The 144,179-nt window shown below is 34.7% G+C and overlaps 2 protein-coding genes and 2 long non-coding RNA genes across 7 annotated transcripts in view; 1 reads left to right on the top strand and 3 right to left on the bottom strand.

The window, feature by feature from the left end:
• The window catches only part of LOC106617322 (alpha-protein kinase 1), a 17,464-nt gene extending 15,919 nt beyond the window's left edge, over positions 1–1,545 (bottom strand). For both annotated transcript variants that reach the window (XM_014234432.3, XM_036368872.2), the window contains exon 1: positions 923–1,545. In XM_014234432.3, coding sequence (XP_014089907.3) covers positions 923–931 — 9 coding nt within the window. In that variant the 5' untranslated portion in view covers positions 932–1,545. The remainder of the gene's footprint in view (positions 1–922) is intronic.
• Positions 1,546–52,510: 50,965 nt separating this feature from the next.
• Positions 52,511–59,152, bottom strand: LOC138855720 (uncharacterized). The gene is made up of 3 exons (XR_011394793.1): positions 58,750–59,152; positions 53,784–53,973; positions 52,511–52,817 (listed from the first exon to the last, which is right to left on the bottom strand). It is a non-coding gene; the product is annotated as an uncharacterized lncRNA (long non-coding RNA).
• Positions 59,153–79,297: 20,145 nt separating this feature from the next.
• LOC118682059 (uncharacterized) lies at positions 79,298–101,368 on the top strand. Of its 3 annotated transcripts, none has more exons than XR_004977732.2 (3): positions 79,298–79,466; positions 100,800–100,920; positions 101,012–101,368. It is a non-coding gene; the product is annotated as an uncharacterized lncRNA (long non-coding RNA). The 3 variants fall into 3 exon arrangements; XR_004977735.2 differs by lacking the exon at positions 79,298–79,466 and adding an exon at positions 88,867–89,118; XR_004977734.2 differs by lacking the exon at positions 79,298–79,466 and adding an exon at positions 89,905–90,448.
• An 8,903-nt stretch (positions 101,369–110,271) lies between these two features.
• On the bottom strand, positions 110,272–141,104 carry LOC138856919 (uncharacterized). The gene is made up of 3 exons (XM_070107899.1): positions 140,989–141,104; positions 136,318–136,399; positions 110,272–110,985 (listed from the first exon to the last, which is right to left on the bottom strand). The coding sequence occupies exons 1-3, from the start codon at positions 141,102–141,104 to the stop codon at positions 110,272–110,274; spliced, it is 912 nt and encodes a 303-aa protein (XP_069964000.1).
• Positions 141,105–144,179: the final 3,075 nt, after the last annotated feature.

Raw genomic sequence — 144,179 nt, 5'->3', positions numbered from 1 at the left:
CAATATGCAGCCCTTTAAGATAGTTTTGTTAAATCAATAAAATCAATTACGCGATGCGAAGTCAGTTACCTCAATGGAATACCATAAAAATACTCTGAAAGTTATATATGGTTATAGTTATAGCTAGATATAAGCCCAATACACTAATCCGGTGAGATAGGTATATCGTCTAACAATCCTGATTCTATCATAAAAAATTCAGGATATTTCTAGCATATGGTATATAATATTATTACCTAACCTATTTTGTGGGGATAGCTGTTATATTTGGTATACAAAAGGTGAAGGACGCATTGTGTAAAAATAATTGCCACGATAACCTTAGGCAAATCCTTAAAGATTACCACATACCTGTGTAGTCAAGCTTAACCGAATTCTTAAATTAGATAATTGTTCCTTGAAGGAATTTGGTCTACTGCACTGGCTGAGTTCAAAAGAAAGTTTAATTCACTAGTCAAAGTCCCTTAGGAGCAAGAAGGACTTTCCGGTTTAACGTGATAACGAAATTTCACGAATCAAAAATATGTGGTTAAATTCAAATAGACATGTTTTGTTTATATCTTACTGCTTTCTATTATTACCTGCCTCTAGATAACTGATAATAGTCTGCTAGTCTGCTGATATATAAAAAGGATCAGGATCAAGGCTAACAAACAAAATATATTATTTTCACAATTTTTAATTAAGAAGACTCTTTGACAACTTTTCACTACTTTGACATATTTTATAAACACATTTTCTTCTATAAATATATCCTTTTTTATCAGTTAAAAGGAAAGGAATCCAATAATTCCGAATATTTTTTCGAAGTATGAAAACCCTTAAAAATAATTATACAACAGTTTTACATTATCTCAAAATAAAAGCAAACAAAATTAAAATTATTTTGAAGTAACGAACAGAAAAGTGTTGCCATACTTACCAAGCTCATGTTGTTATATTTCAATTGAAAAATTTAATTATCCTTAATTAAGGGTAAAAGGCAAATAGCGTCCTTTGAAAAGTTGTTTTTCTAAGTTTATGTAATGTTTTTTACAAGTTTCTAAATTTTAATTTTTCATAGCATAAATGCTTATTGGCATCCTTTTCATTCCTCTGATTATAATAAAACTACACTCGATTAAAATTTTCAACTCAATCTAAAAAATAATAGTTTCTTTTTACTGATTTATATTTTCTGCTTTGTAAATTGTTTTTATATATAACTAATACACTCATAACATTCCTTGAAAACAAACCAAAAAAAGATGCAATTCCAAAATTTATTTAAACACTATATGCAATTAACATTTCAACCACGATCATGGCAGTAGTGGTGCTAATACTTTTCCGCACATACAAGTATGTATGCTAGTATTTTTGTCTACTTGCTGTTTTAAATTAGATTTATTTTTTGAGAGAATATTTAGTTGTGAGCACTCAATGGCTAAAACTAAGAATAGATAAAGCACTTTAGTAACTCTTAAGCTTTTAGGTTACTAAGTAAATTTCAACAAAACACGCCGTAGAGTCATTATACCGAAAGAAACGTCTTGACCAAATGAATAACCGTTGCAAACTGACATGACGAGCGCATCCCTGAAAACGTCACGCGATAACCGCAAAGCAGCCGTAAGCATTTGGTAGAGGCTACGTTGCAGCAACGCAGTAATCCAAGATTTGCAAGCAACATGAATTAGTTGAGAAAACAATCAGCAACATTGAGCATAAAATGTTGCAAGAGCACGGCTTAAAGCAACAAATGTTGTAAAGATAGTGCGATAAAATGTTGCTGAGGCGAATGTTTCTGAAGCAAATGCCCCTGAAACAAATGTTAGTTAAATAAGTGTCTAGAAGTGACTGTATACAAAGAAAAAATAAATACCGAAACACATTTCAAACACAGTCACCTACAGCAAACGAAAAGTAAATTGCTTACTTAAAACCAAACCGTTTCTAACAGCAAGGGTTGCAAATAATTCATTAAAAAATAATTCAATTAACATTTTAATCCAAATTTTTTTTATTTTGTAATCCTGAATACAGGATTCAACAAAAAAAAAATTTTTAATCACACACTGAATTAAAAATTAAAAAAAAACCGGATCAAAAATTAATTTTTAATTATTAATCCCAACTACCGGTTTAAAAAATAAAAAAGAAAATTTTTAACCTCAAGCATATAATTAAGAATTAAAAAATATTATGCTTTTGAATTAACATTTTTTTCGCGTTTATTCAAATTGAAAAGTAATATTATCAATTTTCAAATTATAATCCCAAACATCTTGAGTTAAAAAAAGAAAATTTAATTTTTCATCCCAATTTGAAATTTACAATAATATTTAACGTAATTTAACTTCTACTGCCAACAGACTTGTTTTGTGAACAACTGGCAGCAAAGTCAGACCTAGACTGAGGGAATCCTCCCTACTAGTCACCAGTAATATATACTTAGTAAGTTTCCGTTTCTACCCAACACCACGGATTTTCGAAAACCTATAGAATTGAATTTGTAGGCATTGAATTGATACCTGACGCAAACGTGGTATGAATGAAAAATGGGCCGCACAAGCCGACTATTAAAATTTAAAAGGAATGACATAAGAACTCTAGTCGGAGTATTTAAATGTCACTGTCTAGTTGGCAGACATATCAGAAAAGAAGGAACGCCGTATAACGACCTTTGTAAAAGGCGTCGGGAGGAAGAAGAAGTGGATATTATAAAAGATCTTCTATGCGAATGCAACTCTTTGTATAGGAAAAGAATCGCAACTATCGGTCGAGGGTTTCTTGACGACTCGTAGATATAACTTTTCGTACTGATGAACTTCATCAGAAGCACTGGGTGGTTCAGAGAGGAGACAATAGTGTGAGGGGCTTTTAGTCCCCAGTGGGTCTCCTAAATGCATGGTACGTATTAAGGGATATATATTCTACCCATAATTAAATTTAATATATATATTATTTAAGTGTCAGTATAAACTTAGATAGTAACGAAATTAATTTAAGAAAATAAAAAAAAAGAATTAATTAAATAGATATGTGGACATAAATCGTTGGATCAAGATCACACCGTCATTGTGCTATTTATAACCTGGCGAAGTCTATTATTGAGTAATTAGAAACCCACGACTTTTTATACACATACATAAGTAGTTATAATTCATACCGAACGTTAAATATTTTAAGACCGTGGAAGTATTATATGGGCTTAAGACATTTAAGACATTTATTAAGTATGACTATGATCTTACATTTACCATAAATTATCATATAATATTTCAAATAGTAGTTTTAGGGTCTTGACTGCATTTATAATATTATTAATTGGCTAGTTCGAATGTTTTACTGTTTTTTAGAAAATACTTTCTGTTATCAGCTGCAAATACATTCACACATCCGTAAATAGGCTTTACTTAAATAAGTCCGCACACCAGAAACAATGTCGAGTAATTTAATCTTAACTATAATGAGTCACAAATATTTCTCATGCGACAAAAGTGCTTACATTTTTTCATATGCGACTGTAGATGTTTGAAAATTTGTTAGTGTCAATTAAGCATTACTGTTAAATTTCAAAAGTCACAAAAGTCACGAATTCATCCATATGTTAATAATATATATTGTAATATAAACCAAACACGACAACCGATTTTGAACATAAAAAAGCCAAGCCCAATTGGCGCGCAATTTCCTTTGGATTCAACCTGGCGAAAGCCAGCATCGAAATGGTAAGAAAGCAAAGCGTGTCGACAGCGTCGAAGATGATGCTGTCATTGTACCCGTTACAAAGCACAAGAAACAAAACGTACATGAAAATGTCAAAAAGGTCATCAACGGCAACAATACAACACTGAGCACAACCTGCACACATCCAAAAACGGAAATTACGCAAATCTTTACATTGGTAAATGTGTAATTACGTGCCTCGTCTAACTACATACTTAGGTTGTTGTTGTAGCTTTGTAGCATGTGGCACGTTGAGAGGTAATGAACCCGCTGAAGAAGCGTGCAAAAACAGTCCAATACCGGTGCGTCGGCTTTTGGAATTTTCGTATTGTTTTCTACACATTCGTGAGCAAGTGTATGTCCGGTATTTTTATGAATGGATGAAAGTGCAAACGCTGTCCGAAGACCATATAATAACTTTTTATGTAAAATTTATTATTCAGACAAATGTTGTCAATGAGAACAAATATTAGGAAATGTATATGCGTTGCGCCCAATACTGTATAGATTTGAATCATAAACGAAGTGCTTATAACCTTTACTCTTTAAAATCTAGTAAATACACCGTTTGATTTTTTAGGTTAAAATTTCTATTAGTCACAGTGAATCTGGTAACATAAAGTATCAATAATAAAACCATAATCTATTTGTTCCTTTATATGATTTATGTCTTCGGGACTCTTCTATTCAGTTGACAAGAACCCTGTTATACATTATATAACTGTATTTATTATATTAACTAAATAAAGTAAGAGAGTAGGTTAAAGTTTTATGACAACTATGCGTACACACCTATGCCTTACATTAGATGGCACGCTTATTATTCGAATAGATATCAAATGGTGTTTGATAAATCTTTGTAACAAATCTAAAAATAACCTTTCAAACATAAAAGCTTTGGAAAAGCTAATTGTAATTTGATTGACAGTAGAGGTTCCAAATTTTTAGATGACTATTTTTTTGTTACAGACATGTGTAAATAAATATCTATACGCCCATTTCAATCGCCTCTTCTGTTTTTGAACGGTGGAAGTTTTTGTATGGAAGTAATTTTTTCTCATTTCTTTTTTGTTTTAAAGAGAAAGTGCGTAATTTTATGAGCACACAAAGCATATTACACAATACGATGGTATTTTTCAGTAAACTTTAAAAGCTTGTGGTTACACTCCGCAGGTCTACTAGTATCACTTCGACTTACTAACAGTTAATTCAATCGAAATAGTTACGAATTAACGGAGAAGTATATAGATAAACGTAAGAATCTCCTCTAGCAATAAGTTCTCATTTGGCCAACCATGTTTTCATCATAAAATGTATAGTTCATTTGATACAATTTGAGATAAATATTGTACATTATATTTCTTTGAGTTACTGGAAACAATCTGAAGATGGTTTTGAATGTCATAATAATAATCGTGTAATATAATCAGTATTGGATTAATATGTTGCTATTTCCAGACAATAATTTTATCCTTTTATAAATACTCAAATATCAGGTTATCAAAAATTTGTTTTTAACATTCAATAAAATACCACATATATTGAACTTGAATAACAAAATTATTATTTGTAGTATATCGGAGCTGGGGTAATTCGTTTACCAATTTTGCACTTTTTCTGCACTAAACTATAATACTTGTATATCAAATATTATACGTTCACATAATCTGTGCCGAAAAAGTAAATGTTATGCATATTCGATGAGTATTTTGATTCTATTTATCGATCCAATATTGGTTCATATCATATTAAGATTGTGATTATTTTGTGTTTGACGTTTCCAAAATTGCGTTGTTGGTTTATGAACCACCCGTATTTCACGATAGAGTTGTATCAAAACTGTCAATTATCATTAGATACATTGAAACAAAGTGTTTTTTATGTAATTTTAATCTACAATATTTGTAATACATCCATGCCTATTTATTTTAATTATTGGCCATGTCAATCTTACAAACAACCTCCGCAACACCAAAAAAGACTGCCGATTCCAAAAAAAATGAAATTTAATGAATTTCTGGATGATATTAAAGACAATATGTTGAAGAAAAAGCTATACGAGCGGCTGCCCGTGGATATGGAGTCGATAGGATAACGCTGACCCGTCAATTGAAAAAAGTTTTCGACCATTTCCCAGATATTTCTACAGTGATGTTGATTTGTTTAAATTCATCCGTATTTCCATACGCACATTCCGTCGAACATGATATGTTACTTTTTTAAATGGTTTTTTAACGTAAATCTTCTTATATATGGGTATATTATCATGAAGGTGATGATGATGAATGAAATGTTGATAAAAAAATATCATTCATTCCGATTGTTAATCCAAAGTAGAGTCATTGCTTTATTACTTTCACAACTTGTACTTAACTTGTTTTGCCTCTTGAAGTGTTTTAAATAAATGCAATTTTCGTTTTCCCTCTCCTCTACTGTGAGAGTGAATTAAGAAAAATTGGTCTAGTATATGTGTATGTAAATATTTCGGTTTACTTTAACTAAGCTCTACTCTACCTATTACAACCTTTTTTGAAAATAAAAATTGCAATGCAATGGTACTTCAGGCACCTGTTGCATGCCTCATTCCCATAGTCACGCGAAACCGAGCAATACTGGTGAGCTGGTGGGCACACAGTCACGTTTTAGGCACTTTGAACTATACGTTGAAGTTCGCTTATTGCTCTCGGCTTCAATATTTTTCCCTAAAGTGCAGCAATTTCGAAATTATTTTATAAGAAATGAGTTTGTGGACGAATAATCGCCTCTTGTTGCTACTTCAGTACTCTAAATTTACTGTTGCACCGGTTAGCCCAGGTAATTATAATTTCAAATCACAGGCTCAAAATTGTGTTTTATTAATAAATAATCACGAATTTTCAAAAATACACAATCTAGGCAAATAAAGTGGTTATTGTCATTATTTTGTTTATCGGCAGCAATGTCTGCAGTGTGTGTTGTTTGCAAGCAGTTAATCGCAACATCTCAAAAAAGCATGAGGAAATATGCACATTAAAAATATTTAACAAATCGTCCTATAAATGGGAGTGGAAAATAGTTGCTTATAAACTCGCGATAAGCTAATACAATGCCATGTATTTTCTTGGTATCGGTTCCAGATGTCAAGGATCACTATTAGGAAATCTATTATAACATATTAAAATAATTTTAAAGCTCTAAAACAGTCACAATACAAATTCACTTATACTGGACATTTAATTGGAAAAAATTAAACTTTCCACAATCAAATTCGACTGATCCATTTAAACTGCTAACTGTAAGACTACAAATTTAAATTTAATTGAAGTTGATGACAATATTGATAATAATTCAGCTCCTTTGCGAAGTTCATTCAAATATGCATTGGTTAAAGTACCATATAATTTTGATCCCTTTCATATTGGCTCTATGAACTTGGTTTGTAGGCATTGTTTAGCTAAGCGTGGCCATATATGACGCCAAATTCAATTTGGCCAATTTGAATCGATTGTACATTAAAGGAATAATTAAGCCATAACCTGAAACAGAAAAATTGTTTATTTTATTCATGTAAATTTTTTTCTACATCTTTCTTTACATTTTGTTCAAATTCTTCAATAAAATTTAAATACTATTAACATTGTTAGTAAATTGTATTTTCTATTGGTCGAATTCCGACCACTGAAGACTCTACTATGTTATAGTTGTACCATGTTCTTTATTTTCACAGTAATTTTTAAGTTCTACAAAGTTACATGTTTTTTAATTAAAGGCAGGATACCGGAAAGTAAAATGTCTGAAAAATCGATTGTATGGGATATACATGATGTCAAAATGCATATATGTATTAAAAGCTTCAGATATCTTAAAAACTGAATATTACCACTATCACATGGCAAGTTGGAAATATGAGATATCATCGTCTAATCAAAAAAAAAAAAAAGAGAACAATGAATGAATACATTCCACCTTAGTTACTAATCTAATCATCAGTTCGCAAACATAAATTCCAAGGTGCTTGTTCCCATAGAAATTTATATCAGACACTTTTTTTGAAATTGTAAAGAAATTGTTTGAATTTGCCTATAATTAGGCATAAAAACACATTAATTTAACTCTTGTAGAACTATTTCATTTATTTATTCAATTCGCCTAGAAATATTTGACTCACTTCATTCATGTTTTTGTTATACAGTGCTGAAAGCACATTTCCCTAAACTCGAAACAGTATGCAAATTTCAACGCGATTGTTCAAAACATCCAATTAGCCCCGCGTCTTCTATTCATCAATTCACAGCAGATCCACAATTTAATGACTAACATTGGCATCGTATTTCATCAAACCATAGCATTGTTTCAGATGTTTTAAGAGCCATGAAAAAAAAGCATAAGGATATATGGTGAAGGCAACTCTAGGGTAAACCCTTACCCGTAAAATTTCTGAGTTTCGAACTAATTTAATGTGAATTGAAAATATTTTTCAAATATTGTTATGACATAGTGATCAGAAATAGGTCGATAAAAAATAGAAGCACGTACTCTGTACTAAGTTTGAGCCAAACTTCTTCCCAGTGCATATAAGAAAACGTTTTTTCATTAGCATCAGAATTTTGGACAATAAAACTTTTTTATTTTCGAAAAAAGAATATTTTCTGATTCTCGATTCAAGTTTGCTTTGCTGCCGCATATCTTGCTTTTAAAAGAGTGGTACTAAAATTTTCCATAAATTATATTATGATCACATTGGATAAAAATTTACTTCACTCTGGATCGATAGTTTACAAAAAAAAGTTTCTTAAGGCCTTAACAGGAACTCAAAAAAGGACAGTGCGTGAAAAATTCTAACAAATGTATAAGTTAATTTAATTTTAAAACCAAGAAAAAACGTTAACTTCGAATGCACCGAAGCCCTTAATACCCCTCACAGAAACAAAAGATTCTTTAGATGAACTTAATTTATATGTTATTGCTTTTAAAAATAGACCATGCCAAATTTCGAGAATATATCTCATTAAATGATAAGGTTTCAGTGTGCAAAATTTCAAACTAATTTCTCAAAAACTGAGAGACACGTTCGCGTATATACAGACAGACAGACAGACGGACTTGGCTAAATCGACTCAGCTCGTCATGCTGATCATTATGTATATATACTATAGTTTCTCCAATGTTTCATTCTGGGTGTTACAAGCTACATGGCGAACTTAAGATACCCTGTTCAGGGCATATTAGTAATTGGTTATTGGTGTGACGCTTCTTTTGTTTTTTATAACCTAAACAAGGTATATTACCCTTAATTTAAATTTACATATAATACACTTCCACATTTCCTTTGAAACTTGATAGCCCACCTTATATTTTATACGAACCTGTCATAAATATTTGTAACATATTTTAACTCCATTGAAGCTGTCATTTCACTTTGTATTTCAATATACTACTGTACTGTGAATGAAAATAATTTGACCGCATAAAATGTTGAACTAAAATGTCCATAACCGGTTATTGTCTATCTACTGTACCACGTAGGTACAATATAATTCATTGCTTAAATGTAATATTTATACCTCTTAATAACATCAACATTTCCAATATGTTTGCTTTCATTCGCAAATGTAGTATATATTTTTCATCAAAAAATAACAGGTTTAACATATCAAAGTCAAACTTTTCCAATATTATAAGACAGAGTATTGAAGGGTTAAATATCTCCAACATTATAAAAACTAGTTCCATATTGTTTCAATTGACTTTGTAACAGTACTCAGTAGAGTAAGCTCATGAAGTTCTTTGCAATAACAAAAGGGTGATTCAGACTCAGCGGTTCAGTCACTGAATGCATAAAGTAGTAAAGTTGTCATCTCATAAGCGATGGAACAAGAATAATGTGGTGTAAGCAATTATTATGTTTTACTGTTAAGTCTATATGTGAATAATTTGTAGTATTTTGATTATTAAGTGCAGTCATAATTCCAAATAAAGTATTTATGGTGGTATTGAAATCGCTATCAAAGATACTTCAGGTAGCATTTTATGTTAATGTACATCTAGTTAATGGCGAACTAAAGTGATGTCTTTTTATACTCTCGCAACCTGTTGCTACATAGTATAATAGTTTTGTTCACCTAACGGTTGTTTGTATCACCTAAAACTAATCGAGTTAGATATAGGGTTATGTATACATAAATGATCAGGATGAAGGGACGAGTTGAAATCCGGGTGACTGTCTGTCCGTCCGTCCGTCCGTACAAGCTCTAACTTGAGTAAAAATTGAGATATCTTTATGAAACTTGGTAGACATGTTTCTCGGTACCGTGAGACGGTTGGTATTACAGATGGGTGTAAACGGACCACTGCCACGCCCACAAAACGCCATTAATCAAAAACAAATAAATTGCCATAACTAAGCTCCGCAATAAGATACAAGACTGTCATTTGGTACACAGGATCACATTAGGGAGGGGCATCTGCAGTTAAATTTTTTTTTTTTAAAGTGGGCGTGGTCTCGCCTCTAATAGGTTTAATGTGCATATCTCCTAAGCCGTTAATGCTATAATAACAATATTCACTCCGCCCACTCCCCATATAAGGGTAGTGTTAAAAAATACTAAAAGCGCGATAAATCAAGCACTAAACACGCCAGAGACATTATACTTTATCTCTGGGATGGCACCAGAAGACTTTATAGAAAACGCGTTCAAAATTAGTCAGTGGGCGTGGCACCGCCCACTTTTAGGTGAAAACTCATATCTTAGGATCCGCTTAACCGATTTCAACCAAATTCGGTGCATAATGTTCTTCTCATTTTTCTATGTTATAGTGCAAAAATGGGCGAAATCGGACTACAACCACGCCAATTTCCCATATAACACCATTTTAAATTCCATCTGATTCTTTCACTTTCCACTATGCATATCAAGCAACAATGATTATATCGGGGTAAAACTTTGCGTGAATAACACGTTTAAAGTATGCCACCTTGTGACCAAAAATTGTCTAAATCGATCCAAAACTGTTCAAGTCCCTAAGTACTAAATATGTGGACCCCAGTGCCTATAGTTGACCTTCTACCGAAAATATCAGCCAATCCACAAAGAAATCTCAAACAAGTATACCATTTGACTTTGCGAGAGTATAAAATGTTCGGTTACATACGAACTTAGCCCTTCCTTACTTGTTATGACAACACTTCGTTTTGAAAGCATTTGGAGCCTCTTATAGGGAACTTGATGTTGGTTTTTTTTTGTAAGTCAACACTAACGATGTCAGCAGTCATCACAGAAAATAAGGAGTGTGAATATAAGTTTGTGTTTATGGGCATCTATGTAGTTGTATATTTCGCTGGAGTCTCGGTGCATCATTTCATTTTTTCTCTCCGTATTTTATTCTTTTTTTTGCGTGCATTAATGTTTATCGAAATATAATAGTCCGAAAGGTTAGTGAGTGGTATCGCGGGGCTTAAGCCAGCAGAAAAGTACTTCAAAATAGAGATATTGTGAAGGATTGAATAATTTTCAACCTGTTGCTTCGGGCTTACCGCTCTTAACGAAAATACTTGCCAGCCAGCGAGCCATGATGTTGCGAACTATTTAAGAAATGTACTAATGCTGTTAATATGTTCGCTGATATTGAGTTTTGTAAATACAGTACGCTCGCTGTACTGTTACTAATTACAAAGACACGACGCTGCACACACAGACACATACATACATGCTTTAGTTGCATTCACATATTTATTCGGTGCCTTGTATTTTCGAAACTTTTTAATTGTTTCACCAGGGTTCGCTGTAAAATTTGTTATTATTACGTGTGAGACTAAAAGCCTACCTACATACTAACTACATATATACCGGTTTGCATACCATAACTGATTTGTTTTAAAGAACAGTCGTATGTTTAAAAATTTTAGTTGATCATTTGCAGAATCTGTATACTAAATAATGTACAAAACGGTGTAGTGGTTAAAAAATTCACAGTTAGACAAATGTACACAACCGATAATTATTTGAGTATTATACATAGAAATATTCGAAATTTCTTGAGTTAAATAACGGGAAGTGCTATTAAGTTATGCCTCGTTGAGATGTAAACGAAAGTACTGCAACAACGAAAGTTGAATATTATTTTCAAGACTTTTCTCGATACATACTCAGTAGTAAGCAAATCGAATTAAGGGTGCTCAAAACTGTCTATTCAATTGATTCCATTAGCATAATATTGAGATATTTTATACCCTGAACAGGGTATATTAAGTTTGATATGAAGTTTGTAACGTCCAAAAGAAAACATCGGAGATCCTATTAAATTTTTGTATTCGTATATACTTGTAATATATAAATGCCTCGTATACGCGAACTAGTCCCTCAATTTAGGCATATCGATCTGAAATTTTGCACCTGTTTTTTCCTCACTAAGTAGCTGCTCATTTATCGGAACGACCGATATCGGACCGCTATAGCATATAGCTGAAAAATCTTCACGAAATTTGGCATAAGTTTCGTAAATGTTATTTTCAAAAAAACTATTTAGATCGGAACACTATAGCATATAGCTGCCATATTACCTTGTATCTTCACGAAATTAGACTGAAGTCATTGTTTATGGCAACAATGTATTCTGAATATTGATCAACCTGCTAAATTAAATACGCAGCAAGGCATGAAGTTACATCAGAGACCTGTTGAGCACTCGCCATCGTTTAAAAATATCAACGTATTTTAGAGGAAAAGTCCACATCAGTACGTAAAATTATTTTCGATTTTTAATAAGAGTTCTTTTTACAAATCTACGAATTTGACTTTTAACAAATTTAAATAAATAATTCCTGCGAAATGACGTGACGTTAGATGTATTTTGAATCTACGGGTAGTGTGGTGTATTTGAGGGGAAGGCTTGCTTAGGCTCATTTAGCTTTCTCCGAAATTGTTAGATCAGATTACACTTTAAACCTCGAAAATTCGAATAAATGCATGTTTGTTAATCGATTGAATTCACGATGAGGGCGATCTCGCTATATTAGCCAGCTTTTGGATAACCAACATACTGAAAACAAGGATCTACCGACTATATTATAGGTATATTGTTTTAAATCCGAGTAACAATGAACTATAGGGCTTGTAATTAGGCTAAATCATCATGGATTTAGGTCAATAGAGTTGACTTATGCCGTTGCGTCTATTCATGAACCGACACAGCTTCGAAAGCAATGACACTCTGACTCAAAGCAAAGATCTTGCGTTGGTTAATAACAAAAATAAGGTTAAATTCCAGTTTTCGGTATGAGTGCTTTCACTGACCATGAACACAAATAAAACAACCGGCTTCAAGTTGATTGTCTTACTTAAAAGTAATACAATAAAGTTATTGTTTTTTATTTGAAGATTTTGGTAAATATTTAGTATATGACAAAAAGTTAAGTACATTCAATAAATTAATTATTGACTTTCTTTTCAGCTTCTGTCTCACTTCCACTGCAACCTTCACGACTAGTCATTTGTAACTTGTAGACAATCGCGGCTTTATCTTGTATTATCGGTACTTCCAACCTCTTACTCAAATGATTGCGCTGGGCAGTTTAATCCAGAATTTTGGAAAATCAATGAATTCCTTTAGAATTTCTTCATAGACACTGACACTCAGTGATTTGCTGATCGATTACCTTGATAAAACACATTTGAAATTTCAAAGCAGTCAGTATATAAAAAGTTTTAGTTCAATATACTTGACAGCCGTGCATACTCACAACTCCTTTACCTTGATTGATCGTCAGGAAGGCTGAAGTGTAAGTTGATTTGTGAAAAGAACGAAAGCTTCAGTAAATAACGAAGAGCAGCATTCGTTAATAGTTTCTCCTGAGCATGTTTTTCAAATGTACATCTGGATGTACGTTGACTGGATTTGACTTCTATGCAAATGATTCATTCATAGAAAAATTTATACGATTTCCGGCTTGCTCAGCTGACGGAGAAACCTAACTTGTCGATGGTTTCTCAGAAAATTTCTTCCTTTCTATCAGAAGAAAATGCAGGCTTTTAAGGCAGTAAATAAGAAGACGGTATCGTACGTTACGATTTGCTTAAAAAAAAATGCATGTGAAAAAAAATATAAAAGAAATTATAAATAAATTAGAAAAGAAGAACATTTTTAACATAATTATTACACTCTGTTATTAATATTTAGTTTATTAACGAAAGTAAATGCAATCAGTCTAGACTTCGATATAGAGTTACATAAACATAAATTATCAGAAATGAAAATTTGAAAAAAGTCACCATAGTAACGTCTTTAATTAGTCTAATGTATGTTATGATGTAAACATTGAAATTTGACTCTTCGTAACATCTTTAAATCGATTGAAATTGTCATCCAAATGTTCCCATGGAACTATTGCCTCACTTCTGGTACTAATAGTACTCGTATACCTACGAAAAACCCAAAATTACCCTCGAGAATAAAAAGTTCAGATATTAACAAAACCTTTGGGACCAGCATGTCACATAAACATATCATTCAAAAGATATAGAAAATTATTAGCATTATTTCGCACTTAATTAAAAACTTTAAATACATACATATATATATACATATACCTTCTGCTCAAATATAAACAAGACTGGCTCAAACAACAAAAACGGTTAATTATTCTTCAATATTTATTTTAACCCCTTCAAAATAGTCACCATTAGAGGCGATACACATATGCCACCTTTTTTTCCAATCTTCCTAACACTTCTGGTAGGCCGCTTTAGGTATGGCTTTCAGTTCCTTCTTCGAATTCTCTTTTATGACTTCAATCGACTGAAAATGCTTTCCACGAAGCGGCAATTTGAGTTTAGGGAAAAGAAAAAAGTCACACGGTGCCATGTCGGGTGAATACGGTGCTTGCGGAACAATATTTACGTTGTTTTTGGTCAAATAATCGCGTACAAGACGAGACGTATGTGCTGGATTTTGGAACAAGTCGAGCAACATACGTCTCATGCCCAAACCATCGTGAATAATGCTATGAGCGGATCCATTTGATATGTTGAGCGCACTAGCTATCTCTCTCTCAGTCACACGACGATTTTCCAACACAATTTTCCTTACTTTTTTGACCTTTCTTCGTTTATTGACGTTGCTGGACGACGATCATGGGGCAAGTTCTCCAGCGATGTACGGCCGTCCTTGCAACATTTTCATTGCGTCCGTCGCACTTATTCCATTGGAATAACAAAATTTCAAACAAACACTTTTTGCTCAACGTTAATTTCCATAGTAAAATTCGAAAAACACACTCGAGGTTGACTTATTTATAGTGTCTTAAAAAAAAACTATGTGACAAATCGCGCTCAAATTTGACATGTAAACATATAACAGTCCTGCCAACCTAAGCAAAAAAAAGTATGGCCATATGTCATGTCGTTGTCGAGTTATGGATAAAGTCTCGTTTTGCGTTGAGTAGAAGGTATATGTATGTACAATTTTTTTTAAATGTTTGATCAAATAAAGTCTCTGAACAAAAAATTGTAAAAAAAAATCGAGCTGTGAAGCAAAAGTTTCATTTAGGAGTTTGCAGCTAGTTAACTTTTTTAGATTCTTGTTTGCTTAGTATAACATATAGTTTGATTATTGGCTATTACTCAAGTTCAATACTTATACATTTATATAATATTATTTGAAAAATTAAATTATGTAGTAATACATAATATATAGTATATAATTTTAACTCCTCTATTGAGCGATAGCAGTGCGATAGAATTAAGTCTAGAAGTGTGCACAAATGACACAAGAAAACTTTAGTATTAGCAATTATTATTTTTATGTAACTTTATTTCGAATTGCTAATTACTCAGCCTATATACCATAATGTATGTTATTCAAGTGTACTTATAAAGATATCCAAATGTATTTGTGGTTAAGTCAATGATCCGATTCCGCCTGATCTACAATACCAACCCCACTGGGGGGCCAGGAATATGTGTACCAAGTTTCATCAAGATATCTTATCGCTTGCACGAACGGACGGCAGACAGACAGTCATTCAGAAATTAACTCGTCTCGTCATTCTGATCATTAGATATACATATGTATATGTATATAACCCTACATCTAACTCGATTAGTTTTCCGTGATCGAACAACCGTTAGGTGAACAAAACTATAATTCTCTGCAGCAACGTGTTGCAACAGTATTAATATTTTAAATAGCCGTTATTCATTTCATTTTTGTGCGCAACGATCCTTAAAAGTGAAATACTCGTATATCAGTCAACATAGTGGGGTTGCCGACACAACAAACTAACAACACACCACTCACACATACATATATGGCAGTGTTTAGACGTTGCCGTGGTGGTATCGGCCTATTGGGGCGTCTTAATTGTCCATTGTTGATATATTTTTTAACGTCTCAGCTGTTGTGTTTTATTTGGTGTTATTATTATTAGTTTGTAAGTGATAAAAAAGCAACAAAGAAGGCAATACTGTTGCACAAACATACTTGCGCTCTTTTGTTAAAGACTTACTGTTTGTTTCATTGTAATTTGTGTCTATATTTTATGTATGTATTGTACATATATTTTAATTGTTTAGTAAATTTTTTTCTGCGAATTTTCTACCTTATCTTCATTGTGGTTTAGTGCTTGCAGTACATTGTTTTCCATCGTCAATCCGATGCCAAGTTTTATTACGCATACAACTCAACAACAATTACACCAGTGGACGCAAGATCACTAAATTTAGTAAGGCGGCATCTTTAGTGAAAATTTTAGTTAATTTCTGGTTTTGTTACCAAGCTTTTACCATATTTTATTGAGTTCGGTTTAGCATATTTGTCATCAAATGATTTCGATTAATTTGGTTTAATTTTTCTTACTTTTCAAGAAGTAGTTGGAATGTGTTTTGCTTGTTTCTTTAGCGGATGTAAGATTGTTAAGTATATGATATATTTTTATAAATATATGTTGATTGTAGTAGTCGTGGCACGCAATTTTGTTTATTATTTGCTTGCGCGTTGGCAGAATCACCGTTTTTCAGCGTGCGTAAGGCCCCTTGTTTTGCCGCATGCCGTTGACTGCCTGCATGTGAATTTATCTTTCATAATTAGTTGTGTATACATACACATATATTTATATGATATGGCTGCGTGCAGACGTTACTGTCTTTGCGACTTCTGCCGGATATGCATATTAGCGCTCAATCCTGTTTAATTACTCTTCTTATGCAATGTAGAACATCCTGCTGTATACATATGTTAGTATCATATGCCCGTTATAAATGATTATTGTACTAAAGCCTCTCTAAATTGAGATGTCTATCCACCTTCTACTCTCGAAATTTGTAGTCATACTTTTTGCTATAAGACTCGATCTGTACTCATCATTGTGGGCTTAGTCATCTTGAGCGGAGTTCAGATATCCGGCGCGAAACGAAATTAGAATGTATTAACAAAAATTATGTTGTTGCATATCTAAAGGTGCCACCAATTTTATTGTTTATTAACATTTCAAACACGCAACTTTTTTTTAAAATAGGGAAAAATAGTTTTGCTGATATTTACATATAATATTTTTTACAATATAAATATATATTTGATTTATCGTTATTTTCAGCCAATACAAAAGTGTAACTTGTAAACTCTTCGGCGAATATATTTCTCACAGTAATTCCTTAAAGTTCAAATATTTCTCCTTGGTTTTCATGAAAATTAGTTAGTGTGGTGTACTATCTACGCAAGGAAGATTAATTATATCTTCGATCACTAATTGATTTACATATTTATACATATATAATATATTAATATTGATATAGAGTGATTAAAATGCGTCTTCCTCAAACACGAAAGGTCACATCGCGATATAAATATAGATATACTTGTATTAAATATGACCTTTAACATATTTCTTTTACGTGTATATATATTTTGGACTTTATGTGTTTCAGCATAATATCATTTAAGGTTTACTCACGCATCACACCAGTTTTCTTGCAGTTTAGAAACTGAAAGCAAACCTAAAACGATTTAAGTCATCGCCAAGTAAAATATTTTCTGCCAAAAGGATTTAAAAGTGTCGTTTGTATACACTCGGCTATGACTTTCAATTACAAATACCACCAATATGCTTTTCCACTTCCTATTTTGCAAAACTTAGCAGAGACCGAAAAGGAAGCATGAATTTAATTATCGCTATTCAGACAACTAAGTGCTACTAAAACATTTTGTAAAACAAAAATGGAAAGGATAACACTCTTGGCACCAAATTCATGTGAGGTGGATCACATATTTCCAGGCAATTTTACTAAGTTTAATCATATATTCACCGATATATGCGGTACAAGGCGCATCGGAAGTTTTAGAAAACACATTTACATATATTAGGCATATGTGGTCAAGGCAAATAGTTAGCATGATTTTATCCATTTTCGGAACCAAAGCACATTATAAATCGGAAAAGATGATCAATTAAGATTTAATATGTTAAGGTTTATGCGTGCGTGAGACAATAAAGCTTAAAATTGTTACAGCATTCGCACGGAGATATTAAATTTATTGCACGATTGGTCAAATATGTCCACAAATATATAAAAAGAGCAATAGTAAATATAATAATATAAATTATATGAAAATGTAATGTATAAAAGTTCACAGACAAATTACGTTGCAAATGTCAGATAATTTCAATCCTTACGCTAAATTCCAACGCAATTGACAGACGCTCGTATTACTAGTTCGCTCAGTCGCACATATGTATTTATGAATGTAAGTACATACATATATACATTATAACATTCGCTTATGTATGAACAAACTACTTGTACGCAAATTAAAATATGAATGTGGCATAGATATATGTTACATGGTGTGGCAACAACAGCGGTAGTGAGGTGTCGGCAACTCTTGCATGCTCTACAAATTTTGATGAAAAATATCTGTATATTATATCATTTATTAGATGCTCTTGTTTGCACTGAACACTGAACTTTTCTTACTGGTTTATTCGTTTCCTCCTATAATCCAAGATATATTAGGCTCAATTCGAAGTGCTGTCAATTATTCCCCATGACATTTCATCAGTTTTTTATAACGTCTTTATTAGCTTTTACTGTATGTTTCTATATTTGTAACATTTTCCTATACAAGCGATAACTTGAGTATACATTGAGATATCCTGATGAAACTTGCCACTTGTGTTCCTTGGCACAAGAAAGGTCGGTATTGCCCATAGAACGATTATTCTGAAAACTACTAAAAGTACGATAACTCACTACCTTAAGCATTAATTTTCACAAACTAGATGGTAGCGAAAAGCTTTATATGAGGAAAATGGACCAACAACCTCTTAGTGAAATTCTATATCTCAGTAACTATCTAACTAATTTCAATCAAATTTAGTCTGTGCTGTTACCTCGCCATTCCTATCAGACACTGTGAAAATGGGAGATTTAAACAACGACTATAAAACTATAAAGCCAAAAACATGAACTATCCAAAAAGTAAGTGAAAAAATCACGTGTTGCTAAATAACAGGTAGGATGATTGATATAGAGTTATGTCTATATAAATGATCAGGATGAAGAGACGAGTTGAAATCCGGGTGACTGTCTGTCCGTCCGTCCGGCCGTGCAAGCTGTAACTTGAGTCAAAATTTACATATGTTACATATTTCTTGGTACGGTAAGACAGTTGGTATTGCAGATAGGCGTAATCGAACTACTGCCACGCCCACAAAACGCCATTAATCAAAAACAAATAAATTGCCATAACTAAGCTCCATAACAAGATACAAGACTGTTATTTGATATATAGCAAAACTACTAAAATACGATAACTAGGGAGGATTACATTAGGGAGTTTAATGTGCATATCTCCTATAACACTGAAGCTATAATAACAAAATTCACTGGTAACAAATAGTTTTAGAATCTCTATCGACGGTCTGAAAATGGGTGAAATCGGGTGACAACCCCTGCTCGCTCCCCATAGAACGGTACTGTTAAAAACTACTAAAAGCGCGATAAATCAAGCGCTATACCCGGCAGAAACATTAAATTTTATCTCTAGGATGGTATAGGATGACGTTATAGAGACCACATTCAAAATTATATAGTGGGGTTCGGTTACATCCGAACATAGCCCTACCTTACTTGTTTTGAACTATATTTATTTTATTATTATTAATGTGTGAAAATTACCAAAACAGGCCAGAAACAAAGTCCACTTTTTATATAACAGTGTTTTTTTCAAAACTGGATCTGTTTAAATGAGAACATCCAAAAGTAAAATTCAGCACTTTAGCAGTTAAATAAGTAATCTGCAAGCACCCATTAAACTTGAGTTTAGTAGTTTAAGAGCAAGTCTATTGGTTGATTTATAATTATTACTAATGTTATAAATAACCACCACGAGCACGAGTACTTTCTATACAAAATGGTATGTTAAGCCTGTTTAAATTAGAATAATTTAAAGCATGAAGAACACATATTACGTCAAAACAAATTGTATACTGAAAATGCTACAGCTTTAACCAATTAAATTTTCAAATCCGATCTTTTTCAAACTATGAAGCGATTTTACGGTTTAGTGTTTATAAAAATACTTCGCTTCACCCCAAATTAGAACTTGTGATTATACATAGTGCATACCTCATTCCTACAGTCACGATGTAGCGAGCAAAAGTGGCAAGCAATTTGGGCTCACAATCACGTTTTTGGCACTTTGCCCTGTTCGGCTGAGCAAATTAGATATATTTTTTTTTAATGTGTTTATGACATCTCTGTGCCATTTTTAATGCACTTCAGTTTGATTATTTTGTTCACCGATTAGCTAAGAATTAAATTAGTTGTTTAGAATTTTTTTTCTAAAATTTGTTTTGAATTTTCTTATTGCTTCACAGTACGAGTATATACCAATCCAACTAGGTAATAATCTATGTTTAGCGGAAGTAATAATTGCAGTGTATTTTGTAATTTAGAAGTTCGTGAAAATTGGTATATATACTTGTATAAATGGATTAAACAATTTCCAAAAATTTACCTAGTTAAATGTATGTAAGCTTGTTTGTAAACAGATCGAATTTATTGACAAAAATCACATAATCGGGATGGATGCATATCAAAATGATCAGGATGACGCTCCCCAAGAATATAAAATATAAAATGCTCTCCGTTGGTATCGGACAACTGTACCATATAGCTGCCAAACAAACTGAACGATCAGAATCAAATTATTATCTGACAACATATCTTCACGAAATTTCATATGAATTATGTAGCATAGAGCTGTCGTACAAACCGACCGATCACAGCCAAATTCTCGTATGGAAACCTTTTTTTTTTTTATGGTATTCTAGCTTCGTAGCAACAGAAATTAAAATTTTTTTTTTGTTGTTTGTTACATTTCACTTTATAACGAATGAGTGAAACCGAAAATTTTGTAAACTTGTATGCTTATGGTCTGTATATTATATTCATACATGACGAAGAAAAACCAAAACTTCATTGAGCTAAAATGCAAATGTATTTTAGACATGTTAATTGCTGTATTTTTTATTGGCATGTGCATTAAAGTATGAAACCAAGAGTATTTCGTGGCTAGTCTGTTTGCATTGGCTTGAACATCGCGCATCTTTTACCGCAAGCCGCCACGTCGTCTGTCCCGCACCTGGCGCTAACTTAACGGCCGAGTGCACGCGTAATGAGTTGTGCTTGCGCCTAAATCACGTTAAATGACCACACACTCATATTACGACAGGCGAACAAACAAGTGTGGGCATTATGGTGTTTACCACAATTCCACATACACTTTTTATTTCCGCAATAATTCTCACATTACTCCAAAGTTCAAAGCGAAAGTGAAAAAAAAAACTGCTGCACCGAAACTATAATACCCTTCACAGATGTATTCCTTATAGCATAAAAAGGTATGAAAAGTCTTTGTTTTGATTTTGATCGGTCAGTTTGAGTGGTGGCAATATGCTATAGTTAAACCATAAATGTTATTATTTTGATCTCGAACATGTTTTGGACGGACCTCTGAATCAGCTAAAACTCAAGAAGATTGATGAAGGTATATAAAAATACATATGTTATATATTAATGATTCGTTCTTCGTCGTCTTTGTGCTCGCAAAAAAACTGAAATATTTTGAGAGAACATGGCACTTGGTCTGTATAAATAAATATTACGCTCACAAAATGAGTTTGACCCAGTTTACTGAAACCAAACCTGGAACTTACTGGCAGGATAAGCATACGGTTTTAAACTTTGGGAAATTCGGTGTGGATTAATTTTCAAATATATTTCGGAATTTGATATGTTTAGTGTACTAGAGTATTCATGGTTCATATCAAATATCTTCAAAAGCTAAATATGATATACAATTTACACATATCAATTTCAAGGCGCAGATTTGTATAAAATTTAACACGCGTAAATAAAATTTTTTTAAAATGAAACATGTGATAATTTATTTGAAGGTACAAAGAAAATGCCCATAATCGAATAACAATACAGCCCATTAAATCAATGCATTAATTTTTTTATGAATCTCCCTCCAAACTTTGCGCTCCACTTCAACGACGTTTTTGCTGTTTTAATATGAATGCCCACAACCTTTAGTTTATCGCAACTCCGTTCTGGGGACCGTCTGCTAGTCATCAATTCGACTTTGATCAAAATATCAATGATCAGCTAAATTAACATAAACATTCACAAGTCATAGTATATTTTATGATGTCTAAAAAGCAACAAAAGGAAACACATTTGGATATAAGGTTAATGGTACTCCAGTGTTAGCTTTTATATTATATTATTCATATTTACGATTTTCGGAATAAGTTATTCGAGTCAAGAAAGAAGTCCATTAGATGGCAAACTATTTTTCAATGCACGAAAATGTCTTAAATTTAATGAGGAGAACAATACTAGGCCAAAGATCTTTTGAGAATCTCGAGCACTTTTTGAAGCTGGAAAGGGAGGATATGAAAAACTTGCATTTTTAACCCTTAGGTTGTTCTTGTAGAATATACAGGGTGTTTTATTGGTTGGTCTTTTGAGAAACTGAGTATATATTTTTACACAAATCCATATATTATTGAAATGTTATTAAAATTATTAGTAAACTGATAAAAAATACATTAGTTAGTATGCCATCTGAAAAATAATTTTACTGTGACGATAAACAAAGAGATATACCACATTTTATGCAATAAATTTGCGTACTTATATATTGATTCCTTAAGGGACCATTTAAGATTTATTTCATAAAAATTAAATTTAAAATTGTAAAATTTTTATTAATACTTTCGTCAAATTAAATTATAATAGCGATGAAGATTTCAAATTTTCAGCACTCATTATTTACTATTGCCTTCGCACTAGTCACTTGAATGTACAAAATTTTCCTTGAAATTATTTTTTTGATGCACTCTTATTCAAGTCAAAACGTAAATGATTACAAAGCTCACACACAAGTGGTGACTGAACTAAAAGTTAACGGATATATCACTCCTACTAGAGTTCTTATGTCATTCCTTTTGGGACGGAGGCATAAAAATTCGGGCTAGTTGATCTCCTTCGCAGTTACCAGGGATACAACAATGTTCTGAAACCCACTGCGAGAGTTTCGTGAAGTACGTAGTTGGTTGCTGTGATCTCCGCTTGGAAGGCGATTTTGGTATATAATTTTGCTGAAAAGACAGAACCTCCCACTCGACTATTTAGTTCTTACCCATCCGCTCTCTGCTCTTGTCCCCCTCGCCCCTTTCCCACTCTTCTCTGAAAGGGAAGGCAATATTGGGGACCGAATTTAGCTTAAATCCTATAGGATTTCGAAAATCCGTTGTATTGGATAGAAACAGGAACATTCTAAGTATCTTCGAATGTTCCTTATTGGTATTATCCTTTTGCTCAACTTCCAGAATAAATTTTCAAAGTTTGAAACAACTAAGGAAAGTATAAAGCTTATACTTGTATGTACGAAAAATACAATCGGTTACGATAAGAAATTTTTGACGCCGTTATATTTTGTCGAATAAATGTGTGCTATACACACACCCGGTTCAGGCAGGCGTTGCTAATATGTGAGCTATGACATAAACTATAGGTGAAGATGAAATGAATTATTAAACTTGAAAGAGATAATAACATGTACGAGCATGTCAGATACCAACAGCAACTAACAGCGTGACCATGCATTGCTTGCCTCGATCATTTATGAACGCACTGCTGCCAAGCCATTTTCCACTTTCCCTGCCTTTCGTTGAAATATTTAGATTTATTGCGCAATATGCAACTTGTCGTCTGCCGATTTATTGGTTCACTGCCAGTTCTGTGTATATTAAAATGAAGGAAAACGTAACACATATACAAGGAAATATTATTATTTACAATTTAGGGTTATATGAGTAAATTATTTATACAATCTCCGGAATTCATCACCTTAGATTAGCAAATAAAGATGATAAAACAAGATTAGTCCATAACTGAACAAAGTAAAGTAAAATTTTTAAGTACTTCTACATAAGATTTACCATCTATGATAATATTGAGAAAGTGAAATAAAGATGCAAACTTAAGCTGCATATAAATTTAACAATGACTAAGTTAATAAAGAAGCAATTAAAAACCTTATTATACGGTTGAACTGCACAATTAAGACCACAGTTATACATAAATGACAAGAACAGAACTACTTCTCTACTGTGTATGTGTTGTTGTTGCATTTAAATTGCGAAGTATAGCCATAATATAAAAAAACCAAGTTCGGTGGAAGTAAAGTCATATCTACAAATATTTTAGTGGCTTTGTACGTTTATGAGAGCATTTGAAGTTAGTTGAGGACGGTTCAAAGTGGTGTCTTTTATTTTAATGACACACTATATATACATATTTATAAATAGGATACAAGTGTTTGAGCAGGTCAGTTTGGAAACTTTTCGGTTCAGCATTCAATTTACACAGCTTTACAATTTTAGCAAAGGCCCCAGCCATCAAAAGGAAATATTAAAATAGCAGCAATTTCCATATGGGCTTCATGTGAGTTGCAAGAATCGTATACATAGAGACCATAATTATTTATGTGAGTATAGATACCGCTGCTGTTACTATGCAGCGCATTTAAAACACTTAACCATTTTATTTCCGCTTATTTTTTGGTGTTTGCTTTTGCGTGTCACCATTTTTTTTAATATATTATGTAGACCGAGGTGTCGGACTGGCGATGTGTCTCAAAAAAATAAGTGTGGGGCTTTTCAGATTCTTGTTTTGTGCTCAATGGCCATTGTCCAAAAGACAAAGCAAACTAGAAATATTTAGCCAACTGTGTTGCAACCAAGAGCGTAAAGTACCTTTTTTCACAACGGTGTACACACGGAAGTGTCTAAAGTGGGCAATTCAAAGAACGCTTACAACACTCTTACTAATTACAAAGTCACGACGTTGAACACACATGCATATATGGAAGCTTGTTTAGCATTCAGATTTTAATGGCGTGTAAGATTGAAATTTTTAAATTTTGCATTATAATATGTATTTGCTGCAAAGTTTTGTTGAATTTACTTGTTTGTCGACAATGATGTCCCCATACGCACCTTTCAAGAATCCGCGATGTAAAAAAATTATCTTAAACTGTTTAAAAGCAATTTTTTAAGAAAAATCCAATAAGAAACCATTTGCATAACCTTGGATTAAAAAAGAAGCTCGATGTTTGGTTGCCACACGAACTAACGCAAAAAAACATGATGGACCGAATTTCCATCTGCGAATCGCTACTGAATCGTAACAAAATCGACCCGTTTCTGAAGCGGATTGTGACTGACGATGACAAATGGGTCACTTACGACAACATCGAGCGCAAACGGTCGCGGAAAAAGCTCGGGGTAGGAGACCAGACGGTGGCCAAGACCGGATTGACGGCCAGGAAGGTTTTGCTGTGTGTTTTGTGGGATTGGCAAGGAATCATCTACTACGAGTTGCTCCTCTATGGCCAAACGCTCAATTCGGCCCTCCACTGCCAACAACTGGACCGCTTGAAGGCAGCACTCATCCAGAAGAGGCCATCTTTGATCAACAGAGGCCGAATTGTGTTCCATCAGATCAACGCCAGGCCACACACGTCTTTGGTGACTCGCCAGAAGCTCCTGGAGCTGGGATGGGAGGTTCTAATGCACCCACCTTATAGTCCGGACCTGGCACCAAGTGATTACCATCTTTTCCTGTCCATGGCGAACGCGCTTAATGGTGAGAAGTTGGCTTCTAGAGAGGCCTGTGAAAATTGGCTCTCCTTGGCAATAGGGACGCAGCCTTCTACGAGAGGGGTATAGTGAAGTTGGCATCTCGTTGACAACAAGTTTACGAACAAAACGGTGAATATTTTACGTAAATCGGACAAATGTACACAAAGTTATCTTCTGAAAAATCAATAAAAAACCGAACGAATTAAGCATATATGTATATATTGAAAAGAGCACATAACTTGATTATTATTCCATTCTTGCAATATTCCAAACAAGTTTCAGTATATGCCATTTATGTGAAGGGTAAATAACAATACTTTATTTTCACCCAAATATGTTGAGCCTTTTGCCTTCGTCTGTAAATAATTGTTTTTGCTGAGAGTTCTTCTTCACTATTTTAATATGAAGAAAACCTGAGAAAAAGCATAAAAGACTTCTTTCTCCAAATATTTGCGACCATGTTCTTTATTCTTTTTTTATTAAATTTAGATTATGTTTTTATCCTGCGAGCTTTTTTCTTTTAGCTTGACTATACCTCAGATAGCTGCAGTTCATTGTTTTGGTATTTTTCATCCGTGAGACAATATCTTCAATGGTAATTTTAGTTATTTTTGTTTTGATGCATTTTTCATTAACTTTTTATTTGCGCTAAATTTACTGCGTTTTTGTTTGTAGAGTTAAGTGGGGTTTTCACTGCATTTTATTTACTTTTTACAATTTTTTGCAAGTGTAGTTGGTACATATTCACGCTCCTCCACTGCTTTCGAGATTAGTTTATTATGCAATATGTGTACATATGTCTGTAAAGCATGAGCACGTAAGTACTCACATGCATGAAACTTCTTCATTGGCTGTTTGGCCACTTCACAGTCTCACAGTTTATCAGTTTATACAATAGTTGACTAATTGGTAGTCAGTGCCATTTCCAATTACTTTTATGTGTGTGTGCGAATGAGCATCTGTGTGTCCGCTTGTCAACAGTATTGTATTTTTGCCGTTTATGTCGGTTATAAGCATTGCAGATGTGTTTAATTTTTTCCTTATGCCAGTTATCCTTTCCAACATACACATATATATAGATATGTATTAAATAACTGGGTTTTAAACGGTTTAGGTGTTAAGTTTGTTCACATTGCTACATAAATGTAAAATGAAAGTTATGCATGAAAAATATTATTTATCCTTTTTTAAAATCATTATGAAAATAACAGTGAACCTAGAAGCAAATTTTTATATCGCAGTAATTTACATATATACGCCTATTACATCTATATTTGCTACATAGAAATAAGTTAGTGTGATGTAGCTTCAAGTAAACAAAACCATTTTCTGACTAGTTCAAGCTCAATTCGCATACATTTTCTTATTAATTTAAGTAGTGTGCATTTCCATTCAACACAAAAGGTTTAAGAAACGAACTTCTTGAAAGATGACTAATACCAATTGAGTGATGTGGAAGTAGTTTCTGGCAAAAAAAATATCTAAAATTTTAGATGTGGGCACTCTTCTCTGTCCTTTCAAGTCGATAGTAAAAACTATTTTTGTTTAATCTGATTTATAAAGATTTCTACTGTTTTCTGTTGGTTTTTACCTGAAATCTGGGGGATACATTTGTGTGAACTTTCTTAAAGAAAACAGCATTCACCAGTTGTACAATTGTAAGGAATTCAAATGTGCGCATATATTGTTGAACAATTTAGTTTATTATTCGAATTGTATTATTAAGTTTTGCACAATAAAATTTGATAATATATGAAGGACGACAAATATATTATATATGATCGGAAACGGATCGTTCGTTCATGTCGCAGTGTATAATCGAAACGAATGTGTTTAAGCGAATGATGCCGTGAGGGCGATGATCCCGTCTTTTTTATTAGTGAAGTGGTGTACAGGTGCTGTATTGCGGTGTGTTGTATTCTGCAAGTACTAGGGTGTGCCATTGAGTGTAACAGAACATTTACATTTTACTTAAATCATCCCGAAATGAGATATACATATGTGATATAAACTCAATCAAAGAGGAAAATTTTAATATGTTGATTTAGTCAGAAAGTCAGAAATAATTATATAGGGTATATTGCAGAGAAATGAAAATGCTAGTTGCATTCATTTTTGACATTTTTCCGGTATACTTGGGAACTTCTTACAAAATTTTACAAGTATACAAGTAAATGTAAACATACATATATATGGAGAAAATTTAGCCGGAAATTTAAAAATCCTGAATATCAGTTATATGTAGGTTAAGGCAAGTTTTCTTCTAACTTTATCCATTTTATTCACAGTGATACACTGTTGTAAGAAAAATATGCTCTCCTATTCATATTAAAATAAATCCCACATTGGCCGATGTATGTGGTATAAAGTTAACTAGAAGTTCGAAAATCTTTTTATTAGGTATATAGAGCCTAACCATTTATGACACAAGCGTATATAATTATCAAAGCAACAACTTCTTCAAATTTCAATAATATATCTCACAGACTGACCGATGATTTTGTTCAGTGTAGGGCTCGAACAGTTATGGTTCGATTTTGAGAACTTTTCGACTCGAGATGGCATACCTCAAAGGCACTAAGTAATTGTGCAAAGTTTTATCCGAATATATTTATATGTGCTTAATTTGTGTACTGGAAAGTGAATGAATCATGTGGAATTTAAAACAATTGTAACATGAATTCGTCAGAAAAATGGTTTGTACGTAATGTGGTTGAAATTAGTCGAGTAGATCCGGAGATATTTCACCTAAATGTTCGCGATGCCACGTACATCGTAAATTTTGTTTCTGGCTTCTAACTATAAAGCCCTCTTGTATCATCCCGAGTGTAATGTTCCAGGCATATTTAGTAGCTTTTAACTAAGCCGTAATATGGAAAAAGGGCGGGGTTATAATCCGATTTCATCAATTTTCGTACTGTCAGTAGGGCTTTTGAAGGGTCTGTCTTAAGCGAATTTAGTTATTCTAGCTTGAATTGTCCCTTGCTACTTCAATCCCCTGTACCAATTTACAGTTTTATATCTTAATTTAGTGCTTAGTTTTAACTTTTGATAAGTTTTCGTTTTATCGCGTTTAGTGGACGTGGCGGTGGTCTGATTACGCCCATCTACGTACTCGTGTAATAAATGTTACTACGATCTTTCAATTTTTACAGCTGGCACGGTTGTATGACCGGAAAGACAGACATCCGGATTTCAACTCATCTCGTCATCCTGATTATCTACAATATATATATATTACCTTATATCTAACTCGATTATTTTTAGGTGATACAAACAACCGTTAGGTAAACGAAACTGTTATAATGTGTATAGAAATTTAAAATTGTGGTGCATGTTTTTGCAATTGTCTTAAATCATTGAAATAATTATTTTAATCGTTACGGGAAGCTAGTGTTTGCATAATCTTTTCGCTTTTACTCTTTTGTTTACTAATTTAAGTGCACACAAATTTTGTCAGTTTTAAGTAATCGTTATTTTTAGTTTTATTCCACTTGAAGCAATTAATTTTGACGCCTTTTAGATATTTTTGGGCAGTTAATTAGATCAATTATGAAATGCGTAGTTAGATACATGAATGGAATAAAATTAAAGTTCTTGATGGATATAAGGATAGCTAAGTATAAACCCAATAGAATAAAATGCTGAAGTTAAATTGCCAATATATGTAAAGCGAAAACTATGGTGGAATATATTAGTATACACGGTAACTATCCCAAGATAGAAATATTCTCTGCTAGTCTAATTCTGAGTCTATTATAAAAAATTTAGAATATGTTTGGCATATGATTCCACCGACCCACAAACCAAACCACACCGTTGGTTTTTCTGGATGAAATTGCAGCTCTTAAATGTCTTCAGGTTGCTCTTCGTCGGCCATTTTGCTTGTTTACATAAACATTGAACCAGAAATCGGCCTCATCGCTGAACAAAATTTGGCTCGAAAACGTCGGATCTTCTTGGAGCTTTTCAAGAGTTCCTAGATCTGTTGATAAAAGTACCTCTACTGGGATCAACCTTTGTGAAAGGACGATTACTAATCAAATATATTTGATTTTTAAGCATTGATAGAGAATTGGCAATTTTGGATTTTCGCGCCCATATAATGTCGATCTTTGCGGGCTGTTACCGTCGAAAGAGAGAGAAGAGCACGAGAGATAGTGTTGCTTGCATCGCTCGTTATGTATGACAGTATGTGCTTACACATTGCAGAGGAACATCGTGTTTCATAGTTTTGTTTCCTGTGACAGCACCATATTTGTGGCGAACACCATGTATTAAAATGATGGAGAGAGAAGTATGTATTGAGTACAAAATTAAAATTTTTAGCAACATATCGTGTTTACTTCAATCAATCTGTTAAAAATCAAGGTAAAAAATGGGGTCCATACTTTTCATGTAACTCTTGCAGAAATATTCTGGATGGTCAGTTTACTTCGTCTTTTTTTATAATAATTATTTACTACTAGTTTGATAACATTAATTATGTTATAATATGTATGTTACATTTTATTTTAGGCTGATATCAAGATGGAAAAACAGCAATAAAGTGTTCATTGCCGAGAATTTGGAGGGAACTAGGTGATCCCCACTCAGACTGTTATATTTGCATTGTTCATCCACTCAAGAGTAAAAATTCAAAGAAAAAAATTTATCGATATCCGCTCCAATTTCACATACAGAAAAAAGTCTGTACCTGTGTTGGAAAATCAACTACTTTTTCAGAACAGCCATCCATCACAAAGTTCATCTGTATCCAAAGATTTCGAATTCGTTTTGGAATCTGAACTAAAAATACCACGTCTCATCAATTCTGAAGATTTCAATAATTTTATAATATATTTAGATCTATCAAAAAATTAATCAGAGCAATATTAAGTAATAATTAAAAAAAATTCTACGGAACATGACAGGAAACGTAAAACTGTTAATTTTTAAATATTTGGAGTCTATTGTCACTGTAAAAATGAATCTTAATTGGATGATCGGTATGTTTAATAAATTATTTATATTTAAAATTTGTGTGCGTTTTTATAAAATTGAATTTTTTCATTTTGTATACATAAAAGCAAACTCAAAACTTTGAGGTTTAAATTCAACAAAAATAAGGAATGTATAACACGTGTGCAAAAATTCTGTCGGCCAGTGTTATCTGACATTTACTGTGGGGTTACACAAGTCGTTGGTTGTTGACGGCTATTATATTTTGTGTGTCAATGATGGTGTGTGGAATAAAGGCAGCATTTATTTTGTAAGTATTTGCCACGACATTTTTAGACAAAACTTCAAAGATTTGCCTATACTTGTGAAGCCAAGCATAACTGTAGTCTTGAATTGATAATTATCTTATATTAGTATTAATTTTGAATAATTTTAAATGTAGTGGTTGGAGCTCTAAAGTCAATTTAGTCGACTAGTGCTGGACTACTTAGTAAAAAAATTATCGGGCGTATCATGATAAGGCAATTTATTTAAGTTTTCCAAATTCAAGATTTTTTAACGAGTTCTATAAGATATGTCATTTTTTACTTTTCAATTTTTTAAACTCATATTAATTTTTTTTCATAACGACTTCTAAATAATGATATTATATAATGTGAGCTAAATTACCCGGACTTTCGTACTTCTATATAAAGAGTTACAGAGTAAATCAGAATTTAGGTGAATGTTTTCAGAAATGAATTTAGAGAAGAAATTTTTAAGTAGAAATCGAATTAATGAAGAAGTACACGATTCAATGAAAGTAAAGTAAGTAAAGTTAAGTAAAATACGACACTTTTACCCCTTTTCACTGCCATAAAATATCATAGCAAAAGCATATTTTGCTTCCATAGGTATTTTATTTTGAGAAATGAAAGTAAAAGAAATTAAATAACTTTGATATTTTGTACGAAGAACGAAACACTCTAATTTATTTTCACTTTTTTATTAAAACAACAAAAGAAACAAATTCCTATTATTTTTCACCAAATATGCGAAGAAAGTAATCTTGCCATAGATACCAAGTTCATGTTGTTGTATTCCAATTGAAATTTGACTTATCCTTAGTAAAGATCAAAAGGAAAATAATGTCCTCTGTAGATCTGTTTTACGTCGTTTATTTAACCTCTTCGATTATTAGTTTTTAATTATTATTTTTCGTTGCATAAATAAAAAAATGCGAAATTTTATTGGCTTTCGTTTTGTTCCTCTAACTGAAAATAAACACGAAATTACACGAATTAAAAAAAAAATTTTTATTTTACTGATATATATTTTCTGCTTATTTAATTGTTTTAATATAATATATATCACCCTTTAAGTAATTATTTTCCTTTTAATCAAAAACTAAAAAAAAAACTCTATTTAAGCACTATGTGAGTTTAGCAGTCCAACTACGATCATGGTAGTAGCAATATTAACATTTTCGTATACACATACATATATGTAAGAGTATTTGGCACGCTTATATTAGTGTTTTTGTCTATTTGCTATTTGCTATTCCAGAAAATAGTTTTGAGTTAAGTGCACCCGAGGGTTAAAACTGAAAATAAATAGTACGTTAGTAGCTCTTCAGTAGGTGTTGACGAGCTCATCCCTGAAAACGTCACGCGTTAACCGCAAAACAACCGCAAGAGGATACGATCCAGCGACGCAACAATCCAAGGTTTGCAAGCAACACGAAATAGTTGAGCGACTGATCAGCTACATTACATAGCACAAAACGTTGCCAGAGCATGGATAAAAAACACAAATATTGAAAAAAAATACGGAAACAGATTTCAAATTCAGTCAGAAAAGTTAACCGCTAATTTAAATCATAACCGTGACGTCACTAAAACCGCCTTAATGGCTGTTTGCTTGTGCTATACTTGACTTGAACTAAACTATTATACTCTGTAGCAACTGGTTGCGATAGTATAAATATAATATATAAATGTAGTAAACAAATTTTTATTTTAAAACCAATTTTATTTTTTATTTTTTAAATTTAACACATTTTCATTTTTTATTTGGAATATCTACTTTTAGAATAAATAGTCTTAAATTGTTTATTTTAAATATTTTATTTAAACTTTGCAATTTTGAGATTTTTTTCCGTCTTCTTCTTTTTCTTCTGCTTCTCTACTCTCATCTGTGTTAGTGCCTGTTTCAGGCACTTCATCAAGCTCGATCAAACTGTAAGGGTTGTAATAGTAAGTATTATTTATTTATTATTTCTGTCCGCTCCTATGCTCCCTTCGTACAAAAATTCCTCAGAAAACTTATAATAAACATTAGTTGTTAAATAAATATTAATATAACTAGTTACGAACTGCGATTTCATTTTGCTGCAGCTGCTGATAACTTAAATTTTTGAATTCGTAGTCTCTTGTTTAACTACTTTTTGCTCAGCTAAATGCGAAATTTCTTAGTAAGGTGAAGGAGATGCGCAAAATGCGCTGAGTACCAATGATTACCAAATACAACTCTTTGTCTCCTAAATTAGTTTGCTTGTCATTAAATCTCGTCTGCTAAATTTAAAAACTGTTTTAAGTAACTGCTTTAAGTTTCTTTTTTCAATAGTGGAGGTTTTTAAAGTATTTATGACCACACTATTGGTACAATGTCCGAGAGGGTACGAATGAGTCAGAAATAATGGCGGTATTACTTTTGAAGGTGGGCTTTTTCGGCTACATAACCATCATAATGGTCCGGTGGAAAGTTATATATGATACCAACAGTAATAATTTCTGAAACCAAGTGAGATAATACTAAGTGAAATATTCTCAGTAAATGCATTTAATTTTAATAAAATACTCGACGTTTTGATCGATAAGCATGGTATAAAAACAACCTGCCGTTATAAAATTATTATATATGTATGGTATACATAGTAGTAGTAGTATATATTGTCTAGTCGAACCGATTATACCCTATTATTCAACAAGTAACTTTATAATTAGAAGAAACGAATAAGATTCAGCCATTGAGATATCTTCCAGGTTGACCGCTTTTTTCGGTATAAGTTTCTGAGCTGTCCGTGCAAGGTATTTGTAGTTTGAAAAGTTATAGCCCCAGGTTTTCATCCCCTATTACCCCTATATCTGTCTCGCTTAGTTTTGGGTTTTACAAATAACAGTTAGGGGATCAAAACTACTATACCCGTGCTACTTGCTTCGAAAGGATAAGAATATTCCGTCCCCTTTTCAAATGAGCTTTTGGATGCTTAAATTATGTGAGCCTCAATTATTTATTACAATTCCATAAGAAGTGTATTTTAGTCTTGAGTTATCATGGCGAATAATTGAGAATGTCAAAACGGTTCTCACCGCACAGCATCGTGCATAACTTGCCACACATCCAACAACGCAAAAAAAACCACAAGTCTTTAGTAAATGTGTATTCATTTGCCTCATCTAAATTCGTGGGTCGGAATTGCAGCTTTGCAGCATCTGGCAAGTTGAGAGGCAATGAACCCGCTGAAAAGTATGCAAAAACTGTGCATTACCGGTGCAGCGGAATTTACGTGTTGTTTTATAGACATTTCCATGAGCATATGCTTAAACCAGAGAACGTTAATGAATTTAAATGAATTTACGTTCTCTGGGTCAACAGTCAGCTAACGCGGCACCCCTTCTAAACAGAGCTTTCTCATGGACAAATGTTCATACAATAAAATGAGTTGCAAGAATAACAGAGCAGATTTTAGCTCATCGATTACTTCGCGTAAAATTATTTCATTTGTCTCTGAGGGAAATAGAAATAGAGTTGAAAGTGAAAGTGAGTGAAAATCATGGCAAATTACAATTTTCTAAAACGAAAAAGTTTGAAAGTTTTTATAAATAAAATAATACTAAGATGAATAACAAAAAATTCGAAATTTTCACAAGTAATTTAATACGATGGACAACTGTCATTAAGTTTAATTACGTTTTGACCTGATTACAGGCAAGTAGAATAGAATAAAAGTCTATCCGAAATTTTGACACAATTTTCTAACAACAAAAAAAAAAACCGGACAACTATTCTATGCACCACATTTGTTAAATTAATTACAGTTTTGTAGGGTTGAAGGTGAAGATTAACAATTTGTAATTTGAGTGTATTATTGCTATGGAACTCCAGACATTGATTTGATGATATTGGTTAGTTTTCATTAGAAAACTATATGGTAAAGGTCCAAATATTTGTTGTAACGTAATTTTTAACACCGCCCATTATCCTGTTATAGCGTCTTATCAGTTTTTTGCTATTTTTACAATAACTCAGTATATTTAATGGCTGCGTGTAAATATTTAGTAAGAGAGACGATAATGAACGCGAAAATAAACAAATGAGATTGCTTAAATATAATAATTTAAATTATAAAGATACATACACATAAATCTGTTTTTGCGAAACTTAGAGAGACGAGAGCAAATTGAAACACGTAAGTTAGAGCTAAGTTCGGGTGTAACCGAACATTTTAGGCCGGGAAAATACCTTTAGGTTTTGACAAAACTGTATATCAGGAACTAAGGGAAGTATCGCTGTTACTTCATTCATTTAAGGAATTAGGATACACTGTGTTTGCTGCCACGCCTCTTGTCCAAATTTTACACCAGATCTTATAAAACGCTTCTCTACCATCCTGGTTGTGAAATTTAGTGATTGTGGCTCATTTGTTCAGTGAGTTAGCACACTTTTAATGGTTTTCAACATAACCGTTATATGGTGAGTAGTCGTGGTTATTCTGAGACTTAACCAATTTTTACAGGGTTTTAATTGATAAGGTGATAAAATTACTTATTTTCAGTAAGTTTAGTTGATATATCTTAAGCGGTTTGGAAGATATGCACATAAAATCTATTAGAGGGCGAACCCATGCGCACCTTAAAAACCTTAGTTTTCAGCATAGTTATGGATCTTTTTTGTTTTCGTTTAATGGCGTTTTGGTCCGATTTCACCCATTTGCAATACCAAACTCCCTTGGGTACCAACAAATATGTGTACCAAGTTTCATCAAGATACTTCAGTTTTTACTCAAGTTATCGCTTGCACGGACAGACAGTCATCCAAATTTAAACTCGTTGTGTCATCCTGATCATTTAAACATATACTTGTATATATAACTCGATATGTATATCGATTAGTTTTAGGTGATATCAACAATGCTTAGGTGAACAAAACTTTTATACTCTGTAACAACATGTTGCAAGTGAATAAAATCGAATTTAACTACGCCCACTTTTACATTTACTTCTTTTTGAATTATGTCATAAGATTTGAATAGATGACTGGAATATTATATCACACCTCATATATCGATAATAAGAATATAATTGTTTCAGTTGACTTTATAATTAATGAACTGATCTTAATTCTTTAAGACCCCCATAAAATAATAAATGTACCTTTAAATCATACAAATTGTGAAAGTACAGGATGGCTCACGAATCGTGCTAGCAAAACAAACCATAATAACTTTTTTTTCTGTATGATTAATTGACTTACTGTTTTCTTGTTGTTTGGTAGTTTAATTTTTAGATCTGTTAAAACTGAATGCTTGGGATACCGAAAAAATAGCTTGGATAGTGCAGCGGTACCATGCTTTGCAGTCCGTCATTTCCGTCCAAAAGGAACTCAGACGGAATTTTTACGCCACTATCCCGAGTAGATGAACCATTATGTGACTGGTAAACATATTTGCCGAATCTGGAAGTATCGCATGAAAACCGTGCCATCGAGATCCGTATGTTCGTGCTCAAGAAACAATCGCGGCTGTGAATCGTCAATTCAGGCGGCGCAACTTGAAACTAGTAGACGCTCATTACAACTGATAATTTATGATGACTGAAATATGAAATTTACAAAGTTCAAATAACAAGCCGGTTAAACCCTCCAGCATTGCCAATTCGCCTGCAATTTTGCCATAAAATTATAGAAATGGCCGAAGAAGACAATAACTTCATTAATTGCATGTTTATGTCTGTCTAAACAAGCAAAGTTGGATCAAATCCAGAAATAATCCACGAGACGGAACCTCACACAGAACGTGTCACTGTGTGGTGCGCAGTTTCGTCAAGGTGTATTGTCGGGCCATACTTCTTTGAAGAAAACGGTGTAACAGTAACTGTCATTGGGCACCATTATTTAAAGATGTTGAATGCGACTTTTTACCCAGAACTGCACCGAAGACGTATCCCTTTCAATAGCGTTTGATTCCAGCAAGATGTAGCAACTGCACACATAGCCAGAGTATTCCGGAGCTCCACCGAAAATTTGGAAACATTTTAATATCAGAAACTTCCACTTTCCGCTGACTCTCAAGATCACCTGAACGGACGATACCACACTGTTTTTATGAGGTTATGTCAAGCACGAGGTATACAAAACAAAACCCAGAAATCTGACTCAATTGAAGAGGTCCATTAAATCGATAATTGAGGCAATCCAGGATTCAACCCTTCAGGCTGCAATGAATAATTTTCGAATTAGGTGTCTCGTATGCGTGGCTGGACATGGAGGTCATTTACTGTCCATAATATTAAAAAATTATTAATTATACAAAATAAAATAAAACGATTAAGTTCCATAAAATAAATAAATTAAACGAAGAAAATTTGGTGTTGTTTGTTAACGTAAATATTATTTTAGCTCCACCATATTTATTACCTTTACTTTTTTTAAATATAACAATTTCAATGAAGTGACATTTCAGTCACCTGTAGCATCTTCATTCAAATAGTCACGCGGAACCGCGCAAATCTGATTAGCTGGTGTTCACACAGTCACGTTTTTGGCACTTTGTTACAACAAATTTTTTTTTTTAAATGTCTTTGTAACAAATAATTGCCTTTGCTGCTACTTCAGTTCACTAGATCTACTGCTCCACCAATTAGACCAACTAATAATAATTACAAATTACAAATACTATTATCATTTTGTTTATCGGGAGCAATGACTGGAAGTTGCTAAACTTCGGAAAGCCAACTGTTTTCTAAAACAAAGCACGAGAAAATGCTAAATATTTAATTTATAATTTGTCTATAAGGTATATTTTTATGATAAAGAAAAGTTTGAGTTTGCCTTTAAACAAAACACTTCAAGTATTCGCTTTTGTTTCTCTTTTTTATCCTTTAGCCTAAAGTGCTTCTCATTGTTTCGGAAACTGGAAACTAAATAAGCTGTTAATATGTGTTTAAATTTATTACAACTTATCAGATAGACCGTATCCAATTCATCAAATTGGCGCTGATCATAACATTGATACTGGTTGAATAAGTCAATAAGTATCATACTTTAGTAAGCGATAGCAAAAATGATGGTTTTTGAGTAATAAATATTACGATGGTTTTCATACATCCAGCAAGCTATGTTCATGTCTTTATCACGCATTCATCCAGTTTTTAGAAAATAGAATATACAATATATATTTATTGGTATATCAAATTTCCACTGAATTTCACCATATTTATGATGCTAAAACTATCTTCGTAGTGTTTTTCTAAAACCTGTTGGGAAATGATGAAATTTATCAACTGTCTCAACTTAGAAACCCATCTACAGACTTACAAATCATCGACTATTTGAATTGAATAATTCATCAAAACTTAGAACTAAAACCAAAAACAAGTAAGGAAGGGCTAAGTTCGGGTGTAACCGAACATTTTTGACTCTTGCAACTTGCAAGGATCAAAGCAGGGAAAATACCTTCAGTTGTTAGGAAAACTTTATATTAAAAAATGTTGCAAAACATTCAACTTGCATTTTTCGACGAAATTGTTAATGTATTACGATTAAATTTGGTATTTATTAAGTTATATTATAGGTTATAGACTCACTTACTTTTATTACTATATTTTACTTCCCGTCAGATAATTTGTATTAAAATCATGTTCAAATGAGAAATATGGGATAAAAACTTAACTGAAGAAACTAAATTTAATATAATGGGTATCACAATACATTATTTTAGGAAAGTAAGGTTTAAACTGCTGTCTAGACCAACCTCATTCATACTCACGCAATTTTTGCGAAAACTTTTATTAAAGTATCACACAATTTGTCAGGTGAAGAGGCTATTGAGTTAATTGTGACATTGCTGAGGTATATTTGAGATTACATTTTCAAGCAATTTTATAACTACTTATATAACTCACACATTGAATGCCATATTCGGCATAAGGTTTGATAAAATAACGAAAATCAGTATATGTAGTATTTGGGAGATATTAATTCAACCGGATGTTTAAAAATTTTGCGATTAGTTATATGGGGGTTAGGGTACCCGATTTAACTTATTTTAGGCACAAAGACGCACTGTTAAAAAAAAAATACGATCTCTAATTTTTATTGAGATAACTCACATATTAGTTGATATATGCGGTATAAAGTCACCCGGAAGTTCGAAAACCCTTATATAAGGTATATGGGGGCTAAGAGAATTATTGACCCCATTCAAAGCATTCTCTCAAAATTTCTATTATAATAAATGCGTACACATGAAATTATGTCACCCGCAAAAGTTACAAACTTTGTTCTACAAAAACCACAATCGATTCAAGTAGCATAAGCAGGACACACATATGTCCAAATGGCAGCCAAATATCCGAAGTCCAAATTTATACTAAAACACACTCCTAAAACAGGTACATTCGTAAATGCAAGCGCACTTTCAACAAGCAAGTTGATTCATTCATAAAAGCAGTAGTTATGTATGCATGCTCATACATAAACCTAGATATTTACGATAGTTTGATATGATATTATATATTTCGATATGATATACGTTTTCTGCTATTATAATCTGCAGCAATATGTTACGAGAATGTTGCGAAAGAATTCAACATTCATTTTTCGACGAAACTGAATGGTTTAGAATAAATTTGTAACTTATTAACTCATATTATAGGTCTTAGATTCAATTGGTGTCATAACTAATGACGTTCTCGTCAGCAAAAACTAAATTATTATTTAAATAAGATAATTCTGACATAAACTCAACCGAAAAGACTAAATTTAATACATTGAGTTGACATGCAAAACGTCAGCAAGAGGAATTGATTATAATAAAAATATGACGTTTAGACCAAGGCGTAACGATCTGGGCTGTCACTAACTTTTGATGTTGCTCAAGTATATTAAAGTAAATATTTTATAAATATATTGTATCACCGACATATTCAGCAGAGGGTTTGTTAGAATAACGAAACTTTTGCCGTTACCACACATTATTACCAGAAAAATATGATCTCCTAGTTGTAGTAAGGTATTTCACTGCCATCACCAATGCGGATAAGCTCAACCGGATTTTTAAAAATCCTGATATAAGTTATACACGTATGGCGAATAGGGCAAGCTTTCGCCCCATTTTATCCATATTAGACACAGAGATGTACCGTTAGAAGAAAAATACGCTCACTCAATTTAATTAAGATAACTCATATATTGACCGATATTTGCGGTATAAAATCATCCGGAATTTTGAAATAATATAATTTATCTTAGTTTCAGGCCATTACATATATTTAAAAACTGTGTGTAGAACAATTTTCTCACAATCATTATTCACATTTGCTTATATCTTCTTTATTTACTGCATAGCAATGACAGCCTTGCGATGAACACTAGGTGCAATCATTATAAATATTGTGTTTGCTAGTTCAAGCTCAAGCTAAAGACACCAAAATTACAGTTGGTGTAGAGCTATTCAAGACCATCTCCATGGCATGAAAGACTTAAGAAACGAACTTGGTGGGGGTTGAGAACTACGCTGCCTTGGGAATAACAACAGAAAGTTTGAAATCGATTAATATATATCACATTTTTTAAATGAACACATGAGCCTTCACTACTAATTTTGTATATACAGGCAAACAAAATTTTATATAAGTATTAACATACTTCTATTATGAATACACAATTGGTGACATTTGCGAGTCTGAGTACAATTTCTTTTAAGTTTTATTCACGCCTCATACTGATTGAACCTCAACAAAAAACTAAAATCAATTGAGCATTGTGCAAGTACTTTAGTTCAAAAAAAGAAAGTATTACAATCTTTATTGAGGACACTCATATGTGGCATTCATGATGAGTGAGAAAAAATTATAAGGTTGACACAACTGAATCATTTAAATTCATTTAACCGATATGTGAAATCAATGTTTACATACGGTTTTTTCCGATTTTGTACATATTTGCAATAATCTTCACTTACTTTTGCTTACCCTGCCATTTCAAATAATTTTTGGTTGTTGTAGAAAATTTATTTCATATTGTAAAATGTTTAGTCGCCTTTTTATATTAGTAAAAATTGAAAAACTTAGATGGAATTAAATGCATATTACAAAAGAAAAATATAAAAATGTTTATAAATAATTGTCGTCTTCACATCTTTCTTTTGAAAACAGTATTTCAATGATTTACACACACGTATGTAAGAAGGTATTGTTATGTTTTGTAAATCTTTTACCAATTGACTTATTATTTGAATTTTAAAGGGACTTTTTAAATTAAATTTTTAGTACACCCTTAGACGTAAAGTATTTAATAAATTGTTTTTATTTACTTTATTACAATATGAAAACCCTTAAGATTTAACAAAGCTCTCTTAATATTCGTCAAGAAAGGCTTTTTCCAAGTGAATATCATTAGTAAACTGACTGGGTGTCGATGAGCACATCCTTGAGCCGGTAGCGGCAAAACAGCCAAAAGCGTTTGCAAACGATTAAGAAAATAATAAAAAGTTGCAAAGGTTTGGTAAAATACAATATTTAATGAGAACTATTTTAGCACATAGGAAGCATTATATGGTATGATCATAGTAGTATCACCCAGAGGTCTTATAAGATCATCTTATACCCACAAAGTAAACTTCTATATACTCGTATACTTAATGAATTTAAAGATCTTGAGATAACGCATCACTACATTAGCAAAACTAATGACTGCCTTAAAAATTTAAAAACTAGGACAATTAGTTGTGAGTAAAGCGAAACAAATCCACCGAAAAGTATTTATTATCGCTTTGAAAATGCGGCAGTGTATGATATATATAAAGATGACGACCGATTTCTCAACCAAGCCAAGTCCAATTGAACTGATCCACATACACATCCTCATGTACATGGATATACATTCACAGTCGTTTGTCACATCTTCATAGGTCAATGCTTTTGCTTTGTAGCATGTGAACTCGGTAGTGGACGCGATAAAGATATTTTCAAAACCGCCATATTGCCGTTGTACTAGCTGTTGGGATTTACGCGTGGTTTTATAAAAGGGGATAGTGTTGTTGCGATAGAAAATCGCGTTGTTTCCACTTTGGATCAATGATGATTTTTTGTTAGAAAATAATTTTTGTTACTTCTAGAACCTCAGAGACATTCTTGAAATCTTGTTTCCCTCTGCTTCAGCGTCAAAAGCCAATCTTGTCATGTTATATAGTTAATTATCAATTATGACGTCAACTATATTGGTGTTCCTTAAGTATATCATTCTTGGAGGTGGTGATAGAAATATTGCTGCTGCTCGCGGCTAGATTGGATGTATCTAGTGCCGTTCGCAGTCTTTCGTCTTTACGCCATTCAACTCAGTTCAATTTTCATCCTTTACTCACTCAGCAATGCGCAATGGAGTAGTGAATGAGAGTAATATTCGACCTCTTTTCATAAAACGAAATAAAATGAAAAAAATCTTGGTAAATGTAAGAATAATGGGCTAAATGGGAAAACTCTAGTAAAAAAGTAAGGAAATGAAAAATGAGGTGATTAGCGTTTTTAACCAGAAAAGAGAATCTCAGTCCTGATACAGCTGAACATTATTAACTCAAGAAATTTGTAAGATTAAAGTGGGAGTGTCTCAAAAACTTGGTCATAAAAATTTTCCATATGGATAATATATGTGTTACCCACCAAAAGCGTTGGTCGATTGTATTTATATTAGATATTAAGATATTTTGTATAATATTTAAAATTACTTCCTTAAATTCAAATCAATTAAAGCGCATAGTAAATTATTAGAGAGAAGAGAAATGTATGACCTGATGCTGAGCGCAATAGTCCTGGTTCATTTTATGGAAATACATTTCGCTCTCACTTCTAGATATGCATATTTCTAGCTTTTTGGAAAGTCTCTATTAATTGCATTCACATTTGGCCTAAACTATGCTCAGAATGTCGATGAAAGAAAACAACATGAAGCATGCAGATTCAAATCAATCAAATTCAGTTCATTTAATGTTTTGTAGCAGTATGTGGGTTCATCGTCCTTTGGATGAAGTTGGGCACCGTTGCTGCCACATTGTAAGGCAATTGCCATACAAACTGAACAATCGGAATAAAGTATTTGTAACGAACCGTTTGCATTTATAAAGGGTATTACAGCTTCGGTGCAACCGAAGTTAACATTTTTTCTAGTTTTTAGATCGGACGACTATAGCATGAAGCTACCGTAAAAGCTGAACAATTAGAAACATGTTCTTGTAAGGAAAGCTATTTTATTTGATAAGATATCTTCATGAAATTTTGCTTGAATCATTATTATAGTCAATGCTAAAATATCATAAAATTTTTTCAGATCGGACGATCATTTTAAATTTTATGATTACATTTATCTGCCATACGAATTGAACAATCAAAATCAAGTTCTTGAATGGACATTTTTTATACCCTGAATAGGGTATATTAAGTTTGCCACAAAGTTTGTAACCCCAAGAAGGAAACTTCGGAGGCCTTATAAAATATATACATGAATGATCAGCATAATGAGCTGAGTTGATTTAGCCATGTCCGTCTGTCTGTCCGTCCGTCTGTATATATGCAAACTAGTTCCTCAGTTTTTAAGCTATCGATCTGAAATTTTACTTTCTCACTAAGAATCTGCTCATATGTCGGAACGGCCGATATCGGACCACTATAGCATATAGCTGCCATACAAGCCGAACAATCGGAAGCAAGTCTATGTATGGGAAACTTTTTTATTTGATGGCAACAATGTAATTTCCGAAAAAATTATTTAGATCGGATCACTACATGCAAAACTTTTTTATGTGACGAGGCATCTTCACGAAATTAGATCGGAATCAAGTTATTGTAAGGAACCTTTGTATCTGGGAAGGGCATTATAGCTTCGGTGCAACCGAAGTAAACATTTTTTCTTGTTTTATCTGTGAAAGGGTATTATAGTTGCACCGAACCGAAGTTAAAGTTTTTTCTTGTTTAAAGGAAATAAAATTGAATCAATTTTTGAATCATGCCCACGCTATTATCAAAAAACGTTATGTCTCAATTCTAATAAGATATTTTAAAGATTATTACAAGCAGGATCTTAAAGCAATTGCCCTTAGCAAGGGTAGTTAAAACAGGCATCCTAGTCTGTGAGCGTGACATTAATCCTTGCCCTTTTCACATCCCTGTTACCTAATACTGCGTACGCAGAGGAAGAATTTTCTTAAGACGTAAACGAAACAATTGTGCGAGAAACCATCGACAAGTTAGGTTTCTCCGTAAGAAAAGCAGGGTGCAATCTGAAAAATGTTATACGGATCTCTTGAATAGAAATCAAATACAGTCGAATGCTGTTCTTCGGTGGTTTGTTGCAGCTCTGATCAGTTTCACGAATCAGCGACTCACCTTTAAACCTGCTTGACGATCAAACAAATTGGATATGTGAGTGTGTAATCCTGCTGATAATTACTATTATTAAATTTCGCAATGTTTTATCAAGGTAACCGATCGGAAAATCGCTGTGTTCCAGTCCAAAAGAGATCATTGGTTTTCCAAAATACTGGAATACACCGCTCAGTTCGCCGCAATCATTGAATAAGTCGTTAAAAGTGGACGATAATACAGGACAAATGACAAGTGACGCGAAGGGTGCGTTGGAAGTAAATCTGAAGCTAAAAAGAAAGTCAATAATTAATTTATAAAATGTACATAATTTCTTCCCTAAAATACCAAAAAATTAAAAAACCAAAGAGAGGAGCTCAGCTTGGTTTTCTTATCACCCAAATATCTCTTCGCTGTCAATTTGTGGCCTTTGGTTTTCTGAACTCGGTCTTTCGAGTAGAAAAGTTTCTCTACCTTATATATCCTACAATTTTGAGAATAATACATGATATATAAGTAGTCGATAGATCTTTATTTTTAGTATATTTTATCTTGCATAACTGGCTTAGATTGCTCGATCTTTCTTTCTGCGAATCGTAAGAAATTCGTTGAATATACAACTGGCAGACATGCATTCATTCGAATATTCTACGAGCGAAGAAGGCCGCTCCAGACTCTAATACTGAAATAGAAGTTGCAGGTCTAATGTAGGACCCCAGTTAGAATCATACTATAACGGCAATAATATGTGACCCATTTGTTTCTATGCATATAAAGATTGTCCAATACTCGCATAATCATAGAAATGGTGCATGTACATACACGCGTATAATTTTAAATAACTGTTCATTGTGCTCGTAATGTGCATAAATCAATATTGCAATTAGTTAATGACTTTGTGCAAGCATTTGCACTTTCTTCAATTCACAACCACATAAGATACTCATCCGCTCCCAGATGTCTATATATATTTCAGTACATTAAACCAATAGGCAAACACTGACAGCCGTCGCACCGGTAATATGCCATTTTGCACACTACTTTAGCTGGTCCATTACCGCGTTCACTTGGAAGATTTGAGCGTGCCTTATGATACACAGTCAAAGCACCGACTTACGGAGTTGGATATGGCAAACCGCTGCAACGTAGTGTTGTTTTGTTGGCGTCGATGACCTTTTTGACATTTTCATATGAAGTTTTGCTTTGTAAGACGAGCAACGACAGCATCACCATCGGCTGCAGTTGCTGATCGGCGTAGAGTTTTGTGCCGCTTTTACTAACATTTGCTCTGCCTCTCCAACCCCTGACCGATGCTAACTTTTGACAAGCTAAATATATAAATAGTAAATTGCGCTTCAATTGGGCTTGGCTTTGTCATGTTCACAATCGGTCGTCGTCTTTTCTTCAAATCTTCATATATTGTTTTCTAAATGTGTAGGTATTTTCTTTCTTTGCTGGAATTCACGTAACTACCGGTTAATCTAAACGAACGGCTTGTTAACATTCCACAAATTCGTGATCATTGTAATTTTCTAAAGTTGTGCTGGATGATTCCAAAACTTTTTAAGACAATAAGCTCTTGTGAAAACTGAAGCAAGCACTTTTGTTCTTTTATTTTGGAAAAAATAATGAAAAGCCAATTATAACACATTAGTCAAGTTTATGCTACAAGATGTTAAAGAAATAGCTTAAGAAAAGTTGTCACAAAACTTTGGTTGACCCACGATGGTACTTCGGCGTCGTTCAAGTGTTTTGCGCATCCTCTTGGAGGGGACAGAGAAAGTTTCCAATTTATTAAAGAAAAAGAGGGTATCCCACCCTAATATTAAAAGATAAAAGAAAATAGGCAAAGCATAGTATTTACGAACCGATCTGCCTGCTCAGCAGTTGTAACAAAAGAGAGAACTGATTATTTGTAAGTAGTTTCGGCGCATGTGCTCACGCGCTTCTTCAGTATCAGCAAATCTAATCAAAAGTACATAACAAAGAAACATCAGAGGAGATGACGGCCTATTGGAGCGCCTTAATTGTTCATTATTGATGTATTTTTTACCGAGTCAGCAACTGTGTTATTAGTATGTAAGTGATAAAAAAGCCACAAAACAGGCAATATCGTTACACTAATATACTTGCGATAGTGTTATGCAAAATTTTTATTAATATCGGGTGTTTATTTTCGAGGTATAGAACTTTAAGTTGGCATTACTGTTGAAGACGGCGACTGATTTAACAGCTGTCAAGTGGCTTATTCTCAGCTTGGTTTGGCAATTCATCATGAATAGACGCCTGAAAAACACTTGCAAATAGTGCAATTTTATTTCGAAAATGATGGTTCTGTGCGGAATACGTATCGCGCACTACGTTCATTTTATCATATTACGCGATAAAGCGCACTTCTTGTTGAATATCTACGTCAACAAACAAAACTGCCGCATTTGGAGTGAAGCTGATCCTCCAGTGTATGTCGAAACACCGTTACATCCAGAAAAACTGACTGTTTGGGGCGTTTTATGGGCTGGTAGAATCATTGGTCCGTACTTCTTCAAAAACGATAATGGCCAGAACGTTACAGTCAATGGTGATCGGTATAGAGCCATGATTACTAGCTTTTTCATTCCTGAATTGAACAACCATGATGTCCAGGAGCTGTGGTTCCAACAAGACGGCGCAACATGTCACACAGCTCATGCCACAATCGATTTATTGAAAGACACGTTTGGTGACCGCCTAATTTCACGTTTTGGACCTGTGAATTGGCCTCCAAGATCTTGTGATTTAACACCGCTAGACTACTTTCTGTGGAGTTATGTAAAGTCATTGATATACGTGCAAGGACTCTTGTTATCATGCCGCAAGCATCACTAATTGTTGACAATTCAATGGCTGGTATCATACTTTATCTACTAAAGAAACGACTTCGACTAGGTAATGAGCGCGCAATTCTCTTTAATTATTATTCTATCAATATGTTCCCTCCTGCTGTATATCTTAGTATTATATAACCCGTTATTACCGATTATGATACTGAACCCTTTTTAAATTGCCGTGTCCATACACATTCTACTCTAGGAACTTTGTAAATTTTATAGTCTTAGTTTTTTGAAAAAGCTCCTTAATTATTGTGTTATTGGTCATTTTAGGGGGAGCCCAAATTTATGAAAGTAACTGGATTCTATCCACGAAAATTTCGAAAAGTATCGTGTTGCATAACTAAAGGTGCCTCCAATTTCATTCTTCATTAACTCTGTTTTTTAACAAATACGCTACTTTTTCTTAAAATAAAAAAAAACCTTTATAGTACTGCTGGTTTTTCAATATAAGATTATAAGATATTTTTTTCAATGTAAACAAAAATATGATCAATCGTTATTATCAGCCACTACAAAACTCTATCGAACCGTTTGGGAAATAACTTTCTCACAGAAATTTATTTATGTTCACTTTTTTCTCTTTAATTTTTTTCAGAAATGCCGTTAGTGTGACATCTGATCTAAGAAGAATTTACTACTATCGAAAACTTATTTATAATGCGTTTTTCGTTTAGACGTGTAGTTTTCAATAAGTCAATACTTTTTTCGGAGTTGATCTTTTTGACAGCTGTTATTTGATCTAAACGCAGTTTGGTTCGCTATTTCATAATGAACACACTTACTTTGGCCCAACTGGCGGGCTTACAAAAAAAAATATACAAGAATTAAAGACGGACGAAACCGCGTCGCAAGTTTACTGAATTCACAAGAAAATTTTGTTCGGCGATAAGCTTACTGTTGGTTGAATGTTTACGTTAATAATATCAACGAAATAATATCAATTTATTAAAAAAGACTTTTGGTGAGCGCATTATCTCGCGTCGTGGGCCTGTGGCGTTTCCTCCAAGACTGTGCGATTTAACAGCTTAAACACAATACGGGCGACGACGAATATTCGTGGTACTCGGCGACGCCGTCGGACGGATTTTCGCCGAGTGTTGCCGCCGTGTAAAACACAATACGGACGATTTTCGTCGCAGCTAGTGTATACTCAGCGCTCAAAAAAATCACAATAAATGACGAAACCAAACATAAACAATTTTAATATTGCCAACGCAGACATTTCTTACATTTTTTTTTGAAAATCCTTAATATTTTTACTGAAAATATTCTTTCTTTGATATGAAAATTAGAAATTTCTCTATCTCAAAAATCGTCATGGTTTGCGAAATTCGCCGCCGTCGCGTATTGTGTTAATCTTCATATACAATCGTGTGTTCGAATCACCGACGGCATCGCCGAGTACGACGAATATTCGCCGTCGCCCGTATTGTGTTTATGCTGGACTATTTTTTGTGGGGTAATGTTAAGTCGCTTGTCTACGTAGTTAACCCCGAGAAAAATTGGGTCTCTCGGCTGGAATTTAACCAGCCGCGGTGGTAACTTGCCCGAAGCCATTTTTAAATCATAATGACAAACCCTTATCTTTACAATAAAGCTAAACTTTTTAATTTACATATGGTAGATATATGTATATGATGTTAAATAAAATTTTATTATGAGTATATGTATACTGTTTTTGGTAAGAAATATATTTACTTATTCAATATAATCTCACGTAACTTCAGAACACACCATCCCTATAATGACTTTCCGGAAGCTCTGCAAAGTACCCGTCTACGGCTGTAATAGCTTCTTCATTCGACGAAAAACGCTTTCCACGAAGGAATTGTTTCAGATTTCTGAAGAGATCGTAGATCGGTGGATGTTCAAGCAGTATGAAAATTGATTTTTTGTGTCGCAAACCAGTTTTTCTCACGAATTTTTTCTTCAGCTGATCCGAAAGGCTGCAATAATATTCAGAGTTGATTGTTTTACCGTTCTGCAGATAATCAGTCAACAAACTTCCTTTCTCATCCCAAAAAACTGATGTCATAACCTACTTTGCGTTGTGACTTCACCTGCTTTGGAGCTGAACAACCAGCTTTAGTCGTTCTTGTTTCAATTTAGAATCATGGTAGTAGATCTAAGTTCCAACCATAGTTATAAAACGACGCAAGAAATCGGTTTTATTCTGCTTAAAACGCTCCAAATTATGCTGAGAAAATTTGTTTTCGATCCAGTTTTTGTTTTATTGTTTCCAAACATCTTTTTCATATGTGATTCTCCGTGTAAAATATATAGAACTCGTTCGTCTGAGATGCCTATGGCGCTAGCAGTTGTACGCATAGTCAAACTATTTAAGGTGAGAGCTCCTTATCCACATCTAACAATTGTTCATAAATTTCCTTTGATTTTAAACCAAAGACTTCAAAACAAAGAACCTTATCACTGCGCGATATTAAATTATTTCCATATTAAAAAAATACTCTGACACGTCATTTCAAGGTCCACTTTATATTGCTATAACTAATATAGTAGATCTACATATGAATCAGCTAAAAAATTTGCAGAACATGATGATTTACGACTCATACACCCAATACGACGCAATTAAATCTCGTTCCCATGATTTATATGGCATATATAATACAATAGTTAGCACAAGGCATAATGCTCAGGAAAATTACGCGGGAATAGTCAAAGTTATTACGATACGTAATAATATTAGGTAAAGTAAAAAGTTCGTTCGGTTTTTATCTAAGAGATGGCGTTATTGTCTATAGTATTAGTGTTACGTGTCGCATACTATACGGCGCTGAAAACGTGTTTATTCGTGTTAAAAGTTTGTCTTTGAGTTTTTCGATTGATTTACTCAGTTCGTTGTGAGCGCTCGTCAAATATGGACACCAGCAAAGAGAAAATTCGCTATATTTTACAATTTTTCTTCGATCAAAGCGAAAAAGCAGCCAAAGCGACTGAAAAAATTAATTTAGTTTATGGGCCCGATACTGTAAACGAACGTGTAGCACAAAAGTGGTTTGCTAGGTTCCGTTCCGGTAATTTCGATGTCAAAGATGCACCACGCGTCGGGAGGCCTGTCGTCGAAAATTGCGATAAAATCATGGAAATAGTGGAAACAGACCGTCACGTGAGCACTTATTTAATTGCTGAAGAACTAAAGATAAGCCAGAAAACCGTTTGGAACCCTTTGCATAACCTTGGATTCAAAAAGGAGCTCGATGTTTGGGTGTCACACGAACTAACGCAAAAAAATGATGGACCGAATTTCCATCTGCAAATCGCTGCAGAATCGCAACAAAATCGACCCGTTTCTGAAGCGGATTGTGACTGGCGATGAAAAATGGGTCACTTATGACAACATCGAGCGCAAACGGTTGTGGTCAAAGCTCGGGGAAGCGGCCCAGATAGTGGCCAAGACCTGATTGACGGCCAGGAAGGTTTTGCTGTGTGTTTGGTGGAATGGGCAAGGAATCATCTACTGCGAGCTGCTCACCTATGGCCAAACGCTCAATTCGGCCCTCTACTGCCAACAACTGGACCGCTTGAAGGCAGCACTCAACCTGAAGAGGCCATCTTTGATCAACAGAGGCCGAATTGTGTTCCATCAAGACAACGCCAGGTCACACACGTCTTTGGTGACGCCCCAGAAGCTCCGGGAGCTCGGATGGGAGGTCCTAATGCACCCACCTTATAGTCCGGACCTGGCACCAAGTGACTACCATCTTTTCCTGTCCATGGCGAACGCGCTTAATGGTGAGAAGTTAGCCTCAAGAGAGGCCTGTGAAAATTGGCTCTCCGAGTTTTTTGCCAATAGGCGCGCAGCCATCTACAAGAGGGGTGTAATGAAGATGGCATCTCGTTGGCAATAAGTTTACGAACAAAACGGCGCATATTTGACTTAAATCGGACAAATGTAGACATTTTTTTGAAATATCAATAAAAAACCGAACGAACTTTTTGCTTTACCTAATATTTCCACAAGAAGATATAAAATATTCACCAGCGGTTAAATTTAACTAAAAATATTCGTTATATAAACCGACCATAAATACCTACATGTACAATTATGCATTTGTTGTATGGTAAAGTAAAACTAAAATTTCGATGAGCTCAAATTCAAAAAATTTTAGACATGTTAATTTCGATATTTTGCTTTCGCATGTGCACCAAAATATGAAACGAAAAGTATTTTGTGAATGGCGTGTGAGCTTTGGCTTGAAAATCACGCACATTTTGCCGCAAGTCGACACGTCATGTGCTCCAGACCTGCCGCTAGCTCAACGGACGAGTGCACATGAAATTGTATATGCACTTAAGTCACGTTAAGTGACCAAACACTGATATATGGACAGGCGAACAAAGAAGTGTAGGCATCGTGGTTATCGCCGCGGTTCCAGATAACTGTTAGCTACAAACACTTTTCATTTCCGCAATTATTATGTTATTACTCATAACCAAACTCAAAAACAAAGTGAGTGAAAATGAGAAGAGAATTAAAAGTCGAATCGATATGTTTGTATGTTGGTCTAGATCCGGGTACTTTTTGAAAACAAAACCATGAAAAAACGTTAACTTCGGTTGCACCGAAGCTATAATACCCTTTACAAATACAAAAGGTTCCTTTCAAGAACTTGATTTTGATCGCTCGACTTGTATGGCAGCTTGTGTTACTGATCAGTCGGAATCAGCTTATATAGCTTATGCTATAGTGATTCGATATGAACAATTTCTTCGGATATTCCAAATATCGTGAAGATATCTCGTCAAACGAAAAAGTTTTCCATGCAAGCACTTGATTCCGATCGTTCACTTTGTATAGCGGCTATATGCCGCTATCGACAATTGAGAAACTTTACGAAATTAGGCATACGAGATAGAAAATGGGTTATATAAAATGACATTCGTTGTATTACAATATTCGGTCTCCGCTGGTCAAAAGCAGAAGAAGCTTAGGGACATAAAGCTTTTGGGAGTCAGAGTTCAATAATTTTATATTGTTTTGAAAAACGATATGTCTCGAGTGTTAATGCCTTCCCTGTGAATTCCTTTAAAAGCTAAATATGATAAAAGAAAACTTACACATATCATTTTCAAGGTGCCGATTTGTATAAAACTTAGCACGCGTTAATAAAACCTTTATTAAAAGGCAAAATACTTTGTTTAACTTTATTTGAAAATACAAAGGAAATGTTTAATGTTTTTACAATTAAAACTTATGTTATCTACCCATAATCGAATATGGGTAACTCTTTACCTTCAATGACGCTTTTGTTGTTCTCATATAATATAAAAAAACAACACAAGTGTCACGCTAAAAACCGAAATAAGGTGTCGACAAGTGAGCAAGTTTCAATATTATTGCCACAATCTCTAATTTATAACAACTCCGCGGGTAACTTCTTCTATTCATCAACTCGTTGTTGGTCAAGATAGCAATGAACAGCTAAATTAACATCATAGTTCATTCAGCCACAGCATAGTTCGTGAGGACTGAAAAGAAATAAAAACACAAAAGAATATAAGATCAATGGTACTACAAAGTTAGTCTTAATTCATAATATTTATAATTTGAAATGAATTAATGGCGACAGCTGTATAGTATCAAAGTCAACCAGCAATAAGTCAGTTAAGCAAGATATCGATTAAATGGCAAACTCAATGCACGAAAGTGCCATAATTTTAATGAACAGAGCAGTACAATGTCGAAGTTTCCGTTGAGTATCTTGAGCACTTTTTAAAGATGAAAAGTGATGATAAATATAAATTGTATTTTTAAACTACGTATCGTTTGATTGAGTTTCACTCAATAGATATATAGATAGATGAAGATAAAATTAATACAATATTTAAGTTGAAAGGGATAATTTCGTGTGCGTGCCAAAAGAAATTAACACGGTGAACACATGTTGGTTTCCAAGATCATTGACGAGCGGTCTACTGCCAAGCCATTTTCCATTTTCTTCAAATTTCGTTGAAATATTCAGATTTATTGCAAAATATGCAAGTTATCGTGTGTCGATTTATTACGTTCATTAAAAAGTGAATTGCGTAAATCATTAACCAATTAACCAAGTCAATCCCAGCTCGAATCAGGAGAATACATAGCAACCCCACTGATAGCTTGATCGCCGAAAAAACAGCTTTTGGTTGGATAAATCTATGTTAATTCCGACAACTTCCAATATACTGTTGTGGAATTTAATTAACTTTAAATTGATTCAAAAATCTTTAATTTTTCCACCAACAGTATTTGTAAAAAACTTTTCTTATCTCAATTACTAGGTTAGGTTAGTTTAGGTTAGGAGATCGATCCCAAGAAGGATCTCACTTGGACAGCTTAAAACGCCGGTCCGTTGTGGTACCTAAAAACTCCTATAAGCTGGATCAAAAGACTCTTACAAGCCGTCAAAACGCTTTGTGTCTATAACAAACTTGTTAACACTTCCAATATTATACCTCTTGCGTTTATGTCCAAGCTCTCCAGACGGTGTGCCTTGAGTTGGCATCCGAGCCTATTAAGACTGCGGCTAGTTTGCGCCTGGCCTATGACTAAATACATCCATAATATAAAGTAGAACTAGTACGGTGACATTGAAATCACATTTACGAATGTTTGTGTAGCATTAGTGACGGCTCCAAAGGATATCTTGAAGAAAGAACAAAAACTAAAATCATATTGGAATACACATTGCAGACTATTCTAAGTATAAGGTTGGTTTTCACTGCAGGGCAACTTTACAATTTACTTTGTGCATACTTCTCATTCTTTTTTTTTAGTGCAACCATGTATTTCTCTCTATGTTATGCAGTTCGAGGTGCCGGACATGGTCTCGCGTCACGAGATGAAAGTAAGCGAAAAATCTCAAAAATATGAGTTAATGGGCTTTTCAACTTTTTGCTCAATATTCATTGTTCAAAAGACGGACCAGCTTCGAAATATCGAACCCACTGTGTTGCAAGCAATTGCTAGAGGTAATTTTGTTTTCGCCACGGTGTACACACCGAAGTGCCTAAAGTGGGCAATTCAAAAAATGCTTACAACACTCTTAGTAATTACAAGACTATAGATAATATAATATAATTTCTATTTCTTTAATAAATTTTAAACTTTTAATCAAAATTAGTTATGATAATATACTTAAAAATAAAAAGGAATGCAACAAAAAATATAATAAAATATGAAAATATAAAAATAAATTTTCACTTGATGACATATCCTCCGCTTAATAGCTTTGCGTACGTCTTTCCTTAATCAGTGGATATTCCTGAATTTAAAATGCAAACGGAAATTAACTAAACAAATAGTTTTATTTGAAACTAATTTAACTTTCGCATGTATGTATATCATATTTGAAAACTTCTCTCTTTCATAAAAATGTATATTTTTAACACCAAACCCAAAAGAAGCGCGCAACAGGATTCGGCAATTTCATTCTTACGCATGTAAGAAATATGATTCGAAGATGTATCTGTTTAACAATAACAATGACGGTCAGTTGACAACTAAACTGTCCGTCAGTACTGACATACCAAATTTGAGTGTATTGGTAAACCCATCAGCAGTTTCTTGTAGGGTAGATTATGCCACCAATTTATGCAACTGAATGTCAATGGCATCCGTCGCATATATAAGACAATAACAACAATAACTCCCTTTCGGATTCACTTTCATCTGTGAAGAAGCATCTTCAACGGTACTTTTATTTACTTTTGTTTTATTGCATTTTTCACCAACACTATGTTTACTTTTTAAATTTTTTTTGCAAATGATGATTGTACATATTCACGCTCCCCACTGCTTTCGAGATTATTTTATTATGCAATATGTGTACATATGTCTGTAAAGCATGAGCACGTAAGTACTCAAATACAAGAAATTTCTTCATTGGCTGTTTTGTCCACTTCACAGTTTCGCAGTTTGTCAGTTTGTACAATAGTTGACTGACTAGTTTTCAATGCATCTTTCAATCACTTAAATATCTGTGTATGAAAGAGCGTGTGTCTGTCCGCTTGCCAACATTACTGCCTTTTTATCAGCTTCTGCAGGCTACGTGCATTGCAGAGTATTTAATTTCTTTCCTTTTTTAGTTTTCTTTGTACATATGTATTGTGGAATATATATTATTATAAATGTGGAATTTTTATTTTATTAGATATATGAGAGATTGCGATAATATTGACCCGATTTTATCTATTTTTGGCAAAACAACATCCTATTAACAGAATAAAATACTCCCTAAGTTTCCTTAAAGTACCTCACTTACAGTCACCAGCATATATGGAGTAAAATCAACCGGATGTTTGAAAATTCTGTGGTTTGTTACATGAAGGCTAGGGCAAATTTTCACCTAATTTTACTTATTTTAGGCACAAAAATGAAGCATAATTTTATTAAAATAAGTCACATATTAGCTGATATATGCGGTGTGAAGTGAACCGGAAGTTCAAAAATATTCCGATAAGGTATATGGGAAAATATTGATCCGATTCAATCCATTTTTGACATACTTGCATACTATTATCAGAAAGGTACTCTCTCCGAAATTCAATAATATGTCTCACAAATTGACCGTTAGTTCCACGGTGCCCACATTCCGTAACTGGGTTCAGTTATGGTCCGAGTTTGGCAATTTTTAGACTTTGGATGGTATTCCTCAAAAGCATTATTTGTGCAAAGTCTTGCCCTAATATATTCTTTGATGCTGGATTTATATATTGGAAAATGAAAGAATCAAATGGAATTTAAAATTGTGCTCCATAGGAAGTAGGCGTGGGTGTAGTCCAATTTCGGTAATTTTCTCATTGTGAGATGGCATTGTTAAAATAATTTTATGTGCCTAATTTTGTTGAAATCAATCAAGTAGTTCCAGAGATATATGATTTCGCCTAAATGTCAAATTTTGAGGACGATTCCTTAAAGTATAATAAAAATATCTTAATTTAATGCTTAGTTATGGCCTTTTATAAGTTTCTGATAATTTATGTATATATAACCCTATTTCTATCTCGATTAGTTTTAGGTGATACACACAACCGTTAGGTGAACAAAACTATTATACCCTTTAGCAACATGTAGCAAGAATATTAAAATATTATTTATCCTTGTCATTATGGAGATTACATTAAACTGTGTGGTGACTAATTTTTTCACAATTATTTACCTTCGTCTCTTTTTATTTTAAAAAAATGACCTTAGTGTGATGTACAAGTATGCTACAAGTAAACAATATAAATTATATGTGTTTAAACTAGTTCAAGCTCAACATTACTTTTGGTATAAAGTTATGCAAGTGCATTTTTCTGTAAAACGAAAGACTCAAGAAATAAACAAAAAACAAGATCAGCACATTGCAAATGGATCCCCTTGGATTTTGTTAAACAATCCCAATAGCACTATGCATACGTATGTTTTGGGTTTGGCATGTCTATGCTCAATTTAAATTCAGTCCTAAGCCTCGCACCATTGTTTTTTTAAGCCTGAAAGCACTCTTGCTTTAAGTATGGAATCAGTAAAGATTATTATTATTAAATCTTATTTATGATATGATGTCCCCTTTTTTCTGTGTCATCTTTTTATCTAAATATCGTAAAGGAAATTTGTTAAGCGCTGTATAAGGCGTACTATTTTAATTTATCGTTTGTAATAAGATATGTCAGAAATCGGACTTAAATCTGTATATAGAGGTAATAAAAACCCATCCTTTATCTCCCCCTCCGTGGGTCAAAAAAGCCGTGAACTTTGACAACAAACTTTCATCACATCAAATGTGTCATTATGCAATGCAAAATCGTACTGGCGATCAAATACATTTTGAAGGGTGAATTTCCTTTGAGTAATAAAACTAGTTGTATTAAATTAAAAGTAAATTATAATTTCGGGCAACGTTTATTATTTTAAACCATTAAATTAACTATTTAATCGGTATGGGAAACTATTGTTTGAATAAGCTTTTCTTTGGTGTCTTTAATAACAATCTTCATTTGCTTTTGTTGACTAATGTGAGTTCACACAAATTCTGGTGATTTTAAGCTGTTGTTGTAACCGGGTTTAATTCCACTTGAAGCAATGAATTGTTGATCTCTGAAGACTACAGAAATGTATATGAATATTTTTGAAATAAAATGCAAAACCTAATAAAATCAATTGTTTCATAAGATGTCAGCTGCTTGACTGCAATAAAATATTCGTAACGAAAACTATATTATATTTATATTAATAACGGGTGTTTTTTTTTCAAGGTATAAAACTTTAAGTTGGCATTACTGACTTATTCTCAGTTTGGTTTGGCAATTCATCATGAATAGACTCACGCCTGAACTAATGTTTCTGTGCGGAATACGTATCGCGCACTACGTTCATTTTATCGTATGACGCGATAAAGCGCACTTCTAGTTGAATGGCTACATCCAGAAAAACTGACTGTTTGGTGCGCTTTATGGGCTGGTAGAATCATTGGTCCGTACTTCTTCAAAAACGATAATGGCCAGAACGTTACAGTCAATGGTGATCGGAATAGAGCCATGATTACTAACTTTTTCATTCCTGAATTGAGCAACCATGATGTCCATTAGCTATGGTTCCAACAAGACCGCGCATCATGTCACACAGCTCGTGCCAAAATGGATTTATTGAAAGTCACGTTTGGTGACCGCCTAATTTCACGTTCTGGACCTGTGAATTGGCCTCCATAATTTTGTGATTTAACACCGCTAGACTACTTTCTGTGGAGTTATGTAAAGTCAATGGTCTACGCGCATAAGCCACAAACGCTTAATCATTAGGAAGACAACATTCGTCGTGTTATTGCCGATATACGGCCACAAATGTTGAAAAAAGTCATCGAAAATTGGGTGTCCAGATTGGACTACATCCGAGCCAGTCGTGGCGGTCATATGCCAGAAATCATATTTAAAATGTAATGCCACAAGATTATCTTTCGGATAAATAAAAGTCATGTCAGTCGAATAATCCATCATTGTTTTATTGCAATTTAAAGTTCTATACCTCTAAAAAAAAACACCCTTTATAAACCAAAGAAACCGATTCGATGATATAAAGTTAACAATATACGAAAAGCGAAAATTTTTGTTAGCATATATACAATAAGTGTTTAGAGAGATGGCACAATATACTTATATATATGTTCACACGAAAATTTTCCGAAGGTGAGAATAATATTAGATAATTATCTGTTGTTCTAGATGTAATGGTTGGGTCTCTAAAGCCAGTTTAATTGACCTCTGTTGGACCACTTAGGGATTAATATTTTTTAAGTCCTTCAAGAACAAGGAGGATTATCAGGCATATCATGATAAGTCAATTTAATTAAATTTTTCAAATATCAAGATTTTTATTCGAATTCTATCAGACAATTTTTTTGAATATTACTTTACATTGTATACATAAAAATTTTATTATCACCCTTTACATTCCTTTGATAAAAGTTAAATTTCACTCGATTTTAAATTTCCAAAGAGTTCAATTCCTTTTACTGCTTTGTAAACTGTTTTGTTTAATTAACACATTCATAACTTTCTTTTTAAAAAGAAATAAAAAAAAATCACTATTCCAATATTTTATTTAAACATTGTCTGCAATTAAAAGTTAATACCGTTAACTCTTTCACACACATATGTAAGACTTAATTAGCACGATTTTCCTACAATTTTTTTCTGTTTGCTATTTTAAGTTTGATTTGCTTTTCCAGAGAATTATATTTTCCTCTCTCTTATAAAGGCTCTTTTGACTCTAGGTCACTAAGTAAATTTCAACAAAACTCGGCGAAGATATAATGAGTCCGAAAGAAACATCTTGACCAAATGAATATCCATTGCAAACTGGGTGTTAACGAGCGCATGAAAACATCACGCGATAACTGAAAAACAGTCGCAAGCGTTTGGCAGAGGTTCCGCTGCAGCAAGGCAACAGCCCGAAATTCGGAAGCAACATGACAGAGCTGAGTGCACAAAAAGTTGCAAGAGTATGGGTAATAACAACAAATGTTGCAAAGATTTGGTAAAGTCAAGTGCAGCACAAGTAATATTGGCAATATTGCCAAACCAAATGTTGCTGGTTAAACAAGTTTTGAGAATCAAATGTTGCCGGAGAAAAAGTTTCTGTATACAAAGAGAAAACAAATACAGAAACACAGTCAGTTATAACATATAAAAAGTCAACCACTAATTTTAACCGTTATTAACATTAACAAAGCCGGCTGAACTTGTGCCGGCTAATTTGTGCTGCAGTTGACTGGTATTTGTAGACATTGTCTTGGTAATATTATATATATATATTAGGTAAAGTAAAAAGTTCGTTCGGTTTTTTTATTGATTTTTCAAAAGATGAAAACTTTGTGTACATTTTTCCGATTTAAGTCAAATGTGCGCCGTTTTGTTCGTAAACTTGTTGCCAACGAGATGCTAACATCATTCCCCTATCGTAGAAGACTGCGTCCCTATTTCCAAAAAACTCGGAGAGCCAATTTTCACAGGCCTCTCTTGAGGCCAAATTCTCACCATTAAGCGCGTTCGCCATGGGCAGGAAAAGATGGTAATCACTTGGTGCTAGGTCCGGACTATAAGGAGGGTGCATTAGAACCTCTTATCCGAGCTCCAGGAGCTTCTGGCGAGTCACCAAAGACGTTTGTGGCCTGGCGTTATCCTGATGGAACACAATTCGGCCTCTGTTGATCAAAGATGGCCTCTTCAGGATGAGTGCTGCCTTCAAGCGGTCCAGTTGTAGAGTGCCGAATTGAGCGTTTGGCCATAGGGGAGCAGCTCGCAGTAGATGATTCCTTACCCATCCCACTAAACACACAGCAAAACCTTCCTGGCCGTCAATCAGGTCTTGGCCACCATCTGGGCCGCTTCCCCGAGCTTTGACCACGACCGTTTGCGCTCGATGTTGTCATAAGTGACCCATTTTTCATCGCCAGTCACAATCCGCTTCAGAAACGGGGCGATTTTGTTGCGATTCTGCAGCGATTTGCAGATGGAAATTCGGTCCATCATGTTTTTTGCGTTAGTTCGTGGGACACCCAAACATCGAGCTCCTTTTTTAATTCCAAGGTTATGCAAATGGTTCCAAACGGTTTTCTGGCTTATCTTTAGTTCCTCAGCAATTAAATAAGTGCTCACGTGACGGTCTGTTTCCACTATTTCCATGATTTTATCGCAATTTTCGACGACAGGCCTCCCGACGCGTGGTGCATCTTTGAGTGGCAATCTAACAAACCACTTTTGTGTTACACGTTCGTTTACAGTATCGGGCCCATAAACTAAATTAATGTTTTCAGCCGCTTTGGCTGCTTTTTCGCTTTGATCGAAGAAAAATTGTAAAATATAGCGAATTTTCTCTTTGTTGGTGTCCATCTTTGACGAGCGCTCACAACGAACTGAGTAAATCAATCGAAAAACTGTCAAAGACAAACTTTACTATGGACAATAACGCCATCTCTTAGATAAAAACCGTGTTTGTGTTCTCATTTTGACTGTGTTGCCGTTGACATATATGGATATAAATTATACCATTCGAAAGGAGAAGGCGTGCAGAAGGGCACAACGCTTATTGCATGTACGTCAACGTCACATGCGTTGGCGCAAACTTAGCGACTACACTTAACACAGTCGTAAACAGAAGTACATTTCGTTTGAAGGCATTGTTTAGCTAAGCGTGGCCACATATGACGCCAAATTCAATTAGGCCAATTTGATTCGATTGTTTATTGAAGGAAGAATTAAGCCATAACCAGAAACAGAATAAACTATAAATTTAAATTTTTTTAAATTTATTTTTGTAAATTTTTTTTTACAACTTTCTTTAAATTTTGTTCACATTTTGTTTAAATTTTTTTAATAAAATTAAAATACTGTTAACATTGTTAATAAATTGTATTTTCTATTGTTCAAATTTCGATCACTTTCGACCCTAGTACAAATTAACACATATACATCGTTCCATACATGAGAAGGCGAAATTAAAAGTTGATATTACTAGTTGCAAACTTGGACCTCATTTTGCTCCCACCGCCGATCAGTCAGACCAGATCGTAAATAATGAAAATATTCATTACTATTAATAGCGTCTTATTAAATACATTTTAGTTGTTTATAGTTTTTCTTTATTCGTAATTGTTTGAACACTTTTTGCTGAGCTAAATGTGAAATTTCGTGTACCGAAACGAAGGTTTGGATAGTGCAGGTGTACCTTTCCTTCATTTCCGTTCAAAAGGAACTCAGACGGGATTTTGGCGGCACTCCCCCGAGTAGATGATCTATTATGAGGTTATTATGAGAATTAGGCGTCACATATGACTGGCGTGGCTGAGCATGGAGGACAAAATAATGAATTATATAAAATAATAGAAATTTTGCTATACAATAAAAAAACATGTAACGCATTGATTAAAAAAAATGATTACGGTTTATTTTTGTAGCACGATTCGTGAGCCGCCCTGTACTTGAACGTCTGAGTACCAATGACTGGCACCCAAAGCTCTTTGCGTCTTAAATCAGCTACCTCGTTGTTGTAGAAAAATGGAAATATTACATGCACTCTTCCAAAATTAAACAGAAAAGCTTGAAGTTTACTTTTTTAATGTCATTGAGTGCTTTCTTTTCATTTCCGATAGTTATAAGGCTTCTAAAATTCAACTTTGTCTGCTCACCTTTTCTACATTTGCTAATTTAGTTTTTATCTGCGTCTATTTCAGCCATGACATCACGGTCTTTGTATTATGAAGCTTTTCAAATACTAAAATTTCTTGAATTGCTAAAATACATAAGTTTGTGTGATCATATTTTTTTATAGTTTCCGGTTCAATAAATGTTTAGAAAATGTATAACAAAGTTATAAAGAAGGTATGCAAAGTACTTGTAATAATACAAATTATTAAATATTCCTTAGAATGACGACCATAATTATATTGATTTGTATTATCTTTAATAGACATTATATAGCTCCGAACTGCTTCTTTCTTATCTTTTGCTTTATAGCTAAAATATTTATATTAAAAACAACATAACTAACACAAATCAATATATTCACCATTTTAGTGCTTTTAAAAGATATATACTATTGACCAGAAGGGCATTATTAAAATTTTTTTTTGGGATATTTGTGAGATAAACTCGACCTCCAAAGAAATGAATTCGAATATATAAGTGACGAATAAGATGAGCACGATGAAGTCATTCAGATCACAGACTGATAAATATTTTCGCTATAAGAACAGATTAATATTGGATAATATGGGTTTTCAGCCGAATTCATTAAGATGTCTAAATTTTTAAGCTAGTGAGCTAGAAATATGTCCCAAAATCAATTCATCTAATCATAATGATAATCTTGATGTGTCGATTAGTTTTAGGACTTAATATTCTAAACTTATCTTAATTTAGTAAGCATATTATACAATTGACAGATTAAACCCAGACAGTAACGAAATTACTAATTAAATAGTAATTTGAAAAAAAGAGTTTTTATACATATAGATATATGAAGATAAATCGTTGTATCAAGGTCGCATCATTATTTTGCCGTTTATGACCTGGCGTGAGTATTTTTGAACGATTAGAAACGCAGCACTTTACCAACAAATATGTACAATTTTTTAGGACTTTGAAAACATCATATAGGTTTAAAACTATTTGTTAAGTATCTATATGAAATTTAATCTCGCAAACAAAAAATAAAATATTTCCAGTAAAGTTTAAGTATTAATTTAGTGATAAACAAGTATTGCACATATTAAACAAATTCTGATACTTTTAGCAAGTTTGCAGAAAAATTTAAGAAATCATAATAGTTACAAATTCATACATACATTTAATATATCCAAGCCATAATAAAGCGCAATTTCTTTTTAAGATATCGAGTTGAGTTGACAAAAGCCAGCAAAGAAAGGGGTAAATTAAGAAGAGCAATTTATGTCAATAACAACAATAACAAATGGCAAATAGAGCCAAAGAATATGCTGTCATTGTACCCGTTACAAAGCATGTGAAGCAAAACGTAAGTTTAAATGTCAAAGTGGTCATCAACAGCAACGGAAATAGCACACCATCGTGCACAACCTGCCACTTGCTAGAGCACTTGGAGAGATAATGTGCCCACGACGGCTTTTGGAATGTACGTGTGGTTTTATACACAGATCCATGAGCAAATATATGTTATGTCCGTTATTTTTATGAATGGATGAGAATGCAAACGCTGACAGTAAATCATGATATAATTTTTTGCCCACCATATTGTACAGAGTATAATAATTTTAATGGTTGTTTGTAACACTTAAGACCGATTAAAGTTATCACAAAAAAAAAGGTATCGCTGCTCATACGGTATAAATTTAAATCAGCCCTTAAGTTCAATAGTTTATTGCTTCTTCTCTTTAAAACCTAGTAAATTATGCTTTATATTAGACAGTCTTCAAAGAGTTCAGTTAAAATTTGAATTCGTCTCGGTAAGCCGAGTAACATATAGTTTCGATAATAAAACCGTAAGCTATTTTTATACTCTCGCAATATGTTGCTAGAGAGTATAATGGTTTTGTTTATCTAACGGTTATTTGTATCACCTAAAACTTATTGAGTTAGATATAGAGTTATATATACATAAATGCTCAGGATAAAGAGACGAGTTGAAATCCGGGACTGTCTGCCCGTCCGTCCGTCTGTGCAAACTGTAACTTGAGTAAAATTTGAGATATCTTTATGAAACTACCGTAAGACGGTTGGTATTCCACGCCCACAAAACGTAATTAATCATAAACAAATAAATAGCCATAACTGAGCTCTACAATAAGATACAAGACTGTTATTTAATATACCGGATCAGATTAGGGAGAGGCATCTGCAGTTTAAATTTTTTTTACAAAGTTGGCGTAGTCCCTTTTCATAATAGATTTAATCTACATATCTCCTAAACCGCTAAAGCTATCATAACAAAATTCACTGAGAAGAAATGTCTTTAGCACCTCTATCGACAGTGTGAAATCGGATAACAACCCAACCCCAACCCCCATATAACGGTACTGTTCAAAACTACTAAAAGCGCAATAAATCAAGCACTAAACAAGCCAGAGACATTAAATTTTATCTCTAAGATGGTATGAGATGACTTTAATTTTTAAACGATTTTAACCAAATTCGGTATATAACGTTCTTCTCATATTTCTATATTATAGTGCGAAAATGGGCCAAATGGGCCAAATTAAAATGACTTTTAACCGAAAATATCGGTCAATATGTAATATATATAATTGAAATTCATATAATAAAATAAATAAATGAAATTCTTCACAATAGAATGTTTTTGTATCAAAAATGGGTTGAATCGAATCAATACTTCCAATAGCGCTCATATACTTCATATAATTTCTCATAATTTGGGTAAAATTAGTTTACAAATGACTCTAATTAATTTCACTGTGAATGTTAATATTTTAGGCAACAGTTCCTACTTATAATTAATAAAATATATTTTGTAAAGAAATCTCAATTGAGTATACTTTAACTTTGCGAGAGCATAAAATGTTCGGTTACATCCGAACTTAGCCCTTCCTTACTTGTTGTGCGTTTCGCAGTTTTATTAAATATCCTTAATAAATATGATAATACTAATTAGCTTACTGAGGCTATGACGGTCATACAGGTGGGTTAAAAAGTGAAGTGTGCGCACCAAGAAATAGCACTACTACCTCCCAATTTTTTTTTCAAGTTGGTACATCTGTCGAGAGGACACATGCAAAGATTCAAATCAGTGTGTGTTTTTTTAATACTTTGTTTTGAAAGGTTTAAAATCAAAGGAAATTTATGAAAAATTGTTAGAAGTGTATAAGGAATCCTCACCTTCAAAAGTTTGACTAGTAAGTTCATGGAGAATTACATATGAAAAAGATGGTTCGAAACAATAAAACAAAAAACTGGATCAAAAACAAATTTCTCAGAAATATTGTGCATTTTAAGCAGAATAAAACCGATTTCTTGCGTTGTGAACTATGGCTGGAACTTGGATCTAACACCATGATCCTAAACTGAAACAAGAACGACTGAAGCTGCTTATTCAGCTCCAAAGCAGGTGAAGTCACAAAGATCATCAAAGAAGGTTATGTGCATCAGTTTTTTGGGATGAGAAAGGAAGTTTGTTGATTGATTATTTGCAGAACGGAAAAAACTGGTTTGCGGCACAGAAAAATCATTTTTCATCAAGACAATACACCTGTCCACAAAAGTGTGTTAAGAGTGACAAAATTCAACGAATTAAAGTACGAATTGCTTGAACAGCCACCGTATTCACCAGATTTGGCTCCCAGCGACTACCACCTCTTCAGAAACCTGAAACAAATGTGGAAAGCGTTTGTTTTGGAAAATCATTATAGGGATGGCATAAGGTTATTGGAGGATCTTTGGAATAAGTGTATTGAAGTTAAGGGAGATTACTTTGAATACAATAAAATATTTCGCAGAAAAAACAGTATTTTTTCATTTCGAGCGCAGAAACTTTTCAAGCAATCAGTATATTCGTATACATTTGTGTTGAACTTCGTAAGTTTTCGAATTAAAATGATAAGCTAATGTAACGTGATGTTAAAATCCATAGCATTTCTTCATACTTATTGTATGAAGTGTTTTCAATCGTTTCAGAAATTTCATTTCTTTTTTCTCATTCTAGTACATTTTGATTAGCTTCGAAGCAGTTAAATTACTCCCTCTTCTAATCAGTTGGCTAAAACACTGTTACACATTATATAACTTCGTTTATTATACGAAACGTAAGCGCTTCGTTATGGTATTTATTCCGATTTTAAAACCAAAAAGTAGGCGGAAATACTTTCTTTAATGATAGATTTAGATATGCTTATACAGTTAGGCCTTACATTAAATTACACGCTTATTATTCGGGTTAATATTTAGGTTTTTTGATGAATGAAAAAAAATGAATGAATGAAAAGAAAAAAAAAATGAATTTGATGAAATAAACACTTTAAGGTGTATCAGAGGTTTGTCAAAATTTGAAAATAATAACCTTACAAGCATAAAATCTTTTGTTAGATGATCATTTTTTATTACAGACATGAGTTAATAAATACCTGTAAGCCCATTTTGTTCACATCTTCTGTTTTCTGACTTCTTTTTTTAAGAAAGTGAGTAAGTTTATGGCCACACAAAGCATATTACTCTACAGTCATGGTTTTATCACAAAATTTAAATATCTACAATATATGATAAGTATATATATATATATAGAATTTATTTATTACTTTGTATATTTATGTATTATTTTAACTCTTTGTGGATGTAATTGATTATATTATACATTTTAGTGTCCTCAATGAACGCACCAGCGTTTTTTTCATAATATACAATAGTTCCTGAAATATTGAATAAATAAACACATAAAATCGGAAAAACAGTGAAAATTTCAATTTTGAATAACTCTTAGGAAATTTTTTTTCCTTTGGCAGAACTTCGTTTTATGATGAGGCAAAACTCTCTGCCAAAATTCATCCAAATCGATGGGGGCCGCGTCCAACTATTTGTCGATTTGACATGGAATGACCCTAATATAGTTGAAATCGTTTATATTATTATTATATATTCCTGTAGACTTGTACTGAATATTAATATATCGTCAAAATATACTACACAAATATTGTTCATAAATGGTTGTAAAACATGATTCATCATCCTTTGAAAAGTTGCTGGTGAATGTTGTAATCCAATAATGCCGATTCGATCTTATTTATAATTTTTTTATTCTGTCGAAAATTCTGTCTTGGGTTTATTAAAATTTGATGAAATCCTTTCGCTATATTCCTATATTAGGTATAGAAAATTTGTCTTCAATTTTGATTTCGTTTAATCGACAATAGTAAATGACTATTCTCCATTTTTGCATTCCTGAATTGTCCATTTTCTTTGGTACTATCCATAAGGGTGCATTGTATGGTGAATAACTTAAGCGCCAAAAGCAGCCCATACCAAATCCTGTAGCTAAGGCTTGGCTGTTAAACACGGGATGGAAGGAGACGTCAAAAGTGCTGCTGCTAGTAGTGCGTCAGACAGAGAATGGCCTACCTTTAAGATTGAAGACCCAGCGAACGCAAAGTATGCAGAGAAGGGTCTCGCTGCATACCTGCTGAGGAAGGTGGAGCTTCAACCTGCTGAGGAAGGTGGAGCTTTAACCGCCAACCAATGGAGAGATCACAAAAGAGCTCCAGGAATCTATTGATTGCGCGAGAGCTGTCTTGCCTAACTTCAAGAGATAAAGGTTAGCTGAAGAGGCTAAGCCGTCAGCTAAGAGTCCGAAGGCTAAGGGCGTGACGCCCGCAAAATCTTTTGCTGATGTGGTCCGGAACAGAATTATCATTGGAGTGCTGGATGAGGGAGATATCGAAGGAAGAATCCCCAGAGCCCAATGAAAATAAGTGCAGGCTGCGCTGTCAAATGCGGCACTGGAAGTGCTATTAAGCAATCCGGATCCGCCACCGTCATGCGCAGATGCCGGCTGCTACCAGGGCCAAATCAACATGATTGCATGCGACGACGAGAGATCGGTCGCACTATACAAAGCTGCTAAAGCCAAGGTAGGGGAGGTATACTCCGGAGAAAAATTGGTAGCAGTGGATAAAAAGGACATAACATCCAGACCAAGGGCAAGAGTATGGATCTCGGCTACACCATCACAACCGGACCAGATAATGCAGCTAGTCAGAGCCTGTAAGCCCCGACGATCCCACAGCGGTATCTGCTGTGGAGATGAAATGAGCCACAATGCAGATTATGCTGGTAAAAGTGACGGGAAGATCAAATACGGTTTCACAAAGGTGAAGGTCATAACCTTCAAGTCGGACGCTGATGCAGGAGACAACTTGGCATCGGAAACGGAGTATGAAGTCAAGGAAGATCCAATGGAGTCCTTGAGTGACGTGGAGAATACTGAACAAGGCGAGTATACTTCGGGATCTGAGCTTGCAGACAAACTCTCTAAGCTATACACTGAGAGTACGCTTTCAAGCGAATCTCAGAAAGACGCAGAGAACCCAATAATTGATGCATCTTTTCCAAATTAATCTCCACCAAACTAGTTTCTCTAGTCTTAGTTAACCACATGGCAGAAGAACCGACCTTATTTAGGAGCCATGGGTTACTGGAGTGTGCATTTGCGGACTGAGAACACCGGGGTATAATTTACACACGGCAAGCTGCGTTGGTAAGGCTAAGACATGTATATTAGCAGTAAAAAGTTTAATGTCTTCTTATTACACAGCTATAGTAATAAAGACACCACAGCAGTAAGCTGGGATACGGACGAAAAATAAATAAATCATAAGAAAACGAACTGGCAAATACATCTGCAGGAGATAAAAAGCGTATTCCTATGATTACTTCATTTCAACCAGAGAACGTTGAGGACCTAGATATCATCGTTTAACAGTTCACAGATTCTTGTCTATTGAGGTAAGGAAAGCAAAAAAGAAATTCGTGGAAGTATTTACATAACAGCGGATACCTTCAGAAGCGCCAGATCACAGCTGGACGATCTCCAGTGAAGAGTCTCGAGGCCAGCTAATGAATACTCACTTCCCACACAGTTCCGAGAACCACACAATCGAGCATACATTGGGCAGTGAAGTAGAAGCAGAGTCCCTTCCTGTAGACATAGCGTCAGATAGTAATGTTTATTGAACGATTTTCAGCTTCAAGCCCTAGCACTGCAATTAAACTATATTCCCTCGGTATGGAGGAAAGTCAAGGTGATATACATATTTTACCATATTTACTCCACTCATTGGGGGCAGAGAAATCAAGGGGCTGATTGGATGATTTTTCGACATTGTTCAGAATTATTTTCAAGTAATTTTATAAATATATAAATATAATGTATATGGAGTAACGTGTTTCAATTATATATCTCACACACTGACCGATATTTTTGGCAAAAAGTCAGCTATAGGCTTCGGGGTGCACATTTCCGGTATCTGGGAGCTTGAATAGTTATGGTACAATCTTGAAAATTTGTAGACCTCAGATAGAAAGAAAGATATTGCACGTCATTTAATATAATGAGTTGATGTGAAAAACGTCAACCAGAGGACCGGAATTCATTATATAAGGGATACGAGGTTTAGACCAACCTAATCAAAATTTAGAGTCAAGTGGAAAGACGGAAATCGTTATATGGGGTATATTGGGGGCGAGAAATTGACGAGCTGATTGGATTGATTTGGAAATTGCTCAGGTATACTTGACAACGTATTTTCAAGCAATTTTTTTAATATATTATATATTTTACGCACTAAACGATATAAAACTTGTTAGAAAAACGAAAGTCATTACATGTAGTGTATGGGAGTTGAGAGTAGTATTAACCCGATTTTATTTATTTATTTTTGCTACATAATAATAACATGCCACGTACAAATAAAATGCTCCCTGGATTTCATTAAGGTACCTCACATACTATCACCAATTCATATGGAGTATAGTCAAAGGAAGTTTGAACATGCTGATTTAAGTTATATAGGAGCTAGTGGGTTAAGTTTTCCCTGATTTTGTCCATTTTAGAAACAAAGGTATACTGTCACTACAAAAACACGCTCTCACAATTCCATTGACATAACTCACATATTGGTCGATATGTGGTTGTAAAGTCATTCGGAAGTTCGAAAATCTTTATATAAGGTATATAATTTCAAATATATATCTAACACATTGACCGATATTTTCGTTAAAAAGTAAACTACAAGCACTGGGGTCCACATTTTCGGTACCTAGCGGCTTGAGCAGTTCTGATTCGATTTGGACAATTTTTTAAATAAAGACGCGCACTACAAATGCACTTTTCGTGCAAAGTTTTGTCCCGTTATATTAATTGATGCTTTATATGTCTACTGGAATGTGAAAGGATCAAATTGAATTTGACATTGTGTTATATGAAAAGTAGGCGTAGTAGTAGACTGATTTCCACCATTTTTGCACTGTAATATAAGAGTAGTAAAAAAATGTTTTGCGATATTGTCATTTCACCGAAAAATGTGGCCGGTGCCACGCCCACTATCAAATTTATTTAAATTATCGAAACAGTTATATGGGTTCTATATACATTAAACCTTTAGAGGCCCTCTTAAAAATATTTTTAAACACAGGTGTCCCACATAATTTCGATCTGTTGTACCAAATTATGGTTTTGTATCTTAATTTGCGGCTTAGGTATTGCAATATATAGGTTTTCGATGAATGCCCAATCTTCTACAATACCAACCGTCTTACAATTTATTTCAATTATATAATATATCCCAAATTTTGCTCAATTTATCGCTTGCAAAGTCGGGCAGACAGAGGGACTCGGGACTCAGCTCGTCTCGTGATCCGGATCATTTATATATACCGTATATAACTCCATATCTATTTCGATTAGTTTAAGGTGTTACAAACAACCATGAGGTGAACAAAACTATTGTAGTCTCTAGCAACATGTTGCAAGAGTATAAAAATATTGCGAGAGAATTAAGCATTCATTATTCGATGAAATTGTGAATAAATTCCACTTAAATTTGGTATCTTCTTGACTGCTATTGAAGACCATAAGCTTAGACATAGTTTTATTAGTATATTTTACTTCATGTCATCTTCAAATGATATATATGTGATAAATCATTGAATATCTCATTTAAATTATTTCAAAAATCGTAACGATTCGGATCGCCATACATGAATATTAGCATAACTTCGCGCTTATTCAAAATCCTACAACAAAGACGAAAATTCATATGTCCCGAAAGTCGAAAAGATACTATTAAAATGTGGTAGCATGATCCGTACCGGTAACTTGCAACCAATTAAACCGTGCCTCACAACATCCGATTTCACACAGAAGTGGATAATGAAACATGAAGCAGATAACATTAAAGCGTAACGCAACGAAATTGATTTCCTTAGTTTATCGCTATTCTATGAACGTTGCCTTGTGCGTGTCAACAATAGTTAATTGCTTGAGGCTAAGTCGAGTGCCCCAATCAGCTCTCTGCTAGTGCTCTATCCATCACTATTTTCGAATTGCTTCGATATATTTACATTTATTGAGCAATAAAGAATTGCCGGTTCAGCCGGTGCCAGATAAAACTATTTGGCGATAAACTAATACAACCGGAAACCCAAAACACTGAAGCAACAACGAATAAGGATGGATTAGTTTGGTTGTTACCGAACGTTATATATATAATTAAGAGGTTGAATATTTTTCAATATTCCTTATTTGATGAATATGGCTCTATTAAAATTTTAATTGGTATCTTTAAAAGTGCAACACCGGTCATTGACTTAATTAGTTTATTTTCTATATTTTGTACCTATCCCTATAATAAATCCCTATATTCATCATAATAATGCTCTGGAAAAGTATAATAGTGGATATCAATATGAATAATTATTACTATCGGGTGCCATAATATTGGTTGAAATATGCTCGCTTAATTTTATTGAAAAATCTTACGTTATCGGTTTTTATTTTATTATATTATATATTGTATTGTTTATAATAAGTTAGAACATAACACTTACAAATTATGCCGTATTTACAGAATGCTTGAATTTTTTTTTTATAACTTTCCAAGTATTTCAACATAAGTGGTGGAGGAGCGTATGTAGCATCCCGTTTAACGTCCACAATATTTATTTGTGTTTTAAACTCATGAAGTCTAATTTGTTGATAACGTAGAAATCACATTAGTTAGCTACCACTCAGAGAGGTGTATGTATACGGCAAAACCTAATTTCAAATTGGTAACTGCTGTACACATGTGTGTATATGTGCGTACAAAATGCATTCAAGTGCCTCTGCGTTTAACTTAGAGACTTAATAGTCCGGCAATTAATTTACATTGCTGTGACAAATTATCGCAAAAATAAAACTAGAAAACTTTTGAAAACACAAAAATTAAATCCACGTGAGAAATAGTGGACATAATAATATATGTACATGAACACATTTAGAAGTTCTTGTGGATTTGAGCCACCGATTATTGCAACAGTATCTGTGGCATACATATAGGAAATAATTATAACAACAACCTCAACATAATGTGCAACTTTCCCTTCAACTAATTCGCGGCATGTATTTAATTTTTGACGTATTTTCAACAATTTTTTATTTCCGCTCATTTTATTGCAATTTATTTACATATTTATTATAGTTATATATTACATATTACATATTAATTTCTTTCCTTATGCAATTAATTCTCCCCTGCTGTGTACTTAATTACCAAACAATTCGCTATTAACGGTTAACGAACCAGAGACAACATTGATACGAACACATATTTCTTGGCATTTTTTGCAAAAATTTTTTGGAATTTTAATATTCATAGCGAAGATTCCGAAAAGAAGCTTGAGTAGCGTTCAAGGGTTTCTCCAATTTCATTGTTGTCAGAGTCGAATATAAAAATTGTTGTGGTTCGTCACAATAATTTCCTGTAATCAATCAGTTTTAAAACCAGGTCAGCAATGAAGAAAAAAGAAAATTTTGAATGAAAATGTTTATAATAAAATAAATTATTTAAATAATAATATTATATAATTAATCGTTGTGTCAAGCCATAAAAAAAATTGTAATAAGCTGTGCGGCGCTTAATTTTCTCACAATCATTGACCTTGTTGTGATGTGCATTTCGAGAAAGCCAGATAAACAATGTGTCTACTCACTAGTTCAAGCTCAATTCACTGCAATGTTGATATAGAGTTATGCACACCCATCTCCATAGCAAAAAAAAAAAGACTTAAGAAACGAACTTGGAGACGTTGGAGCTGACTACTGCGCTGTTGTGGAAGTAATATCACAAGCTTTGATATCGGTTTGTATTAATTTTTTATCTAGAAGCCTTTAAATTTGGTACCTCCATACAAACAATATTTTTATATAAATATGATAATCCATCTGAACCTGGAACAAAAACTAATATCATGTGAGTAATGTGCAAGAACTTTTGTTAAGAAAAGATTAAACATTTTTCTCGCCTTTTAAATTATAAATATGGCGGAATTGGAATAAATTACATAAGTGAGTTCCACAAATATAATATATATATCAATTCCTTGACATCTCTTTCACTAAATTTCATCGTGAAGTTTTTTTCAGAGGTCATTGAAATAAGTAATTTAATCAGCATGTGAATTAGTGTTTCCATAAGCCTTACCCTTTTTGTTTTGCAAATATTTGTAGCAATAAGCAATTACTTTTGTTTACTCTGCCAGTTCTCATACAGTTTGGCGTGTTTGAGTTAATTTTGCTATCGTTTTAATTTTATTTAATTCAGCTGCTGGTTGCATATTTAAGATTATGGCAAGGAATAAAATAAACGTTGAATTATTTGTGACTTTCATTGCCCCTTAAATATTTTTTTTGCCATTTTTTTCAGTTTGCTACAATATTTTCTTAAGACAGATTTTTAATATTATTAAAATCTTCAATTATACATAAACCAGTTAGTTGTCATCAATGAAGGTTAGAGGGAAAACCAAAGATGTTTGTATTCTTTTTTTTATTTAATTGCAAATTTGTTAAATAACTATTTTGCGATTGTAATACAAAATGCTGGTTTTTAAAAGCGCTGGGTATGGCTGTTAGTTGTAAGCACTGTATGTATATGATTAGATGTTTCGTAATGTGCTTTGTTGAAGACCAGCGTTGACGGCCGCGCCGGAACCACCTTCAAAGACAAGAAAACTAAATACAGTAAAAGAGTATAAAAGACAAAAAAAAATTACCGGCAACTAACATTTTCTTCAAAAATAAGTTTTAGGTTATTATTGCCTTTATGAGCCAATATTGCCACTCTTTCAGTACAGCGGCTACGCAAAATTATTCAGTGTTTAAGATCATCGAAGGTGAACCATTTTTTACCAGCCACCTTATTTGCATTAAATTTATTCCAAACAAAATACAAATTCTATCACGAAATTGTTACAAAGTCAAGCAATAAAAGCTACCATGTCGAACCAAGGGTTTTTGTCTTTCCAATTTGAATTTTCTTCTTTAAATAGAAAATGAAATGTTAAGGTTTTTAAATCGCACGAAGAACTCAATTAAAACACTCTAACGATGTGCTACCGCAAATGATACGAATACCGAAATTAACAATGATTTCATGAAGCGGTAGTTGAATTAAGTTACAAGTAAGCTACAGGTATATCAATGATAATAACCTGTTGAATTTCGGGAATATCTAATCGCAATTTCCTACAAGTTAAACTTTTTGTCGAATTTGAAATACCTATTTTAATACCCTGAACAGAGTATATTATGTTTGCAACAAAGATCCCATAAAATGTACATATAAATAATCTGCTTGATAAATTGAGTCATTTTAAACATGTATGTCTGTCTGTAAGTTCGTCTGTTTATACGCGAAACGAATCTTTCGGTTTATGAAATTGTGCTTACGTCCTTTTCTCCAAAAAATGCAGAGCGTTGTAAATTCGCAACTAGTATTTGTCATTATAAATATAGGAATTAAATTAATCCTCTAATTTCGCTTTATATGCACAAATCGGCGGTGAACCCAGTAAGAGATCTAGAAATGATATAACTATTGCGAATACTTCCTTCCCATGAATTATGTCAAATTTCGGGAAACTAAAAGCATAAGAAGTTAGTACATAAACTTATGTAGAGCTTAGTTAGAATGGGTTTGACTGGTACGGCAATATTGCTAAATGCTAAAGCGTTGGACGTTTGAATGAATTTTCCCACGTTAAATTTTTTTAAATCCAATGTAAAGTTGCAGAGTTTCCTAAACCAGAAGATACGTAAAAATCTTAGTTTTAATCCTTTTCAGAATTTATTATGATGCCGTCGCATTATTAAACATGATTTCCCAGTTTAATTCATATTTGGAAATGTTTATGTTACGTGGAGTTTCACATCCATTGCATAATAACGAAGCAGACGTAAGCGCGAAATTTCAAGTGACAACTCATGCAAATTCATCTCCTTACACAGTCGGGCAATGGAACTAGTTTTGCGCGTCGTTTACCGTTGCAAGATGGAACCTGCAATGACTGGTATCGCACCGCGCACTAGTAGTAAACAGGTTAAGACAATTTTCGCTTATAACAAATATTTTGCCACACTTAGATATGTAAATGTATATTTCCAGTTATCTTTCAGGTTGGAATATAATTACACAGCATTCGCATTTTTTTATATTATATAATAAATAATCAATTAAGATATGAAATAAAGACGATGATCAATTTCAAACACAACAAACCAAGGCCCAATTGAAGCACAATTTCCTATTCCATTAGCTTGACGAAAGCCAAGATGAAGAGCAAATGTTGGCAATAGCAACATCTCCGAACAACTTGAGTCGATCAGGCTTCTGTCATTGCACGCGTCGCAAAACAGAAAAACTAAACCTGCCACATAAGCCGCAAGCGGAAACACATACACATATCTATGTAATCACACCTTTAAATGCCTATTGAACTTCATAGATCAGTGCTTTGCCTTTGTAGAATGTGGCACGCTGAAAACATCCTTGGACTCTGTAATGGAGTTAGCCTAGTGTTTAATGTTTTTATGAATAGAAGAAACGGGAAACATTGCGAAAAGCCTTGAAGACATCCAATCTGTCAAGATTCAATGCGGTTTCAATTGATGCTAACAAATGTTAAGCGGACCATTTTTAGTTGCAACATCCACCAGGAAAAAATCGCTTAGTCATATAAACTAGGGTCGCATGTAGTCAAAATTCGACGAATAATAAATACAATTTACTAACAATGTTAATAGTATTTAAATTTTATTGAATAATTTGAACAAAATCCAAAAAAAGGTTGTCGAAAACAATTTAAAAATATATATTTTCACTAAACTGTCTAACATTAGATTCGTCATTGCCAATTCTCTGTAAAATTTAACTTTTAAACAATAGACCTAAAATTAATCTACAAATTTCGAATTCTCCAAAATAAAACGAATGATATCAAAGGTTATTTCCACTTCACATTTTTAACAAGTAATGCTTGAAATTTAAGAAGTAGTTGTAACAGCAGAGTCCAAACACAATGTGGAAAAAAATCGTAACCAAAAATCCGTCGTAAACGATATACAATTATCCGACATATGTATTTACAACTTACACAAAATAGCGACGAAATGTACTTCTGTATACGACTGTGCTAAGAGTGACACGCACAGGTGAAATATCATCGAACATTGAAGCCACACCACTATTTTACCGTTGATGTTTATGCGAAAAAATAACGTTGTGGACTTCTGCATCTCTTTTCCTCTCCAACGGTATAAATTTAACTATATATGTCAACGGCAACACAGTCGAAAAGGGAACAAAAACCTTTTTGTTAGCATAACTATATTCAGATCTACATATTTTACTATTAAAACAGTCTTTTATATCAACAATTAGATATTCAGGTACCTAAGTAGTGAGCGTTTTTATACTCGGTTAGTAGGAGTATGAGGACATATGGCCCCTGCGACACTTTTGTCATGTGCTATTTTTATTTAGAGGGTTGATCATCAACACATTATAAATTGAGCTTATATTCTTCACATAGTGTCATGTCAATTGCATAGTGATATTAATGCTTAGTTTTACCTTCAAAAGATTTGCAATTTTGTCTACAATTGTTTCATATGTGTTACTAAAAACGCTTTTCTATGCAAGAATATTAAATATATTCTCAGTAGGGTCATTCATGTCAAATCGACAAATAGTTGGACGCGACCCCACCGATTTGGATGAATTTTGGCAGAGAGTTTTGTCTCATCATAAAACGAAGTTCTGCCAAAGGAAAAAATTTTCCTAAGAGTTATTTACAATTGAAATTATCACTATTTTATGAGTTTATTTATTCAATATTTCAGAAACTACTGTATATTATGAAAAAAACGCTGGTGCGTTTATAAAGGACATAAGATGTATAAGAAAAAAATTTGTTTGAAAAAGATTTTGAAAATTGTCATAATTAAAAATTTTTAAATTTTTCAAAATCGCGGACAATTTTGGCCTCAAAATTTTTTATATTATACCTCTAACATATCTAAAGGAATTCTGAACTTTTCAGAGGTGTGTTGTTTTTCGTTTCAAAGATATAAATTTTTGAATTTGAAATGTTGAAAAATAGAAAAAAATTATTTCGCTGACATTTTTTTATATGGTTATGTCAAGCAAGAGACTCACAAAACAAAACTCAGAAATCTGACTGAATTAAAGCAGTCCATTAAATAGATAATTGAGGTAATCCCCACTTCAATCCTTCAGGCTTGAATGAATAATTTTCTAATTAGGTGTCGCATATGCGTGGCTGAGCATGGAGGTCATTTAAGGTCTATAATTTCAAAAATAATTATAAAATAAAAATAATCTATAAAATAAAAAATATGTAAAGGGTTCATTGTTCACTTAATAATTTAAAATATGACACAATATGCAAATGTAGCCAGAAGTGCAATAATCTTTATATTTATAAAGTATAAATGCTATAACTAAGCTCCACCATAAGATACAAGACTGTTATTTGGTATACAGGATCACATTAGGGAGGAACATCTGCAGTTAAAAATTTTGTTTTAAAAAGGTTGGTGGTCCCGCCCCTAATAGGTTTAATGTACGGGTAGAAGCTATCATAACAAAATTCACTGAGAACAAATGTCTTTAGCACCTCTATAGACAGAGTGAAATCGGGAGACAACCCCGCCCACTCTCTATAAAACAGTAGTGTTAAAACCTACTAAAAGAGCGATAAATCCAGCACTAGATACGCCAGAGACATTACATTTTATCTTTGGGATGGTATGAGATGACTTTAATTTTTAAACGACTTTGACCAAAGTCGGTATATAACGTTCTTCTCATATTTCTATATTATAGTGCGAAAGTGGGCGAAATCGAATTACAGCCACGCCTATTCCCCATATAACACCATTTTAAATTTCATCTGATTATTGCACTTTCTACTATGCACATCAAGCAACAATGTTTAAGTATGCCACTTTGTGACCAAAAATTGTATAAATCGAACCAAAACTGTTCAAGCCCCTAGATACTGAATATGTGAACATAAGTGCCTATAGTTGACTTTTAACCGAAAATATCGGTCAATGTTTAAGATATATAATTGAAATTCATATATACTTGTGTCAAAAATGGGTGGATCCGGAGCAATACTTCCTTTAATATAAAAATTTGCCAGCACCTGACGTAATTTCACTTGAAAGTTGCGAGAGTATAAAATGTTCGGAGTATAAAAGGTTCCCTCTCGGAGAATATTTCTCCTTAACAGCCATTTAGGTTGTTTACATTTCCGTTTAGATCAAAATGGGCGTCATCAGACATAAACATGCAATTAATCAAGTTATTGTCTTCTTCAGCTATTTCTATCATTTTATGCCAAAATTCCAGGCGAATAGGCAAATCTAGAGGTTTAACTGGCTTATTATTTGAACTTTATATGGAAACAGATTTAAGTCATCATAAATTATCCGTTGCCTGAATTGACAGCCGCGATTGTTTCTTTCTCGTAGTAGTAAGTATGTCGAATAATCATACAGAAAAAAATTTATTATGGTTTGTTTTAGTAACACAATCATGAGCTACCCTATACTTATATACCTAAATATATTTGGGTGAACATATACAATAAATGTATATTGCCATATAATGTAAATTTAGTAAAATTATAATGAATCGTATATTAACCTGTTGCGTGTTGGGTTATTTCCTTTTGGAATGTTTTTAGACGTTGGGTATATATGTATATCCGTGAATTGTTTATCCGTGTTCTCTTGTCTTGCCTCGTAAGGTAATATCCACTTTTTATTGTATTGATTAAAATGTGCACCAGTGTTTTTCACTTTGTGTTTTTAAGCTTTATAAGCTTCTTCAACCCAAAACGTGCTGCCGAACAACAAATCACTGACTCTTCTGTCTAAATTAATTTTTCCAAAATCATAATTTTAAATTAGCTGCCAAGAAAATACATCCAATTGTGCCTTTGAAAGACGAGTTCAACACAAATAATATTGAAAACTGTGGTACGGTCTACAGTTACAACCTAAGATTCAGAAATCGTTAGCATAATTTCACACTTAATTACAATCTCACAACAAAGGTAAAAATTTACAATACATGGTCCGAAAATCCGATCAGATAAGTTAAACATTTTGCAACACAAGCAGTGCCATTAGTTTGTGTGAGTAAAGGTGCACAACACACAGCTGCCTCGCGCTTGCGTCGCTGACCACATTGTTAATGGCGTAAATAAAAATGAAGCAGATAATATTTTTACGCAAAGCACAATAACTAATTTCTTTCCTTTATCATGTTTCCGCCTGCCCTGTTTTGTGCGTGTCAAGAGTAATTAATCGCGTAAGCACCTGTGGGCGCCTTATTCAAACGCATTCTGTCTGCTTCTGATCTGTCCATCACTTTCTTCAAAATTCGTTTAAGTGCTCGTGTGCCAATATATCGTACGGTAAGACTCACAAATTAAGCAAAATGTTTACTTTAGAAAACATAAGCTATATATAATAAAAACAAGTAAGGAAGGTCTAAGTCAGGTGTATTCGAACATTTTATACTCCCGCAAGGTAAAATGATATACGGGATTTTCGTACATAATTTTCTATTAAAAGTATGAAGTATTGAATCCATTATTTGCAATCACATCAAGAAGATACACTGTTAGTAGAAAGAATTTATTTCGGAACTTCATTGAGATTTCTAACATATTGACCGATGGATGGTATAAAATCAACCGGAAGATCGAAGGCCTTTGTATTAGGTTTTTGGGCAAAGGGAAGTATTAACCCGATTTTACCCATTTTAGGAATTTCAATACTAGAAAAAAAAATGTGGAAAACGGTTGGCCTCAAGGGCTATCCTTGCAACTTCCCGCTAATTCCATACGTTAACGTTCAAATTTCGCTTTTTTCACTGCTTTTGAGCTCTTCGACCCCGATTGGGTCCAAATTACACGAAATTCAAGTGCAATGAAACCCTTTGGAATGCCGTTAATTTTATTCAAATCGGTTGAGCCGTTTAAAAGTTATAAGAGGTTTACATACATCCACACACACACACACATCCACACATACATACAGACATACGGACCCTCATAACGTCGAGATCTGTTGAGAACTCAAAATGGGGTGAAACCAATAACTTCCCGATTTTTTGAAAATTTTCAATTTTCTTAACGGGAAGTTAAAAAACTAAAAAGACTTCTTTGTGGCTTGGAAGATATATACATTCAACCATTTAGAGAGCGGGACCATGCCCCTCTTTAAAAATGTTTAGCTCACAAGTGCCCTTACCATTATTTTTCATAAGGAAGTTTTATGCTGAAGCAGCAACAGTGAAATTGATATTGTTTTTATTAAAATATAAAATATTTGTATAAGTGTTTTTATATAAAATAAAATTGGTAAGTATGTTATTGAACCAGTATATATATTATATATATACAAGTATGTATAAAATGTAAAAATCGGTGTGTGGCTGGGTGCGTAGAAGCACGACGTTTTTACAATTTCCCTAACAAGGAGAAGAATAGATCCAGGTTCGTAAATTATTTTAATTACTAGAAAAATAGAATTATTTCGTTAAAATTATTGTGATTTTATCTTGTACCTATTTGGCCTACGGAGGCACCGAGCACCCAAAACTTATTTTCTTTAACGCACCTTTTGTATACCTTAGCTGTGGCGGGGAAATTACAAACTCCCAAAAAATTTAATAAAAATTTCCTAACATATTTTTCCACAGTGGTAACATTGACAAATGTTATAAAAAATGAGGACTTTCACAGCGCTCTCTCGAATCAAAGAGTTTCCTATTATGTCATCCTTAACGTGTACTAAGCATGGATAAAATGATACGCTCTTTGCCTTCTGAGAGAGCTCATGATCTCGTGGTTTTTCTTGGCAGCACTGAAAGTTCGAATACTGAACAGATGACAAGCTTAACTAGAATAGAATAATAGAACTACCACAAAGAATCGCGCAGAAATTGCGAAATCAGTGGGTTATTTGTGAAATCAGATTTTTTAGTGATTTTTACGTGTGTTTCTAATATTTATTTAACGACTTTTAATATAGTTTTGATTTTAAGAAAGAGCGAGTATTTTATCGCAGAGTATTGTTTTGCTTATCAGTACCAATTTTCACCGTATATATTATATATACATATTTTGGTTAAAATTCCCAGCAAATGTTATGTAAACTTTGACTTCCGAATAAAATATCAAAATACAATATACTTGTTTATTGAGTATATAAACAATAAGTAATGTTCATGTTTAGGTTATTTAAAACTTGTTAGTGTTTGGAAATGTTAAAATATTTTATAAAGTTAATTTTGAAAATCATTTGTAAATAAAATAAACATGTACATATATTTTGACCTCATATAAGATATCTAGTTTGTTAAACCTAGTATTAATTATGTATATTTTTCTTATATGAAAACCGAAAAATACCCAAGACATACATTAAACAATACATTAAAAAGTTTTATAAAAAATGTGGACTTTGACAGCGCTCTCTAAAATCAAAGAGTTTTGTATCATGTCATCCTTGGTACTAAGTTTCATCAAGATGTATAAATTTTTACTCAAATTGCAGCTGACAGAGAGACAGACAGACAGACATCGGATTATTGTTGTATTTCAAGTGAAGTGGTTGTGTTTTTGGTGCGGTACTGGGGTTTTTCTTAAATCTCCTAGTTCTTCTACACCAACTAAAGTGATTTCTTTGCTCTGCCCTTTTGTCTTGGTCAATCAGCTGTTCTCCTTTTCAGTTTCTCCTTTTCTATTCCCTTTTTGGTTTTGGCATTGCCAACTAACGAAAATATTAGCAAGGTTTTAGGGGCAGCAACTGAACATACTTACTGTCAGGTGTTTCCAACTATTTTCTCATTGAGGTATATCCTCTGAGAACGCTAGTGGGTGCACCCCAGAGAATCCATTTAGAAGGAACTCTAAAATTATGAGAACGTCTCCTATTGGGAAAAATGAGCTACCCACCGTTTGTGAAAATGCTAACCAGGCAATGACAATCTCATGCTCAAACCTGCTGGAGAACCACAAAATAGTGAAACTACCCAGATCGTTAACCAGTTGGGTAGTAAGATTAAGGAACTGGAGAGTATGATGGCAGGCCAAAGGCATATGAACCAAGCCATGCGCGGCTTAGTTAGCAACATAGTGACGCTACATGCCAAAGCTGAGAAAGGAGAAAACCTACCCAAAGGGACTATGGTAGAAAAAGCATCCCAAGTATCCCCCATTGGAAAAAATGTGAATACTTTAAAAAGGCTGCGAGAGACTTTAGGCTTTTTATCACCAACAGAAAAGCCTAAAAATATAAAAAACATAAATAAAACAGCGCAGCCCACTTACAACGAGTTAACGAAAACACAGTGCAACAACGAAAATATTTCAAGGCGATACTATGGTTAAACCCGGCGTAGGCGAAACATGGGTGGACGTTGTTAAGAAAAGAAGGCCGATCGAAAAGAAAATCAGATCAAGTCCAGACGCCATCATACTCACAAAAAAAGATGGTGCATTCTACGCTGACATCCTCCAGAAAATAAAAGGTGAGAGCGGACTAGAGGAACTTGGCACAAGCGTGTCCTACATAAGGAAAACCTTGAAGGGAGACCTGCTTTCGGAACTAAAAAATCAAGCGGAAAAGAGAGCTGAAGCGTTTCAAAGCGCCTTAAAGGGAGTGATCGGTGAAATGGCAGTGATACAGCCCAAAACCGACAACGTCACGATTATGTGTAAGGATTTAGATGAAATAACAACTCCGGAAGAGATTTGCGAAGCCCTGCAAAAGGAGTGCGGGATACAGAATCTGGGGAAAATTAACATTAAAAGTATGCGAAAGACCCGAAGCGGTACCCAAATAGCTCTCATATGCCTGCGCGCTCAGGATGCCAAGGCTGCGCTTAAATTAGGCAAAGTTAAGATCAGGTGGTCTATCTGCCTCCTCCGGGAATACTCTCCTATTCCCCGTTGCTTTAGGTGTTTCCAACTAGGGCATGCAAATGTTGCAACCCCGTAGACAGATCGTCCGTATGCACACGTTGTGGCGCCAGTGGACATGTAGCAAAGTCATGCACCAGTGACCCAAGCTGCATGCTTTGTAAAGGACCCCACTCAGTATTGAGTACGACAGTGGGGCAACCCAAGTATTTGGAGATGTTAAAGCCTTTAGGAAAATGAGAATATTGCAGCTAAATTTAAACCACTGTACTGCAGCACAAGATCTGCTTCAACAGACAATATTTGAGGAAAATATTGATGTCGCCTTACTAAGCGAACAATACTCCCAGCGACCACAGACATATCTGGCAAGGCTGCAATAACGTGACGTAAAGGCCAACCTTTTATATCCTGCTCCAAAGATCATAACTGTTTCACATGGGCAAATATACGTGGCATATACTTTGTTAGTTGCTATGCTCGTCCCAGCGCCTCAATAAAAGATTTTGAAAACTTCCTCCTGGAGCTTGCTCTAGAAATCAGAGGGAAATTACCAGTCATCATGGGGAAGCAGACGCACAAACCATCGTGGACGTCTGCTACTAGAATTCCTGAGTCAGACGAACCTTACGATAATGAATAACGGAACGCAAAATATCTTCCAAAAAGGAAACAAAGGCTCAATAATCGATTTCATGTTTGCAAACGACGCTCTAGGTAAGCACATAAAGTGGACGGTGTCGGATATATTTACAAATAGTGACCACATGAACTGAGCACAGCATGCAATGCAACTCTGCGTAAAATAGTACACCACAATAAACGAAAGCCAGCCTATTGGTAGAATGAAGAGATAGCTACGCTGAGAAAGCTCTGTAATGCAACTTAACGCCGTCTACAGCGTAACCAATGTGAGGGATATTCAAACGGTCTCAGGGAAATTTTTAAAAGACAAAAGCTTCTGAAGTCTGCCATTGCCCGCAGCAAAAGGAAATGTTTTGAAAAGCTCTGTGAGGAAGCAAACGTAGACCCTTGGGGTACGGGGTACAAAATATGCATGTCAAAGTTTAAAAATAAGACACAACAACCCAAAAGTGCATCTTTTATGAAAAATATCGTAGAAAGATTATTCCCAAAACACCATCTGATTTCCTATGATAAACCACGAACAGAAGTTGTAGAGCCACCGCTACTAGTTAGTGAAGAAGAATATTGGCTATAGCGGGAAAAATTAAAAGTAGCAAAGCGCCTGGTATAGATGGCATACCAATCAGGGCCTTCAAAGAAGACATTCATTTAAAACCGAATGTGTTCGCAAAAATGTACATGTTTATTCCACCTCATCATATCGACCTCTGTGCATGCTTGACATGCATAAAGCATAGTAAGAAACCGCTTGGAGTTAGCAATCCAGAAAGCCGGCGGATTATCAGAAAGTCAATACGGCTTTATGAAAAAGAGGTCCACTATTGACGCACTAAACAATGTCTTGACACTGCGAAATACGAAGTGGAAAAAGATGGAAAGGCGGAACAAAAAAATATTGCGCGCTAATCACCATGGATGTGAAGAATGTCTTCAACTCAGCAAAATAGGCAAACATAATCAAGGCTCTGTATGAAATGCGAGCTTCCCAATATCTTGTAAACATTATTATAAGTTATTTCGAAAACATACGACTCATATTCGACACTGATGAAGGCACCGAGAGCTACTCTATTATGAGTGGGGTACCGCAAGGCTCGGTTTTAGGCACCATTCTATGGAACGTGATGTATGATGGGGTGTTAAGAATAAATCAACCAGAAGTCGCACACGCGGATGACCTTATAGTGGTAGCAGTGGAGAAACACCTAGATGACCTCCGGAACAAATGCAGTGAATGCGTAAACAGTCTGCGGCAATGGTTCTCCTCAAGGAGTTTAGTACTAGCTGAGCACAAGACAGAAGTCCTCCTAATAAGTACTAGGAAAGTGGAGGAAATAATCTCTGTCACCATAGGAGAGTGTGAGATTCAATCACAGCCACAGCTAAAGTACCTGAGAGTAATAATAGACTCAAAGCTTAAATTTAAGGAGCACGTAGAATACACCTCGAATAAAGCATATAAAATCCTCAATGCCTTATCAAGAATGATGGCAAATAAGGCCTGCATGCATTTCAGCCGACGTTTTTTAATCGCACACAGTGAACACAGTGCACCGCCTGTCGGCACTAAGAGTAATGAGTGCTTTCCGAGCAATATGCAGCGAGGCTGCTGAAGTAATAGCCAGTATGATGCCCCTTGACATCCAGGGTGACGAATTCGCGCGAGTATACAAGTTATTAGCAGAGACATCTATCGAATCCAGAAAATAAGAGAAAAACAAAAGCATGACAATGTGGCAGCAACGGTGGCAAACCTCACCCAAAGGATGGTGGACCCATAGACTAATGCCGGACATCCGTTCATGGATAGACAGACGACATGGGAACCTGGATTTCCACCTTACCCGAATATTAAGTGGGCATGGGTGGTTTAGAAGCTACCTGTACAGATTCCATCTCGACACCAGTCCGAACTGTCCGACGTGTACAGAGTGTATAGAAGACTCTGAACATGTATTATTTTACTGCCCTCGCTTCGTAATTATAAGGGAAAAACTAAAAACTACACTCGGCGGTAGTTTTACGGTGGAAAATTTGACGACACTCATGTGTCAGTGCACTGAGAACTGGAAAGCTGAGACAGGGTATGCGATAGGAGTAGGTTAGGTTTAGCGGATTAAAGTTTCGCACTTCGGCTTTCGATCCTTCCCCTACTTTAAACAAAAAAAAAAGAAGACAGACAGACATCAGGATTTCAACTCGTCTTGTCATCCTAGGCATATAAATATACATAACTCCATATCTATCTCGCTTGTTTTAGGTGATACAAACAACGGTTAGGTGAACAAAATTATTATACTCCTAATTAATTATTCAAGCATATACAAAGATGTCAAACGCATTTAAAAAATATTTGTTCTTTGTTACGACTGACGGTTGGTCCTAGTTATTACAAGCAACCGTTAAGTGAACAAAACAATTAATTACACACTGTGCCACAAGATGGCAAACATTTACTTAACGACTTTCTGTCAACGTTTTTCCCATTATAAAAATACCGGACAAACACTTGCTCACGGATGTGTACAAAACAACACGTAAAGTCCAAAAGCTGCTGCACCGGCAATATACCGTTTTTGCACGCTTCTTCAGCGAGTACATTGCTACTCAACGTGCCACATGCTACACAGCCACAATATCGACCGATGGAGTTAGATGTGCCCAGTAAGTAAACAGTTGGCAATGTTAAGACTTGTATGTAATTTCAATTATTGGTTGTGTGGCTGGTTGTGCTCGGCGGTATTTTTTTAGCCGTCGGCGACCTTTTTGACATTTTCACTTACGTTTTGTTTCGCCTGCTTTGCAACGGGTACAATGAAAGCGTCTTCTTTGGCTCTATATGCTTGTCGAAATGCCGTTGGTCTTGTTTTTGCCAAAATTTGCTCTTCGTATTCCGCCTATTTCGGTGCTGGCTTTCGCCATGAGGAAGTTGGGCTTGAATTTCTCAAACACTGAAATATTTTCTCAACTCCAAAAGTAAATAAAACAAGAAAAAACGTTAACTTCGGTTGCGCCGAAGCTATAATACCCTTCACAAAAACAAAGGCCCCTTACAAGAACTTGATTCCGAACGTTCAATTTGTATGACAGCTATATGATATAGTGATCTGATCTGACCAATTTCTGTGGAGAATAATTTGTTGCCTTAAGCAATAACTCGTGCCTAATTTCGTGAAGATATCTCGTCAAATAAAAAAATGTTCCATGCAAGCACTTTACTCCGATCGTTCAGTTAATATGGCAGCTATATGCTATAGTCATCCGATCCATACAATTTCTTCGGAGATTAGATTAATGCTTTAAATAATAATACATGCCAAATTTCGTGAAGATACCTCGTCAAATTAAAGAGTTTTCCATACAAGCACTTCATTCCGATTGTTCAGTTTGTATGGCAGCTATATGCTATAGTCATCCGATCTGAATAATTTCTTCGGAGATTACATTGTTGCCTTAACTAATAATCCGTGCCAAATTTCGTGAAGATACCTCGTCAAATGAAAGAGTTTTCCATACAAGCACTTGATTCCGATTGTTCAGTTTGTATGGCAGCTATATGCTATAGTGATCCGATATCGGCGGTTCCGACAAATGAGCAGCTTCTTTGTGAGGAAAGTACAGGTACAAAATTTCAGATCTATATCTCAAAAACTGAGGTTCGCGTATATGCAGACGGACGGACAGACGGACATGGCTAAATCAACTCAGCTCGTCACGGTGATCATTTATATATATACTTTATATGGTCTTCGACGTTTCCTTCTGGGTGTTACAAACTTCGTGGCAAAATTAATATACCCTGTTCAGGGTATAAAAAAGTCCAGACCTTCTTTTGGCATCAATATTAGTAATTTAGTCATTTTAGACCTGCTGGTTGATAAAAAGTAAAGTTAATGGACATTTTTATTACTTACGATGCGGTCTGACTGATCAGTAGTTAAAGCAAAAGGCATATGTAGTTCGCATCGCGTAATATATAATATTTTTACAAAGGATGTGTGTAATTCTCATTTTTTTTAGTAATTTTTATATGTATTTTCCGTTTATTTCGCTTTATTTATTTAAAATTGTAAGTAAGTGTGAGCACATGAGGATTTTCAACAAAAGCACATAACGAAACATTTTTTCAGACAATCACCGGTACAAGTTAAGCCGGCTTTGTGATGTTTATAACGGTTATGATTAAAATAAACAGTTAACTTTTTGTTTGTGCTAGCTGATAGCGTTTGAATTCGGTTACTGTATTTTTTTTCTCTTCGTACAGAACAACTTCTCAACACTTATTTAACCAACATTTGTTTCAGAAACATTTGTGTCAGCAACATTGTACCGAATATTTGCAACATTTGTTTCTTTCACGCATGCTCTTGCCACATTTTGCTCTCAATGCTGATGGTCGTTCACTCAGCTCTTTCGTGTTGCTTCCAAACCGTGAACTGCTGCCCCACTGCAGAATAGTCTCTGCCAAACGCCTGCGGCTGTTTTGTTGTTATCACTATTAACTCGTCAGTTTGCAACGGGTTTTCATTTGGTTAGGACGCTTCTTTTGGTATACTGAGTATTCGCCTTGTTTTTGTGTAATTTTAATTAGTGACTTAAAAGCAAAAGAGCTTGTAAATACTTTATATTTTTAGTTTTGACCATAAAGCGCTCGGAACTCAAAAATATTATCCGTAAAATTAAATTGAACTTAAAATAGCAAATAGAAAATTATGCTGGTAAAGGAGTGCCAGTTAACTCTTACGTATGTGTTAACATTACAAATTGAACTGTTAAATGCAAATAAACTAATTTTGAATTAAATTTAGATAAAATATTGGAATTGTTTTTTTTATTTTCGATTTTTTCGTTAAGGGAAAATTGTTAATTATATATTATATTATATTATAAAACAATCGAAAATATAAATTATCAAGAGAAGAAGACATTTTTTTTGCTTTCCGCTGAATATTTGAATTCGAGTAAAGTTTAATTTTAATCAGAGGAAAAAAAAAGATGCCAATAAAATTTCGCGTTATTGCAATAAAAAACTAAAACTTGAAAATTTTGTTTCCACAAATTAAAAAAAAAAACAGCATTTCAATGGAAACTCATATTTCAACTGAAATTCAATAACATGAGCTTGGTAAATATGACAACACTATTCTGCTTACTAATTTTCGGAACTACTGGATTCCATTTGCCTCAAAAGAGTTGTCATTTACTGTCTTTCTGGTTTTTCAATTCGATTTCTACTTTAAAAATTTACCTATGAGAATATTTTTTGAAAATTTGATCAAACTTGTGTGATAAGGATAATGTTTTTTTCTTTCTGTGCTTTGATTTTGATTCATATTACATGCTACAAACGGTTATGAATGGAAATTCATATTTCTAGTAGGATTCGGCCAAAAAGGCCAAAAATTTTAAATCATTCCTCCTTACAATTCCACCAACTGTAGACTAAATTACTCTAATTTAAGACTCCAGTTTAGCTTACTTGTACAAGGATATTTACATATAAAAAATTTTGTTTAAGCTTGATACACAACTCACAACAATAGTTCAGTAAATAATATAGTATAACATAACATAAGAATATCTTAATCGACTCAGCAACTAAGCAAATCTTATCTTGTAGAATTTTTGTATGAATTTATATACTGTATATCCTATGTGTATGGTAACAATCATATGAGCTTTCCATATATTGCTAATTTCATATTATTTGGTTCATATGTATGCACTAATTACAATTACAATAAAATTTTATTTTACGAATATTTTTGATCCATTCATGTAATTAACACCACATGGAACATTTGATATTATTAAAGGGCACACATAGTGTGAAGTTTCGATGAAGAAGAATTAAACAAAAAAAATTTCAAAAATCTATTTATATCTTTAACAATAACATACTAAAATTTAAACTAATATTTCAAGTATTTAAAGTATTTTTTGAGTTACAGCATTTTAAGTTGTAGCAGTTGAATTCAATCAGCTCCATCAGTTTATCTTTAAACGAGCTTTTCCCGAAACGGCATTTTTCGAAAGCGCTGCAGTAACTACTCCTAGACAAATGATCACGAATAAACTTTTTCATCATGTTCTGTACATGTATGAACAGTTCTCAATGTAATGAACTGATCTTTTTTAAAAACGCCGCTATTTTGAATTTTTTTTGTCGCCCGTAAGTCAATATACGGCTAATACATTCTAGTTACACGAGATTGTTACTAGGTTTCATTCACCGAGAAGGGAAGAATCATTGCAACAGTGAAAAATCTTTTTAGAGCCGTCAGAGATCGTGTGTTTTACTACGTATTCACGTATTCATAATATATGTATGTACAAGTATAAAGACTCACGGAAAGAAATCGAAAAGCGAGATGAACACGAGCGGAAAGAGACAATTGCCGACAAATGCACTGCCTTGAAAGCATTAACGGCTGCCTTGACATGCATAAACGATGGTAAAGAGTAGAATGTCAAATTTAAAAAATTTTGACAATAGTATTTTCTATTCGTTTATCCGTCTACATCTTCACTGGTCGTTTCATATTTTCCTAATAATTTTGCATATTAAAATAGACTATAAGCTTACTTATAGAACTTTAATTGTATGCTGTAACAAGAGTTGAGTATCTTAGCGCGATATTGCGATTTTTTCAAAGGTGCATATGTAGGATTGTTACCAGCTCGTAATATGCATTTGTATTCGATTTATGTTATATTTTATTCCCACAGATAAATAAATTTATATTACCTCATAATCATTAGGGAAATATTTTATAAGTAAAAAAATGTATTCAAAGTATTAAATATTGCTTTTTAAACATTTTGACCACCTTTCTGGCAATTTGTGGATACCATGGAAATGGAAATGTTCGTATTTTGCAGCCAACCAATCAGACACCCAATTTTCGGCTTCTGCGTTGGAATTGAATGGCTGCCCAGCCGATGGGACACGCATTGGTGAAAACAAATGATAAACGGAAGGCGCAAAGCCTGATGAATACGGCGGGTGCGGTAGTAGCGCCCCGCCAAGTACTTTGATTGCATCTTGAACCGATTTTGCTTCGTGTGCAGGTGCACTGTCGTGTAACCAAATTACTTTGCCGTGTCTTCTGGCCCATCCTCGTCGCTTTTCGATCAATGCATGGTTCAAAATGAACATTTTTTGTCTGTAACGATTATTATTAATAGTTTCACCAGGTTTTAGAAGCTCATGGTGTACCACACCCTTCTGATCCTACCAAACAAAGAGCATTGCCATCCTACCGAATCTATCTATTTTTGCAGTCGGTGATGGTTGTCCAGGATTAACCCATGATTTTCCGCATTATAGATTCTTGAAATAAATTCATTTTTCATCGTCTGTGGTAATTCGATGCAAAACTGATTTTCTTTCGTGTCTTTGAAGCAACATTTCACAACTGTTTTTTCGGTTATCCATTTGTCTTTCATTCAATTCATGTGGCAACCATTTTTCACATCTTTGGATCTTTCTCATAGCTTTCAAACGGTTTGAAATTGTTTGTTGTGCAACATTTAACACGGCTGCCTTTTGCTTTTGACTGAAAGTATCATCTTCATCCAATATCGCTTGCAGTTCGGCATCTTCAAACTTTTTTGGTGGTCTTCCACGTTCTTCATTTCTTACATCAAAATCATTTTCTCTGAACCGTTGCAACCATCTTTTGGATGTTGTTTTTGATAGAGCATGATAACCGTATGCCTCGACAAGCATTCGATGGAAACAAAAAATTAATTTTTTCTGCAAATCATCACTTTCTGGTACGAAATTTGACATTCTCAACACAATGAAAAAATATGATGTTGTTTGTTCAATGACTGTAAAGTTATTGAATTTGTTTGACACTGAAAATGTTTAAAAAGTAACTAATAATTATTTTTATTAAGGTTATACCTCTAGGTAAAAAACTGTCAGAAAAAGATAGAAATCACATCAGAAATCAGATTTACTAAAAATACTATTTACTGATCCCACACCGATTTACAGAAGAACAATACAGAAGAGTGCTCACACAACTAAATGTTTGATCTATTTTGATTGTAACTACTTCCACATGGTATTCGTTTATGTTTGAGTTGAAGACGGTGAAGGAAAAATGGTGTAAGGTTTAAAACTTAAATGAAATTATGCTTAGACATGCAAGCCTAAAACATACTTGTGGATATAATGTTGCTGTGTACGCTTAACAAATTTATTTTTAGCCTCTTGATCTTGGTTTCGAGGCAGCGCAGTGGTCATCTTTCAAGAAGTTTAGCACTTTAACCGTTAACAACCAGTTATTTAGTATAAATATGTACCATATATATATTATATATATATATACTATTTACGAGTATGTAGGAAAGGATAAATTGCATAAGGAAAGAAATTAAACAAATCTGCAATCCACATAACCCGCAGAAGCTGCAAAAAAGGCAGTAATGGGGACAGGCGAACAGGCAGACTCGTTTACACACACACATACGCATATAAGTAAATGAAAGATGCACTGACAACCAGTCAGCCAACTGTTGCAGACGCTGACAAACAGCGAAAGTGAAGTGGACATACAGGCAATTAAGAAATTATTTGCATGTGAGTACTTACGTGCTCATGTTTTGACAGACATACAAAGATGTACACATATTTTATAAAAATATAATCTCTCAAACAGTGTAGGGTGAATACAATCTGCACTTGCAAAAAAGTTTTAAAAATAAAATAAAAGTAAACCAAACAAAGTGAAATTGGTTAAAGCCCACACACTTAAACCTACAAACAAACATACAACAAATTCAACGCAAACAAGAAATTTATAAAAACAACAATAAGAGCAAAAATAACTAAAATTGCCATTGAAGATGGTGCCTCACGGATGAAAATGAATTTGAGCACAATGCTATACCGCGGATGCCATTGACATTCGGTAGCATCAATAGGCAGCATAAACCTTAAACTATATTATACTATGGTATATACATGGAACATGTGTTTATTGTTAGTCTCTTCTTTGGCCCGTCTCTTTGCATTTATGTATGTACATATGTATGTGTAATAAAACTTATTTAAACTCATTACATCGGTAAACAATGGGCTGCAACTAACTCAAAAATAATAATAACCCACCAAGCAACATAATTGATGGTTCGCTACAACAACTGCATCAGCCAGAGATAAATAAGGCATTTGATAACACTTACACACGAAAATATTTGCTTGGAGTTATTTGGATTCCAAGAATTGTCCAAGTATGAACTTATTAATGACTACTTTTGTGAAAGTTCTAGATTCACCAACGAAAAACTAAAATTCTTGTCGAAGTCGTATAGTGTAATTGCCTTAGGACACCCTATAAATCAAATGCATTAAAATTTTCCTAAAAAACAAGTAAGAAAACGTTTTTGGGAAATCATGTCATAACTTTTCAACCGCTTAGGATAAAATATTTTACATCGCGAATTCCTATAGAGTATGTAAGGTAGTAACTTGCTCTGTAGCAGACAAATTATATTGGCTGCGGCTACGTCTCAGATGGTCTATCCGTTAAGTTCAATTTTCGATGACTCGTTCAAGCATTTCGACTGGTAACTGGCGAATGACGCGCGTGATGTTTTGCTCCAAGGCCTGAATCGAAGCGGAATAGTTCGCATATACTTTAGACTTTACATATCCTCACAGGAAAAAGTCTAACGGTGCGATATAATGTCACATAATCTTGGTGGCCAATCGACCGGCTCAAAACGTGAAATTATCTGCTCACTAAAGTGTTCTCTCAATAAATTGATTAACTAATGCGATGTGTGGGAAGCAGCGCAGTCTTGTTGAAACCAAATGTCGTCAAATCCCGAGATTCAATTTCAGGCATCAAATAGTCGGCTATCCAGGTGCGAACCGGTCGCTATTGACGGCTACGTTTTCACCGCCATCATTTTTGAAGAAATATGGACCGATGATTCCACCGGCCCACAAACCACACCAAACCGTTGTTGGATGAAATGGCACTTCTTGAATCTCTTCAAGTCGCTCTTCATCCCAAATGCGGCAATTTTGCTTGTTTACATACCCATTGAGCCAGAAATGGTCTCATCGTTGAACACTATTTGGCTCGAAACCGTCGGATCTTCTTGAAACTTTTCAAGAGCCCATAGATCGAAGCGATGTCGCTTGGTAAAGTCGAGCAGCGTCAGTTGTTGCAGAATCAGTATTTTGTACGCTTTCAAATTAAGATTTCGGCGTAAAATGCGTCAAGTCGTTCCATACATCAGTCCGAGTTGCTACGAACGGCGCCGAATCGACTCTCCTCGGTCTTCGTGTACTTTCTCAGCTACGGCCGCTATATTTTCTTCACTCATGCTGGACGTGGTCTATTCGGTCGAATATTATCCAATAATGAGTTTTCCATGATGAGATGCCAAACAATACTGAACAAAGATTTCATAACAGCTTGACACAATTCTTACGTGATCTGTCAAAAAAGAGCTATTGAAAAAAGTACCTTGACAGAGAAAATAAACAAAATCGAACAATTTACTAAAACATACATATATCTTCGATTAAAATAACATAGAGGACACTCTCTGAACTGGAGCTCTTACATTTTTTCGTGAAGGCTGTATACCGGAAAAAATCTCCGTTGTATGGAAGATATGTGATATAGTTGTCCGATCTGGTCGATTTCGACAAATGATAAATAGAATCTCAATATGCACTTATGTATTAAACTGCATTCGGATATCTCAAAAACTGACGAAGAAATTTGTATAACCCCGAAAAACTAAACTTCACCTCGCTGGCCCGAAACCGTTATTAGACCCATATTCCCCCTCTAATGTGTCAAACACATCAGCGTGGTGCTTTTGTATTTAGTAGGATATTTGTGGAGTAGCCGAAAGTACTTTTAGCACTGGTTTGGAACACTGACCGTTACATATTTCGAACAAAGCAATTAGCTGAAATTCCAGTGTTAATTAATAGCTCAACCAAAAAGTCTCCAAGCTTAATTGCCCAACCACTTCTACCCTCTTTATAAATATGTGTGTATCCACATATATATATATATATAACAAAAAGTTACCGTCCTCAACTAGTTTCAAATGCTCTTATAAATTATAAAATCACCAACCAAAACACTTGTAACTACAATTTCAATGAAACTTACTTTAAGTATTTTATATTTAAATTTATAACAAAACAATGCTTACATATGCTGTTAGAAGGAAGAAATGTGATTTTTTAAGACACTAGATTTTATTTAGCGCAGGTTTTATACTATATGATGTTGGCTTATGATGATTTAGTTTAAACAAAGTAATCATTTGAACCAAAGAGTTTAAAAGAAGATAATTGATATGCGAATATGTGTACTATATATGTTACTTAAAAACTATTCAAAGAAACGTGAATTTGCTTCATTAAGCTCTTACTCGAATAAATGAGACTAATCCTGGAGCCTTATGGACCTTATATTCAAGTGTGTTTTTCCTTATTTTTATTCAAACATCATGAAATATTCTTTCGCTGAATGACTTTTGATGCTACTTCAGCTATTCAGTTGTATTGTTACTTGATGATGAGCAGATAGCATGCGCTTTTTATGGGCAAGTTCAAATATTTTCATTGTGCTTTCAACTAATGAGTATCTAACATAGTTTGCATTTTAAAAAATACTTTTTTTACTCTGGTTAATTTGATAGAACTCGGGTTTTTGGAAAAGACATATGTAATTTTCTAACAAATTTCGCTTTTGAATACAGTTGCGATAAGCTCTAGAGTATTAACCTAGACATATAATTTTATCAAACATTGTACAGCAAACCATACTAAAGACGAGGTCCTACCTTACATCCCAAAGTTTTAAACTCTATGATTCTCCTGCTAGTTACACTTTTGTCAAATTTGATATAAGTATATTGTATCATATCATTATTTTTGGCGATACAATTGTCAACGATAGTTTGCGAGTGAGAGGTATTCGGCCGGTCGAATAGTTACAACTTTTAATTATCATTATTGGTACCTAATATGAAAAAATATACAATCATATTTAATTGTAACATTTGGACATTCTTGACACAATGACCTGTGAGGACCGAGTGTCAATATGAGATATATATCTTCTTTAACCACAGAATACTACAAGATTATTGCGACTTTACTAGCGATCATAAGCATTCATTAATGATGGTAGAAAATCATCCTGGATCGGGTGTATAAGGGAATATTGATCCAATTACATCCATTTTTGACACAAGGGTAAATTATTATCAATCAGCCATTGATTCTTGATTTATATAATATTATATATTGGAAAGTGAAAGAATTAGGGGAAATGGAAAATTGTGTTATATCGGAAATGTAGGAATGTCAAAGTTATATTACATTCCCAATATGGTTGAGTATGGCCCGAGACTTGGATTTTCCCCTAAATGTGGACGGTGCCAGACCCATCGTCCAAATTTGACACCGGCTCCTACAAAGCCCTCTCGTACCAACACGGGTGTAAAATCTCATGTCTCTGACGTATTTAGTTATTGATTTATCGCACTTTTCGTAGTTTTTAACAAAACCGTGATGTGGGGAGAGGGCGACGTTATAATCCGATTTCGTCCATTTGCACACTGTTTATCGACAAGGGATTAAGCACTTCTGAAATGCACTTTTCGGTATGCCATCAGTTCTTTCTTCGAATCTGACTTGATCTCATCAATTGTGGCAAAACGCTTTCCTTTCATTAGTTTCTGCAGTTTTAGGAATAGGAAAAATTCGCAGGGAACACAATCTGGTGAATTAGGCAAACCTGGATCGTTGTTGACGTCATTTAATAGTTCCTGAGTGATACTAATGCGACATTGTTTTTGCTTAAAATTTATCAATTTTGGAACAAACTTCCCTGCCACACGTTTCATGCCCAAAACATTCAAGAAAATTTAATGGCATGAACCGATTGATATGCCAACATCCTCGGTAACTTCCCTAATAGTGATTCGACGATTTTCAAGAACAATTTTTTCACTGTTTAAATTTTTTTTTTCGCTTGTTGACGTGGTCGCACCTCCAGGATGCTCATAGTCATCAAAATTTTCTCAAGTGCCTTGGAGCACTTTATTCCATTTTTAACGCAAAATACATATTCTTTGATCCATTTCTTTCAAAATTCAAAATTCGAAGAGTACACATAAACGTGACTAATCTTTTCTGTTGGCAAAAACAAATTTCTAATCAAAATTGGCTCCTAATGCATGCACGTGATAAACAAATGTGTCCGTCTCAGCCACAAAGAAACAACGTTTGCCTTGTGAGTTATTCATCGCTATCGCGAATGTCAATCTAATTGGAAACTGAGTGCGTTTAAATTTAATTGACACATCTGTAAGAATCATTGAGATTTGTGGCAGCAATACATTTTCGCCTCGAAACTTGACATTTAATGTTTTTCTTTAATTTTTTAATATATAGTCTTGTGCCATTGCCAAGCCATGGTCCCTGACAACAACTGTTGTATCATTGAATTTAAGTATCACACATTTTGTCAAGCGGAAAATCAGCAATTATTATACAGGCTATATTGAAGACCGATAAAGGGATTAGCTAATTGAGTTAGTTTTTACATTTTATAAATATATAACTCACACATTGAACGACAAGTAAGATTTGGATATTAAAATAACGAAAATCAATATATGTAGTATTTGGGAGTCGAGGTAATTGGTAGACTAATTTCACATATTTTCGGCATTAAACTATAGTACATACATATATCTAATATTATACGTTGATCCATAGTATATCCAATACTATAGGTTCGGTTAATTTTGCTTAGATTTCTCACATATTGACTGATATCTATTTTTGGCAATACAACATACTCTACAGAATAGAATACTCCCTGAGTTTCCTTAAAGTACCTCACTTACCGTCACCAACATATATGGAGTAAAATCAACCGGATGTTTGAAAATTCTGTGATTAATTATATGGGGCTAACTTGCGTATTGGCTGATATTATATATTATGTATAAAGTCACCAGAAAGATCGAAAATCTTTATAATAGGCTAAGGGAAATATTGACCCGGTACAATCTTCGTGGCACTAGGGAAAGTATTGCACCGATTTCATCCATTTTCACAAACCGTTACGTGAACTGTGGTGCATGTCACGAGCGTATAAAGATTCAGAAAAATATGGTTAATTGAGTGCTATAAGTCCGCAACCTCGAAGTGTAAACAAACCGACTTACATTCAACTATGTATACATACCTAAGACACCTATGGAAAATTTTAAAACAGCCTATTTTCCAGATATCGTTGTTACCATTTATTTAATTTTTATTGTGCTCTTATTTCGAGATCATTAAAGACATACTATTAATTGAGATGTTCATTGGTGAATGGACAAGGAGGTACTGACACTCTTCCGATAAGTGGGCATAAGACTCTAGAACATCTCACAGCGTGTGGACACGATTCTAAATTGAATGTTAAATTTCGGAGTAATGAAGCCTTAAGCCCTTACAAGAAATGTATTATTTTTCGACAAAAAAAAAATATTAAAGGCCAAATATCCAACTGGAAGTGATGAATGCTTTATTTCAATTTTTTAACTGCTGAAGTATCTTTTTTCTGGCTTAAAATAACGATAAATCACGTTTTATTTATATTGTGAACAATATTATATTGTATCAAAATAGCAGCAACACTATAGTTTTTTTTGACAAAAAGTAGGATAATTTTCTAAAAAGCTGACCGCAAAGTTGCTTAACCATGAAATTGGAGACACTTTAAATCACGATACTTTTCGGAATTTTCGTGTCGATCGAGGTTTGTGTTAAGACAAAAACTATATATATAATATAAAAAAAATCCGATAGTATTGTATGGAGGATGGACAGAACAATATTGATAGATTTTATTACCATAATCGTTATCAACGGCTTTTATGATACGAGCATATACATAAAGCAGGGGAGGACATATTGCATAAGAAGAGTAATCAAACGCTAATAAACCTGCAGAAGTCGCTAGTCCCAGGCAGCTAGATTCGCTTAGTTTGGCACGCACATACACATACATATACAAGTAGTTTTAGCAGATAAACTCAACTATTAGAGATACATGCGGCATGAAAACAAAACTAAAAAACAAATGTGTAAAAATATGGCATAACAATCTCGCAACCACTGAAGAAACAGCAAAACAAACACCACTTGCATATTGAAACGTAAAAAAAAGTAAACAAAATAAAGTGAAATCAGTTGAAGACACCTAATTCTACATAAAAATAAAGTATACTAAATCGAGCGCAATAAAAAGCGTAATAAAACCAAAAATTAACTAAAACTATCGCTAAATATGCTGCCTTACAGATGTTAGTGAACTTGCGAGGCACCCAGGCCTCCAGGTATATATACGTATACACATTTGTTCCAAGCCTTTTGTTTCAATTTGTGTATATATGTATGAGTAATAAAACTTAGTAGCTCATTGACGAAAATAAAATATTAGGTTGCAAGCAACTAAACAACAATCAAGGTACAGCAGAAAATCCGCGAAAAAAATTAATAAACAATTAACAAATAAACATACTTAAAATACAGAAGCAAATTACTATACTTGTAAACAAAAAATACGTATTTTACAAAAGTTAGCAAGTATGTTCGTGCAACAATATTTCCTGCTTTGTAACTTTTTTATCACTAACTAATAAAATAACACCACAGACAACACAGTTGTTGAGTCGTTAAAAAAGTACATCAACAATGGACAATTAATTCGCTATAAGAGGCCGTCACCTCCTCTGCAACGTCAAAATATTTGCATACACATATGGTGTGCAATTGCCCAAATAATCAAATATATAAAATTTTCTAACTGTGGATTATTTAACAAAAACATCATAGTGGTCAAAGTGGCGGTTTCGCTCTATCTAAGCCAACGACTTCACGTCATAATAGAAGTCTGATGATTTCATTGTCTCTGCCCTATTTCTTTCTGGACGTGGAGACAGAATTCAGGCGGCCTATTAGAAGCCAGTTTAATAATATAATGAATAATATGGATTTGCAAAAAAATAGCCCTAAAATTTTCACTTTTTTTTTTTTGAACACACAAATCCTGAGTTTTAATGTCAGCAACATCACCATTAGCAATTTGCTTCCTCTCGATTAAATAGGACAATTTTAAGATTTATTTGCGATACAAATTGATACAACTTTTGGCAAACCAGTGTACAACACATAAAGCATCAAGTTGAAAAGTTTACGAACTTAACCGTAATAGCATTTGTATTTGATTTATATACGTATGTACATATATGTATATATAATATATATATCTCATTCTCTCATTTAAACTCTTTTAGATGTTAAAAAAATAAATGGTTGGCTTTATATCTTATATATCGGTCATTATATAAAATATCTTTGAAAAAATGTTTATTACATATTTTAACAACATATTGCAAAAGTTTTAAAATAAAGTCATTATAGTAATCTTAATAAAATTGATTGGAAACAGGGTTAAAGCATTATCTAAATGAATGTCAAGAGTAAACGGAATCAGCGAAGACTTCTTAATATCTCTGATATGAAGCAAGTTGTAGGAACGAAACTGTGTGCACATGGCCTTTAGTATAAATTACTAAGGTACCAAATATGGTTGTAATCGATCGAAAACTTTAGAACTTAAAGTTTTGTCAACACCTCACTTGTTAATTTTTTTTTGGTTTTTAAATAATAATCTTTTAAAAAAATTATTTTAATAATTTCTGACATTATTATACATTTTAATAATTTTTTTCTCTTTGTTTTAGAAAATCGTTACGTCCGATACGTTGCACTTGTTCGCTGCTTTTTTACCTAATACTACGTGTGCAGAAAGAAAGCATTTTCTTCAGATATAATTGAAAAAACAACCTTAAGAACAATCCAAAAGTTAGTTCTAATTTATGCAAAATGCTGGGCCAGCAATGGCCACAGTTCACGGATTGATCTGCCTGTTATTACACTGAAGTTGTCTTTACAGACTGACTGTTTTAAATCTGAGATATGATTTATCAAGGTGGCTGGACGATAAGTAGTGTACGAGTACAAAAATCCAAGAGAAATCAATGGTTTTCTCGCACCACTGAGTAAGACGATGGAATCTGCCACTTCCTCTAGAGCAAAAAGCCGCGATTTTCCGCCAGTGATAAATGGCAAGTGGCGAGAAGAACACGGTGGAAGTGAGACTGCAGCTGAAGAAAAAAGTCAATAATTAGTTTTATTAAATGCACTTGTTTTTTGTCATATGTACCAAAGACTAAAAAAATTCCATTATGAATTATTTTTCGAGAATTTGTACCTAAAAAAATACTTTTACATACAATTATTTTGAAACAGGTTTATTTGTACTCTTCATTGCTAGTTTAAGTTTTATTGTTACCCCAAATATACCTATCGACTCCTTGTTTTTACTAGGTTAATTTTGCGATAACTGGCTTAGATTGTGGAATCACTGAGAATTAGGATAAGGTACTCAGTTCAATGTCAAATTTGAAGCATGCATTCATTCAAATATTCTACGAGTAAAAAGGAAAGTTGCAGACCCTAATAATGAACAAGAAAAAACGTTAATTCGGTGGCACCGAAGCTATAATACCCTTCACAAATACAAAAGATTCATTAGAAGAACTTGATTCCGATCGTTCAGTTCAGTGATCCGATCTGAACAATTTCTTCGAAAGTTCCATTATTGCCTTAGATAATGATCCAATTAAGGTCGAATGTGAGTCCAGCCTTTTGTTGATAAATAAACAGTCTTAAAAATCTATATTGATTCAATACTTTTAATTGTCGGTAAAAGATCTCGAAATTGGTAAACGAAGCCCCGAATTTAGTTATATCAGTATAGTAAAGGAGGGATGGATATTTGATTTAAGCATCATCAAAGAGTCTACCAACAAGAACGACGTGATGTTAGAATGAAATGAAACACTCAAATTTGATCAAAATGGGTTCTGTTTTTCGTGTTATGCTTATAATTTTATGCCATTTATGAATTGAACCATTTGCATATTTCCACCCGTGTACGCTAATTTTCGATGACCTGGTGCAGCTTTTCGGCTGGAATTACAGCTATAGTGCGCTGAATGTTGTTTTCGAGCTCCTTGAGGTTTTTGGTTTATTTAACTAAACCTTTAATTTAACATACTCAAAGGGAAAATATTCCAGAGGCGTTAAATCGCATGATCTTGGCAGCCATTTGACTGATCCAAAACTTTTGTTGATTTCTATATTAAATAACATTATGATTGCCTAAGAGCCGCATAATCATAGAAATTTGTCATTGGTAAATATTAGGGTGGATCAAAAAAAATTTAATGTTTCTTTTTCGCTTCGTGTACTCTAAAAGTTGGTTTATAGACACCTTTTAGAAAGGTTCTCCAAGTATGAGCTCTTAATTGTAACGGGAAGGGCCTCCGCCTAAAGGTTTTGTATTTTTTCATATTTTCAAATAAAAAAGTTTACATTTCGGTTCCAAGTACCATGTGCCATTTTGCAACGTACCACATGCTATGAAGTAAATGGGTGTGTTATTCCGCTTACTGGTTATGCAACACAGCACAGTTGTTGCCGTTTTTGACTTTTTTGACATCTTCATTTGAGTTTTGTTTTTATAATTGGAAGCCACTTGTTTTACACTCATCGGCGTCAAAGTTTGAGTTGATTTGCTACCATTTGCTCTTTCTATGCTGGCTTTTGTCAAGATAATTCAATGGAAAATTGCTCTGTAATTGGGGTTGGCCCATTTCAACCCCCCCATTTTAATGCGGCCATAATAAAAAAACTACGTTTAATTATACAATTAATTGTACTAAGAAATTTTTTATTTTATTTTATCTTCAGAGGATTTTAGAAGAAAATTTTTTGAAAAAATCTTTGCAGTTAATCAAATAACTCAAATGTATTTGTAAACTGGTATTTATACATAATTATATATTGAAATACACTAAATGGACTCGGGAATCTGGGAATAATATATTTTCAAACAAAATCCACTAAATTTAAGTTTTGCAAATATCTTTGTGAAACACGGATAGTGGTAGTAGTTGTATTGACAATTTTCTTATTTGACGTGGTACCTTCACAAAATTTGTCATATATAATATTATTACCCATGACAACGTTAAAATCTCCAAAGAAATGGTTTAGATTTAGATATAGCTGCCATACAACTGAACGATCAAATTATAAGGGCATTGTCTGCGCTTTTATTTGTCAAGGTAGCTTCTAAATATCTCCGAACGTATTGTTCAGATCGAACCACTATAGCTTACAGCTGCGAACGGTATTATAGCTTCGGTACAGCCTAAGTTAAAATTTTTTCTGGTTTTATTTATTTTCGGATTAGAAGCAGCATAATTCGTATAGCATGGAAGACTAATTATTTACAAAATTCAATAATGACGTATATGAAAAACTGAAAATAAATGAATGGAATAAACAAAACACATATACATTTTTTATAATACTGCTGTAGTTGTGCTGTCCAATATTTTATTTTAACACAGAATGCTTAAAATATTACTATGTACTTATTGCAAACAAAATGTATAGTTTTGCGGTCCTGTTTTAATTCCTCAAGTTAGCTTTAGAGTGAACTTGCCAATATATACAAGTAGAAAATCAACAGCAAAAAATGTTCCTATATTTTGTTGAAATTATATCAAGACATTAACAATTTACTGATTCTGAAGACAAAGTTCATATATGTTGTTTAACCAATGTTGGAGTCATTTATGGTATAATTTACAGTTGTAGTATGATTTCGGTATCACAATTTATTTAGATCTTTTATTTTTTAAATTTCAGTACCGACAACTCAAAGTATTTTCCAACATTTTTATTATTTCCTTAAACTCACTAAGCAAATCGCAAATTTAAAAAAAAAAAACACATTCCACAGACAAGTTCTATCAGAACGAACGTCTTCACCAAATTAATACCCGTTGCAAACTAACTGAATGTCGACGAGCGCATCGCTAACCGTCAATCCATAACCGAAAATGCCCGCTACCGTTTACCTGCATATCACATTTATACTCTAAACCTTAGAGCAAGCAATATGAAAGAGTTGAGTGAACGATCAGCACAAAAGGTTGCGCGTGCATAGACTAAAGCAGCAAATGTTGCAAAGATTTGGTAAAATATAGGTGAGGCAAATGTTGCTGACACAAGTGTTGCTTATCTCAATGTTGACTAAGAAAATGTTGCAAAGAAGATTGTTGTAAAAGCTAATGTTACAAAATTCAAACCATTGATAAACATGGATGGCAACATTGACAAATGTTATAAAAAATGTGGACTTTCACAGCGCTCTCTCGAGTTTCCAATCATGTCATCCTTGCTTCAAACCCTGTCAGCTACATAGAAGTATGTATATGAATTTCAATTATATACATACCTATCTTACACATTGACCGATATTTTCGGTAAAAAGTCAACTAAAGGCACTGGGGTAAACATATTCAGGGGCTTGAACAGTTTTGGTTCAATTTAGATAATTTTCGGTCACAAGGTGGCATACTTTTAACGTATTATTCACGCAAAGTTTTATGCCGATATAATCATTGTTGCTTGATTTGCATACCGGAAAGTGAAGTAATCAGATAGAATTTAAAATGGTGTTTTATGGGGAAATAGGTGTGGTTTTAATCCGATTTCACCCATTTTTGCCCTATAACATAAAAATATGAGAAGAATATTATGGACGGAATTTGGTTGAAATCGGTTAAGCATATCCCAAGATATGAGTTTTCACTTAAAAGTGGGCGGTGCCACGCGGTTCCCATAAAGTCATCTCTTACCATCCCAGAGATAAAATTTAATGTCTATGGTGCTAAAGACATTTCTTCTCAGTGAATTTTGTTATGATAGCTTTAGCGGTTTAGGAGATATGCACATTAAATCTATTAGGGGCCGGGACAAGGTCGTCACAAATGCATAAATCGGCTTTATCCAATCTCTCCAAGGTCCTATCTATAATTTACAACTTATAGCATAAAATTTTGCGATAACGTGGTTAAATGATTGCCATAATTCCAACTTCCACTTGAATATATCAAGGCAAATTATTTCCCACAAAACCACAACCCATTCACGTGTTTTGAAGCTAAATTGATAGAATATCCTATTACAATAGAAGAATTTTATTCCACAGTCAGCAAACTGTCCGGCAAGTCCCCTGGTGCAGACAAACTTTCCTAACCACTCCTAACATATCTCCAACATTCTTTAAAAATTATGCTGATAAACTTGTAGACCATGGCATACTTTTCCAAGACTGAACAAAAGATAGTTATCAATATCCCTAAGGCAACAAATCCAAATACCTCAATTACAGACTTTTAGACCAAGTTTCTTAATATTCTGCATGGCAAAAGTTTTGGAAAAAACTGCTTGAGCTGTACGAGTGGCTCAAAAATATAAGATCAAGTCGACGGATGTGGGTTAGACCACTTTATCAAGATAGAGACAACAGCGGCTTCTATGCAGCTAATTTTTCCAAACTTTATAAGGATTCAGAGCAATTCAAAAAACCCGTGCGCATGAGCATGGACGTTTTTGATATGCTATTTGCCTTTAAAGGGTGATCGATTAGACTTTCCATATCCCCACAAAAAAAGTCTAAGGGTGTGATATCACACGATCTTGGTGGCTAATCGATCGGCCCAAAACGTGAAATTATCTGCTCACCAAAGTGTTCTCTTAATAAATCTATTGATTGATGCGATGTGTGAGAAGTGGTGCAATTTTGTTTAGGCATCATTTTTAAAGACCACACCATACCGTTGTTTTTTCTGGAGGAAAGGCAGCTCTTTCAGAGGTTTCTCTTTGCCCCAAATGCGAAAATTTTCTTATTTACATACGCATTGAGCCAGAAATGGGCCTCATCGCTGAACAAAATTTGGCTCGAAAACGTCAGATCTTCTTGGAACTTTTCAAGAGCCTATAGAGCGAAGCGGTATCGCTTGGAAAAGTCGAGCATCTTCAGTTCTTGCACAAGCTGTATTTCACGTACACCTTTCAATTTAAGATCTCGACGTAAAATGCGCAAAGTCGTACCATACCTCAGTCCACCCTCAGTTACGGCGGCTATATTTTCTTCATTTCGTGTTGGACATGGTCTATTCGGTCGAATATTATCCAATAATGAATGATGGGTCTCAAGATGGAAGATAGTGTTGCGAATAGTACGCTCAGTAGGCGGATTAGGTTGACCATAAGTTCAGCGCACATTCTTTATAGAACGTGAGGTTTCGTAATGAAGTTGAACAATTTATAAACATTGTTCAGGCGTATATCTTTCCATGAAGAAGTGCTAAACAATACTGAACAAAAGTAACATGACAGCTTGACACGACTCACACGTGATCTGGCAAAAAAATATTGAAAAGAGTACCTCTACTTGAATCACCCGTGTTTGAGTAAATTTGTTATATAAATGACATCATGGAAGTTATTGCTTTTAACTGCATAGTTTTAAGGGCCTTTTTGTGGAGAATGAAAAGTTCATTTTACCAATTTTTACAGTGTGTGATAGATTGGCTGGGTAACCTCACAAACCAAAATTGGTAGGATAGTTTCTGAGATATAGGATTTCCCCTAAAGGTTGGTGATGCCACGCCCATCATTCTATATGTAGCAAGTTTAATCAATATATCTCAATTTATGCCTAAGTTATCGCTTGCACAGAACAAAATTACCAACATTCAGGTGAAGCTAATTAAGTGTTATAAAATGCTCTCAATACGTCGACAGCCAGCGACTGGACCAACTTTCATCACCACTACAAAAAGCAAAACCAAAGGTGTCAAACCAAATTACCTAAATGACTGTTCATATAAAGATCTAAGAAATTTTGTGCGTCTCAAAGTAGGCCGCACCTTCTTATTGTTACATGCTGAATAGAACTGGGAAACCAAGTTGCGCACATTGTAATAATTTTATTTTAATCAGAGCATATTTGGAAGCATGCAACCATCCAGCCTACTGAAGACAATATCACAGTCATCAGCAAATTTCTTAAATTATGTAAGATCTCCAACAGAAGTATAGTGAGTTAAAATAATATATCAGTAGAATTTATATTAATAAATTATCTTAAATTAAAAAGCCGAAGGCAGTAGTAGGCAGCGCTTCCTCTTAGTGGATTAATTCATAATTAAATCTTTTGCAAAATAAAATAAAACATATACTAACGTTATCAAATAATTTTTCAATTCAAGTTTCGAGAAAAACACCAAAACAGAGCTATAGTTTTTTGAGGTATTTTAGTGAAATAAAGTGGATGTTAGAATGTGGTTTCACTCTGATTTTGATGTCAATCGGTCTACATCTTGGCCTGATTTTAAATTTTTAGGTTTTTGTGTCATAGTTCATTGGTAGTTTGTATTAGAGAAGCTGGTGTGTTTGAGTAGCGCTTATAGTACCTTCTTTATGATTTTCTCACAATATACCGCTATATTTGCGTACATTTCAGAAATTAAGGAAAACCATATGAATTAAAAATATGGTATTAATCAATCTTAACTAATTGAGTACTGACACGAGCAGGTCTGATTCAGTAGAAATGATTTCATCGCAGTGTTATTAAGAAAACTACAACTCACAACTTTTACGCACACTTAACTACAACGCACTCTTTTGAAATAAGCCAAGAAACATGTAAAATAAAAATAATTTTAACCTCCTTTTCTTTTCACTCACAGGGTGGTTGATTGGTCTACACCTAACGAATCCAAGTGATGGGGCTGCCATCTATCGCCTCTTCAAAAAAGCGCCCTTGCTCGCCAGTGCCGTAATTTCTACGGTAGGCGTAAATGTGGTTGATGTCTGTGCTGGCTTGTGTCTTCGGAGAAGTGGTTGTGAGCTCGGATAGTACTAGGTGCCTCGTTGCATACTCTTATTCTTTTGAATCATAGCTGCTGAGTATGTTTAAAGTAACGGAATGTACATGGAGTATATGTGAGTGACATAAAGTAGCCAATATACAAGTATGTAATTGTATAATACGTAATCAGTCGAAACTCTTGTTTTAGAGGGTTAAGTTGTAAATTTAATATTTTACATAGCACCAAACATTTAAAAGAAAAGATATATGGATGTACTTTGCACTCAACGTGAAGACTAAAGTTAATATTACCTTTACACCATCTAAAGCAAATGGGAACATATTGTAAATATGTATATGGTATAGCGCATATTGTATATTTTCGAAATTTAAATAAATTAAGCAAAGTTGACAAAGTTTATTGAAAGCTACATATAGGCATTATAATTGGTTGGGCATTTTATAGATACAAGTTAAAATCGATACGTGTGAAACGATGATAGATACTGGGGCAAAATTTTTAGTTTTAGCAACTTAATACATGTGCCAAAAATGGGTTGAATCAGATCAATAACTCCAATAGTCCCCATATACCTAATAAAAATTTTTCTGATTTCAATATGCGATTCATCTTAATGAAATAAGGAAAGAGAGGTTTTCTTATAACAATGTATCTTTGTGCTTAAAATGCATATAATCAATTTAAAACTTGCCCTAGCCGCCTTATAACTAATATAAGGATTTTAAAATATTCGGTTGACTATATCCCGCATATATTTGTGATGGTGTGTGAAGTACCTTAATGAAACTCAGGGGTTATCTTTTTCTGTGGTAATGGCAAAAATTTATCAAAGCGGCTCAATACTATCCCTCTCTGTCAAATACCAAATATAAGATTTTCAAATTTCTGATTGACTTTATAACGTATATGTCGGTCAATATGTAAGATATCTTAACAAAATTAACGGCACGGATAATATTGGACATAATATGGTTTAAGGCTGAAAATATATGATATTGGTTTACGAATTACCCAAATCCTCATATACCACACATAATGATTTTCGTTATTCTTACAAACCCTAAGCCGCATATGGTCAGTGTATGAGTTATATATTTATAAAATTAATTAATTGAAAGAATTTTTCCGGATTTGATTCTTGCAAGTTGCATGAGTATGAAATATTCGGTTACACCCGAACTTAGCCCTTCCTTACTTGTTATACTTTATAATAAATATAAAAACCTATAGGTGTGAAACACACAACATTTTATTTTTACAATTAGGGACAGAAAGTTCTTTATTTAAAAATTTAATTACAAAATAAATTCTTATTCGAATGAAAAGGGCTATACCTATTTTCGGGTCACAATTTTCACAACACAAAAAGGGCCTAACATCTTTCATTTCATTAAAAAGAATGTCTCCTATCCCTTCTTATGACAATTATTATCAAATTCTTCTAAAAATTTTGTTTCCAAGGCTTTTACAAATGCAAAAAACTCCTGAGGCGGCTTCACTAAATTGCATTTGTCTATTTAATTTTGATAAATGAAGATGAATTTGTCCAAAGGAACTTCATCTCCTAAATGAGGTAATGGAAGGGAGCATGAGTGCATTTTAAACATTTTTAAATAAAGACAGCCGCAAAAATAACTAAAAGCATTTTCTTTAAAAAAGTTAATTTCCAAAGTACTATCTAAAGAAATTGATCTAATGAGGGAGTGTTCAGGCTGTGGTAAGCCTTGAAAATCCTGCCAAGAAAGGTCGTTCAAAAGTGAGTCATTGCATATTTACATAATGTAAACCCCACTATTTCCTAAATAAACTAGAGAACATGTAAGGCGTTACTCTAGTACCTCCTCCGCTTCTAATCTGCCCAAAAAAATGTGCCAAACTGTCCTGACATAGTCGTCTCGTCTTCAAGTATGGAAATCCTGAGTGCGCTAAAAATCGCCACAACCGTCTTAAACTGTTTATATTTAATAAACATCACTTTAAAAAACTAAAATTATTGGTTGTGTTGTTTTCAAACTCATCTACAACCCGAATAGTTATAAAATTTTTTCGGCCCCATCTAAAAACTCTAACTGTTCTGGGGAACCTCCAAACCCTTTTTTAGTGGGTACAATAGCCTCAACGAAACTGCTATTCAAAATGTCAAATAATTTATTAAAAAAAGAAATGAATTCCGCGGTGTTAATAAAGCTCCCACTATTCGAGCTTAAGGCTCCCGAGCTATAAAGAGACAACATACCAGAAGCGACCGTATTACTAAATACCTGGGATGCAAATTTAACCTTCATTTTTTGGAAGATATTGGGATAAATATGAGCATCGGTTAGTTTATCCGCCCACCGATAACTCGACTTAGAGTCCATTTCATAAAAATGAATAATATTCGACCAACTTACGCAGCAATTTTTAAAGAAAAAAAATATTTTTTCTTGCCATTAACATTAAAAAAAGGCCGTGACGCTAAAATACCTAACAAATTAGCAAAATTCTGAAAATTGGTGCCCTGGTCGCATACAAAATGGCAAGGAATTAGTCCTATATTTTGGAGTTGAGTAATGACTTCAAGAATATATTTCTTAAGGACATCCCCTTTGCAGGCTCCTTTAACGAAAAAATAAGCTAATGGGTGGGACCAAGGCTCTCCACCTATACCTTGCACCATTATGGTCATTGCAGTTGTGACTAATCTCGAAGTGCGATTTTCATCGCCATAATCTTCAATACCTATTATCCTCTCGAATTTCCTATCATACTGTAAATGACATTTCAGTGACATTTTATCACATGAAACCGACACGAACTTTTGTTCAAAAGAGAATCCCCTACTCCTAATCTCTAACGATTTTATGCTGCTTTGGGTGCAACCTGGGAAACGAGGCCAGTCGGTAACAAAATTTTCCAAAGTACTTTCGGAGGGAAAATCTAACTGGTGCTTTAAGTGACGATAAGCAACTGGCGACAAAAAAAATACACCCAAAGCTATAGTTTTAAAAATATTGTCATATCGCCGACCGTGGTTACGGCGATTACTATTTATAAAACTACTTCTAATACATGCACCTAACTTTGGAGGAACTTTACTGCAAACTATCTCAAGAGGATCTGACTCTTCATTAAATGAACCACTTCTTCACTTCTTAACATTTTTCTAATTCAGTGGCCATTTGTTCTGGCTGTTCTTTTTCATCTTTACTTTTAAAATCCTATTCTCTTTCCTCAATTTCTTCTTCCTATCTGTCCATGCTGTCAGACCCCTACCTGTTTGCGCGGCTTTATCAGTACTATTTAAAAGTTCCTCCTCAAGAAGTGAAAGAGGCTCTAAAATTATTTCGCAATCTTTCCTTTCTAAAAGCGGAAGGAGCTGTAGGCTCAACAATTAAATTAATATCGGGAACGGCCCTCGGACGCAATTTTTTTGCGTGGCGCATTTTTTCAGAAAAATGCCGTTCACAAGCAAAAATGTGTTTAGGTGTTTCTTCATTAAATCTTTCAGAAACACCTAAACGTCTGAGCCAACATTTACGCCTATTAAAAGAAAAAAAACATAATATACTCAAGTTATAAAATATATATAATTATAATAGTGCAAAAATTGGCAAAACACGTAAACTTTCATTTTAATAAAGCCGTATCGACATAAAATAATTTAAGAATGAAATTTAGATAAATCGTAAATTATCGAAACTGATATTTTAACATTTATTACAATTATTGAAAACTTTTTTTTTGTATCACTTTCGCACTTAAATATACGCAGAACTACAATTTGAATTGTATTATTAATATCACATCCAAAATAATTAATGATATGCGCACAGTCGTTACTTCAAAAAATTAATTATCTAAATTTCAATATATCGAAAACTATCGAAAGACATTTTTAAAACTTTTTACAATTATTTATCATATATCACATATTAAACACACTTTTTGCACTATTTAATTAATTTGTTTTGTGATGTACTCACCGTTCAAGATCCGTTCCCTCACATGGAAAAAGTTTGTCCCTCCTCGCTGCAGCCTGTAACACACTTTCTCCATTTTAACTTTGATTTTGGCATTTCGGCTGTAAAATAACGTTAAAAATTATTAAATAAATGCAAATTTATCTAATAAAAATTAAAATATACTTACCAGTTCACAAGCTGCGAACTGTTTTTCTTTCGTTATTCTTCGTAATAACGGCCGTTACAAATAGAGAGTAAAAATTAAAAATGTCTCCATTTCCATTATCATTTTGTGGGATTTCAATCTGGCCGTCCTTCTTTTTCCAATTGCTAAACGTCAGACCTCCGGAACGTTGACAGTTGCTTGAGTTCAGGAGGGCGTCCATTGAGAGACGAGTTGGGCATCTCTTTATCTCTCCTTGAAACTTTGCAGACGTGTCAGGGACCGATGGCAATGCAATAATTTGATAACAGTTTTCCATTATTTTAAAGGTGGGCGTAACCCCGCGCCCTAAATGGTTTAATGTATATATCTTCCAAACCGCTAAAGCTAACTCAACCATATTTGCTGAAAGGAAGTCCTTTTAGCCCTTTTTCATTCACTGTGAAAATGGGAAAACTCAGATAATAACCACGCCCACTCGCCATATAACAGTTATTTTAAAATATACTAAAAGTGCGAAAACTGACGAAATAAATGCGCCATAAGCATTAAATTTCACAAACAAGATGGTAGGGAAGAGCTTTATAGAAAGAGGTATAAAAATTCCTTTAAAACGTGTTTGTTTTAGTTTTTTTAAACTATTATTTCTTTTGGTTTATATAAGCTATAGGCCCCAAAATGTGAAGCAAATAACAGAAATATTCGAAAAAAGATATTTACCTTTAAAATCAATAATGAAATCAACAAACAAACCCGATAACATAATCTCATGCATAAATACTGGTAGATGCATAGGTTATATATAATATTATATAAGATATGTGTGTGGAATAATAACAAACGATAGAATGGAACGGTGCTTGCGGTATTCATACTCATGCAACTCACACGCACGTCACTTCTTAAAAAATATATATTTTGTGTATTATGTTCACTTGACCCCAATGGGGGCAACTTGTTAAGTAACCAAAGTAGGTATAGGGGTCTCACACTTGAGACTTAAAAACACGATTAAAGCAAAAACACAACTTTTGTATAAATTGACAATAGTTTGTTATGTCTAAGCATCAATAGATAACACTTTTATCTACTTAAGTTGGCCTTTGTGTAAAGGACTTAAAAACTGAGGGACTAGTTCCCATATATACCGACGGACAGAGGCACATGGCTAAATCGACTCAGCTCGTCATTTATACTATACAAGTATAACAACTATATACTTTATAGGGTATTCGACATTTCCTTTTGGGTGCTACAAATATCGTGGTTCCGAGTATAAAAATATGATTTCAACGATGCTAAAAAGTCTGAAATAGTGTATCAGGGAATGCAATGACGACAAAAAATCAACCAGAATTTTAAACTAACTCAATTAAAAGTATTTTAAATCATGATATGTTGCAAATAAATTTTAAATATTTTTAACACCAGTTAGTTATATTACTTTGGATGTACTTTCTTAATAGATACCGGGCCAGCTTGATGATTTTAAATTTCTCAAAAAAATGATTGCGTTATCAAGTAATTTGCAATGAAGATATATTCCACCTTCTTATCGAATTTCAGAAGTCCTCGGTATATTTAACACTCTTTGTATATTTTCGATTTATAAGTATATCATGAAGAAATGTTTAGTTTTCTTGCAGTGTCAGTTATGATATACTACTTATATTTAGTAAGTTGTTGTTATGAAACTCATATCTCTCTGTTCTCACCGAAATATTCACTATACTCGGTACATATGCATCCATTAAGATTACAAATGATAGTTATTTTGGCATTTAATCGATCAATCAAAACGTATCAAGTCATGCCAGTCATCGAAACAGCTGTCTATAAGTAGTAAACGTTTACGTATAAAAGTCCACATACAAGCAACAAATACTTAAGGGTTAAACGGTTCACAATCACAGCATTCTTTTATTTTGACTAAAAGTGCACAAATTAGTGACAATAAACTTTAATAATGAAAACTGATTTCAATGCATGATAAGGGCTTGGTCTGGAACGAGTCCGAAGAAATGTAAAAATAATTACAGTCAATCAAATTTGCGTTTCTTTATTTTTCTTTAATTTCTTCTCTTCTTTTCTTTTAGAATAAATGTATGCAGCTTTTATGGCGTTAAATGCTTCGTACATTTTAGCGATTTCGGTGTTTATGAACATTTTGGATATATTACCAGTCGTTGCAATCAAATTGATTAAAAACAATTTGTCTTGTCATGCGAGTTGTTCAAAGGCAGACACATACATTCTACAAATATTCCCACCCTCTTAGATGCTCATTGTACGTATTCTTTATATTTGTATTCTTTTTTTCCTAAACTCATTTTATGCATTTCCGAACATAGTTCATTTTACTTTATAAGGCTTAAATGGCAGTGCTTCCCAACTTTTCGAGTTTTCGAACTTGATTTTCACTTTTCCTCCAGACGTTCGTAACATACATAGCTTGAGGATCAGCGCAGCAGCATTAACGTTGCCGATTGGCCATTGCGACCAATTCATCTTAAATGATTTGCTCTTCCAGCTACAGCCAAAGCATGGCTGCCGTTCTTTTGCGCGACCGCTTGAACACCCTCGCATTCCCAGCCAGTTCCATGTTCATGCAGGTATCACCTTTCAGGGGCTCATTTGGCAAATACATAGGTAGTACATACTTACGCCTTGTGGGCTCACAATAAATGGGTGTGATAAGCGGCTATTAATTAAAGCGCGTTTAGGCGAACACCAAGCTTTAGTAGTGTGCATAATCGAGTGGCAATACACACACGCATACACCTCACAGTTGTAATACAGGGAATTCGGTATTGTAAAAAGGCAGAAAAAGTGGGCAAATAATTGTACAGATGCGTGCAGCAGAAGGCTTGCGCATGCGCATTTGCTCTGTTCTGCCACAATAGTCGAAAGCTCAAATATGTTGAATACTTTCATATTGCCATGACATCTTCAGACAAAGCATTTGTATTAAGTCAATTCGGACAATTGAGCTGAACTAATAAAATCCCCTTAGAATTATTCTTACAAAACTCAACATATGTAGGCTATATCTATAAAAAGCAAGAAAATATAAAGAATATTGACGTATGTTAATCTGATATTAAAGCGAGTAAGTTTCGCAGGATTTTCGGCATGCGTAATGCCCTCCAACTGCGTGCCTTGACGCTTCTGGCGCCGTAGACCAAGGCCTTGTTTTTTTTAGTAAATCTTTGACGCCACTGAGTACGTCAGTTTATCAGCTGTTCGTGCAAACAATCATTCATTATCATAGACGTGCATCCAAATTTACAGCTATTGAAACAGTTGCCCATCTGTCGCATTCGCCGTGTGTGTCAGCCGACTGCTTCTATCTTATAAGCTATTTGTCAGATTTGCCACAAGTCATGCTTTATCTGTGAACCGCTCAGCCTGTGTTTGGTTAATTTTACAGGAACCTTTTCTTCTTTCCTTTCATTTTTATTGCCAATTTTTGGCAATTGTCTGCCTGTGAAGGCGTGCTGTCCAGAGTTGTTGATTTCCAGGGCTTTGACAAGCGAAGCGCTGCTTAAATTAATATCTATGACCTGTGAAAAAAATGTATTTCTACTTTATATTACTACAATTTAGTTTTAAATTAATATCTGTGTGAAGAATAAACTATAAATATATATGTACACATCTGCTGGAGATCTAGGTGGCTATGCATAATGAACTTCTTTCTGTCTTCTTTTGAACTGAGGCTTCCATTTGGTTCTTTTGTTAAAATTTTGTTTTTGTTACATTATTATGTACTTTTCAAACAGTTTTTTAACTCAAATGATAGGAAATAGACATAACGTTATGTAGATACAAATGATATGGTTGACGAGACGAGTTAAAATCCGGGTGATTGCCTGTCCGTCCGCATTTCCGTACAAACTATAACTTGAGTCAAAATTTAGATATTTTGATAAAAATTGGAATCTTTAGAAGAACATGAAACGCTTATACTCCAAATCTCTAAATTTCCATAACTAAGCTTCAAGTTAAGACATAAAATTGTTATTTGGTCCAAGGTGTCGTCGTAGAAAGGGGCATCTAGGGGCTGGACACTCATACGACGGTGTGGAAATAGGTGAACCTCAATTTCACCTCTTTTCAAAACTACGAAATGAGAAATAAGCATTGCTTTATAAAGGTGGACGCGTTCCACCATTATAAATAATTTTGGGTGTTTCGATTCGGCAGGCTTCAGTAAGAATATCAGCTTTAAAATGGAATTTAAGAAAAGACATAGTGACTTGATTCACTCAAATCTTATATTGCAATCAACCGTAGCTATTCTTAGAAAACGTGACCATAATCTTTTGCACAAAATTTGCTTATCAGTTAAAGGTAGAGTATAAACCAGCGACAGTGATCACAGATAGTGGTAATTAAAGTATTGCAACAACAATGTAAATTGCACATGCAGCGCACAAGAAAGTAAGGAGTAGTAACACCATCGTAGTAACACCGCGAAAATGCATTTGCTTTGAATATTTTGTACTAGGTTTTAATAATTACACTCAACTAGCCACCTGTTGTGACTGCCACTTTGTCCGCCAGTTAAAGAGTGCCATCTAATGCTACTGAACAACAGCAATAAAATATACAGAAAAAAAGCGAAAAAGCTTCTTTCGTTGCAAATTAGATTCCCAAAGCGGGTAAAAACGAATTATTCACCTGAACCTGCTGTCGCTTTCGTTGGTGCTGTAGTAATTTCTTTACTTGACCACTCGCTGCGTTGCTGCTAATGCTGTTGCAATTGCCATTGGAAGAGTACTATAAGTTGTTGTGGCTGCTGCTTAGCATTTGCCAAGCAAAGTCTGCTACTAGTTGCCGTAATGCCCTCTAGCTATTAAATGATTTCTCCGATTTAATTAATTTACCAAGTGTACCAGTATGAAGTGAGCGTTAAGATATAATACAAAGACACGAAAGAAAACCAGGTTTGCATCGAATTGCCACAGGCGATGAAAAATAGATTTATATAAATCATGGGTTAATTCGGAACAACCGGAATTTTGTTGCACGACAGTGCACCTACATACAAAGAAAAATCGGTTCAGGATAAAATCAAAGTACTTGGTCGAGAGCTGCCACCTTGTCATCTTCCGATTACCATTTGGTTTCATCGATAGAACACGCATTGGCTGAGCAGTACTTCGATTCCTACGCAGAAGTCGAAAATTGCGTATCTAATTGGTTTGCTTCAAAAGACCACGGTTTTGCATGGAAAACTTTATTATTTTACAAGATATCTTCATGAAACTTGGAACAGACTATTGCTAAAGATACCGATACTACATCTGAACATATTGGTATATTGGACCACAATGACATTTAGCTGACACACAAACTAATCAATTAAAATCAAATTAACGATCAATCATTTTATGTTATAAAATATGCACCTGTGAAGGGTATTATACGTATAGCTTCGGTGCAATCGAGGTTAACGTTTTTAATTGTTTTCTTTTATTAATTTATGTACTTTTTTAGGTTTAAGACATATTTTCAAATTCCGTGAAAACTAGACAAATTTGTAATATTATATAATCCAAGTATTAAAAAGCTTCCAGCGATCTATATTTAGTATACGACAAAATTAATTGCTAAATAGATAGGTAGGTAGGTGGGAGTGCTGCCACCATGCGCTCAATTAGCGCTGGATACGCCATTTGGCCCTCTTAATGAAAATACGTACATCCGTTATACTTTTAGTGGACAATCATTTAAGGTTTGGTGCCTGATCGGTTTCAAGTATTTTGTGTCAGGTTTGTGGTAGAGCTGAGCATTCTAGTAGCTGTAAGCTATGGACCTAGATAGATTTGTTATATTCCTGTTATATTCTTGTCATATTTGGGTCATATCTGCTTAATTATCCTGCAGTTTGTTGATGTGTTCCATCTGCTCTTGTCTAAAGATTATCTAGGGTCCTAGCCTTGCTAACTCGTCTGCCTTTTCGCTGCCAAAAATGTTCCTGTGGCTGTGAACACAATTATTGACAAGTTGTCCTGCCAGTGAGCTTAAAGCTTTCCTGCAATTGTTGACTACGTTGGAATTAATATATGGTGTCGACAAAGCAAGCAATGCAGTCTGGCTGTCCGTGTATGTGGTTGCTTTCTGTATCCTCAGTGATTCAATAGAACTTCACAGGCCTTCTCTATACTTAGTACTTCCGTTTGGAAGATGCTGGCTGAGTTTGGTAGGCGGATAGAGATAGAAGTGCCGAGATCATTGAAATATACCCTAGAGAATCTTCTACTGTGTTCGTAATCTTTCCGGTTCCATTCTCCCTATACTTTTATTCTGATAGCTGAGCTTGCAGCTACTTTCAGAGTATACACGTTTATGGGCAACTGATGTAGGAGTATATTGAGTGCATCAGCCGAAAATTACTTGATAGCACCGGTAACCCCAGCACAAGCTGCATTTTGTATTCCATTTAGTTTCCTGATATTATATTGTTTATTTAATGCTGGCCACCAAACCAGTCTTCCTAAATGTTTATCTTCCAATTCCTCTTAAAAACTTTTGCGTAATCGTGTGTTTTTCTACCCGGTTTAGGTAGGAACTTCACTTTGACTCTATTCCAGCTTCTTGGTATGTAGGATAGTTGGATGCTGACCTTATATATCTTTGCTAGATTTGCCTTGATTCCCTTAGCTTCTGCATCATTATGTGAATAATAATATCTGGGCCGTCGCCTTAAATGGCAAGAAGCTGTTAATAGCATATATAATATTATTTTTGTTTACTGTCTTCGCAAGTAGTTCCGGAAGTGCGTTTTCATGAATTCCTCTAGGGATTATTCTGGGAGGAAGTCGACGCATCGTCCTTCGTCTTTAAATAGGATATGAAGATATGTTGCTTGGAAAATATCTTACTCAGTCTGGCGGATTCTTGGCAGCTTTCTCTCGATGACAGAAAGATTTCCATGAGTCCGCTTTTGCTTTCCTCACAAAACCGCAAGAGGGAAGAGTTAAAAAACAGGCCTCATAATAATAGAAGCGTTGGCGATTGTGAAAAGGCAACGAGTAATGGCTATAGCGGTAGAAACGTGCTGATTGTAAGTGATTGTTAACCGAAAGTGGCAGACAGCAGAAATTACTTCAACACGAAATCAATTGTGAACAAGAAAGATAACAATCTGAACGAGTGGCGTAGCAAAGGGAGGCGGCGGGGGCGGTCCGCATCGGGTGTCACCTTTTTTGGCGTGACACCCACCCGGTCTCTAAAAAATAAATCGCTAGCACAAAAATTTCTTTTTCGGGGATTTCTCCACTAGCACTAGCTCAGCTCTATGTATAGGGTTACTAATTAGGTGTCTATAGATTTTTTAAAGTTTATAAGAATGGAATTTAACAGAATCTCTTCCAAATTTTATGATTGTACTGAAATTGTTCAGGACGGTTTACGTGTCCGTAGCTTCATGTGAGAGGAGTTTCGTAAATTAAAATTAAGAAAAAGCTATTTGCGGGCAACGATGACAATCTTGGTATATTAGCCATCGAATACGAGGCAATACAAAATATAAATTTCGATGAAGTTATTGCTGAGGTTGCAGCTGCCAAAGCTAGATAGAAAAAAATTTAATTGTATAACAATTCCTTTTCTAGCGTAGTTATTATTGTGTTTTGTTATTTCATCAATATTTTAAATAATAAATGATATATGTCCTTTATCATATAACATTTATTGCTCTTTACTTTCCTTGGAGTGACACCATCAACTACCGCACCGGGTGCCACCGAAGGTAGCTACGCCACTGATCTGAACAGCATACAATACAAAGACTTAGCGAAAGTGACCATCATCATTGCAACATATTAATTAAAAGGGACAACAAAAACAACACTTTGAAAGTGTTAACATTATGAGCGAAAACGTTGACTTTAGTAAGCCACAAGCGCGCAAAAAGGTATCAACTATTGTATAAACCTGATAAAAGCAACAACAGCGACAGCGATAAAAAATGTAATTGCAGAATTAAATGACAACAACCGACAACGAATTACCAACGGTATATTCGTGAACATCAACACCCTCTTTAACAACTGTGATCAAAACAAAAGTGGTAAAGTGAACTCCTTCGACGGAACCAAAAGCAAAGTCTATTGTTACCGCGACGAGCTTAAACTATTGTGGGCATTACTTGAGGGGGAGGAGCAGTATATAGTGAAGGGGTAATAATTGCTGGTAATTAGTCTTGATATTTTGAGCTCAACGTGCGGTTGTCCCATAAATCGTGGCTCCAGTTAAGTGTAATTTAACCCCGGAGGGAGATATTTCGGATGTCTAATTATAGAAAAGAGACTAAATACTAAGGCGAAAGTAAAGATGAATTATACCCCTACTACACTGGTAAGCAACACTTAACTTTTTAGCAGCTTTATTTTTGATGATACAGGTACTTCTTGAAATATTGTACTCGGCTTACTTGAATAAACTTTTATGTGAAAAATTACTAAATTTCATAAATAAACCGCTATGTCTACATTAAAAAGAACTTGTTTAAATGATCCGAGTAGTTTTTGTGCTGTTTGTGGTGACAATATGCCGAGGCAAGACAGAACACTGGACTAAAACACTCGGCCTTTGAGAGTGAATTTAGTACCGGAAAGTATGAATGTGATGAATGCCTCTCTAGTAGCCCGATACCGCAATTTATTACCTATCTTTATATAAAATCAGGTTTGATAAAACAGTTTGTAAAATCTCTAACCAAAGATGGGGAATGTTTTTAATATAATATATTAGTAAAATATTTCCGAAGTTGAGCACAAAAAATTCATGCTGGTATTTTCGATGGGCCCCAAATCAGGGAGCTAATAAAGGACCAATACTTATTACAATTACTGATTGTATGACAAATAAAGATCTGCATGAATTGAATTTATTTGGGTTGCGCAAAATTTCTTAAGAAATAAAAGGTCTCCAGACTATATTCAACACACTGAGCAGCTCATGTGACTAGGATGTAACATAAGCATCAAGATGCACTTACTCTTCAGCCATTTAGACCGCTTCCCAGAAAATTTAGGCGACTTAAACGAAGACCAAGGAGAACGCTTTCAAACAAAAATGCATATGAAAATAAGACTGATGTTTTTACTCATGCAAGAAGAGCACATAAACGAAAGCTTTCTTCATGTTAAGTAAGCAATATATTTTTTATACTCTTGCAACCTCTTGCTACAGAGTATTATAGTTTTGTTCATCTGACAGTGGTTTGTATCACCTAAAATTAATCGAGATAGATATCGATTTATATACACTCGATTACCGATATTAGTCACATTTCTGTGTGCTTTTCGATTTTTGACTCAAATCAATGTATCCGGATAATAATATACCCTCGTGTTAAAAATGAGTTGAATCGGATCAATACTTTCTTAAGCCCCATATACCTTATATAGAGATGTTCGAACTTCCAGTTGACTTTATACCACATATATCGGTCAATGTGTTAGTTATTTTAATGAAATTGAGAGAGCGTGTTTTTCTAATAACAGCGTTGCTTTTTGCCTAAAATGGATAAAATCGGGGAAAACTTGCCTTAGCCCCTATCAGATATATTGCCTACTAAGCTTAAGCCGTTATAAGGTAGCATGCAACAATGTGGATGGTGACAAGTAAGGCAAGCGAAAGTTTTAGGCTTTGCAATGGTTGAGCATGAATATATTGCAGGTGCATGTTTCTGTGCAAATGCGCGACTTTCAATACGACAGTGAGAGCGGTTCTTGATTTTATCAGTTTGTCTAGCAATTGCATTTCATTATCTGCAACAACAACAAGGTGGACAAACTCACAAGCACAATCAGAGAAACGGTAAAAAAATTTGATAAGAACAAGCGATGCAAATACGAGTGCAATTAACGCCGAGCAGTACAAAGCTGGCACAGAAGCAGCAACGGGCGTAATAGCAGCAGCAGCAGGAGCAGCTTTTACGTCAGTGGCAAGAAGTGTCGGAGCAAATCTGCCACACAGCGCCAGTTATGCAAGGATACCGCGACGAACCGTCAACAACAGCAACAACTTTTTTGCTCAGTGGTTAGATAACAATTTTTCCCCAGATTACGCCTGTAGGATTTATCGAGACTTAAATTTTCCTTTTCTTTGGAACACTTTCTTTAAAAGGAAAATTTCCAGTGCTACCTCGTATATGTTGCACAAAAATACTGTTCAAAATTGCAGCCGATTTGGTGCAGGAGTTTTAAAGTTTTGAGTTTGACACAATATTCTTGAGACATTTGCAAAATATTGTAATTGTAATACCATTACTTTTTATTTTTAGTTCACTTCAAAACAGAATTTCTACTGCTGACAGACACCACTTTTGCGCAGCAGTAAATTTAGAAGGCACTATTTCGTGTTACTTACATAAGTGTACTTTCTCGATGGTGTGTATGTCCTAAGCGAAGGAAACGACGATGACGCGCCGACTGCGCGAATTCTTTATTATGACAAATTGTACTCGTTGCCATCGCTATGCCTGTGCCGTTATTCGCTCCAAATATTGTTGCGCTATATCGCCGGACTCTTCTATTTGCGCAAGAAATAATTGTGCAATAGGTTGACCTATATTCTCGAGCTACATGCCCGCACTAAACAATTAAGTTAAATTTGCGGCGCATTATTGTCGTTTTGGTTGAAAAAAAATTAATACACAATTTCCCGTTCCAAGTGCCGTTTCAGACAGGGACTCAAAAGAGTCGCATTTTTTTCAAATTTTCTTTTGGTGTCGCTCTGGGCATTCACACGGCCAAAAAGAGTCCAGCAACTCGAGTCTAGTTTTTCTGCATTCCTTTTCACAAAATGTTCGTAAATATTTGTGCGGTTCGACTGCGCAACACCGCGCAACACTGCGTGCTGCGTATTTCATTTGTATGTTGAGATGATGGTCACACATTTTGCTTGCAATGAATTACCATGAATATGGTAGAACAATATGCATAATACAAGTACCTACCCGCTAAATAGTTTCAAAAAAATACTAAAGACGGGAATTCCCTAATCCACAAGAATGTATTGAATATCCGCTACTAATATTTTCAAGGCCAAATTTATAATAGGAATTTCCTAATCTTTAGGTATTAAAAATTCATAATTTCTTTACTCCATAATCTATATCTTAATTTTCTCCTTATTTACAATTTGTCATAATATTTTTATTATTCTATGCATACGTATTTGCATATTACATACAAAAATAGATAACAGAACTCAAATTTGCGATCGAATTCATTTGAAACCGAGCGCTCTTGCAACCATTCAAAGGATTTGAAAGTGAAAAGGAATGCTGAAAAGGGTAGCAGCGAGCTGTTACGAACAAGAACACAAAGCGTGCCACCCGAACACGAGTGGCACGGTCCCTTCGTCTTTCCTCGTCGTCCCCTCACCCACAATAAACTGGTTTGAGACTCTTTTGCGTCCCAATGTGAAACGGCTCCAAGCGGGTGATCTCCACGTGATGGTCTCAAAAAATTTATTATTTTTAACTTCCCGCTAAGAAAATTGAAAATTTTCTAAAATTCGGGAAGATATTGGTTTCACCCCATTTTGCAAAAATCGAGTTCTCAACAGATCTCGACGTTCTGAGGGTCGAGGAAGCTTCCCTGAACATTTCTACGATGATGTCCGTATGTCTGTATGTATGTGGGGATGTGTGTGTGTGTGTGTGTGGATGTATGTAAACCTCTCATAACTTTTAAACGGCTCAACCGATTTCAATACACTAAACGGCATTCCAAAGGGTTTCATTGCACTTGAATTTCGTGTAAGTTTGGACTTAATCGGATTAGTAGATTTCGAGAAATCTCAAAAAAAACTTCCAAACGACTCGACCGATCGATACCAAAAACTAATCAGTTCTAAACCTTGAAGAAACACATCGTTTGCCGCAAACCAGGTCGAAATCGGTTGATTTGCTTTCGAGAAATCGTTAACGAAAGAAATCACCAAAATTGATTAGTCTTTGAGAAATTTGGAAAATAGTGTTATATTAAACTCCCATTAAACTCGAAGAGCTCAAAAGCAGTGAAAAAAGCGAAATTTGAACGTTAACGTATGAAATTAGAGGGAAGTTGCAGGGATGGCCCTTTGAGGCCAACCGTTTTTCACATTTTTTTCCATAAATTGTTTTATTGTTTTATGTTTTATTGTATTTGCAATAAGTAAGAAAGGCCTAAGTTCGGGTGTTACCGAACATTTTATACTTGTGGCAGCCCTAGTAATGGAAAATGTGTGGCATCAAGAAAGAACGAAGACAGAAACAAATCAACAAGCAAGAAAGCGAAGACCATTATTCCTATGTGAATTACATTTTATGTTAAAAATCAAAGCCCGGGAAATTCCTTAAGGTGCTGACAAAACTTTATACTTAACAAGTAAGAAAGGGCTAAGATCGGGTATAACCGACTCTGGCAACTTTTAAGGAACAAATCCGGGGAAATTACTTCAAGTAATTAATTTTATAAATATACGACGTGTGTTCAAAGGAAAAGGTGAATTTTAAATTTTTTTGAAAAGTACATATAATATATGTCAATATCTATTATATTTTATATCTATATATATCTATTTTCTCCCCTTCAAAGTAGCACTTTCTAAAATGCACTTTTCAATATGGCCATCAACTCCTTTTTCGATTCTGACTTGATCTCATAAATAGTGGCAAAACGTTTTCCTTTCATTGGTTTCTTCAGTTTAGGGAATAGGAAAAAGTCGCAGGAAACCAAATCTGGTGAATACGGTGGTTGAGGCATGATTACGGTTTGGTTTTTGGCCCGATAAAATTGAATGGTATGAGCCGTTTGATATGTCAACATCCTCTGCATCTTCACTAGCAAATATTCGACGATTTTCAAGAATAATTTTTTTCATTGTGTCGTTGTTTGCTTCGCTTGTTGACGTGGTCGCACCTCCAGGATGCTCATCGTTATCAACATCTTCTCGGTCTTCTGTAAAGCGCTTGTACCACTTATAAACACTTTGATACAAAGTGGACTCACCGAATGCTACAGTGCACATTTCAAGTGCCTTGGAGCACTGTATTCTATTATAAACGAAAAACTTAATACATATTCTTAGATCCATTTCTTTCTAGAGGCAAAAATCGAAAAGCACACAGAAACGTGACTAACTTTTCTGTTGTCAAAAAAAAAATTACTAATCGAAATTGGCTCCTATTACAAGCACATGATAAACATATGTGTCCGATTATAAAAAAAACAAAGTATATATAATCGAATGTACACAGCCCGAGAAAAATCAAAATTCACCTTTTCCTTTGAACACACCAAGTATAACTCATATAGTGACCGCCGTATTCGCCATAGGGTTTGTTAGCTTACCGAAAATCATTACCTGTGAGTTTGGGTATTTCGTAGGCCAATATCACACATTTTCGGTATTAAACTATAGTTTGTTCAATACTATTCGTTTTAGTTAATAAAATATCTTATGTATTGACCAATATATACGGTATAAATTCAATCGGAAGTGTGAAAAAGTTTTTTTTTTTGAATTTGAGATATAGTATTATCACAGGATGTTTTCTCATATTAGTTATATGGCGACTAAGGCAAGTTTTCACCCGGTTTTATGCATTTTATGTATAAAGATACATTGTTATAAGAAAAACACGCTCTTCCATATTGACTGATATTTGTGGTATAAAGTCAGGGATATTTTCTATTAAGTAAATGGGGACTAAAGGAATTATTGGTTCGATTCAACCCATTTTTGGCACCCGGGCAGTCTAATATGTGATAAAGATTCTCACTAAGTTTCTATAATATATATCTCAGATTGATATATATTTCCGATAAAAAGTTCGTAATAGGAACTAAGGTTCATATATTCGGTACTGGAGGCTTGAACAATTTCGGTTCGATTTAAACAATTTTTGGTCATAAAGTGAAACAATCTAAAAGCATTATTCGTTCAACGTTTTATCCCGATTCATTAATTGGCGCTTAATTTGCATTCTGGATAGTGAAAGAATCAGATGGAATTAAAAATTGTATTATAAGAGAAGTCAGCGTGGTTGTAGTCCGAGTCCCGAATATTAGTCATGTAATGCAAGAATGTCATTAGAATGTTATATACCGAATTTGGTTGAAATCGGTCTAGCAGGTCCCGAGATAGGTGATTTTACCCAAAAGTGGGCATTGTCAGACCATCGTCTAGTTTTGACCGTGGCTTCTATTAAGTCCTCTCATACCATATCGGGGGTAAAATTCATTGTCTATGGCGTATTTACTTACCGATTTATTGCGCTTTAATTAGTTTTTAACAGTACCGTGAGAACACGTAAAGTATCATTTTATAATTGCATTCACAGCGTTCGGTTGTCATGTCATCATCGGAAGACGATTTACTTTTATTAGAGATTAGAGATGACTATAACTTTTTACGAATGCATTCAGAAAACTAATGATCTTAAATTAATGATTTTGAATAACTAAAAGTTCATTAATTTTTAACATGACCATAACAAAATATTTTATATTATAAAAATAAAAAGATCTAAAAAATTTTAATAATATAAAATAAAAAAGATTTATAGAGTCATCTCGTATTATAATTACATTTTAACTTTTTTACTAAGATACAATAACAACTTGCTCATCTTTGAACTGTCACTATGCAAATGAACTTGTGTTTGTCAAGTATAAGTGGAGACGATGAAATTAGACGCCGTCAAATTCAAATATCAAACATTTTTGATATTCATCCAGCAACAAGTCGGTATAGTGTACGTGTAGCCGAAAAAACCCACAACACCAATACACGTAAGGCGTTGTTTGAGTTATTTGACCGCTCCCAGGACGCTATAATCTTCAAAACGTAATAGTTATTTATTCTTCTTGAGCCGCGAAAGTGACACCAAACCACCAGTTTTCAGCGAATGAATTGCTGTTCAACGCTCGAACAGCCCACTTCTTATCATCGCTGTAGTTTCTTTTTCATTTCTTTGTTTACTTGTTGTCTCTGGACTACCTTTTGCTTATTTTTACTTTTGTGTGGCTTATGGCTTGAGGAATAAAACATTGCGTTAAATGGAAGGATAATACATATGTATATATTATCGTTGCGCCTGCGTGACCACTGCGCTGTTAAGATGGGTCAGTTGCAACTTGCTAGTAAAGCGCGCGAGTTGTGCCTGCCATATTATCTATCTATTATTTTTATTTGTATGCGTGCACCGTATTTTGTACGTTCCTGTTAGACTGATAAATCGTTGCTTTGTTTGGTTCGTGCGATTTTGTTTACCTATTTTGTGACTCCTGCATAGGCTTTAGTTTATTCCCCATTTAAATGGCGATTGGTTTATGCTAATTGTGTTATTACTCCTGTTGCTTTCCATGGGAAAATTCAGTTGCTTTCCAAGGGAAAATGCCAACAGTTAATTGAACTAGAAGTGGCGTTTATTATTAAACCCTAAACAGGGTATATTAACTTTGCTACGAAGTTTGTAACAGCTAAAAGGAAACATCGTAGACCCCACAAAGTCTATATGTATGTACCTTGATCAACGTGATCAGCTGAGTCGGATTAGCCATGCCCGTCGTTTGACCGTCTGCATATATGTGAACTATTTCTTCAGTTTTTGAGATATCGACAAGAAATTTTGCACTCGTCCTTTCCTTTACCGAGGACCACTATAGCATATAGCTGGTATATAAACTGAATGATTGCAATCAAGTGCTTGTACAAAAAAATCAAGACAAGGACAGGCGCTGCACTCCAAATCCTGGGCTGTAAGCCAAGTATCATCAGGTGGTTGTATACCATGATCGTGAGACCGATTGTGAAAGATATTGGCATCAAGCAACCGTTTTGCGATATGGAGCCTGAAACTTCTGAGATGCTGTTAATGATTTAAATTTCGTATTAGTCTGCGATATATGAACAATTATCCTATTAGAAGGCGAGGACATGCCCACTTTAAAAAAAAATTTATTCCATAAACGCCTGACCCGCTGTAACCTTTGGATCAATTTTGCAGCTATATTTGTGACTTAGAGACAAAGTACCTTAAGAAAGGTGTTTGGTATAAAATTTTGTTGAGATATGGTGTAGAATATAACCTTTAGTTTATTATTGTTTAAAAATATCCCACTTTGGAAAGTTTTGGGCAATACCTGTTTGTGTATAATCCACTTTTTATCAGACCGCGAAATTTAGTGCTTTTAAAATATGACATACTTGGTGTATTGTCATCACTCCTATATTCACTTGAATGCACCTAAACTCAAAGCTTATGCAGACGACATGGCTATACAAGTGACGGAGAAGTTCCTAGGCGCAATTAGTAACGAGATGGACAATGCTCTAAGGATCATACACCGATAGACGATATCGGCCAATCCAGAGGTAACATAAATGCCTATTAGATTACAAGGAGGTTCATAATCCTGACACGGAAACCCCCGAGGCTCAACTGAGTTGAATTAACAATTAACTAGCATACCAAGCACCTGGATAGTGGCTAAATGACCACTCCATCCCCCCTCACACATCAATTCACATCCACATCACTACACCTACTTACCATACATTCCACATCACTACACCATGCACCAACACGCACACAAATACAACATCACCACGATCACACTACCATGAAGACATCAATAGATACCACAAGTATATAAGGGACTCAAAAGGGATCCCTCACGCTTTTTATACTATGTTCGCACCGACACAAAATTCGTGTTTTCATAGACAAAAGAAGTTTTCAAGCGAAAACTTGTGTTTTCATCCATACAAAATCTGTCAAACGAAAACACAGTTCTCGCTGAAAACCCCTTGAAAACTTACATTCCTCTCATTACAATCGGTGCCTGCTCTAGTTTAATCGATATTATTAGAAGACATATTTTGCCAGCCCTAAATGTCAGTTGACAATTTGTTTACATTCCAAAATTGGCCTAAACGTATCCTGAAAGAAACTGCTGATGGGTTCACCAATACACTCATATTTGATAAGTCAGTACTGTTAATTTACATTTGCATATTTAAATTCAGAACTATCCACTGATTGAAGAAAGACGTACGCAGAGCTATTGAGAGGAGGAGATGGCATCAAGTGAACATTTATTTTTATATTTTCATATTTTATTATATTTTTTGTTGCATTCCTTTTTATATTTAGGTATTTTATTATAACTAATTTTGATTAAAAGTTTGAAATTTATTAAAGAAATAAAAATTATATTATCTACTGCGCAAAACAATTTTTCACTTCTGATAGCGTTTCAGTCATAACTGACAATTTTCAGCTATGACGGATTTATGGTCAGCATTGACTCGGGAAAAACAAAAAAAAAAATAAACAAAAAGAAAACAAGGCTGTTAAGAAAATGATAGAAACTTTGTTCTGCGCGCTGACAAAATTTTTTCAGCTATGGGTGTCATATTACCCATCAGATGAACGTCACTGTTCTTGTAGGGTATATAACAAATGTAAACAAATAGATGTGTGAACTGTCAATGAAAACTCATCGAAAACACACAATTTTGGTCAGAACGACTTTGGTTCCACAATCCACAAACTGTGTTTTCAAGAGGATTTCAATTCGGTGCGAACATAGTATTAGCATTCGATTTGCTTACGACTACATCTTTCTATTCGAGCACCCACCTAAATTCACTTCGTTTTTCTTTCCTTTTACGAACGGTGAATGAAATTAAAATTAATTTATAAGTTAAATAAATATGGTTCTTCGAGTCCTAGTCGACGGCACTATGGGTTATTAAACATAAAATAAGAACAAACAAGCAAGGAAGGGCTAAGTTCGGATGTAACCGAACATTTTATACTCTCGCAAAGTCAAATGGTATACTCGTTTGAGAATTCTTTGTGGATTGGCTGATATTTTCGGTAGAAGGTCAACTATAGGCACTGGGGTCCACATATTTAGTACTTAGGGGCTTGAACAGTTTTGGTTCGATTTAAATAATTTTTGGTCACAAGGTGGCATACTTTAAACGTATTATTCACTCAAAGTTTTACCCCGATATAATCATTGTTGCTTGATATGCATAGTGGAAAGTGAAAGAATCTGATGGAATTGAAAATGGTGTTATATGGGAAATAGGCGTGGTTGTAATAAGATTTAGCCCATTTTCACGTTATAATATAAAAATATGGAAATAATTTTATACACCGAATTTGGTTGAAATCGGTTAAGCAGATCTCAAGATATGGGTTTTCACCTAAAAGTGGGCTGTGCCACGCCCACTGTCTAATTTTGAACGCGGTTCCTATAAAGTCATCTCATACCATCCTAGAGATAAAATTGAATGTCTTTGGCGTGTTTAGTGCTTGATTTATCGCGCTTTTAGTAGTTTTTAACAGTACCGTTATATGGGGAGTGGGCGGAGTGAATTTTGTTATTATAGCATTAGCGGCTTAGGAGATATGCACATTAAACCTTTTAGAGGCGAGACCACGCCCACTTTTTTTAAAAAAATTTTAACTGCAGATGCCCCTCCCTAATGTGATCCTGTGTACCAAATAACAGTCTTATATCTTATTGCGGAGCTTAGTTATGGCAATTTATTTGTTTTTGATTAATGGCGTTTTGTGGGCGTGGCAGTGGTCCGATTACGCCCATCTGCAATACCAACCGTCTCACGGTACCAAGAAACATGTCTACCAAGTTTCATAAAGGTATCTCAATTTTTATCCAAGTTACAGCTTGCACGGACGGACAGACGGACAGACAGTCACCCGGATTTCAACTCGTCTCTTCATCCTTATCATTTATATATTATATATATAACCCTATATCTAACTCGATTAGTTTTAGGTGATACAAACAACCGTTAGGTAAACAAAACTACTATACTCTGTAGCAACAGGTTGCGAGAGTATAATAATATCAAAATAACGTGAACAAAAAATAATGTGCAAAAAAATTAACAAACGGAGAAAAAAAAGAACCGGTGCATTTATAAGAAAAAAAACAGGTGCAATGACAAAGAGAACCAAAAAAAAAAAAACCATAACGGTGCAGTGACAGTTATTGGCAAAGAACAGTGCTGTGTAATAATATAAAGAAATATATACATATATATAATATTATATGTGTTATATGTGTACATAAGAAAAATATATGTATATATTTATATAGATATATACATAAATATGGAAAAGTGAGGTTGAAAGTTGAGTGACCGAACATATAATCGAACACATACATATATAACATAAAAGTGGGAAAGTGTCAAAACATATTAAATGTGCCAAAAAACAAAAAAAAAATCAAAAAATACTTCAACACAAAAACAAACGGGCGCGAAACCAAAAAACAAAAAAACTTTAAACGCGACGCGAAACCCAATTATATACAAAAAAAGATGAATCAAAAACGAGCGCGAGATTAAAAACAAAATATATATAGCAGCCTAAAACACATGCAGAGAGCTGCACAACAGGCATCAGAACAGCTGGCGTTAAGGAAGTTGGGAAAGAAGGGAAAACCAAAAAACCCTCAAAAATAAATATACACACATATTCTCCACAAAACCCCCTTGAGGCGAGACAATGTAAGTGTATCGTTTTCATTCTTTTATTAGTTATATATGTATGTTTGTAAATCCCGTATACTGTTAAAACTAGGAAAATCCGTTTTAACAGGTTGAAAACACGGGTACAGGAAACGTTAAGGAAAAATATGAAAAAAACGGAACTAAAAATTTTAGTATTATATACTTTTATTTTTCCCAACATTAACGGAAAATTCCAAAAAACGGATATATAAAAAGAAAAAAAATGGATCGGGTGAATATACTTATATACATATATACTTATATTTACATATATACCTATGTATATATATATATATTATATTAAAAAATTATTGATTGCCTTAACTTGCGCTTACATATGTATATATACAAATATATACACACAACAACCACAAAATAAAAAATAAAAATTCAAGTATTTACTTCAAAGAATTTCCGGCAGTCCCCTTAGGCTTAAATAAGCAATAAGCAGGACTGCGTAACAATAAGTAAGCTAAAGGCACAATAACAATTACAGCTAGAATCTACAGCAAAAAGGCAAAAATACAAACATACATATATATACATTCAATCGGCAAACAATATGCAAATTGCATTTACCGATAAATCTTATAACGAAACATTCACTTATATTTTTACATATTTATTATATCAGAATATATTAACATAAGCGCAGTCGGTAAAATACCTGCGTATTACAATTTTTATTTTTCTCCACACTCTTCTCTCACGCCGAAAAATATCACGTGTGCACAGTCATACATATACACTTGTACATACGGCATACGATCTGTCTATGCTCACATACCCCATTTACAGTGGGTACAAATACATATTTTTATTTAATTTAATCATTTAAATATCGGTTATTTTAAAACTAATTAAACGGTGCGGTTAAATTTTTTTTTTGGAAATTCGCCAGCATTCGGGAATTTGCTTGTTAAAATTTAAATATAGAAAAATTACTTAAAATTTATTATTTGTTTCATTTAAAATTTATAAATTGTTGCGATATATACAAACAAATTTTCTCTCGAAAATAGAAGAATTTAAGATCTGTATTTCGGATTTATTCGAATATATCGTAGAACATTACGAAGCCCACCCCGAAGATGCATCCGTTTATACTTTGGAAATAAAAAGAGCTGAACTCAATGCTACTACGACTACTGACTTCTCAAAAGTTAAAAAAAATTTAAAATAGGTCATCAATTATATATGATCTTAAGACTTCAACCCCCACAATAAAAGAACGAGCTTCAGATGAAAACACAGGACATAGGATCTTCAATTCATCTACCCCCTTGTGACACGGACATAATTTATGGCGACTCCGCAACCTCAATCAGAGACATGTTTACGGCCTTATACTTGTATGTAAACAATCACAAACTTAGTAACGTGGAGAGACTGTTTCACCTAATTCAAAAAACCCGAGGAGAAGCAAGTTAAAAGCAATAGTTAAAAAAGCACCATTGACAAATGATGGTTTCTTGATGGCATGGAGGGACCTGATATCGCAATACGAAAACAAACGAGTTCAAGTCAACGCGCAATGTAAAATTTTGTTCAATTTACCCCAAAGCAAATCAGGAAAGTGGAAGCGCTATTAAACACCTTCAGAGGACCGTCAACAATTGTTTTACAAAACTTCATAATGTATACATAGACACGACTAGTTGGGACCCAATCTTCAAGAAAAACGCACAAGTGACCGGATTGAACAGCACAGTCTAGGCAACAGCTACCAAAACTTGCGAACTCACTCTTCGTTCACCAACAAAAAGGGAATTTAAGATGACAACCCACGCGTTTATTTTAAAAACTTCAACCGATAACTTACCCACTCACTCACTTGATAGAATAATTTCTAATAAAGAATTCGGTTTTAGCTTTGCTAACCCTCAGTTTTATCAACCCAGACCTGTCGACATCCTTATCGGAAGTGATCTGTACTCACAAATAATTCTCAGTGACATACAGAGAAATGTACTCGGGTCATTACTAGCCCAAGAAACAGAATTCGGTTGGATTCTTTCCGGACCCACATCTGAAAAACCCATTTCACCCTCAATATTGTCATTTTTCAATAAGACGACCCCAGACAAGTTGCTCACACAATTTTGGGAAGCCGAAGAAGTTCTGAAAAAGCCTCTACCCTCAACTTCGGATATACTGTTTGAGCAAAATTATCTAAAAAAACAACCCGAAGACACTCAACTGTGCGCTACGTGGTAACATTACCCTTTAAAACCCCAGAAAAAATAGACTTGGGCAACTGAAGACATATAGCTTAAGCTCAGTTTCTAAGAAATGAAAAATACCTATCTAGAAAACCTGGAATAAAAACAGAATACGACAAGGCCATCAACGAGTACCTGGAACTCGGTCATATGACTAAAATAAAATATGACACCGCAGAGAATACGTAACCCGATCGCTTAACGACCCAACTGCGAGTGGTATTCAACGCATCATGCCCCACCTCAAATAGAAACAGCCTCAACGATGTATTACACACTGGACCTATTCTGAAAGCAGACCTGGTAATCCTAGTGGTAAAGTGGCGTATGTTTCGAATAAAAAGTATATCGTTACCAATCTTGGAGCGGAACCTAGTGGATGCGATCCTACCCCAATTAAACATTACTCAGTACCACACTCACCTTTGGACGGACTCTACAATTGTCCTTTCTTGGCTAAGCAAACCCCCATGCTCATGGACAACTTTTGTATCCCATCGAGTTGCCACAATTGCAGAAAAGGTTGGAACCGAAAATTGGCGTCACATCGAAAGCCAGGACAATCCGGCAGATCTGGGTAGCCGCGGATGCACACCTCTGGAAATGGTTAACAATGACCTCTGGTGGCACGGACCTTACTGGCTACAACTCGACCCGAAACATTGGCCAATTACTCCAAAATCAATCGATACAACACTGGAACTGCGGCCAATCAAAACTTTCGTCAACACAACACAAGAGGATATACTGGATAGGTTTTCATCACTACCCAAAGCCATTAAAGTGATAGCATATTTATTCAGATTCTGCTCAAATGCATCACCCAACAGATCACAACAGCCATACACAACGGTGGAAATAACTCCAGGCGAGCTCAAAACTACCCGCACGAAGTTAATTATTTTAACCCAAAGAAAGCACTTCCAGGAGGAGTATGAAGCTTTAATTAAAAAAACCAGCGTACACCAAAAAGTACAATTTTGACACTAAACCCTTTAATCGATCCCAAAGGAATAATGCGAGTTAATGGCCGATTGAACAATTCAGCCACATTATCATATAACGAGCGTCATCCGATTATACTACCCTATAGCAGTCGATTAACAAAACTACTCACCCAATTTACCCACTCAATTACCCTACATGGTGGCAACCAGCTAGTTTTACGACTCATGCGTACGGAGTTTTGGATACCGAAGCTTAAAATGCTTATCAAGTCCATTATCCATCAGTGCAAAACTTGCGTCTTACACAAGAAGAGAGAAACTACTCAAATCATGGCAGCTCTTCCAGCGGAACGTACCACCCTAACCCCCCCATTCTCAGCAACAGCAATCGACTTGACCGGTCCCTATGCCATAAAAAATTACCACGGCAGAGCGTGCTTGATCACAAACGGTTATGTATGCGTATTTGTTTGTTTTGCAACCAAAGCAATACACCTGGAGGCATCAGCGATCTCACCACCCAAGCATTCATGGTTGCATTCGCACGATTCTTTTCCAGGCGGGGGTGTCCCGCCGATCTCTATTCGGACAATGGTACTAATTTCATGGGAGCGTATAAACTCTTAATCAAATATCGACGAGAATTCATAAAATCACTAAAAACACAAGCAACAACAAGCGAAGCACACCAAAACATCAACTGGCATTTTAATCCTCCAGAAGCTCCACACATGGGTGGACTATGGGAAGCAGGAGTGAAAAGTTTAAAGAGCCACTTAAAAAAGGTGTCCCAAATCCAAAAATTCACTTTCGAAGAATTATTTAACCCTTCTGACCCGAATCAAAAGCTGCTTGAATTCTCGACCTTTAAGCCCACTAAGTGAAGACCCCAGGATTATAGAACCTTTAACTCCAGGCCAGTTCTTAATAGGTACCCCTTTATTAACCCCAGCAGAACCCAACTTAGAACATACACAGCTAAGCATCGCAAATAGATGGCAAAAGTTAAAGATATTCCATCAACACTTCTGCAAACGATGGAAGGAAGAATATCTAAAAGAACTCCACAAACGGTAAAAGTGGAAATACCCTCAACGCAATATAGAGGTCAATGATATGGTAGTTATACGCCAAGAAATTCTACCCCTAAATGAATGGAAACTTGGTCGCATCAAAAAAACCTATCTCGGTGCAGACAATAAGACCAGAGCGTAGACATATGTACTTCTTAAGGAACAATTACTCGCAAAATAAACAAAATAGTCACCTTACCAAATAACTAATCTCATTTCTTCATAGTGACATGACTCCTCAAAATAGCATCAAATCAATCTGCAGCCGACAGAGCAGCCCAGCCTTCACCGTACGATCACTCAGCGTCACCCGAAGCATCACCCCACTCTCCGACAATGGGACCCTGGCTAGACGCTTACATCGCTTTAAAGCGATCTCTCCCCTTTCGAGAAGAAAGAGGAAGTACCCACCGCACGGCCCGACGAACTATCACCCATTCATCAAAACGCGCACATAAACATGTCGCCTGTCGATTGTATAAGTACTGCGTCAACTGCTTGGCCAGATCGCACTCACCACAAAGATGCACAAGCGAAAAACGATGTAGCATGCGTAACGGGGAGCATCATTCAACTCTACACGAACACCCCAGGTTGTTCTGCAAAGAGACAAGAAAAACAACAAAGAGTGAAAAAAGACTGCACAAAGACCAGGAGATTCCAACCCTACTGGCCAAGCCGACCCATTTACCCACTGCCATGATAAAAATAAAACACGATGGCAAATGGAATAAAATACGTGCCATAATTAACCCGACCCGAAAGGGTCCCGACTGACATGTCGAAATCATCTGTCTTATGACGCAGGAACCCTACAATCGAATTCTTTAAGAGATTCGACCACTTAACCCTAGCCGACCCTATGCTCCACAAGGATGATAAAATCATGATGGAACTGGGAGCAGACATCTACCCAAGGATAATGAAACCCGGATTATTCAACCCAGACAACAGCACCGTGATCGCACAAAACACCGCACTCGGTTGAACTGTAACCGGTGCTTGTGCGATTTAAACCCTAAGTAACCACTCAACCCATTTCAAAACAATATTCAATAACCCAAAGCGAAATAGTTCTAATAACTTAATTATTCGCAGACCCTGTAAGGCGGCCAGGCTGTTCATACCAAATGAACACATCCCTGCATTGTTCTCCAAACTCGTATAAATACGAATTAGAGGACAATGCAAAAGGCCAACAGCACCAACATAGCTCATAATTCCAATAAGAATAAATCAGCAGGCAGGAGCAGATATCAACGCGGACGGACATAAAAAGGCGCGAAAATCAGATCGACCCAGCAGCACAACAACATCAACAGCAGAACCAGCAAAATCTACGCGGGATTATCAACCCACACCAGGTTATAATTTAATTTATAGTTAATTTATATTATTTAAGTCTAACTTACAAATAACACATAAATTGAATTATACATATAACCCTAAACAAATACACACATAAACATTGTACAATTAACCCACACAAATTGTCTACAATATTTATACCCTATGTACTCAAATTTATTAAAGTTAAATTTTGTTCAATTTTAATTAACATTTAATTTTATTTGGCACACCGGCAAACTCAGCGTCGAGTACTCCGACACTTGGTCCTTGTCCATTAAAGCAATTGCACCTAGTCCTTGACAACCTAGAGTAGAGCTGCCACAAATTCAATGACAAAAGTCAAATTCAGGTATTCATCTCAAATGCACAAAAATTGTATCACCTCCGATACAAAACCAAAGGTCAAGCAGGCGTAATAGTAAAACAGTTCGCACTAAATGACGATAATTTCAATCTGGCTTGGGAAGCTCTAAAAGCAAGATACGAAAATGAAAGAATATTGGTCGATAAGCAAGTAACGATACTAATGAACTTGCATAAAATTCAGAAAGAAAGAAGTGATGAATTTATTAGACTACAATCCACTGTTTCTAATTCCCACAGAAATGCGCAACGTGGCAGCAAATGAAAGAATTTCTAACTACCCAATATGAAATAGCAGAAAGGGTAGACCAAAAAACTAGTTAGAACTACAAACGACCTCAATAGAAACTTCAATAGACCCCAAACCAGTAGCAACAACAATTTAAATCAATTTCACATCCGAACAGTATAAACAAACGTCATGCGAACTGTGTACAGGAGGGCATAAGCTTAAATCTTGCGAGAGATTCAAAAAATTAAATATTGTCGATAGGAACAATTTTGTGAGAACAAAAAAACTTTGCACAAACTGCTTGTCACGTTCGCATATTCTAAAAGAGTGTGAAAGCAAATTCAATTGCGTATATTGCCACAAAAGACATCATTCAATGTTACATATCACAAATTTTTCCAGCTTACCTCAAATTAATGTTAAAAGGGCTACGGGATTAATTGCAACAGCAAACCCCGAAATACAAAATCCCGAAAATCACCAAGAAGCACCATGCTGCTCAGTGAAAACCAAAGTAAGAAAACCGAGGAGAACTATTTAAGCTTAGGGCCTTAATAGACCAAGGATCCCAATGATCATTTATAGCGTCTAGGGTACAAAAAAGGTTACAACTGCCAACAAAAATAGCCAATTTTGAAATCACGGGAATGGGCGGAAGAGTAGTCCAAAACTCAAACAAAATATGTCCCATTACCCTAACTTCCCAAAAAGCGGATAAGTGCATTAAAGCAGAAGCTATTGTCCTACCGCAACTAACAAACATGCTTCCAAGCTATCACATAAATAGCAAGCATTGGCAAAATGTTTCACACCTAAAGCTACCAGATCCCAACTGCAACACTCCAGCTCAAATTCAAACACACTTCTGGCCTAAAATACTATTTTTGGTTGGATCCAAAGTGGACTAGTTACGGAACCAGTTACCACCATGATCACTAATTTTGAGGAAATCTCAAACGAATACCTCAATTCACAATGAAAGAAATTTCAGGAGTTCGAAGACCTCCCCCCTATATCAATTACAACCCAAGAAGATCAGTATTGTGAAGACTTTTACAAAGCCACAACTACTACAATAGATCAGATAATGGTCGGTACGTCGTACGACTACTACTTAAACAACAATTTCCACACTCGCCTTAGGTCACTCTCGCACCTCTGCAATACAGCAGTTTTTAATTATGGAAAAAAACTTACTTAAAAAAGGTGAGCTTAAGCCAGAATACGATGGCGTGTTACAAGAATACCTCCTTTTAGACCACATGGAGGAAGTAAGCGCAGGCGAAAAAATCATAAATGGCAAATATTACTCATGTTACTTGCCTCATCATGCAGTAGTAAATCCAGAAAAAAAAATGCCTCACGATCCACTAGCTTAGGAAATTCCCTAAATGATATTCTATTTACGGGACCCACACTACAACCAGATTTAATGCTCCTCATACTAAATTGGGGTATATTCAAATACGTATTCAATGGGGACGTTAAGAAAATGTATCGACAAATAGTCGTACATAAAGACGACCAAGATTTTCAGCGAATTATTTTCCGAAAATCTCCCAATAGTCCACTAAGCGACTATAAACTAAAAACAGTTACCTTTGGCCTCAACTGTGCTCCATATTTAGCCATTCTAACACTCCACGAATTGCCAGAAAACACAAACTCAGAATTTCTTCTGGCAACCGAAGTGTTAAAAACTCAAACGTATGTAGACGATATCCTGTCTGGACCACTCTTTCATAAGCATACAAGTCCCTAGCACAAGTAACACAAGCCCTCAAAACCCCAGGGTTTCCGTTAAAAAAGATAACTGCGAACCACCCTAATATCTTAAAAATATACCAAAAGAAAATTTGTTGGACACTAATTTCCTTAAACTCGAAAATATATGCATGGAAGACGTATATTTCCAATCGAACGTCTCAAATACTTGACCTAGTAGGATCAGCCACTTGCCAGCTGATCTAGGTACAAGAGGGTGTAAACCCCTGCACCTTGCCACCACCACCCTACGATGGAATGACCCCCGATGGTTGATAGAATCTCCCGATTCTTGGCCACAATCGCCCAAGCGTAACATAATTGCCCCAGAGAGTCGGAAAATCGACTCCTTTCACACAACCTTGAAGGATAATGACATTCTCGAGCGATTTTCCTCGTAATTAAATTAATTAAACTTATGGGAATGAGGTTACATTATACTCCCAATGCGATACAATGACGCACCTTGACTTACAAAAAGCAAAGGACGTTCTTATCGGATATACTCAAGCGATAGAGAAGTCTCGACTTGCCACATTACTCATCAATTATATCCACATATAAATGCTTCATGCCAATCATCGTTTCATGCAACATATGGTCCGCCAGGAATTTTACATTCCCCGACTTAAGCCCCAAATAAAAAAGTGCATTTTATCCCCCAAGCGCTCCTCATATAGGTGGTTTATGGGAATCAGCTGTAAAAAGCTTCAAATCCCACTTGAAAAAAGTAGCTGGAAATCACAAATTCAATTATGAAGAATTCACCACCTTATTATTTCGAATTGAAGCCGTTCTCGACTCACGGCCACTCACAACACTCTCGTAATATCCCTCTGACTTCGCAGCCCTAACTCCAGGGATTTTATCAAAGGAGCACCCATTCCATTAAATCGCTGGGAAAAAATTAAAATTCTCCATCACGATTTCAGCCGCCGACGGAAAGAAGAATACATAAAGGATCTCCATAAACGATACAGTTGGAAGACTCCTGAACAAGCACCAAAACTTGGAGATTGTATCATCATCTATGATGATTGTCTACCTCCTACCGAATGGCGGCTTGGGCGCATAGAAAAGCTACATTACGGCTCCGACGGTCACATACGAGTGTTTGATCTTCGTACGCAAAGCGGAACGCTAACCAGACCGCTCGTGAAGCTATGCTTTCTCCCAACCGCCGATAATAGCGACACAGCGAGTCAACAATCAACCGATACTACCGCAATATAATAAAATAATCAAATAAAAAATAACTAATAAAAAATGGTCGATCAATACGACGACCTATTTATGCCACATAGCGTGGCACGATCATCCATATCTTTTATATGACAAATCTGCATAATTAAACAACACTTTAATACAGATAAACATGGATGTGGATACGCCAACTACTCCAACCCCAACTGTGCGGTCGGCTACCAGCGTGTCACGCACGGGGCCTACCCCAACGCCCCGATTTTCAGCTGCAACTACCCCTGCAACCGCACCTGCAACGACACCGATATCAGCTCCAGTTCCAGTGATGGCTCGCGACCACCACCGACGCTATCATCACTGCCTTCAGAGGCACATCGTATACGATGTCCCATATGTCGGCGCCCACACCGAATGCAACATTGTGGCATTTTTAGAGGAATGCGACCGTTGCAACGACAGCAAGTTGCCCAGGCACACTCAAGTGTGTGAGTCCACGGGTTTGTTGCAAACCACATCACACGGGTCTTCATCGTGGTGGGCGACCGACGTCGCGCCTCGAGGTGCGATGAAGTAGCGTGTGATTTGGTTTGCTACAAATTTGACACAGACCCGTGGCCATAAGGCCATAAGTCACTGTCACGCCACATTCACAACATCAATTCACATCCACATCACCACACCTACTTACAATACATTCCACATCGCTACACCATGCACCAACACGCACACAAATACAACATCACCACGATCACACTACCATGAAGACATCAATAGATACTACAAGTATATAAGGGACTCAAAAGGGATCCCGCACGCCTTTTAGCATTCGATTTGCTTACGACTACATCTTTCTATTCGAGCACCCGTCTAAATTCACCTCGATTTTCTTTGTTTTTACGAACGGTGAGTGAAATTAAAATTAATTTATTAGTTAAATAAATAGATAGTGAAAACTCAATGTGGAGGAGAGAGTGAAAAAGGCCAGTGGTGCCCTATGCTGGTGTTGTTATAACGGTTATCTAGTCCCCGCTTGGGTGGTAAGCTATAGTTTGGTTTTCGTCGAGCTCATCTAACGGGAGGCCCAGGAAACGAGCTGTTTCGACGGGGTCGGACCATAGGGAAATGGATGTTAGATGAGTGGGGTTCGTTGGGCATGCAAAGAGGTGGTTAGTGCGGAAACTCATTGCATGCAGAACATATATTGGGTATGTCGGGTTCGATTCTGTAGCGTGGTGTAAAAAGCTTTTGACAAGTCCAATGCTACGAGAATCATCCTCTCAAAGAGTGGCTTCTGGTTTAGGCCATGAACTATCTGGGCGTTTATGACGCTAAGTGCTGTGGTGGTGCAGTGCACTTTTCGGAAGCCATCAGCAGTCTGCCAGACTCAGGTGGTGAGTGAACGTCGGGAGTAGCAAGGCCTCAAGTGCCTTCACTACTGGGGAGAGGAGAGCTATAGGACGATTAGACTCCCCTTTGTTGCCGGGTTTCCCAGGTATCAGTAGTGGGACCACTCTTCCGACTTTCCACACATCGGGTATTGGAAGAGTGGCCATTGACAAGTTGAGGACCTTGGTGAGATAGCTTACTCCCGTCGAGCCTAGGTGTTTTAGCATAGCACCTTACGTTCGGGTGATATCCGCTCTTAAAGTTCGCAAAACACGTTGACGACCTGTATGACGAACACTTCATCTCAAATTAAAATGAACTTCCATCTAGCATTACTAAGGACCAGTAGGTCTATGTATGGTGTAACAGCCGGTCAGTATAACCAAACTAATCTTAGTATGATATTTTCTTTAAAACAAGCCAGCATTAAACTAGCAACTGTATTACATTTGGGGACATCGAATAAAGTAAAGTAAAGAAATGTATCACCTCAATGTATGCATATGGAGCTTTGATTATTTTACAAAACAAGCTCTTTGCAATTTCCTTTTTATACTCTCGTAACCTGTTGCTACAGAGTATCCGGGTGACTGTCTGTCCGTCCGTCCGTCCGTCCGTCTGTCCGTCCGTGCAAGCTCTAACTTGAGTAAAAATTAAGATATCTTTATGAAACTTGGTAGACATGTTTCTTGGTACCGTGAGACGGTTGGTATAGCAGATGGGCGTAATCGGACCACTGCCACGCCCACAAAACGCCATTAATCAAAAACAAATAACTTGCCATAACTAAGCTCCGCAATGAGATACAAGACTGTTATTTGGTACACAGGATCACATTAGGGAGGGGCATCTGCAGTTAAAACTTTTTTTAAAAAGTGGGCGTGGTCCCGCCTCTAATAGGTTTAATGTGCATATCTCCTAAACCGCTAACGCTATAATAACAAAATTCACTAGAAGCAAATGTTTTTAGCACTTCTATTGACGATGTGAAAATAGTTGAAATCGGGTGGCAACTCCCACACCCCATATAACGGAACTGTTAAAACTAACTAAAAGCGCGATAAATCAAGCACTAAACACGCCAGAGACATTAAATTTTATCTCTGAGATGATATAAATTGGCTTTATAGGAACCGCGTTCAAAATTAGTCAGTGGGCGTGGCACAGCCCACTTTTAGGTGAAAACCCATATCTTGAGATCTGCTCAACTGATTTCAACCAAATTCGGTGCATAACGTTCTTTTCATGTTTCTATGTCATAGTGCGAAAATGGGCGAAATCGGACTACAACCACGCCTATTTCCCATATAACACCATTTTCAATTCCATCTGATTCTTTCACTTTTCACTATGCAAATCAGGTAACAATGATTATATCGGGGTAAAACTTTGCGTGAATAATGCAATTAAAGTATGCCACCTTGCGGCCAAAAATTGTCTAAATCGAACCAAAACTGTTCAAACCCCTAAGTACTAAATATATGGACCCCAGGGCCTATAGTTGACCTTCTTCCGAAAATATCAGTCAATCCACAAAGAAATCTCAAACGAGTATACCATTTGACTTTGCGAGAGTATAAAATGTTCGGTTACATCCGAACTTAGCCCTTCCTTACTTGTTAAGGTATAATTTTGTTGGTCCGCAGTTAGTTACTTATCCGTTTTCATCATTTATTATTTATGGTCACAAAATAAACTTTGCAACTCTTTCCATCGCTTTTACAGAGCTCACATCGCTCATGAGAGGGTCAACATATTAAAAACATTGTTTCGGATAATACTTTTCGCGATCAGGTAATTGAATTAATAATGCAAACAAGGTAAATAAATATTAAGATTTTCTTGTGGTAACAGAGAAGAGAATGTGTTGCAAGTTTTTGCGTTACCAGTTAACGTTTATGTCTTTTGTAATTGAGCTTATATATATGTGTTGTGTGCAAAATATGGTATTTATTAATGAGCAGAACACACACGCTGATGAGCTATGCAACAGCTTTGAATGCCGAACTCTCCATGATGCTCTCAATAGATAAGCCGTTATTTTGCATCCGTTAAGCGGTAGTGGTATGAAACGTGACAGC

The sequence above is a fragment of the Bactrocera oleae genome, chromosome 2 (assembly GCF_042242935.1).
Source record: "Bactrocera oleae isolate idBacOlea1 chromosome 2, idBacOlea1, whole genome shotgun sequence".
Taxonomy (NCBI): Eukaryota; Metazoa; Arthropoda; class Insecta; order Diptera; family Tephritidae; genus Bactrocera; species Bactrocera oleae.
Note: the sequence above shows the minus strand (reverse complement) of the source record. Positions and strands in the feature narration are given on the sequence as shown.

What these genes read in the sequence shown, in the direction of transcription:
- LOC138856919 (XM_070107899.1), bottom strand. Translation starts at nt 141,104, where the DNA reads ATGGGACATCGTATACGATGTGCCTCTGAAGGCAGTGATGATAGCGTC. An exon ending in TTGCAGGTGCGGTTGCAGGG is followed by an intron (nt 136,400 to 140,988) that starts GTAGTTGCAGCT and finishes GTCTCTTTGCAG; the next exon opens with AACAACCTGGGGTGTTCGTG. An exon ending in TTCGCTTGTGCATCTTTGTG is followed by an intron (nt 110,986 to 136,317) that starts GTGAGTGCGATC and finishes TTTAATGAAGAG; the next exon opens with TCAGATCCTCTTGAGATAGT.